Below are 144,179 nucleotides of genomic sequence, written 5' to 3'. Positions count from 1 at the left end.
TTGTATAAATTCTTTGTGCTCCGTGGACCTCATACTGCTTTCCAAAGATTCATTTGTCATACTCATCCATGTCTCTTCTTACTTACCTGAATCTTTTACAATGCTTCATCTGATGATTCTGCCACTGACTGCTTAATTTCAGCCCTACAGTTATATCTTGTGTTGCTCTGTCATCTCTTCTGACCATTTTAGTTGGGATTCTTCTACTAATGTCCGCTATATCTAATTTTCCCTTTTTTGAGTTGGTCCCTGTATCCGGCCCATGTTCTGCATGGTCAGCCTGAACTACTGACTTCACCCCGGTCTAGCACGACCACATGACGAACACACGAGTGGTGCATTGTGTTTCTAGGCACTATTCTTGCCTAAATCTTTTAAATTGCATATCCCTGGTTCTACTGATTGGATTTTTGTTGTTTTAGTCTCAATTATTTATTAAAGAACAAGTTACTTAATTTTGGTAACACTTTTTCTGGTGGATACAGTATCTGCCTGTGGATTTCTTACCTTCTGAATTATCCCAATTCCACAAAAACTTTTCTCCATAGCTCTCCCATGTCGATGAAGATGTCACTTTGTATTGGCTTCGCGCACGACTTTGCGTGATGTCATAGGAGCCAAAGGAGGACCTCATCAGCATGCTGATGTCATTTTTATCCATTTGTTCCGTGGCTTCGCGGCGAACGGGTGAACCAAAACATTTCCACAAGAATACATAGTATATAAGACACAACAGAATAAGGAAATAACAACACACTATACATATTTCCATATAAAAATAACCATGATTTAATCAGAAAAATCTCATAGAAAACATTGTATTAAAAGGTATATACAAATTTATTTTCAGTATAAGCAGACAGGCAACGGGGGTGAGAGGGTAAGTGAGGCCTCCACAGGCAGATACTACTTCTGATGGATACATCTGCCTGTGGATTCCACACCTTTTGAATAGAATCCCCAAGTAGTCTCGCACTCAGAGGAGAGGGTGCCTGCCTATACCAAAAAATCCAGTAACAAAGAACTAGCAAAATGGCCGTCCCTACTCACTTCCAAATCTAAGCAATAATGCTTTGCAAAAGTATGGAGGGAAGTCCAAGTTGCTGCCTTGCAGATGTCAATTACAGGGACACTTCTAGCTAAAGTTGAAAAAGAAGATTTAGCTCTGGTTGAATGAGCAAGGATACCTTCAGGTGGCTACTTCTTGGCCATGGCGTAGCAAATCTTGATGCACAGGATTTTCAATCTAGACAAACTTCTTTTGTGGACAAATGAAAAGCTGGTCATCCAGTCTGAATTCTCTGGTACTATCCAAGTAGAAGCTCACCGCCCTTTTGGGACCTAAACAGGGAAGTCTCTCCTCCTGCTTAGATAGAAGTGGGGGAGGGTAGAAAGTAGGCAAGATAATGGACTGCCCCAAGTTTAACAGAGTGACCACCTTAGGCAGGAAAGCAGCTTTGGTCCTAAGAACAATCTTATCCGCATGGAATGATGTAAAAGGAGGCTTGGAGCTAAGCGCATGAAATTCACTCACCCTTCTAGCAGATGTAATTGCAACTATACATATAGTTTTGAATGCGAGAAATTTTAACAAGCAACTATGTAAGGCTTCAAAAGGGGAACCCTTCAGAAATGTAAGAACAAGATTAAGCTCTCATTGAGGCATAATAAATAGAGTGGGAGGAAACCTATTAATGAGACTGTTAATAAATGTCATAATTATAGAGGATTTAAACAGTGAAGGCTGATCTGGCAAACAAAGAAAAGCCGACAAGGCAGATAGGTAACATTTAACAGTAGCCACAGCATACCCTTGTTGCGGCAGTGAGAGTGCAAAATTTAAGTCATCAGATAAATGGGCTTTCCAGAGGTCAATTGACTTCTCTCTAAACCATTTCACAAATTTCACCCATCTGCCTGCATAGACGGTCTTGGTGGAGTGTCTCTGGCTGATAATTTAACATCCACCACATCAGGTGGGAGACAAAAAGACCTCAGTTTGCCCCGTTCAATCTCCAGGCATGAAGATGAAGGCTCTGGAGGTGGGGGTGTAGAACCTGCCCCAGCGATTGTGAGAGGAGGTCTGCCCTGAGGGAGAGACGGAGCAGAGGTTACAATGGGAGGTAAAGAAGGTAAAGAAGGTCCGTGTACCACACCCTTTGTGACCAATAAGGGGCTATTAAAATGACTTGGGCCCAGTCTTGACGAATCTTCCTCAGAACTCGAGGAATCAAGGGTATGGGGGAAACAAGTAAAGAAGCTTCAAGCTCCAATCTAACTGAAACGCGTCTAGACACAACACCAGCTGTGAGCCATGTAAGATTCTGGCGTCCTTATTATCACACACTAGCCATGATTTCAGACACTTGGAAGATTTCCTTTTCCAGGGATGCAGAGAGTCTATGCTGATCCAGATGTAATTTACTCTTACTGAGCGGAAAGGTAATGGGGTCCCCCAAAACAAGCCTAAGAGACCTTCTATAGTTTATAATACATAGTTCCTATATACGGAGAGTGTTAAAACTAGTCACTATAGGACCTGTTTTCACCATCATTGTAATATGATTTCTCCTTTTGTATTTTATGGAATTGTAACTATGCTGACCATATTATTTTTAATCATATGTCTGCTTATGTTGGCTAAGATACTGCACATGAGATCACGTCGTTAAAATAAATATTTTAACCTTACTGTGTCTCTTATTTACTCCTGTTATGGACTGGTATGAGAGTATAACAAAAGAGTGTTCTCACTTCCCACCATTCCTGAGATGGTCCTAAGTTGCATGTTCTAGGTTGTCTAATCATTGGTTACTTTGCTATAGGACGAAGAGCTAATGTGACACTGATGCTAGCTGGTTGGGGTTTTTCTAGGTCCTGAGGTGAGTTTCTGGTACACCACAATTTACTGATGTCCTAGGTCTCTGTGCACAGTTCTGTGTATGAGCAGGATCCTTGCAACATGGTGCAGCCAACGAGTGTGGTCTTATTGTGACACACTTGAGTAGTGCTTATATCAGTCTACGACCCCCTCACTATTGTTTCCCGTTGACAGTAGTGACGAATAAAACCTACCTATAGTTACAAAGGTCTTTTCAGGCTTGATATTTTAAAACGTTTTTTTATTGAATTACTACCCAGTTGTGCCTTTTTCTATTGCATTGTACTTATCTATCACTGTCTCGATATGGCTGTTGATATACCAGCACACAGTCGCTTGGCAGTGCGGAATCACTTGCAGGATTACCTCACTTCTTTGGAGGGACAGGCAGTAGTTTTTGTTGTATCAGCTGACGCAGTTTACCCGTTTGAGTTGTTTTACTCATGGGTCACGTTTCCTGCGGTAGATGCTGTGTCTGGTGTATTTCACACTTACACCCCTGCTGATGTGCCTGCAGTGTACGCTCCATATATATGTTATATGTTATATGTTGATTTATAACGCGCTCTGTTAGTCGGGACTGTCCTGGCGCGGAGAGGAAACTGAATCAGAGTAATTGGGGAACAGCTATTCATGATGTGTAAAAAGGTGAGTTTTTAACAATTTTTTAAAATTGATCAGGTTGGGAGAATGTCGTAGAGCATCAGGAAGGGCGTTCCACATCTGAGCTCCCCTAACCGTCAGAGATTGCCCCCCCAGGCGAACTCTCTTAAATCTGGGAACGACTACCTGCTTTCGGGAGGCAGATCGCAGCTGACGGGTCGGTAGATAAAAAGCAAATCTTTTTGCAAGGTAGGGTGGACATGGTCCATGCAGGGCTTTATAAACGAGTACTAGAGCTTTAAAACGCATTCTTTGGGCCACTGGAAGCCAGTGAAGCTCCCTCAATTGCTTACGAACGCTGAGTCTCCTCGGGATGTTATAGAGGAGTCTCACCGTCGCATTCTGGACTACTTGTAGCTTTCTAATCAGAAAGTCAGGTGCCCCGATGTAAAGGGCATTCGAGTAGTCCAGGCGGGAGAGCACCAATGCTCTGGCTACTGTTTCTTTGGCCGCTTGGGGGAGATGGGGAAAGAATCTTCGAAGGGTGGTCAGAGTTCCAAAGCAAGTCCCAGCCAGTCTAGTAATCTGGTCACGGAAACACAGATCGGCACCAAACCAGACTCCAAGGTTCTTAGCTATCCCACCCTCTCCCTTAGGGCAAGGTAATCCATATAGGACAGTAGAATTTCCGATTTCGGCTTGGCAGCATGCCGTTTGGTTTAATGGCGCCCTTCCACACGTTATAACGGCAGTCAGACAAGGGCAGTTGTCAATCTCAGGCGCTACTTGGCCTGTTTTAGCTGTTTACACCCCGCATCCTCAGGCGGGGCAGTTAATAGCTTCGCAACTAAGACCCCTTTATGCCCGTGCAGTGCCAGTGATAAGGGGTCTGGTTCATTACATTACCCGCAACCTCCCAGGTGGGGCCCCGGGTGGTGCAGCGCATCCAGTCGGTGGGGGCGGTCTGAAGCTTAGTCTCGTCATGGTTAATGCGGTCATGGGCAAGTGTCCCCAGGATAAGGATGAGATGCCTTTTTGGCTTGCCGAAAAATTCGACCAACTGGAAGCAGTATTCCCGAATACTACTCCTGTGGAAAACACAGGATCCTTACCATAAGTTTGCAGACAGACTTGGTGCCAGACGTAAATGACTGTACAACTTGGGGTGTGATTTTTGCTGCTGTCCATACTAGGTGCTTCGGCACCCCGTCGATGGCTGTCCTGCCATGCGTCGTTAAGCGTGTTCAGGATGTACACGGGCCGTAGGCGGCTGTGGAGTTGGGAATGGGACTCGTGGGAGCGTTTGACGTGGTACGCGATCTCGTCCTTGCAAATGTCAAGGGGAATGTGATAGGATTCCAGGTGTCTAATGCTTTGCGCAATGTCCCCGACAAACCCCATCATGACAGCCCAAAAGTTCAGAAATAAAATTAGAGTAAGAACAAAAAACAGGGGAAACAGCAACAGAAAGAGGGGTCCCGTCCTGCTTCTCCTACACCTGCCTCTACTGAGCGTACATATGAGTTGCGCGATCGCAGTACTATTAATTCACCTGATAGATTTCAGGTTCCTGAACAACGTTCTCCACGCTCTTTGCAGGAAACATCGGCCTCAACCACCGGTGGAGGCAGAGGTCGAGCCTCGCAAGGCTGATGGAAAAGGCAAGCAAGACGAGTTACAGCGACAAAGACCCCAGTTTCAAAAGAAGAAAGTTTCTGCTGTAACAGCGAGATGTGCCACAGATAGAGAAAACGCAGCTTCGGAATCTGACATGGGCACTAACGCTGTTGGACAGCGCGGCGGAGATTACCATAGTATGAGAGGCCCTGCGTCCACTACTGAAGGTGACAGCAGCTGACACCTTCGTTGTAGTTGAGACAGCAGACACTAGAGTGGCTCCCCCTGACAGGCTTCATGAAATTGTCCTTGTAATTGAAGATGACATAGAACTTACCATAAAAGGGTTATTTTGGGAAAATCTAACTACTACCTATGATATTTTGTTGGCGGAGGTCAACTGGCCCCCTCTTTTTGTCTTAGCTGCTCCCAAAGGGGAGGAGGTAATCCTCCCTAGTTTCACGCACACAGTGCCGAAAGAGCAGGTGCTGCATTTTGCAGAAGATTGGGCTTAAGGCGCCTGCGCCGGCTTTGTACCGTACTCACTGTGGGTGGGACAAATTTTCCCCTCGACATGAGATTCCTTTGCGGTCAATGCCACAGCCTCAACCCCAATACCCCATGTGGCGTGAAGCAAAGGCTTCCATTGCAGAAATCCTTGAACAATTGGAATATCAAGGTGCGATTGAAACGTCTGTGTCTCCGATGCATAACCCCCTTTTTACTGTGACCAAACCAGATGGTTCATACCATTTGGTATTGGATTACCGCCACTTAAACTCACATTGTTGTACGTGCGCGGTGCAGAATACTCACAGTTCTGCTCTTGTGGATAGTCTTGTGCGTAAACGGTTCAAAACCACACTTGACATATCCAATGTTTTTTTTGCCCACAATCTGTCTCCACTTAGTAGTCAATGGACAGCTTTTACCAGTGGTGGCAAACAGCGCCGATTTCGCCGTTTGGCTATGGGCTATAAGAACAGTCCAGGCGTATTTGCCGCTCAAGTTGTCTTACTCTTGGAGGGGATTGATACAGATGCATGTTCGTATGTGGATGTCATTTATCTCACAGAAGAATTATGGCCGCATTTGTGCCGAGTGGACCGCATAATTTGTAATTTTGCGGATTTTGGCTACAAATTTAACTTTGCAAAATCTCACATTGCAGAGTACACAGTGTTGGTCCTGGGAAACAAGCTCAACAATGAAGGTAGAGGTTTAGCTCCTCACTTCCTGGAGAAATGAGCACTTTTGCGAGCTCCCACAACACTGAAGAAACTACAATCCTTACTGGCCTTTTTGAATTTCGGGTGTACCTACATTCCCGAATATGCCCAGCGTATCAAGCCTCTTTACGCATTGATACAACCTTCTTTTTCCAAATCGTGCTGGCTGCCAGAGCATTTAGCCATCTTGCAATCTTTGCAGGCTGATCTGCTTGAATCTAAATTTTTGCTGACCCGTGATAATCACACCAACCTGGTAATATGAATCGTTCCAGGGGCAGTGGGTTTCATGTACCTCACTTTTAATGAGGGTGACACAGTCTCTATCGCTTACAAGTCACACTTGTACACTTCGGCTGAGTTGCGGTTTTCCACTGTGGAAAATGTTTTAACAGCAGTGCAAATGGGGATTCTTAAGGAATGTGCACTGTCGCAGGGAAAACGCATTTTGGTTGTTACTCCGTATCCTGCCTTAGAGGCAGTGACGAAAGCCAGTGTACCAAATTCCAAAGCTTTGCACCCTCGGTGGATACAATGGGCCACGTCCTTGACATCTCCGGATGTCATGCTCATTTTTGATTCCTCACTGCAGACTCAAGAGTACTTGCAGTATGAATTTGTTCATCCTGCTCCTCTGAATATTCGCCCACTTGAGGATTTCCGTTGTATCATTTACACTGACGGAAGCGCTCAGGCGGCTACGGGTTCAAAGCGTGCATATTCTTCGGCCTGCGCAATTGTGGTTGGTACTATGGTGGACGGTGAATTCAAGTCCGATGCCGTCCATACTCAGACATTAGGGGACTCTACCGCCCAATTGGCAGAGCTCCGTGCTATGATGCTTGCATTGGAGTACACGGACCCCAGTGTGGCCTCTCTAATTGTAAATGACTCTTACTACTGTGTTCAATCCTGCAATGACAATCTACCCTTTTGGACTCAAAATGATTATCGTGACTCCAAGGGGTGCACAATAAAACATAAAATGATCTGGGTTCGAGTGGTTGAGCTTAAAGAGAGGCTGCCACTTGTCTTTGTAATTTATACTCTGGGTCACCAGCGTGTTGGAGTTCACACTGTTGGCAACTGTCTCGCGGCCGAGGCTGCGAAGACAGCAGTTGCAACATATGAAGTAGCAGCAGTTACACGTTCCAAACATAAGATTGATGATGACATCTTGGCAGCTATTGCTGCAACAGAGAAGGGAGGTAATTACCCTAGGGGTTTCCCTTCTAAATACTCTTATCATTTAAGCCCTGATAAAGTTCCTTATGTGAGAATTAACGACGTTGGTGACAGGTTAATACCCAATGCCAGAAACCGGTCCTCGGAAGCTTGTTTCCGGTCCAGGGAAGACATGGCTTGGCAGTTCGGGCTGGACTGTTCCCATGAGGCACAGGGTCAGACTGATTTGCATATAGCCATGTCTGAACTGGGGTGGCAGAGTGGGCTAAAGAACGGTGATGGATTAAACCCAGATCTTTTGACTGGGTGTGAGTGTATGATTGATTCAGATGCTCCGTCCATCACCACCCCCTTTTGTACCGCTTTTGGCCGCCATAAGTGTGGCAGGGTATACTCAGACGTGAGTCCCTTGCTCACTTTGCCACTGGATTCAAGCAAGCCGGGCTGAAGACGGCTGGAATGCCAGAAACCGGTCCTCGGAAGCTTGTTTCCGTTCCAGGGAAGACATGGCTTGGCAGTTCGGGCTGGACTGTTCCCATGAGGCACAGGGTCAGACTGATTTGCATATAGCCATGTCTGAACTGGGGTGGCAGAGTGGGCTAAAGAACTGTGATGGATTAAACCCAGATCTTTTGACTGGGTGTGAGTGTTTGATTGATTCAGATGCTCCGTCCATCACCACCCCCTTTTGTACCGCTTTTGGCCGCCATAAGTGTGGCAGGGTATGCTCAGACGTGAGTCCCTTGCTCACTTTGCCACTGGATTCAAGCAAGCCGGGCTGAAGACGGCTGGAATGCCAGAAACCGGTCCTCGGAAGCTTGTTTCCGGTCCAGGGAAGACATGGCTTGGCAGTTCGGGCTGGACTGTTCCCATGAGGCACAGGGTCAGACTGATTTGCATATAGCCATGTCTGAACTGGGGTGGCAGAGTGGGCTAAAGAACGGTGATGGATTAAACCCAGATCTTTTGACTGGGTGTGAGTGTATGATTGATTCAGATGCTCCGTCCATCACGACCCCCTTTTGTACCGCTTTTGGCCGCCATAAGTGTGGCAGGGTATGCTCAGACGTGAGTCCCTTGCCCACTTTGCCACTGGATTCAAGCAAGCTGGGCTGAAGACGGCTGGAATGCCAGAAACCGGTCCTCGGAAGCTTGTTTCCGGTCCAGGGAAGACATGGCTTGGCAGTTCGGGCTGGACTGTTCCCATGAGGCACAGGGTCAGACTGATTTGCATATAGCCATGTCTGAACAGGGGTGGCAGAGTGGGCTAAAGAACGGTGATGGATTAAACCCAGATCTTTTGACTGGGTGTGAGTGTTTGATTGATTCAGATGCTCCGTCCATCACCACCCCCTTTTGTACCGCTTTTGGCCACCATAAGTGTGGCAGGGTATGCTCAGACGTGAGTCCCTTGCTCACTTTGCCACTGGATTCAAGCAAGCCGGGCTGAAGACGGCTGGAATGCCAGAAACCGGTCCTCGGCAGCTTGTTTCCGGTCCAGGGAAGACATGGCTTGGCAAGTCGGGCTGGACTGTTCCCATGAGGCACAGGGTCAGACTGATTTGCATATAGCCATGTCTGAACTGGGGTGGCAGAGTGGGCTAAAGAACGTTGATGGATTAAACCCAGATCTTTTGACTGGGTGTGAGTGTTTGATTGATTCAGATGCTCCATCCATCACCACCCCCTTTTGTACCGCTAATACCCAACGTGGACCGCAGGCAGGCTTTGATTACAGTAGCTCACGCCGGGATGGCTTTCGGCGCATGCCGGCGTGTCAGCTACTGTTTTTCTTCTCCAGCAACGATATTGGTGGCGGGGTTTGTACAAACAAACGCGTGATTATGTCCTTCAATGTGGCATTCGTCAGCAAATTAAACCTTCTACTGCTGCACAACCGCCTCAAACTCAGTTGTACATATCTAATAAACCACTTGTGTGTGTTTATTTAGATCACTGCAGTTCTTTCTCATCTGATACTGCGTATAAGTACATCTTAGTTGTAGTTGACTCTTGCACGCGCTTTGCGTGGCTATGGCCTCAAAGAAGTGCTGATTCCAGATCTGTCATAAGGGATTTGCGTGTCTTTGTGGGAATTTTTGCGTGTGGTACCTTCCATTCGGACAAGGGTCCAGCGTTCGCCCCTAAGGCGTACAAGGATGCGATGGCTTCATTGAGGGTCCTGGTCAAATTTTCGTTTCCATACCGGCCTGACGGTAATAGTGTTGTGGAGCGGATGAACCGTGACTTAAAGCAATCCTTGACAGCTAAGATATTAGGTACTGGAAGAGACTGGCTTAAACACCTCAATAGCGTACAACGTGCACTAAATAATCTCCCTAGAAGGTCTCTGGGTGGGCTGACCCCATACGAAATGCTCTTTGGCATCAAAATGTTTGTCCCGGAGCTTGATGGTCTAGACATGGCGGCGGCAGCCGCATCCTTTGACGTAGATTAACATTCTAATGTTTTGCAGCCTCTCGGTGTTCAGAGCAATCCTTGTCAAGGTCAGACTCCAGTCTGTGTTTTGCATCAGCTGAGGTGCCGAGTCACAGGAGTAGCAAGCGGTGAGCAGTGAGTGGAGCTGCAGAGGAAGAGCTCTGTTACACTGTTACCTGCCCTCGATCGACTCCAAGTTTCTGCTGAGTTTCTGCTGCTGCTGACAGCTGAGCGGCTCTTGTCTTTCCGCCCTCGAGCCTCTTCTGATTTCTCCACGCACGAACCTAAACCAGAGATATCGCGTAGAACTGCCACCCGCAGCCTAACGCGGCCATAGCCTATCTCACCTGCGGCCAACACACCAGGACCCCGGCATCGGATCCCGGAACTACGGGCTACACGGCGCGTTGCAGGCTAGCGGCGGCAAGTGGCGGCTAGCGGTGGCGGTAAGCGGGGGTTGTGGGTCCGCTCCTTCCCAGTCCCGCCACTCAGCCACTGCAGCCCACTGTAGCCTTCTCCAGCCCACTAGCAGCCTCGGGCTGCACTGCCTTTCCTGCCTGCCTGCCACCTGTGCTGTGTCGCGCTGCTCCCAGCTCTCCTCAGCCCCGCTGCCACCTGTAACGGCCCCCAGCTTTTGCCTGACAAAAAAACTGCGATATTGCGGACTGCCTCGAATTTTCTACTGCCCACAGTAAGGGGGTGAGCGGGTCTGTGGCTGAGTCAGGGGATGACACCAGCGTGACAGCGCAGAAAGGTTGAGGTTGAGGAGGCGAGACGGTCTGGCCACGGCTGGCTTGTGCCCCACCAAAGGAGGGGGGTAGCAAACAACTGTCCTCACCTCACCTTCTGGCTTCCCTGACTACTTTGGGCTACCTTAGGCTTTACCAGCCTCGCCATCAGCCCCTTTGTCAGCCCCCCATTGTAGTGTAGCACAGCTCACTGAGCACATCAGGGGGTGTTGTGCTGGGGTAAAGGCTGGACTACTGGACTACTGGATTGCTGGACTGCTGCTAGGTGTTTTGGGGTTGCCTAGAGAGCAGCAGGAAGGAGAGGAACGTGATTAGCAGCTAGCACCCCTCCGGCACCTCACCCGTTACCCCGGTATCCCACCCCTGCGGTTGGTACCTCCCTGGGTCCAAGGAGGAGTGTGAGGAGCGTGTGGAGTGTAAAACAACAGTGTATAGCAGCCTCAGCAATCTGGACAGCAGTAGACACTCTCATTTCCATACGGAAACGTCCTTCTACACAGCACACTTGAACTTATAATACATCACGTGTTAAACCAGACACGGTCCACAGAGCCAATTATGAGATCGGGCCGAGTAAGGAAGACTCCCTTAAAGTCAAAGTTAAGGCCCAAGTTCAAAACAAAACAAGGAAGCGCAAATGCGAATAAAGAACAGTCGACTGGGCCAAGGATGGAAAAAGCATAGAAATCATAGAAAGTATCCCAGTCATGGGGATCACCAGCACTTGCTCTGGCACAAACTCTCCCACCAATGGAGATGACGTCAGCACAAAGCTAAGAACGGGAGAATCAACTTCTCACCAACCAGCTAACCAGATGCAGTCACCTTATATGCAAAGAAGTCAAGAGGACTGTGCCCTTATAAAAATTGACGAGATCCCGCGAAGGAAAAAACTTTGCACCTTCCAACCCAAAATCTACACGAAATTTGCATTTTTGAAAGATCCGGGTCCAGCAATCTATTCCAAAAGTGCAAATGTAAAGGGGTTGCGATCGCCATTATAGCCAGAGAAGTTTGGACCAACCGATCAGTTAATCAACCAGCCAGCCGACCAGGCTCCTCCTATGCCACTCACCACGCTATTTGAACTCCAACCCCAAACTTCACCTTACCAACTCAGTAACCAAGTGGGAAATCCTGACAAAATTGTCCAAAGGAACACACCTACGACAGATGGCCATATTACACCAAAAAGCACTGTTGATATCAGGATATCCGGAAATACCTTAGAAGAGGTTACAGGGGCAAGAGCTGGAACCAATACACTAGGGGGTATGCCCCAGAACCAGCCTACTGATCAACTGGGAATGGCTCTCCTGCTGTCTCCTAAAAACAGCTCTTCACCTCAGCAGCAAAAACTAAAGCCAGGGGTCAGGGGGCGGCACCCCAAGGGAGGCCCCCGTTTGGCTACTACAGCATAGTGGTCATGGGGTGGATGGTAATGAGAACAACAGTTCCGACCTCTTGGGAAGACTACGATCAGCCTTAAAATCATCCGAGTAAGACACCTGAGGCGTCCCGCCTGATCCTAAAATGGCGCTGTCTTTCCCCCTAGCTACTATAACTCATAAATACTTACCTCGGGAGACAATGCGAACACTGGCTTTACCCTCAAGCTGCTCCTCTGCACAACAACTCCCTCTCCCCCTCCTGTTGAGCAAAAGATAAAAATTGGGGACCGGCTGAATGTTAATACCAAGATCAGAACCCCGTGCCTGACCCCAAGATGGCTGCCACAGTGGTCCCTTTCCACGTTGTGCTCCTACTATGGGATATTTAACTTGACATTGACCTTTCCCTCATCCCGCCATTAATTCTGTGGACTTACCCCCGACCGTGGAGACCTAGTTTTCTGGCCGACGCCCGGTGGAGCTACCTGGTAGCTAAAGAGGAGATGGGCTGTGGACCTTCCCCCTCGGCCGTCACCTACCCAGCTGGACGTTGGACAGATTTTTTTCCTGCGTCTCTTTGTCATATGCTCTCTCCTTTACCCTATCCCATTACCCCTCTATGCTCCAATTATTTTGCCCTCTATGTTCTTTAAATGTTTTCCCATTGAGACCTAGCTATTTGATCAATGCCCGGTGGAGCTACCTGATAGCTATAGAGGAGATGGCTTTTTGGGACTTCCCCCTCAACCGTCACCTACCCAGCCAGACTTTGGGCAGACCTTTCTTCGTCTCTCTGCCGTTTCTCCCTCCTACCCCTTTACCCTTACCCCCTTACCCTCTACACTTCACTTATCTAGTCTTCTATGCTCTTGTAATGTTTGTCTAGCAACTGATGTAAAATGGAACTGATGTAATCTTGTAATTTTTGTGGAACCTCATGTAAAGCACTCTGATACCTCCGGGTCTAGCCAGTGCTATATATAACGTTTAAAATAAAAAATAAAAAATACTGGGTGCACTAGTTTACCCACAGCTCTCCCACAGTTCTTTGCCCAGTAAGCCATCAGAACGCCACACAATGTCTCCTTATGAAGACTCTCATATATCAAGTCCGGACCTGTCCTTCCTGGCCTCACAGGAATGGGAGGAGCTTGTTGCCTCATATAATTTAAAACCTGCTCAAAATAACACATCTCCTGTATCATTTAATACACCACTGCATGAAAGAAGCAAACTCAGCAACGCTATGTCCACCGAATCAATTTGGGTGGCAATCCTAAACTCAATGCAATACTCAACAACAGCTTTACAATATCAATCTCACAAAATGGATTTACAACTTACGGTCCTTCAGACATTGGCCGACTTCACGTCCGGTATCGACAAAAAACTATTTGAGCTCAATAACTTAACTAAGCGAGGACAAGAAGTGCTCCACGGCAACCAAACCATCCAACTCGAATGCACTTGTGCACCAATAATTGACATGCTAACGACATTGCCAACTATGTTAGGGAATCTTCTATTGGAAATAAAAGGCCGTGCTCCACCGCCCCTTATATCTACAGATGGTCAGTACGAGACAGGGACCGCCTCGTCTGAACCCCAAAATACTGAACCAACAGCAACTAGCTCTTCCAACACTGCTGCAGATAGTGACACAATGTCAACAATGGCCCAAATAGCCTCATGGCTGCTTCTGATGGCCAACGGCCTTCGCGTGCACTACCTTTGTAGTGCTGCTCACGTCCGTTGGCCGTCGCGGCCCCGCCCGCTCAATAGAACGTTCTGCACTAGCGCGGAACCTGACCTGGAATTCCCTCCCCACCCACCTCCGTCTTACACAGAACCACCTCTCCTTCAGAAAACAACTCAAGACCTGGCTGTTCGATCAGTAGCGAACCCCTCTTCCCTTAAGCGCCTTGAGACCCTCTGGGTGAATAGCGCGCTATACAAATTTATGACTTGACTTGACTTGGAATATTGGCAATCGCAGGGTGCACTACGTTGAGAGTGAGTGAATAGTTCAGTGTGATACTTAAAAGTTCTGGGTGCCCTCGTAGGGTGGTGTTATCCGTCTGAAACACCTTCGAATATCAAGACTGTTGTGTATGCGGAACTCCGCAGGAACATCCCCTGATGAGGCACACCAATTAGGGTCACACGCAGGTGCTTCAAAGTTTTTTAATTCATTTGTATAGTTATATACAGGTAATCCCTTTAGGGGTGATTAGCTTCGATATTTAACATCATATCGTAGGGTGACCGGAGTCATAATCCATATGTATTTAAACATTGAACTCCAATGCATTTCGGGCTTAGCAGCCCTTGGTCACGGAGAGCTGAGGAGGAAGCGAAAGAGGGGAACGAGTAAGAAGACGTGCTAAACAATATAGCGTTCAGGGTCGGGGGAAATTTTACGATAAATTAAAGTGCATTAGTGCGTGGGCAATTGGTAAAGGTGCTCGAAGTTAAGGTGCTGGGTCGGGTAGGTGGTGGGAGTAATACCGCTAATAACGTGGGGGAGCTATCAGTATATAGTTTAACAATAGTTCAGTTTCTTACTTCAAAAAAACGCTTAGCGTCCTGAGACATTCACCATCGGTCATCCGTTTGCCGTCTCAACCGCGTGTGACGTGGCCGGCTACATATTTACATCAACATAGATGACGGACTCGTCCCATGGGAAGCGGGGCCATCTTGGAGTGGTGAGATCTTACTAGGCCAAAGGTGATAACGTGATGAACGTGAACAAGCGTATGTAAACAAATACAGGTGAATAAACAAGGGGAAGATAAAAAGGGTGAAGAGTGAGGTGCAGCAACAGTGGTGAAATCTTCCTAGGTCAAAGGTAGTAGCGAAATAAACGTAAATAAACGTATGTAAACAACTACAGGTAAAAGAATAGAGAGGGTAAAGAGTAAGGTGCAGCAGCAGAGGGTGATTAACATTACATCCATTACAAATAGCAACTAAATTCTGTGCGATCGTTGAGCCCATGGGGCTTCAGGGTCTGCAGCAGGTAGATCCATTCGAGTTCACGCTTCAGTAAAAGTTTAGTGTTGTCAATGCCTTCTTTTTTGGATACGATCTCCAGGACCAGAAATTTCAATTGGGCGATTGAGTGGCGTGTTTCCATGAAGTGAAGGGCAATGCTCGATTTCTCAGATTTAAGCCTGATATTAGACTTATGCTCATTCAATCTGGTTTTGATTTTGCGTTCCGTCTTCCCGATGTATAGTTTGCCGCATGGGCATTTTAGGGCATAGATTAAGTTGGTGGAGTTACATGTGGCGTCTACGTGAAGTTTGATATTGTGTCCTTTCATGGGATGCTGTATTTCATTGCCCCGGATTACATTATTACAATGGCCACAGTTCAAGCAAGGCTGAGTGCCACGGTGTTGTTTGATTGGTTCTGTGGGCTTCGCCAGTATTTCTTTAATGTTACAGTTCCTGGTGTAGGCAAATATTGGGGGCTCATTAAAGATGCCTTGAAAATCCGGCTCATTTTGCAGTATTGGCCAATGTTTCCAGATGATTTTTTTGTATGCTGTACTCGCAGTGGAGAATTTAGATACAAGAACCATACGCTGCTCTTTGTTTCTGTGAATCTTGGTCAGACTCTCCTGTCTGGATATAGTAGCCACACGGCTTTGTGCCTCACGTAGAATAGTTTCTGGGTAGCCACGTGTCTGGAATCTATCGGACATTTCCATCATCCGTTGGTTAACCATAGTCTCATTGGATACTATGCGCCTGATGCGCAGCATTTGGGAATACGGGAGATGTTTTTTTAGGGAACCTTGGTGGAAGCTGGTAAAATGAAGAGCATTATTCCTGTCCGTATTCTTTCTGTGTAGGTCCGTGACGATCCCGTCAGGTGTGTTCTTGATGTGGACATCTAAGAAGGTAATGTCGGTGTCACTGATTTGCCACGTGAGTTTGATCCGTGGATCCTTAGTGTTAGTTTCCATTAATAGGTTGTGAAGAGACTCTTTGGTATCTGCCCATAGGAAGAATAGATCGTCGATATATCGCAAGAATAGTTTGGAATGTTTCTGAAAGCTAGGGTTAGTGTACAGATGTTTGGTTTCAAAGTTCTCCATGTATGTGTTCGCGTAGGACGGGGCAGCACAGTTTCCCATGGCCATCCCAGAGAGTTGCAAAAACCACTGATTATCGACTGTGAAGTAACTGTGGTAAAGAATGAATATCATTAATTCCATCAGGAACGTTTGCATGTTAGGGTCGATGTTGCTTTTCAGAAGGATCTGTTCAATTGCCTCGATGCCCCCGGCATGGGGTATAGATGTGTATAATGAGCTCACATCGGCTGTGCCAAACACTAGTGGTTCATTGCTGGCAGTTTGGAAAGCAGACAATTTCGTGAGAAATTCTGTTGTGTCCTTGATGTGACTCAAAGATTGAGTGACCAAGGGTTGTAAATATTTGTCGAGGAATTTCCCAGTTGTCTCGTGGATTGATCGTTTCGTAGACACTATAGGTCTAAAAGGAGGGTCCATGAGGTTCTTATGGATTTTTGGGCACATGTGGATTGTTGGACTCTTAGGGTATTCGATTAGAAGATATTTTTTAGTGCGTTCTTCTATAATCCCAAGTTGAAATGCTTTGTTAACGATCTCTTTCAACTGATTATGATATTCATTGGTGGGGTTATGGTTCAAAGCCATATACGTCTCAGTGTCTTGAATATGTTCCCGGAGTTTGTTGTTATACATTTCACTGTCAAGTATAACGAGGGCCCCTCCTTTGTCAGCTTTGGTAAGTTTTATACTCGGGTTGTTAGCCAAAGATTTCAGCGTGTCCCGGTCTTTGACAGTTAGATTCTGAGATCTTTTGGGTACCTTGAAGTTGATCTTCGCTGAATCTTTACGGACCAATGTTTCGAATAGATCAATGCATTTATGGCTGGTCGGTGCCTGGTAAGTGCTCGGGGGTCTTAGGCCTTTGAGTTCATCAGTCTTTTCCTTTGTGGAGGGAGGCAATACATTATCAAAGAAGTGTCTTAGCTTAAGTTTTCTGGTGAATTTGAAAGTGCTAACCTCTAGTTCCAGGAGGTTAGTGGATGTGGTAGGGATGAAGGACGTTCCTTTTTCCAGCAAGTCGATTTGGTGTCTTGAAATCTGAGTTTTTGAGATGTTGATCACGAGACTGTTTTCCTTGGTTTCGGATCTTTTTTGGCAACTGTACTCCTTGTGGCCGGTGGACTTATGTCTCGTTCTTTTGGTCTTGCTCCGCCTGGGTCTTCTAGGTCTGGACTGATCTCTAAAAAAGGAGGGCTAGATGTGGTTTGATCTCTACTCACATTAGCAGTGGCGCCGTTGGTGCTAGTGCTCGCCTGCTGTTTGTCAGGTGCGTTTCTACTGTTTGTAGGTCTTCTTGTAGGGCGGGTGGTTGAGTCGGTGTCAGATGAGGAGGTGTCCGTTTGAGGATTGAAAGGTCGGTTACGGCGTCTTTGGGCATAAACATCGGCCCATGAGTAGACCTCATCCAGCTTATAGTCGAGCGTGTCACGACGAAATTTCCTGACTTTGCGTTCGTGTATTTCTTTCTGGTACTTATCAAGTATAATTTTGGTGTCATCTAGCATTGTTGTCAGTTCCTCCTTTGTAAGCAAATTTCTGATTTCATTATCGATTTCTTTCATTTCCAGCTCCAGTTCCTTGAGGATACCGGCTAGTTCCTCTACAATTAGCAAAATAAGATCGAGACTACATTTATTCAAGATGCCATTCCATTTCTCGAGAAAGGTCTTGGAATTTTTACAAAGAGATGGTTTCAATGAAATGCGTAATCCGCGTGGGATTCTGAGAGCCCTGTGGTAACGCAATAATGTGCTCGCATGGAGCTTCTGGTTTATATGTCGTTTCGATAAGTAAATTAGCTGCTTTACACATTGCTCCTTATTCCTGGTGGTAGTGGAGGGACTGATGTCTTCCTCGATCAGCGAGTATATTCTTTCTTTCTCCGATTCATCGTAAGCCAATGTATGTGCTCTGGCTTCTGTACTTTTACTAATATCATCAAATTGCATGATCGGTGTGTGCTACCCCGTCGTAGACGGACTCATGTATGAACGAATATTGGCAATCGCAGGGTGCACTACGTTGAGAGTGAGTGAATAGTTCAGTGTGATACTTAAAAGTTCTGGGTGCCCTCGTAGGGTGGTGTTATCCGTCTGAAACACCTTCGAATATCAAGACTGTTGTGTATGCGGAACTCCGCAGGAACATCCCCTGATGAGGCACACCAATTAGGGTCACACGCAGGTGCTTCAAAGTTTTTTAATTCATTTGTATAGTTATATACAGGTAATCCCTTTAGGGGTGATTAGCTTCGATATTTAACATCATATCGTAGGGTGACCGGAGTCATAATCCATATGTATTTAAACATTGAACTCCAATGCATTTCGGGCTTAGCAGCCCTTGGTCACGGAGAGCTGAGGAGGAAGCGAAAGAGGGGAACGAGTAAGAAGACGTGCTAAACAATATAGCGTTCAGGGTCGGGGGAAATTTTACGATAAATTAAAGTGCATTAGTGCGTGGGCAATTGGTAAAGGTGCTCGAAGTTAAGGTGCTGGGTCGGGTAGGTGGTGGGAGTAATACCGCTAATAACGTGGGGGAGCTATCAGTATATAGTTTAACAATAGTTCAGTTTCTTACTTCAAAAAAACGCTTAGCGTCCTGAGACATTCACCATCGGTCATCCGTTTGCCGTCTCAACCGCGTGTGACGTGGCCGGCTACATATTTACATCAACATAGATGACGGACTCGTCCCATGGGAAGCGGGGCCATCTTGGAGTGGTGAGATCTTACTAGGCCAAAGGTGATAACGTGATGAACGTGAACAAGCGTATGTAAACAAATACAGGTGAATAAACAAGGGGAAGATAAAAAGGGTGAAGAGTGAGGTGCAGCAACAGTGGTGAAATCTTCCTAGGTCAAAGGTAGTAGCGAAATAAACGTAAATAAACGTATGTAAACAACTACAGGTAAAAGAATAGAGAGGGTAAAGAGTAAGGTGCAGCAGCAGAGGGTGATTAACATTACATCCATTACAAATAGCAACTAAATTCTGTGCGATCGTTGAGCCCATGGGGCTTCAGGGTCTGCAGCAGGTAGATCCATTCGAGTTCACGCTTCAGTAAAAGTTTAGTGTTGTCAATGCCTTCTTTTTTGGATACGATCTCCAGGACCAGAAATTTCAATTGGGCGATTGAGTGGCGTGCTTCCATGAAGTGAAGGGCAATGCTCGATTTCTCAGATTTAAGCCTGATATTAGACTTATGCTCATTCAATCTGGTTTTGATTTTGCGTTCCGTCTTCCCGATGTATAGTTTGCCGCATGGGCATTTTAGGGCATAGATTAAGTTGGTGGAGTTACATGTGAACCATAACCCCACCAATGAATATCATAATCAGTTGAAAGAGATCGTTAACAAAGCATTTCAACTTGGGATTATAGAAGAACGCACTAAAAAATATCTTCTAATCGAATACCCTAAGAGTCCAACAATCCACATGTGCCCAAAAATCCATAAGAACCTCATGGACCCTCCTTTTAGACCTATAGTGTCTACGAAACGATCAATCCACGAGACAACTGGGAAATTCCTCGACAAATATTTACAACCCTTGGTCACTCAATCTTTGAGTCACATCAAGGACACAACAGAATTTCTCACGAAATTGTCTGCTTTCCAAACTGCCAGCAATGAACCACTAGTGTTTGGCACAGCCGATGTGAGCTCATTATACACATCTATACCCCATGCCGGGGGCATCGAGGCAATTGAACAGATCCTTCTGAAAAGCAACATCGACCCTAACATGCAAACGTTCCTGATGGAATTAATGATATTCATTCTTTACCACAGTTACTTCACAGTCGATAATCAGTGGTTTTTGCAACTCTCTGGGATGGCCATGGGAAACTGTGCTGCCCCGTCCTACGCGAACACATACATGGAGAACTTTGAAACCAAACATCTGTACACTAACCCTAGCTTTCAGAAACATTCCAAACTATTCTTGCAATATATCGACGATCTATTCTTCCTATGGGCAGATACCAAAGAGTCTCTTCACAACCTATTAATGGAAACTAACACTAAGGATCCACGGATCAAACTCACGTGGCAAATCAGTGACACCGACATTACCTTCTTAGATGTCCACATCAAGAACACACCTGACGGGATCGTCACGGACCTACACAGAAAGAATACGGACAGGAATAATGCTCTTCATTTTACCAGCTTCCACCAAGGTTCCCTAAAAAAACATCTCCCGTATTCCCAAATGCTGCGCATCAGGCGCATAGTATCCGATGAGACTATGGTTAACCAACGGATGATGGAAATGTCCGATAGATTCCAGACACGTGGCTACCCAGAAACTATTCTACGTGAGGCACAAAGCCGTGTGGCTACTATATCCAGACAGGAGAGTCTGACCAAGATTCACAGAAACAAAGAGCAGCGTATGGTTCTTGTATCTAAATTCTCCACTGCGAGTACAGCATACAAAAAAATCATCTGGAAACATTGGCCAATACTGCAAAATGAGCCGGATTTTCAAGGCATCTTTAATGAGCCCCCAATATTTGCCTACACCAGGAACTGTAACATTAAAGAAATACTGGCGAAGCCCACAGAACCAATCAAACAACACCGTGGCACTCAGCCTTGCTTGAACTGTGGCCATTGTAATAATGTAATCCGGGGCAATGAAATACAGCATCCCATGAAAGGACACAATATCAAACTTCACGTATACGCCACATGTAACTCCACCAACTTAATCTATGCCCTAAAATGCCCATGCGGCAAACTATACATCGGGAAGACGGAACGCAAAATCAAAACCAGATTGAATGAGCATAAGTCTAATATCAGGCTTAAATCTGAGAAATCGAGCATTGCCCTTCACTTCATGGAAGCACGCCACTCAATCGCCCAATTGAAATTTCTGGTCCTGGAGATCGTATCCAAAAAAGAAGGCATTGACAACACTAAACTTTTACTGAAGCGTGAACTCGAATGGATCTACCTGCTGCAGACCCTGAAGCCCCATGGGCTCAACGATCGCACAGAATTTAGTTGCTATTTGTAATGGATGTAATGTTAATCACCCTCTGCTGCTGCACCTTACTCTTTACCCTCTCTATTCTTTTACCTGTAGTTGTTTACATACGTTTATTTACGTTTATTTCGCTACTACCTTTGACCTAGGAAGATTTCACCACTGTTGCTGCACCTCACTCTTCACCCTTTTTATCTTCCCCTTGTTTATTCACCTGTATTTGTTTACATACGCTTGTTCACGTTCATCACGTTATCACCTTTGGCCTAGTAAGATCTCACCACTCCAAGATGGCCCCGCTTCCCATGGGACGAGTCCGTCATCTATGTTGATGTAAATATGTAGCCGGCCACGTCACACGCGGTTGAGACGGCAAACGGATGACCGATGGTGAATGTCTCAGGACGCTAAGCGTTTTTTTGAAGTAAGAAACTGAACTATTGTTAAACTATATACTGATAGCTCCCCCACGTTATTAGCGGTATTACTCCCACCACCTACCCGACCCAGCACCTTAACTTCGAGCACCTTTACCAATTGCCCACGCACTAATGCACTTTAATTTATCGTAAAATTTCCCCCGACCCTGAACGCTATATTGTTTAGCACGTCTTCTTACTCGTTCCCCTCTTTCGCTTCCTCCTCAGCTCTCCGTGACCAAGGGCTGCTAAGCCCGAAATGCATTGGAGTTCAATGTTTAAATACATATGGATTATGACTCCGGTCACCCTACGATATGATGTTAAATATCGAAGCTAATCACCCCTAAAGGGATTACCTGTATATAACTATACAAATGAATTAAAAAACTTTGAAGCACCTGCATGTGACCCTAATTGGTGTGCCTCATCAGGGGATGTTCCTGCGGAGTTCCGCATACACAACAGTCTTGATATTCGAAGGTGTTTCAGACGGATAACACCACCCTACGAGGGCACCCAGAACTTTTAAGTATCACACTGAACTATTCACTCACTCTCAACGTAGTGCACCCTGCGATTGCCAATATTCGTTCATACATGAGTCCGTCTACGACGGGGTAGCACACACCGATCATGCAATTTGATGATATTAGTAAAAGTACAGAAGCCAGAGCACATACATTGGCTTACGATGAATCGGAGAAAGAAAGAATATACTCGCTGATCGAGGAAGACATCAGTCCCTCCACTACCACCAGGAATAAGGAGCAATGTGTAAAGCAGCTAATTTACTTATCGAAACGACATATAAACCAGAAGCTCCATGCGAGCACATTATTGCGTTACCACAGGGCTCTCAGAATCCCACGCGGATTACGCATTTCATTGAAACCATCTCTTTGTAAAAATTCCAAGACCTTTCTCGAGAAATGGAATGGCATCTTGAATAAATGTAGTCTCGATCTTATTTTGCTAATTGTAGAGGAACTAGCCGGTATCCTCAAGGAACTGGAGCTGGAAATGAAAGAAATCGATAATGAAATCAGAAATTTGCTTACAAAGGAGGAACTGACAACAATGCTAGATGACACCAAAATTATACTTGATAAGTACCAGAAAGAAATACACGAACGCAAAGTCAGGAAATTTCGTCGTGACACGCTCGACTATAAGCTGGATGAGGTCTACTCATGGGCCGATGTTTATGCCCAAAGACGCCGTAACCGACCTTTCAATCCTCAAACGGACACCTCCTCATCTGACACCGACTCAACCACCCGCCCTACAAGAAGACCTACAAACAGTAGAAACGCACCTGACAAACAGCAGGCGAGCACTAGCACCAACGGCGCCACTGCTAATGTGAGTAGAGATCAAACCACATCTAGCCCTCCTTTTTTAGAGATCAGTCCAGACCTAGAAGACCCAGGCGGAGCAAGACCAAAAGAACGAGACATAAGTCCACCGGCCACAAGGAGTACAGTTGCCAAAAAAGATCCGAAACCAAGGAAAACAGTCTCGTGATCAACATCTCAAAAACTCAGATTTCAAGACACCAAATCGACTTGCTGGAAAAAGGAACGTCCTTCATCCCTACCACATCCACTAACCTCCTGGAACTAGAGGTTAGCACTTTCAAATTCACCAGAAAACTTAAGCTAAGACACTTCTTTGATAATGTATTGCCTCCCTCCACAAAGGAAAAGACTGATGAACTCAAAGGCCTAAGACCCCCGAGCACTTACCAGGCACCGACCAGCCATAAATGCATTGATCTATTCGAAACATTGGTCCGTAAAGATTCAGCGAAGATCAACTTCAAGGTACCCAAAAGATCTCAGAATCTAACTGTCAAAGACCGGGACACGCTGAAATCTTTGGCTAACAACCCGAGTATAAAACTTACCAAAGCTGACAAAGGAGGGGCCCTCGTTATACTTGACAGTGAAATGTATAACAACAAACTCCGGGAACATATTCAAGACACTGAGACGTATATGGCTTTGAACCATAACCCCACCAATGAATATCATAATCAGTTGAAAGAGATCGTTAACAAAGCATTTCAACTTGGGATTATAGAAGAACGCACTAAAAAATATCTTCTAATCGAATACCCTAAGAGTCCAACAATCCACATGTGCCCAAAAATCCATAAGAACCTCATGGACCCTCCTTTTAGACCTATAGTGTCTACGAAACGATCAATCCACGAGACAACTGGGAAATTCCTCGACAAATATTTACAACCCTTGGTCACTCAATCTTTGAGTCACATCAAGGACACAACAGAATTTCTCACGAAATTGTCTGCTTTCCAAACTGCCAGCAATGAACCACTAGTGTTTGGCACAGCCGATGTGAGCTCATTATACACATCTATACCCCATGCCGGGGGCATCGAGGCAATTGAACAGATCCTTCTGAAAAGCAATATCGACCCTAACATGCAAACGTTCCTGATGGAATTAATGATATTCATTCTTTACCACAGTTACTTCACAGTCGATAATCAGTGGTTTTTGCAACTCTCTGGGATGGCCATGGGAAACTGTGCTGCCCCGTCCTACGCGAACACATACATGGAGAACTTTGAAACCAAACATCTGTACACTAACCCTAGCTTTCAGAAACATTCCAAACTATTCTTGCGATATATCGACGATCTATTCTTCCTATGGGCAGATACCAAAGAGTCTCTTCACAACCTATTAATGGAAACTAACACTAAGGATCCACGGATCAAACTCACGTGGCAAATCAGTGACACCGACATTACCTTCTTAGATGTCCACATCAAGAACACACCTGACGGGATCGTCACGGACCTACACAGAAAGAATACGGACAGGAATAATGCTCTTCATTTTACCAGCTTCCACCAAGGTTCCCTAAAAAAACATCTCCCGTATTCCCAAATGCTGCGCATCAGGCGCATAGTATCCGATGAGACTATGGTTAACCAACGGATGATGGAAATGTCCGATAGATTCCAGACACGTGGCTACCCAGAAACTATTCTACGTGAGGCACAAAGCCGTGTGGCTACTATATCCAGACAGGAGAGTCTGACCAAGATTCACAGAAACAAAGAGCAGCGTATGGTTCTTGTATCTAAATTCTCCACTGCGAGTACAGCATACAAAAAAATCATCTGGAAACATTGGCCAATACTGCAAAATGAGCCGGATTTTCAAGGCATCTTTAATGAGCCCCCAATATTTGCCTACACCAGGAACTGTAACATTAAAGAAATACTGGCGAAGCCCACAGAACCAATCAAACAACACCGTGGCACTCAGCCTTGCTTGAACTGTGGCCATTGTAATAATGTAATCCGGGGCAATGAAATACAGCATCCCATGAAAGGACACAATATCAAACTTCACGTAGACGCCACATGTAACTCCACCAACTTAATCTATGCCCTAAAATGCCCATGCGGCAAACTATACATCGGGAAGACGGAACGCAAAATCAAAACCAGATTGAATGAGCATAAGTCTAATATCAGGCTTAAATCTGAGAAATCGAGCATTGCCCTTCACTTCATGGAAGCACGCCACTCAATCGCCCAATTGAAATTTCTGGTCCTGGAGATCGTATCCAAAAAAGAAGGCATTGACAACACTAAACTTTTACTGAAGCGTGAACTCGAATGGATCTACCTGCTGCAGACCCTGAAGCCCCATGGGCTCAACGATCGCACAGAATTTAGTTGCTATTTGTAATGGATGTAATGTTAATCACCCTCTGCTGCTGCACCTTACTCTTTACCCTCTCTATTCTTTTACCTGTAGTTGTTTACATACGTTTATTTACGTTTATTTCGCTACTACCTTTGACCTAGGAAGATTTCACCACTGTTGCTGCACCTCACTCTTCACCCTTTTTATCTTCCCCTTGTTTATTCACCTGTATTTGTTTACATACGCTTGTTCACGTTCATCACGTTATCACCTTTGGCCTAGTAAGATCTCACCACTCCAAGATGGCCCCGCTTCCCATGGGACGAGTCCGTCATCTATGTTGATGTAAATATGTAGCCGGCCACGTCACACGCGGTTGAGACGGCAAACGGATGACCGATGGTGAATGTCTCAGGACGCTAAGCGTTTTTTTGAAGTAAGAAACTGAACTATTGTTAAACTATATACTGATAGCTCCCCCACGTTATTAGCGGTATTACTCCCACCACCTACCCGACCCAGCACCTTAACTTCGAGCACCTTTACCAATTGCCCACGCACTAATGCACTTTAATTTATCGTAAAATTTCCCCCGACCCTGAACGCTATATTGTTTAGCACGTCTTCTTACTCGTTCCCCTCTTTCGCTTCCTCCTCAGCTCTCCGTGACCAAGGGCTGCTAAGCCCGAAATGCATTGGAGTTCAATGTTTAAATACATATGGATTATGACTCCGGTCACCCTACGATATGATGTTAAATATCGAAGCTAATCACCCCTAAAGGGATTACCTGTATATAACTATACAAATGAATTAAAAAACTTTGAAGCACCTGCGTGTGACCCTAATTGGTGTGCCTCATCAGGGGATGTTCCTGCGGAGTTCCGCATACACAACAGTCTTGACTTGACTTGGAACGTTCAGCGCAGCTAAGGGGTTAAAAACGGCCCCTCCAAATAAAAATCCTACACCCCGGAAAGCCTGTAATGAACAAAAAAGGAAGGGACGCAACAAGAAGCCACTAGCTCTTACTTTAAACACATTGAGCAAACCATCCGTCATTATGGTTGAACAAGACCCCGATTTCTACAAAACCGGGTCCAGTTTCTGTTCCGCCTTGCCGGGCATGTTGGATCAATCCACCACGGAGTCCCCTACAATTACGGCTGTCACCTTGGGGCAACCACCGAGACCAATAAGAAGGAAGGACCCAACAGTGAATGAGAGGGAGGAGCTAACAGTAACAGAAAACAATTCAGCAAGAAGGAACATCTCAACAATGACCGAGAGGCAGGAGTCAATATTAATAGTAAAAAACTCAGTAATCCCGAAATGCATCAACGAAGACCAACCTGAGGGGGCACCATTCAATGAAGCCCACTTGTTAAAAAATGAGGACCATCAGAAACAATTGACGGAGGGCCCTGTAAAGCAAAGCGGCTCGCTCAGCAAAATCAAGTCTCTATCTGCCCTCCTGCCAATTTCTCGTAAATCTTATACTCAAGGAGTAGAACAGAACAACCTTCTGCAACCAAGGCCTCACCTACAGGACAAATCCCCCACTTACAACATCAAGGAAAATATAACCGAAAAAGTGGTCAGTATCATTCTCATTCCCGAATATGACATATTAAACAGAGGAAACGTTCTACGACTCTTAAATTCCATCCCGAGCCTAGGAAACATAAATTCATTGGACCTACTTTCCATAGAAATTCTTCCAAATAACAACTGCCTGGGCCCAGAGGCAACGAAGACAAAATGGAGCTCAAGTGCAATCGCGAATAAAATCAAGGAAGAGGAAAGTACGCTCAAACAATGGGGCATAAAAATGGCAGTTGAATTGAAATGTCCTTACCCAACTCCGGGCCATATTATCAAGAAAGGGCGATACATTATCGCCGCTTTTATCGGCAGGAAACTGCCGCTAAAGCGGCGATAATGGGCTTGATAATATGTCCTTGTGAATTCTCGTAGAAGCCCAGGTTAACACCAGAACCTGGGCTTCTATGGGAATTCACAAGGGCATATTATCAAGCCCATTTTCGCCGCTTTAGCGGCAGTTTCCTGCCGATAAAAGCGGCGATAATGTATCGCCATTTCTTGATAATATGGCCCTCCGTTCTTAAAAGCCCGAGTTATAGTCCCAGACAAAACAATCACTTCAGTATTAAGAGGGGCAAGAAGGAGAACCCCCAGCGAACTCACTGCTTGTACAGAGGGCTCCAACTTAAGCAGATGCTCAGGGTAATTAATTCCAACCTTGAAAGTGGGACCAGAAGCTCGGTCACAAATAACACGCACAATATTAATAGACCATCCAAACTGACAAGAGTGCGATACCCCTCAGATAGCTCCACCTGCGCACGGTCAAATTAAAATCTGCATTTGGAACATCATCGATTACAAAGCAGTTAGCTACCTGAAAACATTTGATTTAATACTTCTCCAGGAGACCAGGGAGGATAAAACCAAGGAGCTCCAAGGATATTCCTCCTACTTTGTCCCAGCAACAAAAGACTCTAACTTTGGTCGCTGTTCAGGGGGACTAATGATGCTTGCTTCAATAACTACAATGGGGTCAATGAAGCCTGTAGATGCAAAAATTACGCCACCTAACGCAGTCCTCGCAACACAGATAAAGCTCAAACACGATACAAAAAGTTATAATAATTAACATTTACGTGCACCCCAAACGTAAACAAAAATCTGTAAAAGAGCTGTCAAATGAAATAAAAAAGGATTATGGACGAGCAAGACACCGATCACATAATCGTTGCTGGTGACTTCAATCGACACCTTTTTGGGACAAGCCAGGATGACGGTCCCGTGCACAAACTTACATCACTCTGGGGGATACCGACTCAGGGTCAAGCAAACCCTTGCAAACCTTCAAGATGGGCCAAATACCTGCTACAAGAATTAGAGCATTTACATTTAAGAGCACTGAATGGCCGCTTCTTGGAGGATACTCCACCAGTTGCTACTTTTCACTCCTCAAAAACATCTTCCTATTTAGAATATACGTTTGTAACACTAGCCATGTTTGATAAAATAGGTGATAATGTCCAGAGCAATCATCTCCCACAAGAAGTATTGCTAAAGGCAAGACTAGCTGCCACACTAGACACCTGGAACTCGAGTGAATTCGAAGAAGTTTCTAATCTAAAGCGTTTAAGGTGCAATGTCAACAATATTGAAGCCCTATCAGCTTCTGCTAAAACTTTATTTGAGAGAGAAAAAGATACCGGAACTACAATAGTAACAGCATGGGAAATTTTCATTAAGACCTTCAGTTGTAACTTTGCAACCGGGACTAAATCAAGATAATCAGACGTACCAACAAAAGTGAAATTCAGCCTGGAAACAAAGAGCCTTAAACGCACCGTAAATCAAACACTTCGACAATTGCGAAAACACCAGGGAACCTGGAGCTGCAGTTTACCCTTTGACAAATGAAGGCGCTATTGAGAAGGAGGAAGTGGAGAAAAATAAGGCAAAAAAACGACGAAATATGGGCTAAATTATTGCATGATGCCAAGCAATGCAACAGTGCCAAGTTCTGGCAAACAATCCACAAGTTAGAACGACCATACCATCCAGGAATTAGCTCCAATATAACAGAGTCTTTCTGGGTAGAGTACCTCTCTGCCCATTTCAACAAGGAAGGGAAACTAAATAAGGGTGCGGGCACCGCGGTACCGGACATTGAACCCCCTAACAAGGGAAATGCGATACATAACCGTACCACCAAAGCTCACTTGGTCAGCAGTAATAGCATCCGTAAACAACAGGTATCCCTGTTGGCTGGTGACTTACAGCCTGATTCATCAATCTCCCGTTTTGCGAGCCCCTAATAGCGATTCATAAGGAATCGCTATTAAGGACTTGCAAAACGGGATTCATGTAGGAATTGCTAAATAAATAGCGATTCCTACACAATCCTTATTTGCGAGTAGCAAATTGCTAATCGCAAATAAGGAATAACTCCCCATCCAAAGGCCCATAGGAATGCATGGGGAGTTATTCCTTATTTGCGATTAGCAATTAGCTAATCGCAAATAAGATAGCGATTTAAAGGGTGCCAGGGGTGTCCAAAGGACACCCTGTAGCAACCCTTAAATGCAAATTGAAACAGATGTTGCGCACACACATGTCCAAAGGACATGTGTGTGTGCAACATGCAACTTAGTAAAATGCTTTTAAAAGCATTTTTCTAAGTTTTCGCTATTTACCACGAGGTTTGACCTGGCGGTAAATAGCGGGCCGAAATTGCGAATTCGCAATTTTTAAATGGATGATGAATTGCATTTAAGGAATCTCAAATAGAGATTCCTTAAATGTAATTCCTCGCAAAATAGCGAAATCGCTATTACCGATTTTTGCATTTGGGATGATGAATCCCAAATGCAAAAATATCGCTCGAAAAGGGCCAGATTCTCAGAATCTGGCCCTTTGCGAGCCGATTTCGGCTTGATGAATCAGGCTGTTAGACTCTACAGACTCTTCTGGCGAGGAAGGATATGCTCCTACGGAAAAACAGATAAAATGCTTACTAGCCAAGGGTAGAGACATGGGAGCGCCCGGCCCAAACAGGATCCCACCGATATTGTATAAACACGACGCCGTATTTTGGAGCAAGGCTCTTTTACCAGTCTTCAAGGGCTTACACACCATAGTCACCATTCCGGAATCATGGAATAATCAATTATTAGCCCAATTTTTAAACAAGGCAAAAGAAATGACTCAAATAACTACCGACTAATTGCCCTTCTTGATATAGATGCCAAATACTATGCCGGAACACTCCTGGAGGAGCTATCAGCCTGGGCTTCAGATAACTTCATTATCCCCACTAATCAAACTGGGTTATGTAGTGGCCAAGGAACTACAACTAATATACTGGCTCTCACACTGTTACTGGATGCAGCCAAAGTATAAAAAAAGCCTCTCTTCCTGTGTTTCATTGAATACACAGCAGCGTTTGACCATGTTGATCATTCCAAATGTTGGGAAAAACTGGAAAAGTGGGATATACTAAACACACTTTTGGAACGGCTAAAACAGTTCCACACAGACACATGGATCAGGGCCAAACTACGTGCAGGGTCACACATCTCAAAACGAATCATGACCTCGAAAGGCCTTAAAGGGGTGTGTCCTTGCCCTGATCCTTTTCAATCTCTTTTTAGCTGATCTATCTGGGGAGCTGGACTGTTGTGCATCCCATGCACCAAAACTGGGAAACAAGCTAATGTCAAACTTGTTATACGCTGATGACTTGGTTCTAATTAGCCGGACACCAATTGGCCTTTAGCACCTACTAAATACAACAAGCAGTTTTTCTAACCGGAACTCTCTTAAAATAAGCCTCAAGAAGACCAAAATTATGGCAGTCAATTACCATAAAAAGAAGACCAATTGCTGGTTCCTTGACGGCCAACGTCTGGATCAAGTACAAAGCTATAAATACCTGGGAATATTAATGGATGACAAATGCTCTTTCAAACCTCAGTTAGAGGGCATGCGAAAAAAAGGGACTACAACGTATTTATCATTGAAGTCACTGAAGAGACGGCTACCCGACCTTACGCTTGATCCCTTCTTACAGGTCTTGAGGGCTAAATTGCTGCCGACATTGACATACGGGAGTGAGGCCCTAAAAGGTAAAGATGCAGCAGTTTAGATGTAATATTAGCCAATTCCTATAGAGCTATTTTCCATCTGCCTAAATATGTCTCCCCGGCTCAAATTCGGGATTCAAAGACAAGCTGTGGAAAGAAGGAGCACCTACGTTAAATGTTGGCACAAAATCCGAAATGCTGAGGCAGGATCTTTAAATTCCCACCTTTAGAAAGCCCTGCACAATCAAGAAAAATGTCCAGCAAGGGATTATTTGTTTGAATCGATTGAGTTACTGGGCCTGTCCGAACTCTGGGCCGTTCCAATGGATCATCTATCCTTTAAAAAAGCAGTGAGAAAAACAACATCTATGCTATCAGTTTTAGAAGATAAAGCAATTCTTACTAAAAAGGCACACAGCTGGATAGTACTCAGTGACTATGTAAGGCTAAAACCCCAAGCCTACTTGAGTGCTGCAATTAAGATAAGCAGGAAGGAAAAGTTTCTAAGGTTGTGCTTGGGGGTAATTGCGATCAAACCCCATCTTCCACCATGGGAAAGGAAAGGAGGGACTAAGACTTGTCGTCTATGTGAAAGTGGGAAGAAAGACATTATTCATGTCATTGGCAACTGCCCCAACTTAAAGGACATAAGATGCACCTTGTTACATCCTTTTTTTAGGTATTATGGTATCCGGACATGTAGGCAGGCAGTGAAGCTTTGCTTTAACCCCACTGACGTCCAGCTTAACTGTCGGGTAACACATTTTTTTGAGATAGCAACGAAGAGACTTAAAACCCTGTTGTTACCCTAAACACGCTAATATGCTTTTTAAATGTAATATTAACTCTCTATCTTGTTTTAGTCGTACTTGCACTCTAATTATCAAACCTCTAACTTGGACAATGGACCTGGTTAAGCTGTGCCATTTGCCCTGAGAAGTTGTGGCAGTTATTGCCAGTATTATTTAAGACTTAAGAGTCTACGAGAATCTCCTTTAAAAACAGCTAAATTGTATAAATTAGGAATATGCAGTTGATGACCTTGTTTTATACTATGTGGATTTTAATTGTTTTTAACTGTATTTTTCTGTGGACAATGGGAATTATTGTTTTTTTTGTTATGTATTTGCAAAGATTTTAATTAATCAAGCAAAAATAAATATCTATCTACAAAAGGGATCACTGACATAATATCGAGGGACATAATATCGACTAGCAAAAATATCGGTGACAAAATATCGACAGACAGAATATCAAGTTTGTATCTACAAACAGGTAAGTACAAAAATATCGAGTAAAACATTTCGTTTACAAAAATATAGTTTATAAAAATATCGACTTTATTAAAAACAGTGTTAAATTAAATTAATATTAAAAATTAATTACTAAAATATACTTAAAATACTTAAATTAACTTATAATAATTAAATAATTAATGAAAGTTATAAAAACATTTTTTACAATCATATTTGTTAAAACATATATATATAGTAACATAATATAATTAAATAATATCCAATATTATTACCGTACGATAGCGGAAGTGTAAAAATTACTATTCCCACTCCAGAGAGTGCAACAGTAGGGAAAGAGTTGGATAGCGTAGGGATCAAAATTACTATTCCCACTCCAGTGAGTACAACAGTAGGGAAAGCGTTGGATAGCGTAGGGGTAAAAATTACTATTCCCACTCCAGTGGGTGCAACAGTAGGAAAAGCATTGGATAGCGTAGGGGTAAAAATTACTATTCCAACTCCAAAGAGTGCAACAGTAGGGAAAGCGTTGGATAGCGTAGGGGTTAAAATTACTATTCCCACTCCAAAGAGTGCAACAGTAGGGAAAGCGTTGGATAGCGTAGGGGTAAAAATTACTATTCCCACTCCAGTGGGTGCAAAAGTAGGGAAAGCGTTGGATAGCGTAGGGGTAAAAATTACTATTCCCATTCCAGTGAGTGCAACAGTAGGGAAAGCGTTGGATAGCGTAGAGGTAAAAATTACTATTCCCACTCCAGTGGGTGCAACAGTGGGGAAAGTGTTGGATAGCGTAGGGGTAAAAATGACTATTCTCACTCCAGTGAGTGCAACAGTAGGGAAAGCGTTGGATAGCGTAGAGGTAAAAATTACTATTCCAACTCCAAAGAGTGCAACAGTAGGGAAAGCGCTGGATAGCGTAGGGGTAAGAATTACTATTCCCACTCCAAATAGTGCAACAGTAGAGAAAGCGTTGGATAGCGTAGGGGTTAAAATTACTATTCCCACTTCAGTGGGTGCAACAGTAGGGAAAGCGTTGGATAGCGTAGGGGTAAAAATTACTATTCCCACTCCAGTGGGTGCAACAGTAGGGAAAGCGTTGGATAGCGTAGGGGTAAAAATTACTATTTCAACTCCAAAGAGTGCAACAGTAGGGAAAGCGTTGGATAGCGTAGGGGTAAAAATTACTATTCCCACTCCAAAGAGTGCAACAGTAGGGAAAGCGTTGGATAGCATAGTGGTAAAAATTACTATTCCAACTCCAAAGAGTGCAACAGTAGGGAAAGCGTTGGATAGCGTAGGGGTAAAAAGTACTATTCCCACTCCAAATAGTGCAACAGTAGGGAAAGTGTTGGATAGCGTAGGGGTAAAAATTACTATTCCCACTCCAGTGGGTGCAAAAGTGGGAAAAGCGTTGGATAGCGTAGGGGTAAAAATTACTATTCCCACTCCAGTGAGTGCAACAGTAGGGAAAGCGTTGGATAGCGTAGAGGTAAAAATTTCTATTCCCACTCCAGTGGGTGCAACAGTGGGGAAAGCGTTGGATAGCGTAGGGGTAACAATGACTATTCTCACTCCAGTGAGTGCAACAGTAGGGAAAGCGTTGGATAGCGTAGAGGTAAAAATTACTATTCCAACTCCAAAGAGTGCAACAGTAGGGAAAGCGCTGGATAGCGTAGGGGTAAAAATTACTATTCCCACTCCAAATAGTGCAACAGTAGGGAAAGCGTTGGATAGCGTAGGGGTTAAAATTACTATTCCCACTCCAGTGGGTGCAACAGTAGGGAAAGCGTTGGATAGCGTAGGGGTAAAAATTACTATTCCCACTCCAGTGGGTGCAACAGTAGGGAAAGCGTTGGATAGCGTAGGGGTAAAAATTACTATTCCAACTCCAAAGAGTGCAACAGTAGGGAAAGCGTTGGATAGCGTAGGGGTAAAAATTACTATTCCCACTCCAAAGAGTGCAACAGTAGGGAAAGCGTTGGATAGCATAGTGGTAAAAATTACTATTCCCACTCCAGAGAGTGCAACAGTAGGGAAAGTAAATACTTCATATATTATTTAAAAAAATATAAATTAATATTCATAAAAAAATTAATTAAAAGTAATTACCAATTTAATATATCATATTTTATCAATTAAAATTACAAATTAAAATTAATTATTACAATTAATTACCTATTAATACAAATTAATTACAAATTAACAATTAATAATGTAACATTTAAAAATTAATTAACAATTAATTCAAATTAAATACAATTAAATCAATTTATTTATTTAATTAATTATAAATAAATTACTTCCCACCCTATTCCCCTATAAACCCACAACCCGCTACAGAAAATAAATTAGTAAAATTAACATAATTAGCAATTAATCAATTAAATAAAATTAATTGGCAATTCAAATTTAATTAATTACCCATAAAAAATTAATTAACAATTAATTCTAAATAAATACCAATAAATAATTTTACATATTTAAGTAATTACAAATAAATTACTTCCCACCCAATTCCCCTATAAACCCACAACCCGCTACAGAAAATAAATTAGTAAAATTAACATAAGTAGCAATTAATCAATTAAATAAAATTAATTGCCTATTAGAATTTAATTAATGACCAAATATAAATTAATTAACAATTAATTAAAAATGAATACCAATAAATAAATTTACATATTTAATTAATTATAATTAAATTACTTCCCACCCTATTCCCCTATACACCCACAACCCGCTACAGAAAATAAATTAGTAAAATTAACATAATTAGCAATTAATCAATTAATTAAAATTAATTGCCAATTAAAATTAAATTAATTACCAAATATAAATTAATTAACAATTAATTAAAAATGAATACCAATAAATAAATTTACATATTTAATTAAATATAATTACATTACTTCCCACCCTATTCCCCTATAAACCCACAACCCGATACAGAAATAAATTCAGCAAAAATTAAAATAACAAAATTCAATAATTAAAATAAATTATAACATAAATACACACTTTTCACACATATAATAACATAAAAAACACTACAAAAAATGTTATATTATTAAAAATTCGATAATTTTATTAACCTATATTATATACTTCGATATTTTAACTTTCTATATTTTTAACATTCGATATTACATTACTTACCTTAAAAATGATATTTTTGATGTCTATATTCTGTCCATTCGATATTTTGTCCATTCTATATTTTAAACTCGATATTATGTCCATTCGATATTTTGTAGTCGATATTTTGACTGTTTACCCTACAAAAGACCAGAGACAGTCTTGCAAAGGGACACTTGCCCTCCACATCTGATGATGTGTTGCAGATTCAGGTAGTCGGCTGGCTACCCCAACTTGGAGAACTGGTCTGAGAGAAGATCGACAACGAGAAAGAATTCGGTCCTTCCTATCGAGCTCCAGTTGCCGTGCTTGGTGTGCAGGGTACAAGAACAGTCATTTTACCTCCTCTTCCTGGGCGAAAAGGGAACTGGTGCATCTCCATTGACAATGTCAAAGTACACAGGGTGGCTGATTCTTCATAGTATGACTCCTGCCGTTTCGTGTCCAGCAATGGTGCAACACTGTTATGTTATGTTAGTAGGCACTTATAAAGCGCACGTTGTTTTAGTTCTGGATCCTGTCATCAGCCCTGATGTTGTCATTGAAATGAATACAGTTACAAATCCTTTATTGAATTCAACTGCTGGTGATCCTCTTAATGATACTGAACATACTTACCCCACTGACTTGTCTATGCCTGCTTTGGAGACCCGTGTGGCTAACCAATCCCATTTTTCATTTGACACTGGCTCTCAGGGCCGTTTCTACACTAGGCAAGACTAGGCGGCTGCCTAGGGCGGCAAAATAAAGAGGGCGGCAAAAAATATGAGGTTGGGAATCAAAATGGCCTTAGACCTCAAAAGCGCATTGGGTAGCGACTCGCGCCTTTCACAATTCGACGTGACGTGCCATCACGTTCAGCGCCACAGGCGGGGGCCGTGTGTGCATGGCCTGCGGAGGCAGAGAGTTCCTGCCTGAGGCCTAGCAGGTACCGGGGGAGGCCGGGGTGGGATCCGGGTCGCACAAGAGCTAGGTGATTTATAAGTTTATTTTTTAACTAACTACCCTTGTTAAGGGAAGTCACGGAACAATCATGGCGCACAGACAAGAAGTGTTTTGGGAATCTTTTGGGCTCCGGTAAAGCCATCGCAGTGCAGGCCAGCACCAGCAGAGGGGATGCACAAGGTAAGCGGCTCGCTTGGAGGTGGTGGGAGTGTGAGGCGAGGGACGTGATCTACCTTGTTTTAGTTTTGACTAGAGTCCCTGCCCTTAACCGTGCCGTGCCCCCTCCCCCGTTTGAAGGGACCTGCGTTATGCCCCTGGTGCCCATTTGGTTTGTATCGCAAGTTTGCAACTCACTATATAACCCATGTTAGAGTGGCTCCCTGAGTCTATTCTTCAGGATATTGACACGGTTTAGTTCTCTCACAGGTGTGTGTGTTAATGTGTGTATATGTGGTTGTACCTGTAGTTGTGAATGCACACGCGTGTGACTGGCGCAGAGGTGTGCATGCATTCATGTGCATCTATCTCTGGATGCGCGCGAGAGCAGAAATGTCCTCTCTCTATGTGTGCGTCAGGGGCCAGCCACTACTGCCTCTACAGAGGACTCGCGGATTGTCTTGTGTTGCATCAAACTCACTTCCGGATTTCAGGAACACTAGGTGTTACCTGCGTGTTATTATCAGGCAAGGCATTTCAAGGGATGGGCTCCGGAGCTCATCTGTCTTAACAACACAACCCGGCTGGAGCAGCGGGGACGGCTGAGGTGCTGAGAGGACTCGGTGCTTCAGAACACTGACCCCATATGCTGCAATGCACTTACAGTCACGGTCACAACCGGCTTTCATTTTCACTGTTAGCACATATTTCTTATACAAGTGGGATTAAAGGGGGTAGGCAGAGGGACCGTGTTCAACAAAAAGAAGGGACACGTATTGCATGCAATCCTCCAAAATTGGCACTGCTTTTACAATATACAATATACAATATGCTGCTGTGATTTGAGGCCCTGTTGAACAGCTCCAACATTCACAGGACATCATTTCTTTCATGTAGAGACATATAGAATTGCAGAGAGGGAGATTTGTGAATGAGGGAATATGTTAATGTAACAAGGGCGTAAAGTACACCCTGCTGTCCCCCTGGTGCAGGGTGCCCTCAAATCCTCCAGTGAGCCCACACTGAAGGCCAAGATGTATCTGTTAGATATGGGAGACTCAGGGGCCCTCTTCAAATTCTGCCTGTTGGCTTCACCATTTTGCATTGCGTCATTTAGTGTAATGTGCTGTAGGGCACAAGGCGGCTGTCTGCTGCACATGTTACCTTTGTATATTTCCTTGTCTAGAACTAGATATTCCCCAATACTTCCCGGAAAATCTGTTCTTGTCGGAGGAGCAAGTGTGTCACCGAACAGGATGTGACGCAGGGGTATAGGAGCAAGGGGATTCAGAAACGCTATCAGGGAAGGGCCTTTAATGGTGCAGGTGTGATGATAGAATACCTTTCTGAACTTACATTGCTTAGGGAAACGTGCTCCCCGTGCTTTCCAATGAGGAGTGTTGAGTGCGCGGTGTAATACAGAAAAATGGACATGCATCCCCGGATCAGATTGTGGCAGCTAGAGATGCAGCAGAAGTTCGTGGTCACTCGCTTCCATTTCTGCACATTCATGCACCTTGGACCGGAAAACGTACGCTTGTCCCTAATGTAGTCAGCGCGAGCCCAGGTGCTGCAGCAACAGTACTCCATTGCTGTGGGCCCAGAGCCATGAACTAGGTTTAAACCTTCTCTAATCTCAGTTCCTTCGTTAATCGGATGAACTGACCAGAGCCGTAGCCTACATTAGTGCATCAGGAGCATTGGTGACGGGGTTCAGAGACCCTATGTAGACACCCAAACACACACACACGATCTCCATATCTAGACACATGCATTCAAACACACACACACACAAACTCCCTATACATCCAAAAACACACAACTCCCACAGAGACACCTAAGCAAACCACACGCACACAACCTTTCTGTAGACACCTAATCACACATTCACGCAGAGACACCCACAAATGCATGCACACCCCCACACATACACAAACTCTTTTCTAGACACTGAAGCCCACAAGCGTACACACACAATGACACACTGACAGACACACTGATCCAAATTGCAAATAAAATAAAAGGGAGGGGGCAGCATTTTTCAATTCTCGCCTAGGGCGGCAAAACACCTAGAAACGGCCCTGCTGGCTCTACCACATCTAAGGTCCCTTCAAAAGTTTCGATTTTTGCTACCTGGTTTAAAAAACATTTTTTGATTCCCCCTTGCACTTACATTTGGCTGGTACTTTTTGCAATTTTTTTATTCATGTCCATCGGATTTGTGGTGTATTTTTTTCATTTTATTAATGGACACTACGTTCAAGAAAGAACTTCAATTAGACTGATTGATGGAACTTTGTCTCCCCACTCCTCTTCGCACAAAATGAAGAGGGACCAGACATTTGTGAATATAACTGCTTGGCCCGTTTTAGATGGGATTGTATGGGATGCTGTAAAGTTCCAGATTCAAGGTCCCACAGAGGTTATTAATGTTCCCAATGTACTCCGTGTCTCTATGGGGGATGTGGTTAAACAGAATTTTCGCTCTGATGATTGGGAAGTCCAGGCCAAAGAGGCTTTGTTTTCTGATTTGAAATATTATGCTGCTTTTGATGCTGAAGATTTATATTTACAGTCTGCAAACTATGGTGATTTGTACTGTTACCAGCATTTTTGCAATCACTTTCTGCATAAAACAAATTCATTTAGAAATGCAGTTAACTACACACAGTAGGAACATTGTCCTGCACCACTGGAAGGCAGCTCAAAAACGCTTTTGAAAAAGTTTTTTTATTTTACTGATTTTAATCAATCAAACCCTGATGCATTTTATTTTAAGTTGACTGAGAAGTCCTCTTCCAAGGTTAGACTTACCCACACTAAACCACGGTATTCGAAGTCCTTTATAGACCAGTTGGCTGTTGGGGGCTATGAACTGTGGAAAGATACAATTGATCTGGCTTGGAAGCCACAGGTGAACCAGGTAGTGTCTTCATGCTTCTTTGTGCTTAAGGGGCTGAGAAAGGTCTTGCCGTTTATTCCTTACCGCCTCAGTAAAACGGTCATAATTGCCACTATCTTTTCTAGAATAGATTATGGCAATGCCCTTTATTTGGGAGCGGGGTGTGCACAACTGGCCAAACTGCAATCCATCCAGAACGCTTCTGCCAGACTGCTACTCGGTCTGCCCAAATACCATTCCACATCACAGGCCATCAGGAAGCTGCACTGGCTCCCAGTCCAGAGGCGGATCGATTTCAAGGCGCTGTGTCTAGTTAATAAAGCATTGGCGGGAATGGGGGCCTTCGATCTTCAACACCTATTCTCCAGGTACATGCCAACCCGCCCGCTGAGGTCTGCCTCTCGCGGGCTGGCTTTGGTTTCTAAGATCAATAGACAACTTTGGGGAGGGAAGAGCTTCTCCCATTTGGCATCAAAGCTCTGGAACGCATTACCTCAACAGCTCAGGCAAATCCCCAACCACTTGCAGTTCAGGAAGGAAATCAAAACGTGGCTTTTCACTAGATAGGATAGTGGTCAGCACTCTCAGCTTGTTACCCTGCATAGCGCCAAGACGCCTCGGCATTAGTGCGCTTTATAAATACAATCACTCACTCACTCATCTTAAATCTGTTTGGGGTTCTAAAAGTTGGCAAGTGCAAGGCACTGAGGCTTTGCATCGAGCATTGTCTCATCCCAAACCATATGTTGTTTTTGAATGCTACTATTTCACAAACCACCTGCTTTGGATTGGCTATTTCTAAAAAATTAAATGCTCCTTCTTTTCCTGATTTGGGTGAATTTCCACATTGGAATAATTACACCAGTACTTCCCTCAGTGATTTACAAGCCCTTTTGAAAAATTCCTCTTTTAATGTCTCCAGCCTTAATCCCGAAGGCTGGTTGCTATGGCAAAAAAATGCAGATTCCCGCCAGCACTGTTTTCTGGGTCTGACCCCTGGCTATACAGCGGTTAGAGTAGATCCCCGTTTTCAGATTCAACATTCAGTCACCACCTATTCTGTAGGCAAATTATGTCAGAGTTGGCTCAGACACTCGACCTTAGCATCTGTTAAGTTGCATTTGTCTAAGCTGACTGGCACCGTCGACTTAAATGATTTTGTTAAAGGTCCTGCAGCAGGCAGATCGAAAAGATGGATATATGCTGCTTACAACGAGGTTTGGAAAATGTCCCAGATTGAAGCTGCTTCTAGGCTCAGAGCTATTGATCAGGCCAATTTAGAAAAAGTGCTTGCCGTTGTAGATAATAGCATTAACACCCTTTCCTCCCGCATTTACACATTGGACAATATTGTTTTATCTGTTGTTGATATTGGCAAGAATACGTTGCTGTACTGTACCATGGGCATAATCAATTGCGTTCTGTTATGCAGTTTGCATAGACTCTTCAAACGTTGAAAAATGGCAAAGTGCCTTTGGATTACATGAACACGAGTTTGTTATTTTTCCCTTTTAATTTGACCGTTAAACAACAATTTATGTCAATGAAGGATGCCTCGTTTTCGCTGTTGCATATTAAAAAACTGGAGCCGTTAACATTTTCAGTGGCCAAGTCGAATTCAGCAGTTTGGCTCATCCATGGGTTGATAACCCTACCTTTTCCCCTGTTTAAATTTGAGTCTTGCATGAAACACTATGCCATGGGTAGATTTGAACCTTTAGGTAGTGCTTATCTTCATGAAGTTTGGAATCTCCCGTTCACATATGATGCTTGAGGGAAAAAAAGTTTATTTGAAAGGTGAAGATTGCACATCCACACCAGATCATTCATTAGTCTGTAGAAATCTGCAATTGCACGGTTCTTGCAATGTCCAGGTGCCAAATCTTGCGTGTGTTTTAAAAGGCACCCCCAACCCAGCTATTACACCGACTTTCACACTGCTTGCAAACGGTAGTTATTTATTATTAAACTAGCTTACCCGTCGCGCGTTGCTGCGATCTCCGAAGAAAGGAAATTCAAGGAAACTCGTTATGATAACATTCAATTTACATTGTGTCATTTTTATTGAAACTTATTCATTTTAATATGGAACACATTTCAAAGTGTTGTTTTAATTCTATTTATTTATTCGTGTGCTTGTGGATACACGATTTATTGTTTTTCCGTCTGGTGCGCACATCAGTATTCGAAAGATTATGAGGGCCCTGGGGGGGGGGTCGATATTTAAAAAATGTTTATGCCAGTAACCTTCGCGGGAGTGTACTCAACAACTTCCCAAAGTTTCCTGGCGATCGGATGAATGCTGTTTCAATTCTATTTATTTATTCGAGTGCTTGTGGATACACGATTTTTAGTTTTTCCGTCTTGTGTGTACATCAGTATTCGAAAGATTATGAGGGCCCTGGGGGGCAGATATTTAAAAAATAATTTATGCCAGAAACCTTCGCGGGATTGTACTCAACAAATTCCCAAAGTTTCCTGGCGATCGGATGAATGTTGTTTTAATTCTATTTATTTATTCTAGTGCTTGTGAATACACGATTTGTTGTTTTTCCGTCTGGTGCGTACATCAGTATTCGAAAGATTATGAGGGCCCTGGGGGGCCGATATTTAAAAACATTTTATGCCAGAAACCTACGCGGGAGTGTACTCAACAACTTCCCAAAGTTTCATGGCGATCGGATGAATGGTGTAGTAATGCATAAAGGACAAACAGACAGACATACATTCATTTTTATATATATAGATAATTAAGATTGTTGTGGTATGCTTGCTGGTATTCCTTATATCGTTACAGTTTCCCAGCGTGTGGTTTGCTGTAAGAATGTCTTGTTTCCTCCTCCACATGGGAGGCTCGATGTTTCCATCTGGCCTTCTATCCCGACCCTCAAAGCAGAGTTCAACAAGATGAGTCGAATTAGAGCTCTTTTGTCCCAGAATGAAGTCCTCCTTACATCTGCGCGTGAGACATTCGTCCTTCACGTTGCAAATACTCGTACTGAGGTGAATGCCTTATTAAACACAGACCTGCCCCTGCATTTCGGGGGCTTTGATTCACACAATCTTTAATGCCTTGTCGACCACTGGCCTGGCGCACTTTTTTAAAGTAGTATGTTCTGGCCTTGTGACCTCATTTCAAACTATGAGGCCTATTAGGATGGCGGACGGAAACGTGTTCCGTCTGCCATGGTCGCGGCAAAAATACTCCCGACCGCACTGCAGATAATCCGCGGTTGCGATTAGGATATTTCTGTCAACAAACACCGACCGCGGCGGACGTATCACATTAAACACAGTCCGCGGCAGACGGATCACACCAAAGACTGCCATAAGCGGACGGTACCACAGAATTGAAACAGCGGAAACAGGCCCAACCGCCGCAATACCTGCGGAGGGTCCGGCCGCACGATTAGGATAACCCCTCCCAACAGGCCCCCATGTCTACAGGGAGGGTGATGGTGGGTGGGGGGGGGTGAGAGACCAGCACTACAACTCCCAACAGGCCCCCATGTCTACAGGGAGGTTGGTGGTGGGTGGGGGGTGAGAGACCAGCACTACAACTCCCAACAGGCCCCCATGTCTACAGGGAGGTTGGTGGGGGGGTGAGAGACCAGCACTACAACTCCCAACAGGCCCCCATGTCTACAGGGAGGGTGGTGGTGGGTGGGGGGGGTGAGAGACCAGCACTACAACTCCCAACAGGCCCCCATGTCTTATCCCAGAGCAAGATGGAGTGCGCCCACAATTTGCTGACCAGTGCATCTCCTCCTTCAAACCTACAGGCAGGTAGCCATCTTCACAGGGGCACAATCCAATAGCAGGACCGGACCACATATATCCAAGTATTGTCTCCCCACCTCCACACCACCATAATGCCCAGTACTGTCTACCACACCAACATGATGACACCAACAACCATGTCCTGATTCCATAGTAATTTGTAATGTAACAACAAAAAACCTGTCATGTCCACAGCATTGATTCTGAAATTCTTGACCCTCAGGTGATCGCAACTTGACAGGCGAAACCAGCAACCGCCAGCACCAGTCGCCCGCCTCACAGCCAGGACTCTCTGGTGAAGATCCCATGGACACCTCGGGTGCAGAGGACGATGCTGGTCCAAGCACACTCCCAGGGTCATCAGGCTCCCAGGACATCCCTGCCTCCACCACCTTGGCCAGTGTCGCAACACCAACACCTTCCATTGTGAGCTGTGCAGCTACCACCACCACCACCACCACCACCACCACTCCTGCCTGTGCCACCCTGCCTGACCCATCGTCCGATGATGGGCCATAGACATCTCAGGCCTCTCTCATGTGCTGCCTCAGATGTACCTGCCCTGTTATGGACACTGCCCTGTTGCTGTTATGATACTGCATTGTGCCCTCATGTGCTGCCTCAGATGTACCTGTGCCTTGCCATGGACTGTTGATGCACTTAGCCCCTCTCATGTGCTGCCTCAGATGTACCTGCTCTGTTCTTTGCCATGGACTGTTGATGCACTTAGCCCCTCTCATGTGCTGCCTCAGATGTACCTGCTCTGTTCTTTGCCATGGACTGTTGATGCACTTAGCCCCTCTCATGTGCTGCCTCAGATGTACCTGCTCTGTTATGGATACTGCCCTGTTGCTGTTATGATACTGCATTGTGCCCTCATGTGCTGCCTCAGATGTACCTGTGCCTTGCCATGGACTGTTGATGCACTTAGCCCCTCTCATGTGCTGCCTCTGATGTACCTGCTCTGTTATGGACACTGCCCTGTTGCTGTTATGATACTGCATTGTGCCGTCTCATGTGCTGCCTCTGATGTACCTGCTCTGTGCCATGGACTGTTGATGCACTTAGCCCCTCTCATGTGCTGCCTCAGATGTACCTGCTCTGTTCTTTGCCATGGACTGTTGATGCACTTAGCCCCTCTCATGTGCTGCCTCTGATGTACCTTCTCTGTTATGGACACTGCCCTGTTGCTGTTATGATACTGCATTGTGCCCTCTCATGTGCTGCCTCTGATGTACCTGCTCTGTTCTACCCAGTGCCCATGCTCCTGGCTACTCTAGGATTGAAACCTTATTATGTGCAATAAAGCAAGTTAATCGTGTGTGGTGGTTTGTCTTTGTCATTCCTGGTTGTCTCCTTGCATTGTTGATATATTGGTGCTATCGTAAATGCTGTTTCCCCAACATGCCCCTCCCCCTCCCCACGTCACGGCCCCGGAAGGTACTCCCCTTCCGACAGCAATTGGTGTGTTTGCGTACCTGCGTCGTCGTCGGTGACGGTCCATGACTTGCTGGTGGTGAAGCACGAAGAGTATAGGAAATGCGTGTAGCGCTGGGTCCATGATGGCGATCTGCCTGTGGTGGGTATCTCTGCAATGTTTTGTCTCTCCGCTGTGGTGAATCCGCCGTGTTCAGGCAGGTTGTTTTTCCGCTGCGATTTGCTGTGTCTTTTCCGCCATCGTGATTTAGAGGATGGTCGGAGACGTCATTCCGTACGGCGGTGTCTCTGGATTGGTTACGTCCACCGCGGGGTCGGCTGTATTTCGGCGACGGTGCGTGCTCTTCCGCTGCGTTCGGACATTTCACAGTGCTTCCCATCCTAATATGGCTGACGGACTGGCCGCGGCTGGCGGACTGTAAAAAGGCATTATCCGCCTACTCCAGGACGGCGGTCGGCCTTCCGTCCGCCATCGTAATCGACCCCTATATTTGGTGTGATCCCTGCATTTTTTCATTCGATTTTTTCGAGTGTCTTTTCCTGTTAATTCTTGCTGTGGAAGTGGGCATACTGCTGGTAATTTGTTTACTCCCAAATGGATGCACAGTCTGTGCCCTACGACGATCTGCCCCGGCTGCTCCAGCTTCGTAACCGGATGCTAGAGTGGCGTATGGTTTGTCTTTCCAGTTCTCATTTTTCACTTGCGTGCAGCCTGTTTTCCATTGCCTGGATTGTGGATTTGAATGGGCCCTGGATTTGTGTCTCTGCAACACGGTGTCTCCTGACCTGGATTTTACTCTACTAATGAGTCCCTTAGTTGCTCATGAAATAGATTGTTCTAGTTTCGGGATTATGGCCTGCGCAGCGGCTCATGGGGTTCTAGGCAATTGGAACATTTGGACTGCTGCCAATGACTTTCTGGCGCGCAGTTATATTGAAGTAAGCCCGAGTTGTCCTCTGATGGTGCTAGAGGCTCGGCAATCGAAGAGCATGTATGTTCATTTCCATTACTTAATTGGGTGGCTGAAATGTTCATGGATGATGACAACGACTTCTTATTGGAGGCAGTTGCAACGTATGGTGCCTATACGCAGTTGGATTGAAGTGTGACCTTTTCTGCCTCTAGGACACGTACTGAACTCATGAAGAATTTTTTCTCCCCCTGTGCTGCCTTAATGTTTTTCTTAATTTTTGAAGTCTTTTTTTCACACCATGGCCAGCCGTGATTGTTTTCTCTATCTTGGTTTCGATTTTAATTCGGATTTTACTCCCAATTATCGAGTTTGGCAAAATTCCTGAACTTGCTTCTGTCTCATTCCAACTTGAACTCTGCGTTCTATGAATCTTGCCCCCTTTATTGTGCGTTCCCTGTTTAAGGGAAGGTGTAGTATGGCCTAGGGCCTGCTTTGCGTGCATGTTATGTTAGCATGGCTTATTAGAAGTTTAAACGCCATTTTACCTTTTGCTGCTTTTGCACACAACACTGCTTAGCTGTTTTTGTAAGTTAGCCTTCACGAAGGTCTATACATAAGAAAAGGTTTGTTTTCGACATCTCTAGACCTACATCGTGCCACTAGTCTGCACAGTGAGTGCTAAAGCCGTCAAGGTTATCAAAACATGTTCGTTGTTTTTCGACATGTTCGTGTAACGTTTTCTAGACACAACAGCAGCTGTGAGCCAAGTAAGATTCTGGCGTCCTTATTCTCACACACTAGTCATGATTTCAGACACTTGGAAGATTTCCTTTTCCAGGGATACAGAGAGTCTATGCTGATCCAGATGTAATTTACTCTTACTGAGCGGAAAGGTAATGGGGTCCCCCAAAACAAGCCCAAGAGACCTTCTATAGTTTATAATACATAGTTCCTATATAGGGAGGGTGTTAAAACTAGGCACTATAGGACCTGTTTTCACCATCATTGTAATATGATTTCTCCTTTTGGATTTTATGGAATTGTAACCATGCTGGCCATATTATTTTTAATCATATGTCTGCTTATGTTGGCTAAGATACTGCACATGAGATCACGTTGTTAAAATAACTATTTTAACCTTACTGTGTCTCTTATTTACTCCTGTTGTGGACTGATATGAGAGTATAACAAAAGAGTGTTCTGACTTCCCACCATTCCTGAGATGGTCCTAAGTCGCATGTTCTAGGTTGTCTAATCATTGGTTACTTTGCTATAGGACGAAGAGGCAATGTGACACTGATGGTAGATGGTTGGGGTTTTTCTAGTTAGGGAGGTGAGTTTCTGGTACACCGCAATTCACTGATGTCCTAGGTCTCTGTGCACAGTTCTGTGTATGTGCAGGATCCTTGCAACAAAACCTAGCTGATTAACAGCTGCGTTATCAACTACAGATGGAGCAACACCTTCTCTGGGGACTTTGCTTTGAGTAGCCAGTCCTCCAAATATGGGAACACTGGAACCCTTACTTCCTGAGATGTGCTGCTACCACTGCCATCACCTTTGTGACGACCCAGGTGCAGAAGTAAGACCGAAAGGAAGGACTGCAAACTGGTATCGCTGAGTCCCCACCGTAAAACAAAAACACTTCCGATGCGATTTCAGAATGATACAAAAGAGGATGATGGACGGAGCGCTTGAACAAGTCAAACACTCACCCCCAGTCAACTGATCTGGGTTTAATCCATCACCATTCTTTAGTTCACTCAGCCACCCCAGTTCAGACATGGCTATATGCAAATCAGTCTGACCCTGTGCCTTATGGGAACAGTCCAGCCCGAACTGCCAAGCCATGTCTTCCCTGGATCGGAAACAAGCATCCTGGGACCAGTTTCGGATTCATAATCCTCATCAGCCAGGCTATCTTGAATCCAGTGGCCAAGTAAACAAGGGACTCACGTCTGAGCATACCCTGCCACACTTAGGGCGAACAAAGCGATACAAAAGAGGATGATGGACGGAGCGCTTGAACAAATCAAACACTCACCCCCAGTCAACTGATCTGGGTTTAATCCATCACCATTCTTTAGTTCACTCAGCCACCCCAGTTCAGACATGGCTATATGCAAATCAGTCTGACCCTGTGCCTTATGGGAACAGTCCAGCGAAGACATGGCTTGGCAGTTCGGGCTGGACTGTTCCCATGAGGCACAGGGTCAGACTGATTTGCATATAGCCATGTCTGAACTGGGGTGTCTGAGTGAACTAAAGAATGGTGATGGATTAAACCCAGATCAGTTGACTGGGGGTGAGTGTCCATCATCCCCTTTTGTATCGCGATTTCAGAATGGGCATGTGAAACTAGGTATCCTGTAAATTGATTGACACCTTCCAGTCTTCCTTCTCCAGAGCAAGAAGAACCTATGCTAGTGTCAACAATTTGAATTTCTCCTGTTTTTGAGGTAGGAATCCTGAGGTTGAGGATCGGCTGTAAATGACCATCCTTTTTGGGAAGCAGGAAGTATCTGGGAATAAGAACCTTGACCCCATTCCTGCTCTGGCACCAACTCTATTGCACCCTTTGGAAGCAATGTTTGTACCTCCTGCCAGAGAAGCAGAAGATGCTCTTCAGAGCAAAGGCCTTGTTGGGGAGAAAATGAGGGGGGAAACCCATGGAAGGGTAGGGCATACCCATTCTCCACTATATTTAAAACCCAGAGGGCTGTAATGACAGACCTCCAGCTAGGCAGAAAATTGGTCACCCGTCTTCCCACAAGGCATGCATGCTCTAAAATGACGGAGCTAGAGCTGCTTCCCTGACACAACGGTGGAGAGGAAGAGGAGGAGGAGGAAACTTGTTGGTGGGTAGAACCCCGTAGATTAACTCTGCCCCTTTCCCTGTAGGATTTGCAAAGGGGATTTACATGCTGCTGCTGCCAATTTCTTCCACGAAAGGGCAGGCTCCCAAAAAATCCCAGAAACTTGCTAAACTGTCAATAATCCCTACGCTCGGTCTGAAGATTCAAGGATCTTGCAGTTGCCCTACTGTCCTTAAAACATTGAAGCGCAGAGTCAGCCTTGGCCCCAAACAAGAGAGACCTATGAAACGGTAAATCCAACAGAGTAGCCTGGACATCTGGTGAAAAGCCTGATCCCCTTAACCAGGCACGATGTCTAGTAGCCACAGTAGACCCCATGGCTCTCACTATTGGGGGTCTTGCTACTGAGTCCACAGTGTCTAGCCTGATTGAATCACCTGTTGAGCAGCCACTTGAGCATTCGACAAAAGCTCAGAGAAATGACTTTGAAGCTCCGTTGGTAATTGGGACAACCTCTTAGCAGAATCCATTATGGCATGAATATAACATCCCAAAAAACAAGTCGCATTAGTGGACTTCAGAGCCATACTTACTGAAGAAAAGATCTTCTTGGCAGACTGCTCCATCCTTTTGGACTCCTAGGTGTGATCGGAAAAGAACCTGCTGACTCTTTGGAGGAACAAGAAGCCTGAACAACTAGACTTTCGATGCGATGACAAAAAGTCCAGATCTCCAGGGGCCACTTTATATCTCTGGCCACTGACCTGGAAATTGCAGCAGAAGTCATGGGTTTTTGACAGATTTCCTGCATAGGCTCTGTTAAAGTCTCATTGAATGGTAACGATGGCTCTGATGAAGAGGCCAACAAATGGAGAACTTCAGTGAGGATATTGGACTTCAACTCTGCTTTTGGAAGGGGCAAATCCAATAACACTGCAGCTTTTCAAATCACTGCCTGATAAGACATCACCTCAGGAAGATACTTCAGGCAATACTAACTCCCACTCATGAGAGGTATCCAATCCACTTGTCTCTTGCTGTCCTTCAAAATCAGGTTCTAAGTCCAAATTTCACCCTCTTCAGCACACCCATGCTCTTCCTGATACCTCTCCCCTTCTAATAGCCTTTGCACCTCCCTATGGGATCTTATCCTCGGCATCGGCGGCGCCATAGGCAGCGCCCATGACTTTGGTACTAGCGTCGAAGAAAAATCCAGAGGCAGAGTTGTTGGAGCCAGTTGAGGATAAACCGGTGCTGGTTCGGATCCATCCAGCGGATGGCTCATTCAATGAAAGATCTCGCCCTTCCTGAAATGGCACTGGCATCGGTAGTCTCGGCGCCGGCGGAGGCCAGGCCAAAGTAGATATAAGCATGAATGGCATGAAAGGAGCCTGCTGGAAATGAGGCAGAAAACCAAAAGAATAGGCAAGCAAACTCATGGGGCCCATGGGTGCACCAGATGGAGTCCCAGCCCTCACAAAAATGCTAAGCATAGCATTGAGGAAGTTTGGTGGATCCAAGCCCAGAGTCGGGAAAGCTGGATAGACCAGATCCTGGTTCTAGGGCTCCAGCATCTTATGAGGAGGCACCAAATCTGGTTACTGTTGAGGAGTTAAAGTTGTTGGCCTCGGCGCTGCAGGCGGAGTTGTAGACTTCAAAGCCGGAGGTGGAGTCACAGACTTCGGAGCGGAAGTGTGTTAGCTCTCGGAGCTGGAGACGAAGCAGGAGACATCCTCTGAGATGGAGTCGGAGATCATTAATTCCTATGATGTAGTCTTAGACTCAGGGATGCCGACTTCGGAGACTCGTCACTACTGAGTCTCTGGTGAATTGAAGGAAAGGCGGTTTAATAGTGAAGGCTTGAATGTCACTGACACGCCTGGCTGATGTGAGAGCCAACAACAAAGACATCTTCCACGACACGAACATCAAATCAGCTCTATGAATAGGTTCGGAGGGGTGTCGCATGAGTTGTGACAGAACAATGTTGAGATGCAAGGGTGGAGGCGGACGGCGGATGGAAGGATACATACGAAACAATCCTTTGAAGAACTGTTGAATGATCCGACAGGAATAAAGATAATGTGTACCATCTTGTCGGAATCTTGAGATATCTGCTAAGAATACTTTAAGAGTGGAATGGGAAAGGCCAGACTTTGCCAAATGTAAAAAGAAAGGCAATAGTTGTTCCGGTTTTGCACGTATTGGATAAATGTTGGCAGCTTGACACCAGAGGCAAAAACGCTTCCATTTGAGCATGTAGGTCTTTATTGTGGAGGGCGCTCTAGCATCAGCCAAGACCTCCCTAAACGCTGAAGGAATGTCTAAGTGGGCAAACTCAAGGTGTACAGGCGCCAGGCTGCTAAACGCAGAGATGCCGGATCCGGATGGCAGATCTGCCCATTGTGGATGGATAGGTGATTCGATATTGGTTGCAACTGAATGGGATCGCATTCGGATAGAAGGAGGAGTTCGGTAAAGCAGAACTGGTGAGGCCACCTGGGAGCTATTAAGAGGAGGCGACGAGGCTCCTTCCTCATTTTCCGGAGAACCTTGGGAACCAGCGGTATCGGTGGAAAAGCATAGGCATAGATCTGCGACCAATTCATCAAAAACGCATTCCTGCACGAGTCCTGTTGGGGAAGCCAGCTTGCATAGAATGGGCATTTGCGGTTCAGACTGGTTGCAAACAACCAGATTGGGTCGACCCCACTTCCGGAATATATGATATAACGTTAATTGATGGAGCTCCCACTCGTGATTGGACGCTGTCGACCTGCTGAGGGAGTCCTCAACATTGAGGAAGATTGAGGTACTGGTGTTGGTGGTACAGAAGAAGCCGATTCGGATGGAGAAAATCGGCTATAATAGTCATCAAGCATGTACTGCAGATTGTTTAGAAGTGATAAAGGCAATTGTGCCATCAGGTTTGACTCTGGAGCTGGCGGATCAGTGTCAGGATAGTACTCCTCTTCTTGATCTACGTCTTGGTATTTAATGAAGAGTTCTGAAGGGCTCCTGGCGGTACGAAATATGTCATCCTCTTCAGATTCATCCTCATCTGCCCCATTATCCAGTAACTGCTCGGGCAAAGCAAGAGGAACTCTACTGGGGGATGTGAGAACTGGAGAGAGAACCTCCAAAGAAGATCCACGTCTATGAAGCAAGAAAGGCGCTGTCGTCGACGGTGGCAATGTCGTAGACAGCACCGCAGATGTCCATGAGGATGCTGTGGCTGTAGACGATCACCAAACTTGAGGATCCATGCAGGAAGATAGCAGCGTCGACGAAGCAGCCGTCGAGATAGTCGCCGACGAGGCAATCTTCGTCGACTCAATCGTCGACGATGCAGTCGCCGTCGACGAGACAATCGTCGACGAGGTCTTCTTACTCTTCGTCGACGGTAGACTTCAATCTCTTCGTCGACGAGAAGGCAGTGAGTGACGTGGTTGGTCTCACTGAGACAGACACCAGCGTCGACGGCGAAGAAGCCACCAACAGTATCATCTGAGGCTTTGGAGACGAGTAGGTAGCAGTAGACGTCATCGTCATGGCGACGAAGGACTCCATTTTGAGGTAAATCTCTGTCAGAAACAGGTTTAGAAGCCTGAGATTTTCCAGTCTTTCTCGGGGGTGTAGAGGGCAAAGCTTTACCCTTACTAGGTGGAGGAGCCTTTTTGGAAGTGGAAGGCAACTCAGCACTCTTAGAGGTGCGCTGTGTTTTCAACACCTTAGCCCCAGAAGAAGTCAATTCTGTGTCGCTAGTCCTCTTCCTAGAGGTAGCAGTTCTGACAGAGGAAATACTTCCAACCTCAGATAAAGGGTTATCCTGATCCTTAATCTTCTGTAGCCACAGAAGCAGACGTCTCGCTCTGTCCCTCAGAGTTTTTGAGGAAAAGTTCTACAGATCGGGCAGTCTCTCTCTCACCTGGTGGTCTGGATACAAGCAATAAATGCATTTCTTGTGGGGGTCTTCAGAAAACAGCCTAGGGCTAAAGAGAGATTTCTTAGCAGAAGACATCATGAATGAAGAAAATTCTGAAGAAACCTGAGAAGTACTGAGCAGAGCTCAGGGAGACTCCCTTCACACAACATGCGGTAGAAAATCTGAGAGCCTGAGCCTCTGGGGAGAACATTCTGGAGGGTGCTGTCACCTGATTGGCTGTAGTTTGGACTATATATAATGACCTGGACGAGTCATGAAAGTGGAAGATTTTTTCCTATTAACTTCTAGCTATTTTACTTCCTGGTTCTAATTTACCTATGATATGGCTATGTTATGCATATGTATTGCTATTTTTATGTACCGTGGGACTCCCAATCTGACAACGGGGAATGATTCAAGCATGTGAATCTGTGAAAGATACCCCAATACTGGAGAACATATGTTCCACAATGGTGATGTGTTCCACAATGAGTATCAGTCATATTTGTGACAAACACATTTTTTCTCTCGCATATTTTTCAGATCTAAAAGAAACTTACCAATTGGGAATTGCACGTTTTTTTTCATTGGTAAAACCATTGTAAACTCTATTTAGAGTGTATTCACGATAGGAGTGGTATCAGGGATCATCCCTTGGTCCTGAAGAAAAGCCTTTGGGTAGGGCTTGAAACATGTAGACAGATGAAATCCATGGACATAACTGCATGCTTTTCCATTTCTTTCCCCAGTTATTAATCATACCAGATAGAGGTAAGAAGAAATTGTTTTTTTCTACTAAGCAAGGTATATTTAACGTTTGCACTTGATAAGACCCTCCACTCTTATATCTCTCATTACTTCATAGCAAATGATCAAAGTGCTACCATGTATCCGTCGGTCGTAGCACACCTCGTTCCGCAAAGGTACGGGAACAACCCAATGATGAAGCATGCCACAAAGGGGAAAACTTGGTGGGTGAGGGTTATTTAAAGGAAACTGACTGTTTTCTACTGAACATAAAGAGTGGAAAGATAGTCCAATCGTACGGGCGGGGTCTCTTTGGTTTCCACGATGTTAGGGACTGTCAGTGGGGCATGTGATGGCGAATCTTGCCGCAAACTGGATGCTCATGCTGGTAATGGGGCAGATTAGGAGGGTTTGGAGGCTGCAGCTGCCGAGGGGTGGTGAATATATGATGTTACAACGCAAACAATTACAACGCATGCTTTTACAACGCAGTTTTTACATTGCAACTACCATTACGTTGCATGATTTTACAACGCATGTCATTACCACGCATTAAAAAACGACCATTACAACGCATACCATTGCAACGCATAATACTTTTAGGGCAACAGTAGGGTAAGTGTTGGATAGTGTAGGGGTAAAAATGACTATTGCCACCCACTCCAGTGAGTGCAACAGTAGGGTAAGAGTTGGATAGTGTGGGAGTAAAAATGACTATTCCCACTCCAGTGAGTGCAACAGTAGGGAAAGTGTTGGATAGCGAAGGGGTAAAAAATAGTATTCCATCCACCCCAAAACCCATACCCACCCTAAAACTAAAGAATCTCCATTGCTTACCTTATAATACGTTGTAATGGCATGTGTTGTAATGGAATGCCTTGTAGTGACATGCGCTGTAATGGCATGAATTGTAATGGTATGCGATGTAAAGACAGTTGCGTTGTAAAAGCAGTGCGATGTAAAGACTGCAATGTAATGGATGTTTCCCGGGGTGGTGAACTGACCAGACCGCTGACTACCATACCCATGAGGTCTGTGGGTACAGCACCCTCAGTCACACAAAGGTTATGAGGCATGCACACCTTGGTGGCTGGGAGGAAATTGGCATCACTAGAAGCCCCTTCCGTAGCCACGAAAGGCAGACTGAGGGGGTAGTGAGGCCCTAGAATGTCCCAAGGACTTGACCGTAGCCCAACTCTCCTCGAAGCGCTACAGTGCTGAATCCGACTGGTCTCCGAAGAAACAGGTGCTATCAAAGAGCAAGTCCAAAAAAGAGGATTGGACACCGCCCCAAAAAACTGCTGCCCTCAACCAGGCATAGCACCTCAAGGCCACCGCCGACCAAACTTATTTGCCCAGAGTGTCGGTCGTGTAAAGTCCACAATGTATAGTGAACTTTTTTTTTTTTTTTATTCTTTTTATTGTAAAGAACATGACACAGCAATACTGTGAACAACATCAATACACCAGAGTTGCAAAGACGTCAGCAGGTATTACAGCACATACATGAGAAGAAACAGGCTGTACCTCACACATTTTATAACAATTTGACAGAGGTGTCGCGCCCAGCGCGACCATACATTAGCAGATATAAGTTACTCACTCACGGCAGACTGGTCAAGTTCACTTTCAGGAGGCGGCCGGGCGAGGAATCGAACAAGCGGACCCCAAATGTCCTTGGGTCTAGATGTGACAGGCAACTCTTCAGCATACGTAGCCAGCGTCTCCTTACAGTAAACTAAATCTTTCACCCAGCAATCTATTTTTGGAGGGGCCCCACTGTCCCAAGTGAAAAGCACACGGCGTTTAGCCAACAATCGGGCGATTCTGACAAACCTGCCCACAACCCCCTTGACTTGTGGAATGTAATGCAACAGACAAAGCAGAGGTGTGCAAGGAAGCCGCAGATCCGTCATGGTGTGCAATCGATTCAGCACTTCCTCCCAGTATTGATGAACCAGACGGCAACTCCAGGCCAGATGTATGAAATCTGCGCCAGGAAGTTTACAGCGCTTGCAGCCATCAGTATCCCTGAGACCCATCTTATATAACTTTGCGGTAGTGTGGTATGTCTGGTGTAAAAACTTAAAATGGATAATCCGCAAGTTACCGTTGGGGGTGAGGAGGCCCGTTAGTTGACATATTTTCACCCACTCCTCCTCATTAATAGGAGGATCCAGTATAGTATTCCATTTATGCAAGCTGCACGTCTCCCCCTGCACCGCCCTATAGCGTTTAGTAATTACATTTCTTTCTTGTGGGCAGTACTAGGATCAGCTGTAGGGCCTGGAGTGTCGGTGGCTCCACGGGAAAGTCAGTGTAGAGGTCTCGTATGGCCCGCTTAAGGTGGAAGCAAGTAAATTGAAAGAGAGGAGAGGGGTTCTGTATGTAATCTAAGTCGCTATCTGTCATGTAGTGACCTGCAGGATATAAATCCCCCACCTGAGCAATTCCTTCCTGCCTCCCTAAGGGAACATAATGGACCCGCCTCTTGCGTAACTGACAATGCCGCATGATGGGCCAAAGGGAGGGCCAGCGCATACAGGTGCAGCTTGTTAGCCCGTCTGCCTATCGCCTGCCGCGCTGCAATTGTGGTGTCAATTATGTTCATTTCTGCTTTGGGAGTGTGTCTGTTGGCATATGTTAGTACACTCCCCAGTGGGGTGGAATGAGCATCTCCGTCTTCTACCGCCACGGGAGGTGTAAAGGCTTGTGGCCTGACCCAGTAATACGCATATTGCGCTTGAGCACAAAGGTAGTGCACATAGAAATCCGGTGCCGCGAAACCACCCTTATCATATAGAAGAGTCAATGTCAGCCAGCTAACTCTCGGTGGACCCGACCCCCAGACCAGACGCAACAGCAACGACCTCAGTGTTTTGAAATATTGTTGAGTCAATTTGATGGGTATATTAGCAAACAAATAGAGGAAGCGGGGGAGCACCACCATCTTGATCACTGCGACTCGATCGGCCAGCCAGGGAGAGAGGCAGGCGTGTCCACCTATCCACTTGTTGCTCCAAAGTATCGTGGGCGCGGCCGTAATTTTCCCTGACCACAATCTCAGGATCCTGGTGTACCCACACTCCCAAATACTTGACCGGTTCAGTCGACCACTCTCGCGGGTATTCCAGGGACGGACGGGACGTGATCGTTATAAGCGGTATGACAACCGACTTATCCCAGTTAATCGTGAGGCCGGAAAATAGGCCAAACTTTATATACTCACGAAGGACGGGGGACAAATATTGTTGGGGTTCTCTAACAAACAGCACCATATCATCGGCGTACAGCAATATGCCAACTGGTCGATGCTTAAAATTGAGGGTTAGAGCTCTATGGGTTTGGCGGATTTTACAGGCGAGCGGCTCGAGAACCAAAGCAAAAAGAAGGGGGGAGAGGGGACAGCCCTGCTGGGTGCCCCTTTGGATCTGTAGTGGCTCAGAGGTGTGCCCACCGACTCGCACCCTAGCAGTTGTGTCCGTGTATAAAATCTTAATCCACTGCAATATGACACTAGGAAACCCCATCTTCCGGAGTACGTGAAACATATATCCCCACTCAATGGAATCAAAAGCCTTGGCCGCGTCCAAAAGGACAGCGACGGTCGGTAAGTCAGGATTGAGGACATGAAACATGGAGAAGATGGTGCGCAAGTTGTGGGAGGTGGATCGGTCGGGTATAAAACCGGAATGATTCGGGAGCACCAGGAGAGGCATCAGAGGTTGTAATTTAGTAGCTAATATTTTCGCCAGTATTTTCGCATCTATGTTAATCAGCGAAAGGGGGCTATACGAGTCGACCGATGCAGGAGGTTTGTCCTTTTTGAGGAGTGTGACAATCAAAGCCTGCCTCAGGGAGGGGGGGAGGCACCCGGTGTCATGCGCTTCAGCATACATTTCTAAAAGATGGGGCACTAGAATGTCCGCGTATGCCTTATAGAATTCCGCTGTTAGACCATCATGTCCAGGGGCCTTGCTGTCGGGAAGAGAAAGAATGGCATCTTTGATATCGGTTTCATCTATGGGGAGGGAGAGGTACTTTCTGTGTAAATCTGACAGCCACGCACAAGAAATGTCGGACAGATATTCCGTCATGACGTCTTCCTCTGCGCCACCCCGCGTGGTGTATAGTGCTGCATAAAATTTCCTAAACGGCTCAATTACCTCTTGTGGGGAAAAGTGCTCCGTGCCGTCTCTATCTACAATTTATTCTACATGCTGGTATTGCTCGCGAAACAGCAGCTTGGCAGCCAGGACCTTCCCTGGTCTGCCACCATCCCCATATGCTCTAGCCACGTGCCTCCTACCCCTATACCACGCCTCCGTCTCCGCTAATTCCTCACATTCCTTGAGCCCTTCCCTGATGCTGGCCAGGAGCGTGTCAGATGGCGCTGCACAATACTCTTTCTCAAGCTTCCCTAATTTTGCTTCCTTTTTGTCAATTTGCCCTCTTATGTACTTCAGTATGCCCGCTGAAGTGCCCATGCAGACCCCCCTGATTGTCACCTTAAATGCCTCCCATAGTAATGCCTGACTATCAACTGACCCGGTGTTCTCAGCAAAATAATGCACAATGGCAGTCCTAATTGTGTCTACAAAGATGGGATCCAGTAGAGCCCCTGCCCGGAAGCGCCACGTGAAAGGATGGCGGGGGCTGGTGTGGATGCGTAGTCGCACCACCACAGGGTTGTGATCCGACAATGTGCGGGGGAGTACATGTATGTGCGTGACCCAGTTATGTGCGCCTTCGTCTAGTAACCAGTAGTCCAATCTGGACCAACTATTATGGGCGGGTGTGATATGTGTACCCTCCACAGCGTGCTCATTCCGCAGCCTCCAGACATCAACGAGCCTCATTTCTGACATGGCGTCACGCACATATTGGGCGACCTTAAGTGTTCGGGCCCCGCCGGGTTCGACTTGTCTACCAGTGGGTTAAGGTGCGTGTTCAAGTCCCCTCCCCAAACAACCGCCGCCTCCGGCCATGAGCGCAGAACTGTAAGCATCTGTACAAAGGGAGTAGGATCATCCACCACTGGCCCATACATATTGATGATGGTGTGGTCCGTCAACCCCAGTTTGCTCTGCACCATCGCACATCTCCCCTCAGCATCTGTATGCGTGCGCGTGGGACGGAAATTGACACCCTTCTTAACTAGGATGAGCACTCCACGTGCATAGGACGAGTAGGATGATGCCAATCTAAACCCCAACCACCTGCTTCCAACCTTCGAGTCAGTGTATTTGGTGAAGTGAGTCTCCTGAAATAATCCAATCTGTATCCTCTGTCTATCTAGATACGACAACACTTGTCTAATCTTTATTGGCGTGTTGAGGCCACGAACATTCCATGTCATGCACTGATACTCTTCACCCATTATCTAACTCGAAGCAGACACTCATAGAATGGTCATGCAATCTGGAACACTCCTCGTCGCGCAACATCCTATACAACTGTGCATGTCTCAAGCTGCTGCATCTCCTGACATACTCTGCACCCCAGTCCCAACCCCCACCCCCCATACACTCCAGCAACCCAATCTTGCCGAAGCCAATATCCCTAAACATCCCAAAAGTAAAGCACAACACAGCAATGGTGGAGAACACCCAAGTAGGGGACGCAGAGGCGCTCTACACTCCCCGTGGCATGCCAGAGGGAGGGTCCGCCTCAGGTGATCTATCAGCCCCGCATACACACCCAACATAGCATTGCATTCAGAGTACAATAGACGAATATCTTGAAAACTCAGGCCACAAATATCAACTGGGCTCTAACCTAGTCATTGTCCGCATAGTCTGCTACATATCTCGTAGGGCCCCAGAGGGCAGAACCGCACAATCCCCCTGTGTGCATGACTTAACTCGACATGGGCCAGGAAGAGAGGGTCTGCGGCCTCTCCAGGGCCCAACAGTCCGTGATCATCACACAAGCAGTAATGACAGTGTCCCCGCCCCAGGCAGCCACAAGCAAATAGAACATTAAATTGAAACACAACCGCCCACCAGGCCAACAGGACACATAGAGTAGGTATGGCAGACATAGGAAATACGATCATATGGCAGAACCAGGCACCGCCCTGTTATTCGTCCACGTCTGAAGTACGTTCCGATGCCCGCTTCTTTCTGCGGAGTTGCTTTGCGTGGTCCATGGAAAGCTTAGGATTCATGAAAATCTTGGCACCCCGGTCCACCCCTATGCGCAGCTGTGTGGGATACAGCAAGGCATACAGGACTTGCTCCTTCATGAGGAGTTGTTTGACTCCCTGGAACTCTTTCCTGGCTGCCTGCACTGTGGCCGTGAAATCTGGAAAGAAGGACAGTGTGTTGCCCTGATGAGTAATGGCGCCCTTCTGGCGGGTGACTCGCAAGAAAGTGTCCCGGTCCCTGAAATTCAACAGCCTCGCAATGATGGGCCGGGGCGGGGCCCCCGGTTTTGGACGTGGTGCCAGGGACCTGTGCGCACGTTCAATGGCAAACATAGGAGAGAAGCATTCAGGCCAGCAGATTTCCTTAAGTAGTGTCTCCAGGAAGTCCTCAAGACGGTCCACATTTGTAGATTCCGGAAGGCCTAAAATGCGCACATTGTTGCGTCTCGAGCACGCTTCGATGTCCTCATTCTTAGCCTGTATGACCGCCAATAACTGCGTGATATCGTTGGTTTTAGACGCTACTTGCTGTAGACCATCTTCAGTGTCCGAAATTCTTTGTTCAGCTTCGCCAAGCCTCGCCGCATGCTTGTCTAGCTTTGCAGACATGTGATCCATTCGGCCGCTCAAGGCTTCTATCTTTCCATCGATAGATTGTAGGCTGGCTTGCATGGCAGAGAGTGTCTTCACTAGGGCAGCTGGGGCCTGGGAGGCAGATTCTAGCTCAGAGTCAGAGGCGTTCTGCTGTGTCTTACCTCCCTTCCGCAGCTCGAACGTGAGCTTCGGCTGGTTCTTCTCCGGCCTTCCCATAGTCGCTCGCGGTGCACCCCCAAGGGTATCAGCTAAGGTCCACCGTGTGCACTACGCCGTCCCACCCCACGGGGCGAGTACTCCAAATGGGTCCACGCTTGATATTTATATGTTCCCCCCTCCCTGCAGGAGCGGAGCAGTATACCGGGGTATGTTGTCCCCCCGAGTGGCAATCCGCCGGTGCAGTAATGCCAATGCATCGCTGATCCGATGAGGTGTGTCTCCCGCAAGCGGCGAAGTGCGACTGAGCAGTTTCCAAGCGCTAAAATGGCCGCTGTGCGGGGTAGAAATGCCAGTTGGGGGAGGCGGTAGTGCAGCAAGTTTGGAACCTCAGCGCCTAATGTCCACCCTGAGCTGCATGCGCTCCGATATGTCTAAAGCGCCAGTGAAAGCGCAAAACGAGCTTCCTTCCTCCCCCGTCCTTTATGCCCACCAGAAATGTTTATGTGAAGGCCGGGAGGCTCAGTACAGCTCACCCAGTCCGGAGTTATGCAGCCGACGGCAGGATCAGATATAAAGGGCCGCTTGATGCCCACAGCCCATGGCAGAGGAAAGGTGCGCTAATTCAGCCAAGCTGCGCCGCCGACTGTGGTGCAAAGGCCTCAGGTCCACTCGTCAGGGCAGGCCGCCGACAGCGCTCGTATTAGGCCCCGCTCCTCCCGCAGCAGCCTCCAGCCTCACTCCGGCTGCCGCGGTGACGCGATCTAGGGACAACAGCACCTCGCAGCCGCGACCCGGCTTCAGTATCGCAGCCCTCTCTGTCCGCACATCGCTCCGCAGGGCACCATGAAGATGGCGAGCGGGAGCACAGCTAGGGGTCGCAGCGGGTCTCTCTCACCGACCCACCGCTCCAGGCCGCTCTTTCCGGGGTAGTGACGAAGGCGTCCGCCCCCGGTTCACGTGGGCTCTCCCGCTCAGCGCCAACAGCGGATTTCAGCAGCGCCCAGGTCGGGAAACGATTGCTGGAGAGTTTTCAGGTTGTTGGGCCCACGGGGCTCAGGATCGCTGAAGGATATTCGAGGCGGCCGGCGGAGCAGCACAGTTATGCGGCCATCTTGCCTCGCGCCAGGCCACACCCCCCAATGTATAGTGGACTTTGCTGCATCTTTCCCACTGGCAACAGCCCAAGATAGTTGGACCGGGGCCTCACCGGGACCGTAGCCAGCACCTGCGCAACTATGCATCACAGAGCATGGAAATAATGGCCTGTAGGAGGTTGGCTTAGTATATGATGTACACTTATTTAAGTGAAGCACCCTGCACTAATCCAGACAACCCTTATGGTGATTTTAGTGGTCTTAGACAACCATAGAAAGCTCTCTAAGTGGTAGCTGTGGAGAGCAGCCTTTAGGCTTAGCCCAGAAAGTGTTAAGCAGCTTATTTTATCAAAGCTAATCATATAGTGTAGGTTAAAAAAAAACACACAGTGTAGTTATAAAAATAAGTATATTTATTGTACACACTCACTAACACATAGGCATATCTCCTACGCATAAATACATAGTGGTCTCCAGGGGCAGACCAAACCATATACTAAAGAAGTGGAATTCGAACTGCAACCAAAGGTGGGACTTGGACCAGAAGACTCAGAAGTGCTGGGGACCCAAGGAACCCCCCGAGGTAAGTACCCAGGTACAGCTCAGCTCAGCAGGGCAGTATCGTGTCTGGGGTTGGCAGCAGCACTAGCTTGCTAGCAGACCCTCGAAAGCTGTTACCAGGAGTAATGAGGGCCTTTCGGAGGAGCCCCTGGTACATGGAATCATACCTCCAACACCAGTAATGGTGTTGGGGTATGATTCTAACATGTTTGATACCAAACATGACCAGTTTTGACACAGACAATATATAGTTATCCATCACTTAATGACGCATGGAAACTAAATTGATCAAAATGGCTGACCGTACGTACAAAGCCTTGAGAATCGACTCCGGGGTTTTAGGGCATGTCCTGCTCATGCAGGGCACCCTCATACTTATAACCTAGCACCCAGCCTTCAGGATTGAAAGGCCTGCTTTAGCGGGGACTTACAGGTTTTAAGTGCAGTGACCTCAGATATAAAGATACTTATATCTGTCGTAAGTAGTGCAGCAATGGCAGGCCTGTAGTCACAGTTTGAGTGGTCTCTCATGGGTGGTATAATACATGCTGCAGCCCATGGGAAACCACTGGTGTACCTATACTCTCAGTACCTTAGTACCATATACTAGGGACTTACATTAGTACACCAGTAGCCAATTGTGAAGGCACTAAATGACTTACCACAGTCAAATTTAGGGAGGAAGCACAGTGACTGGGGTTGTGATTAACAGGATCCCAGTCAGACTAGTCAGAAAACAGAATAACACCAGAAAAAGTGGGGGTAACCATGAAAGGAGATTCTACTTTCCTACACGGCCCAAAATGCATGTGGTGCTCATATGGTGGAAGAAAACAGTCCAGCCTCTTGGATTTTCTATTCAGGGGAGCGTTAGAGAATGCACCGTGGGATGTTGTGGCTGAGACCACTAAGCTCTCCAGGATACAGTGTTGGTTGAGTATGTTTGGGTCTCCTGGGGTGGGGTGGTAGTAACGGGCAATCATCCTATTCAAGCCAAGTTCCCAAAAGGACATCAGAGAGGGTGTCATTGAACATGAGTAGCAGTTCTGAGGGGAGGACATCCAGGTTGCAGCATCTTTGTCAAGACGTTAGTTTAAACTGCCACTGAGGGCAACTGAAGGTCGAAGACCTAAGCTGCCCTCCGCACCACCACTGCATAAGACGCTCCCGTCTCCATTGCCACTGTAGAGGGAGAAAGTACAACAGGATCTGGAGAAGTATCCTGTACCCTGGCTTTACCCAGTTCTTCACACCAGTCCATGTTAGTGCTTACTTCATATGGCTGGTATTCCTCAGGGTCCAGCGACCCCTCCCATTCCACTCAGAGTCTAACCCAAAGGAATAGGGCTCAGTCTCAGAATGGGGATGTTGCCACCGGTGGGTGCCAGTGGGGCCAGGAGCGTCGGCATCAGGACAGGCGTCGGGAAGGTCGAGGTGGTACGAACTGTGCCGGTCCGGATCCGATAACAGATTCTTGGGGTCCAACTAGAGCCGGGGCGGAGCCACCAATGTGCAACCAGATGAGGCCCCTTCTGACTCCATGGGGCCTGAAGGTGCGCCAGAGGGGTCAGGCCACCCAAATATGAGGTATATGGCCTCATAAAACTCCTTTAGTTGAGCAGGGGACAATCCAGCTCCTGGAAAGTCGGGGTGGGCAGAGTAGGCGCAGGTTCTACTGTGGAGCTAGGCCTTGAATGTCAATGCTCCCTTGTCTCATCATCCGACAAACGCTGAGAAGAAAACAAGTTACTTACCTGTAACTGTAGTTCTCCAGTATTGAAGCTTTCATAGATTCACATGCCTGTATCATTCCCCGTCGTCGAGATGGGAGTCTCTGGTATATAAAAAAGCAATGCTTAGTTGGATAGCAAACTGAAAAGAGACCTAGGCCCATTTCCCTTTTGTAACCCTTAACCTTTGTTATGTAAAAGAGACCAAACTTACCCCTGAACCAATCAGCCCTTCACCCTCTAGAACACTCCTGAGAGAACCTTTTCCCCCTCAGATTTTCGTGCACTTGTGCTTTAGACACCTTTCGTGCTAAATCCAAGGTGAGCCTCTCAGCGGAGGAGGGTGGGTCGCATGTGAATCTATGAAAGCTTCCAATACTGGAGAACTACAGTTACAGGTAAGTAACTTGTTTTCTTACTCCAGTATTGGAGCTTTCATAGATTCACATAGTTGAATCAGAATAGCGAGCAGTAAATCATAGCACGTTTTTTGTTACCTAAGACCTGAAACTAGGCAACGTCTGTAGTTTGATAATAGCAGTCTTCATATATAAATACATATAGAAAAAATTCACAAATTGCATAGAATACAATATACAACAATAAAATGTGCATATGTAACCAATAAAGGAAGGAGGGATGGTAAAGAGGGCTCACAGTCACTGGAAAAGGTTCCTTAGTACTGCTTGTCCTACGGCCACATCCTTCTCTGCAGCTGCTTCGAGGCAGTAATGTCTGGTGAAGGTATGCGTACTCTTCCAGGTAGCAGCTCAGCAGATATCCTGGATAGGTACCCCCGCAAATAAAGCAGTGGAGGTGGACACTGCTCTTGTAGAATGAGCACGAACACGTGCATTCAACGGCTTCCCCGCCGCCTGATGACAATATTGTATTGCACTTGAAATCCATCGGGCAATTCCCCTCTTTGACAAAGGAAAACCCTTCCTGGGGGCACTATAAGCCACAAACAGTTGGGAAGTCATGCGGATAGGCCTTGTCTTTTGCATGTAGAACTTCAGACAGCGTTGAACATCTAATGAGTGAAGAGCTTTTTCTGTTGCTGTTGACGGTTGAGGGAAAAACCTCTTAAGGATCAGCGGTTCATTCAGATAAAAATCTGTTGGCACTTTCGGAATGAATTTTGCATTATTCCTGAAAACAATCCTGTCCTCTTCAAACTAAAAATGGTTCTTGTATTGTCTGAGCCTGTATTTCACCCACTCTTCTGGCTGAAGTGAGAGCTATGAGAAGTGCTACCTCCCAGGATAAGAAGTTTAGGTCCGCCCTGTGAATTGGTTCGAAGGACTGCTTTATCAATTGAGATAGAACAATGTTCAACTGCCAGAAAGGTGGAGGAAGTCTTATGGGGGGAAAAGTCTGAAATAATGCTTTCATGAACTGTTTGATAATTCTTTCGGACCACAATGTTGGTCCAGAGAAAGTTCTCCTATATCGAGAAATCGCAGCGAGATGCACTTTAATAGAAGCATGGGCTAGACCAGATTTTGCTAACATTAGAATATATGGAATAATTTCATGTGCCGCTGAGTTAAGAGGATGAATCTTATGCTCTTGGCACCACAAACAGAATCTCTTCCATTTAATCTTATATGTCCTGTTTGTACTTTCCGCTCTGGCATTTGATAATATATTTCTGCATTCCGATGAAATATCTAGGTGTTGAAATTTGCAGTGTTCAGGAACCAGGCTGCTAAGCGTAGCGATTTCAGATCTGGATGAATTACTTGTCCCAGGGACATTGTCAAGAGTGATGGTATTGGTTGCAGATGAATCGGATGATCCTCCGACAGTAGGAGCAACTCTGTGAACCAGTGTTAAATGGGCCACCAAGGAGCTAGCAGTATTACTTTGCATGGTTCCTTCTTTATCTTTGTAAGAACGCGTGGCAGGAGGGGAATCGGAGGAAAGGCATAGACATAGACGCCTGACCATGCCATCAAAAACGTATTCCCCCAAGATCCCCGTTGGTGATGCCAACTTGAGAAGAACCACCATTTTTTGTTCTGAGCTGTCACAAAAAGATCCCGTCGGCACTCCCCATTTGAAGAAGATGCTTTGCAAGATGTCCTGGTTGATCTCCCACTCGTGGCAGGTCGACTTTAGTCTGCTCAGAGTGTCCGCTTTGATATTCTGATCCCTTGGAAGATGTTCCGCTTTTAGAGACACTCCGTGTTGAACAGCCATATCTTTTGTGCTTCCAGCGACAGGGAGAGTGATCTTGTACCTCCCTGCTTGTTAAGATAATGCATCCCAGCTGTGTTGTCTGTTCTTATTAGTACAGATGCTCCCTGTGTTCTTGGTAGAAAAGCCAGCAATGCCAAGCCCACCGCTCTGAGCTCCAGCAAGTTGATGTGAAGTTGTTGTTCCTGCAATTTCCACCGACTGCTGACCTGCAGGCCCTGAAGGAATGCCCCCCATCCTTCCAGGAATGCATCAGTGGTAATTACCAATGGAGCCGGCTCGGTCAGGAAGGAAAGATCCACTGAAATGTTCCTCTTTTGGGTCCACCATGCTACTGCTTACACCATAGCCGGTGTGATCTTCACCTTGCCTTCGAAGGATCCCGCTGCCTGATGGAATTGCTGATCTAGTTCTCCCTGTAACAGACACATTTTTAGTCAGCACAAAGGAACGAGAGAAATGCAAGAGGACATTGTCCCTAGTAGCGACTTATAACTGCATACTGAAAGATACTTTTATCTTGCGAAATTCTGGGAAAGAGACATGAGATCCAGTTGCCTCTCTATGGAGGGAAATGCCTTGTTTACTGTGGTGTCCAGAATCACCCCAGGAACGTGATCTTCCTGGAAGGTTCAAGGGATGATTTTTCTACATTCAAAGTCAGCCCCAGTTCGGCAAACAATTGTATACCTGCCGTTGTTGACATCTGGGCTAAACTTTCTAATGGCGCTTTTACCAACCAGTCGTTCAGGTATGTGGCAGGGTATGCTCAGACGTGAGTCCCTTGTTCACTTGGCCACTGGATTCAAGATTGCCTGGCTGATGAGGATTATGAATCCGAAACCGGTCCCAGGATGCTTGTTTCCGGTCCAGGGAAGACATGGCTTGGCGGTTCGGGCTGGATGGTTCCCAGGAGGCACAGGGTCAGACTGATTTGCATATAGCCATGTCTGAACAGGGGTGGCTGAGTGAACTAAAGAATGGTGATGGATTAAACCCAGATCAGTTGACTGGGGGTGAGTGTTTGATTTGTACAAACGCTCCGTCCATCATCCCCTTTTGTATCGCTTTGTTCGCCCTAAGTGTGGCAGGGTATGCTCAGACGTGAGTCCCTTGTTCACTTGGCCACTGGATTCAAGATAGCCTGGCTGATGAGGATTATGAATCCGAAACCGGTCCCAGGATGCTTGTTTCCGGTCCAGGGAAGACATGGCTTGGCGGTTCGGGCTGGACTGTTCCCAGGAGGCACAGGGTCAGACTGATTTGCATATAGCCATGTCTGAACTGGGGTGGCTGAGTGAACTAAAGAATGGTGATGGATTAAACCCAGATCAGTTGACTGGGGGTGAGTGTTTGATTTGTACAAACGCTCCGTCCATCATCCCCTTTTGTATCGCTTTGTTCGCCCTAAGTGTGGCAGGGTATGCTCAGACGTGAGTCCCTTGTTCACTTGGCCACTGGATTCAAGATAGCCTGGCTGATGAGGATTATGAATCCGAAACCGGTCCCAGGATGCTTGTTTCCGGTCCAGGGAAGACATGGCTTGGCGGTTCGGGCTGGACTGTTCCCAGGAGGCACAGGGTCAGACTGATTTGCATATAGCCATGTCTGAACTGGGGTGGCTGAGTGAACTAAAGAATGGTGATGGATTAAACCCAGATCAGTTGACTGGGGGTGAGTGTTTGATTTGTACAAACGCTCCGTCCATCATCCCCTTTTGTATCGCTTTGTTCGCCCTAAGTATGGCAGGGTATGCTCAGACGTGAGTCCCTTACTCACTTGGCCACTGGATTCAAGATAGCCTGGCTGATGAGGATTATGAATCCGAAACCGGTCCCAGGATGCTTGTTTCCGGTCCAGGGAAGACATGGCTTGGCGGTTCGGGCTGGACTGTTCCCAGGAGGCACAGGGTCAGACTGATTTGCATATAGCCATGTCTGAAATGGGGTGGCTGAGTGGGCTAAAGAATGGTGATGGATTAAACCCAGATCAGTTGACTGGGGGTGAGTGTTTGATTTGCTCAAACGCTCCGTCCATCATCCCCTTTTGTATCGCTTTGTTCGCCCTAAGTGTGGCAGGGTATGCTCAGACGTGAGTCCCTTGCTCACTTGGCCACTGGATTCAAGATAGCCTGGCTGATGAGGATTATGAATCCAAAACCGGTCCCAGGATGCTTGTTTCCGGTCCATGGAAGACATGGCTTGGCAGTTCGGGCTGGACTGTTCCCATGAGGCACAGGGTCAGACTGATTTGCATATAGCCATGTCTGAAATGGGGTGGCTGAGTGGGCTAAAGAATGGTGATGGATTAAACCCAGATCAGTTGACTGGGGGTGAGTGTTTGATTTGCTCAAACGCTCCGTCCATCATCCCCTTTTGTATCGCTTTGTTCGCCCTAAGTGTGGCAGGGTATGCTCAGACGTGAGTCCCTTGCTCACTTGGCCACTGGATTCAAGATAGCCTGGCTGATGAGGATTATGAATCCAAAACCGGTCCCAGGATGCTTGTTTCCGGTCCATGGAAGACATGGCTTGGCAGTTCGGGCTGGACTGTTCCCATGAGGCACAGGGTCAGACTGATTTGCATATAGCCATGTCTGAAATGGGGTGGCTGAGTGGGCTAAAGAATGGTGATGGATTAAACCCAGATCAGTTGACTGGGGGTGAGTGTTTGATTTGCTCAAACGCTCCGTCCATCATCCCCTTTTGTATCGCTTTGTTCGCCCTAAGTGTGGCAGGGTATGCTCAGACGTGAGTCCCTTGCTCACTTGGCCACTGGATTCAAGATAGCCTGGCTGATGAGGATTATGAATCCGAAACCGGTCCCAGGATGCTTGTTTCCGGTCCAGGGAAGACATGGCTTGGCGGTTCGGGCTGGACTGTTCCCAGGAGGCACAGGGTCAGACTGATTTGCATATAGCCATGTCTGAAATGGGGTGGCTGAGTGGGCTAAAGAATGGTGATGGATTAAACCCAGATCAGTTGACTGGGGGTGAGTGTTTGATTTGCTCAAACGCTCCGTCCATCATCCCCTTTTGTATCGCTTTGTTCGCCCTAAGTGTGGCAGGGTATGCTCAGACGTGAGTCCCTTGCTCACTTGGCCACTGGATTCAAGATAGCCTGGCTGATGAGGATTATGAATCCAAAACCGGTCCCAGGATGCTTGTTTCCGGTCCATGGAAGACATGGCTTGGCAGTTCGGGCTGGACTGTTCCCATGAGGCACAGGGTCAGACTGATTTGCATATAGCCATGTCTGAAATGGGGTGGCTGAGTGGGCTAAAGAATGGTGATGGATTAAACCCAGATCAGTTGACTGGGGGTGAGTGTTTGATTTGCTCAAACGCTCCGTCCATCATCCCCTTTTGTATCGCTTTGTTCGCCCTAAGTGTGGCAGGGTATGCTCAGACGTGAGTCCCTTGCTCACTTGGCCACTGGATTCAAGATAGCCTGGCTGATGAGGATTATGAATCCGAAACCGGTCCCAGGATGCTTGTTTCCGGTCCATGGAAGACATGGCTTGGCAGTTCGGGCTGGACTGTTCCCATGAGGCACAGGGTCAGACTGATTTGCATATAGCCATGTCTGAAATGGGGTGGCTGAGTGGGCTAAAGAATGGTGATGCATTAAACCCAGATCAGTTGACTGGGGGTGAGTGTTTGATTTGCTCAAACGCTCCGTCCATCATCCCCTTTTGTATCGCTCTGACCTCTTGACCTGTCGGTGGAGTACAAGGGGGAACTGAAGGAATTCTAGAGTATTTCCGAATTGTATTGTATTGAGGACCCATCTGTCGGTCGTTATTTTTTGCCAATGATGCAGATGGGAAGCAACTGTTCCACCCAGGGGAACTTGTGGAGGGGAAGGAATACACGTAGCCGGATTCTGAAGGTTGTCATTGTCTTCCACCATTGTCCTTTCCTTGATGACCTCCTTTTGCATAGCTCCCTGCCTGTCTTTGACCATATTGTTGACGGTATGGTTGCGGCGATGTGGAAAAAGAGGGGTATCTGCGCTGTTGGTAACCTCCTCTATAGGATGATTGGCCTCTACCTCGGGCCCTCGAAAGAGCACTTTACGGTACTGTAGTGTTTCTAGGGCCTTTGCAGTGTCTGTATCTTTCTTGATACCTTGAAGTGCCTCATCCACCTGCTTCCCAAACAAATCCTCCGCGTCGAAGGGGAGAGCCAGAATTTTATTTTGGACCTCTGGTCTAAAAGCAGTCGCTCTCAACCATCCCTGACTGCGTAGAACCGCTGCTCCTCCAAGCCACCTGAAGGCCGTGGTCGCGATATCCATCGCACAGTCAATGACTTCAGCCGAAGCCCTTTCTCCCTCTTGAAGAATCTGTTTTGCCTCCTGCCTATTATCTTCTGGGATGAGGTCTATGTAAGGTGCCATGTCACACCACACCTGCCTATCGTATAAGCCCAGAATGGCAAGGGCATTTGCTGCTTTAACTAGGAGAGCAGACATGGATGAAAATCTCTTTCCTGCATTGTCTAAGCGTCTCCCCTCTCTGTCAGGAGGTGCTGGTATAGGGGCTGAGGGATTCTTAGATTTTTGTTGCGCCGCTTGAGAAATCACGGAATCTGGTTTGGTATGGCCCAGTAAACAAGCTGGTGCGTCCAAAGGAGTTTTATATTTCTTCTCCAATCTGGCGAGCACAGGTGTAACTGTCGCCGGTGTCTTCATGACTTTTAAGCCTTCTTCCCACACATGGCTAACAATCGGGATAGCTCGAACTGACTTGCGGTACGGCTCCTTAAAATCATATAGGAAACACTCCATTTGTGTCGTAGACATCGGAAGCTGGAACCTTTTCGCAGCTCTCTCCATTAAATTATGGAATCCGCTAATGTCCTCTGGCGGAGAATCAACGGGTACTGGTGAGGGAGATGCAGTGATGGAATAAGGTAATCATCCCATCCTTTGTAAGGATCTTTTATTTCCCCCTCCTCCTGGTCATCCTCGTCAGTGGTGACAGGATCCTGGTGGTGTACTGTTTGAGGAGTTGTAGGTGTAGGGTCTTTCAGTGACTCCCTACTTCTAAGTGGAGTAGTAGGGATGGAGCGTGGATGCGAGGCAGGGATTTCCTGAGAAGCTGGTGTTGGCAGAAATCTCTTTTTATAGTCTGCCAGCATAAACGGCAGCTCCATCATCATGGATGATGGCATGCCAACCATGTCTTCCTGGTAGCCCTGGCGATAGTGTTGTTATGGAGGATATTGATACTCTCCGAATCCCTCCTTATAGTCATCTTCTTGACATTTAACATGTAGCTGCGAGGGGCTACTGGCGTATCCAAAGGGTCCGTCATCCTCCTCTTCTTCTGAATCCTGCTCCTCTAGTAAGTGTGATGGCACCAGAGGAGTAATTTTGCTTGGGGAGGTGATCTCTGGTGTAATCCTCCTCTCCCTGACAATTTCCAGCTTTCCTGGTGTTTTTTCCCCTCGTCAACGAGCCCGATGACGAGATCGCCGTCGACACCAACGTCGTCGATGCCGTCGTCGATACCAAGCGTAGTGATGTATCCATCGTCGACGACGTAGTCACTGTCGTCGATGTCCCCATCGTCGTCGTCACTGTCGTCGTCGCTGTTGAAGTCGTCGGCGGCGCCGTCGTCAATGTAACCGGCGTCGGCACCATCGTCGACGATGGCGCCGTCGACGGAGAGGCAACTGTCGTAGGCAATGATGGCTTCTTTGATACTAGCTTCACCTCAATCTTCGTCATCGACGATGATGACTTCTTCGTCGACGATCCCGACGACGATGCAGGTTTTTTGGATTTTACCTCATGAGGCATAGAAGACGGCTTCCTGAAGGTTTCCTTGGCCTGAGGAGGAGATTTTGACGGCTCCGAACTCGTCTTTATTGATGGTTTTTCTTCTGAAGCATGTCCTTTGCTCTCCTTTTCCTCAGACTGAGGAGATTTTGAAGGACTGCCCCTAAAAGACCCATGAGTGGTCTTTTTGAGGGCCTTCTCAGGACGTTCCTCTGAGGAATGAGTATGAGGAGATTTTCTTCTCTTTTGAGATCTCCTAGATGTTGAGGAGGATGCCTCATCACTATCACTGGAGATAACCTCTTATCTGGCCTTTAGCTTCTGAAGCCATATCAAAAGGCGCCCTTCACGGTCCCTCAGGATCTTACTTGAAAAAGTGCGACATACCTTACAGTCTTTGGCCTGGTGATCCGGGTATAGACAGTAAATACAGCCAGCATGAGGGTCATCAGTATAGAGCCTCTTCTTGGAACAAGTGGCACAGGCTCTAAATAAACCTTTCTTCTCCTTTCCAGACATTCTCTGAAGGATGAAGTTGAAGACAGCCAAGAGTAGTAAAAAAATCCTGATGAAATTCTAAGAACAAAGTTCTCAAATGAGGTTGAAAAAGTATAATTTGAGCAGAGCTCAAAGGAGACTCTAGCACAACGTGCGGTAGAAAATCTGAGGGGCAAAAGGTTCTCTCAGGAGTGTTCTAGATGGTGAGGGGCTCTGATTGGTTCAGGGGCAAGTTTGGTCTCATTTACATAACGAAGGTTATGGGTTGCAAAAGGGAAATGGGCCTAGGCTCCTTTTCAGTTTGCTATCCAACGAAGCATTGCTTTTTTATATACCGGAGACTCCTGTCTCAACGACGGGGAATGATTCAGGCATGTGAATCTATGAAAGCTTCAATACTGGAGTAATTCGAAGATCTCTTATACTTCTTTTTGTGTGAAGACTTACTTGAATGTCCCGAGGCTTTGGAGAGGGACGAGGATTGAGGATTCCACGACCGCTCCCAGGACCTTACCCTCGACCTCAATTGTTGTGGTGTCGCCCGCTGTGCCGCCATGAGCTGGAGGGACCCCACCCGCAAGGCCTCAGGATTCGTGTTGCTGCAGTCGGAGCACGACTTTGGGTCGTTGTTGCGCTCGAGCCACCACAGGTATACAAAATGCGGATCCGTCTCCATCATCAGTCAATGAAAGGCTCTGCAGGGCTTGAAGTTGACTTTCCTGAAGGACATATATAGGTGCTGCGGAGGTCACTTCCACCGCAGACGACGCCATACACGGAGCCAAATAACACAATCTAATGGCGCACAGGGGTACTGCTCATGAAAAAAATCCGGATCCAATCTGACCAGGGTCGGCTTATGGGCGGTGGGACCGGGTGCAGCTGACCTGCTGACAGAAGCGCGAGCGGAACACACGCGCCTTCTGGAGAGATTGCGCGTTCTTAACTATGCAGCTCACTCGGCACGCACACACCATCTGAGCGATAGACCTGGCAAATTGCTGGCGTGGTTGATATCGCGGGAGGACCGGGCACTCCCGGTGGCAGCAATACATGTGGAGGGGAGGTGCCTGCAGTACGCGCAACGCCACATCCACGAAGCGTTTACGGCGCACTACGAAGCTTTGTATCGCTCCAGGCTCCGTGACCCCCACCCAGATATAGTCGGATACTTAGCCCCCCTCCAGATGCCGCAATTAACTATTGCACAACAGGATGAGCTTGGAGCTTCACTCACATCTGAGGAACTCCGTGACACCATCTTCAATTTGTCTAATGGTAAAACCCCTGGCCCGGATGGGTTACCGGCCGAGTTTTACAAAGCTGGCTCAGACATTCTAGTACCGAAACTCCTAAAAATGTATACAGTAGCCGTGGAGGACTCCGCTCTGCCTCCCTCTCTGAGCGAAGCTACCTTGATATCCATACCCAAACCTGGTAGGGATGCCACGCGACTGGGCTCTTATCGCCCCCTGGCCCTCCTAAACACGGACTATAAAATATTAGCATCCACACTGGCCCGAAGACTGGCACCTCTGGTTCCCCTCCTGGTACACCGAGATCAGAATGGCTTTGTGCCCACACGCCACACCTCCCATAATATACGCCGTCTGTTCCGTATTCAGAAATACGCTGTTCAAAATTGGCCTCGAGCGGGGTGCTTGGTGTTAGACCTGGAGAAGGCGTTCGACTCTGTCGAGTGGCCATACCTGGGGGCGGTGCTACAGAAGTACGTCCTAGGAGGCGGCTATGAAGCCATGGTGGACTTGCTCTACCACGGACCAACGGTCCGAGTCCGCACTGGTAAACTGATCTCTGACACCGTCCGTGTCTGCAGAGGCACCAGACAGGGCTGCCCCCTGTCGCCCCTATTGTTCTCCCTAGCTATGGAGCCTCTAGCCACGATTCTCCGGTCACGGGGGACGAATGGGGGATCCCACTGGCGGACGGTCTACATGTGGTTTCGCTGTACGCGGACGACCTGCTCTTATACGTCCGGGATCTGACGGCAATCCCAGATTTTCTCGCAGACATTTTCCAAGTCTTTGAGGAAATGTCGGGCCTACGGGTCAATTGGTCTAAATCGGGAGCTTACTCCTTCAACCCGGACACACCTGAAGCTGACATACACCTCGGCGGAGCAAGGCTGCAGTGGTACCCTACCACATTCCGCTATCTGGGCATACACATATATCGGAATCCAACAGATATTCTAGACGGAAACCTGATGAGAGCGATTGCCTCTATCCGTGCCCAGATTAACTTTTGGAAGACCCTACCCCTAAACGTGCCTAGCCGTATAGCACTGGCCAAGATGATAGTCCTGCCGCGACTATTGTACTACTTCTCCAATATTCCGACCTATGTACCTGCTAAAATATTTCGGGACATTGAGGTACTGCTTTGTGGCCTCATCTGGAATACGGGCCGGCCCCGCGTGGCCCTGGCCAAATTATATATGCCTACCGTCTCAGGAGGCCTGGCGATTCCCAACATGGAATTGTACTACTTGGCGGCGCAACTGCAGTGGGTGTCGGGATGGCTTAGTGGTAAGAATCTAGAAGACACAGCTTCGGATATCACTGTCTGGACCCAGGCACAGATCTGCGAATTATTCCACCCCCTGGCATGACCCCCTTGTCCCTCCCAGCTGCACCTAGCGGTAGCACGCAAGTACTTCCTCCGCTGCTTGCGTCTCACCCGGACCACGACACCATATGCTCCGATACTCCCTCTCCAAGGCACCCCTGGGGCGACGGGTGCATTGACGGAGACCCAGTTGGCCAGCTGGACACGAACGGGAGTGGAGACACTGGGTGACCTCTACGCTGAGGACGAGCCACTCTCTTTTGAGGTCCTCGCCGCCAACACGGACCTTCCAGCCGGGCAGTTCCTATTGCATGCAGCTATAATACGCACACTGACCACCCCCTGGGGAGCTATCACAGAGGTACCACCGATGCATCAATTCATGCAATATCTACATGTCATGGGCAACGGCTCTCATGTTATACACTGGCTGGCGCAGGCCCTCTTGGCACACACGCAGCCTTCACCGCGCCATTGAGGGAGACTTGGGCGACCGACAGAGGCAGAGAGTGGACGGACAAATAGTGGGAGAGAATACTGCTGGGGCCGACCAATATTCCACGCAACCCCCGTTTTAAGCTTATCCAGCTGTACATTCTACATTGGGCCTATCTCACACCTGACAAAATCAACAGATACTTCTCCCTTACAGATACAACCTGCCAGCGCTGCTCCCTAGTGGGAGCGGATCTCTTGCACATGCTCTGGCACTGCCCCAATATCCAATCGCACTGGGAAGAGGTCACAGCTGCACTTACACAATGCACCGGGGAACATGTACCACACACATGGGAAGCCTGTATACTGGGGCTTTACAAACACACGAAGTTGAACAAGGTGCCGACACGGTTCTGGGACATGGGTCTCATTACAGCCAAACGCCTACTCACCAAACATTGGAAGGCTGCTACTCCCCCGCACATCCGACACTGGCACACATCCTTCATTAATTGGGCACGGGCAGAGAGTGCAGTGCTCTGCCGGGAGGAAACAGCAGGCCTCCGGAAGTTTCCTATTGCGCAGACTTGGGACGCTTTCCTTAATTCCTTTCAGCGGGCTTGCCAGGAACGTGAGGCGCACTGAGATGGCGTGACTTGCCACTGCCGCACTGACACGAGACGTTCCGGAATTCTGTGACCCTCGCCCCCACCCCCCCTCTTTCCCCCCCCTCCTATCTGACTGCCACTGCACCCATGCCATTACTAGTACTTTTGCTTCTCGCTCACCCGCTATGACCGCATGTGCACTACATTGCGCCCACGCCCACGTGCTCGCTCTCCCCCTGATCACTCTCGCCACCCGCCCCACCACCTGTAACAGTTCGCTGCCCTCCCCCCGAGATCGCTAACTACAGACCTCTCATCGCATGCCACGCTGACAACACTGCAGTTCTCTCACTCCCGCCCCACTATTACTCCATAGTTGCGCTTATACTTATTGTTGTTTACGCATCGGTCATGTTCCCCGACCGAACCCTATATTGCTATAGACAGCGACATTCCACATGCAGCGACACTGCTACGGGACAACACATGCCTGACGGCATGATGCACTCCCGACGGGACAACATCAGGTCCTCCCCTGTACACGCACACTGCACACCACGGTGAGGACGGATCCCCCTCCCTGACACTGAAAGATTGAACATGGAAGCAACCTTGCACCACTGCTGGGTGCACCCACATGACTACCACTGAGAGACGCCATGAGTATTAGGTTGTCGAATATCCCAGCCCTGATTATAATGGCCATGCTCTGCCGTCACCAGCGATGCAAGCTCATTTCCCTGCATTAGTGAGCTATACTACTATTCACGTGCTCACTTGATAGCGACCTCCCGCATATAGAACTCTCAATCCCTCAACAACCTGTCCACACCATACCTAGTACTTGCCTCTATCACTACACACTCTTTGTGTATATAGGTTGCAAAATGTCACGGACGCGCTGACGTGCCTACATGACTTATTGCAGAAAATGGGAAAATCAATGGACCTGCTTTTTCATCGTGCTAAGTGCTATATTATGTCCGCATGTTCTCCTTAAACTACGCCGCCGGACCCCAGAGTTGTCGGCTGAATGGCTGTGTCATCTTGCACAGCACTCCCTGTTTACCAACCATCGCGGCCGGCCCAGTGGGTTGTAGGCTACATGCTGTGTGATTACGAGATGGACTGTCTGGAACAATAAAGGTCTTTAATAAAAAAATAATAATAATAAAAAAAAAAATGCTATGTAAGGCTCTAAAAATGTAAAATAAAAGTAAAGAAAAAAAGTCAGCTGCGGACTTCACGCACAGCGGAAAAAAAAAAAAAATGGGCGGTGGGACCGGCGCGACCGCAATGGGTGCTGACCTCCTGCTACAAAGAACAGCTCTGTATTTTATGTGGATAGCTGAGTGGACTAGCAAAGCCAGCCTCTACCAGTGCTTTAAAACAAATTAAATGCATGTGAGAGAGGGGCTCTGGAGAGGTGAGGGGCATTTTTGCCAGGAGGTAGTGAGGGAGGCCTAGGAGGAGGTTGGGGGTGCCAAAAAAGATTTTTGCACAGGGCGCCACCAGCGCTAAAGCCAGCCCGAGTCTGACACCTGGGGAATTCAAAGGTAAGAAATCAGTGGCTAGAAGTCTCAAACAGATAAGGTAATTTAGTAATATTCAGTTGATAGACTGCGGATTATAAGGTTATGTTCAGCCGATAAGGCAAAGAAAGACGCTATCAAGATAGTGACGATGCGTTTTATATAAGCAGAGATAGAATGACTGGTGCATGATGTATGATAAGATCTATGAGGAAATGCAGGTTATACAAAGATGTATTTTTAATTTGCTGCTGTCAAAGCTGTTTTAATAAACAGCAAGAAGGAGAAGCATAATCCTTGCCTCCGAGTTCTTAATAAAATTTAAAATTCTTGATTTGTTAGATAGAATTTCTTTTTGTCGGGCCTGTGATCCAACAAAAGAACCTGTCGGTGGATGCATAATCCTCAAGTGAAAATATAGTTGGAATTTGGATCTCATTGGTCGTTCTGTTCTGGGAAGACATGCAAGTGAAGTGGCCAGTCGCAGAATTATATGAAGTGTCTAGAGTGGTGGTCTATGACTACACTACCTGAATAAATTTAGTTTAGGCAGAATTTCCCGAAACAATTGTCTGCTTCTGCTACGGGATGATGTATAATTTCCTCTAAATGGTTGCTGTAACATATCGCTGCCATTTTGTTATTGTGCAAAGGGATGCAAAATGGGTGCTGTTTTTTTGTAAAGATGATTATTGCAATCGAATCTGAAAGAAGTTCCAAACAATTGATATACATGCAGACTTACTGATACTGTTGCCACCAGTTGAAGAGTCTCATTCTGATCTGCTTGTATCAGATTCTAAGCGCATTAACTGAAATGTCCAGCTGTTCAATGCCTCGAGGTGATTCAGCCAGAAACTGAGTCCCGCACGAGCTTTTGAATATAACTGAATCAAGTCTGCATTGAAATACCTTTAGAGGTCCCAGAAAGGCACAACACACACAAGATTTCAGATGTACTATTCTCAATAAACTTTAAAAAAAAAATAATAAGGTGCAATTTCAGGAAAAGCTCTAATATGTATAGATCACAATGATTTGAAATTCAGACGGGTAGAGAATTGCCTCCAATTCAGATTAAGAAGCCTGCATTCTGAATTTAAATTCTGAGGGACCTTGGGTGTATGTGTTCTGACACCCATAATTGCAGCATAAATACCCGACTATCACCCTGTTCCCCACTTGCCCCTCAAGTCAACTTTTGAGACAATGTGGTTCTCGACTGTTGACAGTACCTGGGCTCAGTGGTCTGACCTACTGCAAGCATAGTGCAATGTCTGCTTTTTTAATAATTTCGGATCAGACTTGCTGGCTGTGTGTGTGTGGGCAGTTTCATAGAGGGATTGTGATTTGTTGCCCCTGTATGGGCCTTCCCCAGTCGGATTGGGGCCAGAAATTGGCCCGAGCACCCAAAACAAAGTGGTCCACATTTGTGGATCACAACTTTTCGTGAAGCATTGCTTGGTTAGTATCAGGGGGTTGATTTTGGGAGGAATTTATGTTACATAAAGACTTTTAGAGCTTGTAGAGTCAGTAAAATGGGTCAGGACTGAAAACTCGATTATTACACTACAGCTCACGTTGTAAATTGCCGCATTGTTTACACCGCTGCTGCGTCACAAAATTGTCGCAACGGCGGCGAAAAATTGTCGCAAGGGGCTTGTAAATATGTCCCTCCATTTTTAGTGGGTAAAGAAATAGAAAAGGCCAGTTGCACTACCCCCTGCACAGGAGGGAGTGGGACAACAACTACAGTGAGAGGAGGCAAGGGAGGCCGAAGTCAGATGAAAGCTAGGATATGGTGGGAATATTTTGAGTCTAGTCGTAGACCCAACATCCTATGATTCTGAGCAAATCACTTAATCTCCCCGTGCGTACCAAAAATGAATGTGTCCTGAACTTGTGCTCATGAAAAGCCCCGTTAGGTTGAGTTTGCGCTATAAGCACCAGTGTTGAAGATTAAGTGCCAGTACCCAGCACATGAAACCACTAGCTCAAATTAAACACCGCGTTCGAAGAGAACCACAATATGAGTCAGAGCCAGGCATCTGGATCGAGACAGGCATCTGAATCAACCCTGACTCGGGCCTTGGGTGGCTTACCCACCTGTACCCCTACCCGAATCAATCGGGGGCTGACAAGTGTCAGTCTAAGCTTCAAGTTTTCAGCTGCTTGTATTTAACAATAGTGTTAACGTGTAATATGGCCTCAGGACGTTTTCAAATCCGCTTCCAGCTGATAGAATTGCCTTAATGTGTGAGAGGCGAAGAAGAGGAAGGGGTATGTTTGAATATTTTATTTAAGAATTATCAGAGCAATGAACAACCGCCTACTGAACGCCGTGCACATCTTTTTCTGCTCAAACAAAATTTAAAGGTGTAATACCAAGTTCCACAGTTCTTTTTAAAATCAGTGCACCTTTCAGCTATTTCTGAACTCTATTACCAATTGATATGTGGAAAATCTACATGTGATTCACAAAAAAAGTAAAACAAAATGCTCTTTTCACATTTCTTTGTGATTATGCCAAATGGTTGCTTTTGTAGAGTAGCCTGGTTCATTTATAAGAGGAGAATATTTTAAGGGTTTAGCTTTATTTACTGTGATGTGATTGTGAATTAAATACTCTAAGCAGTCCTCAGTATTTTTTCCGAGGATTGTGTCCTGGCTGCAAATGTTTACTGGACCATTGTTTTAAAAAGTCCTGCCAAATTTCCCTGGTCCATGTATGATGCGCTGTCCCATTCCATGTTTTTATTTGAAATCTGAGACTTGTAGTCTTATTTATTGCATTCTAAATGTTTGATTTATGAGACTTGTAGTCTTGCTTATTCAATTATAAAATAAGATTTCAAGTGTCAGAATTCCACCCAAAAAAACCTGGCCTGGAGCAACCTGTCACGCATGAACCTGGCAATCTTGCCAGATATGTTTAAAAGCAGGGGAGCACCGGCCAGTTGCAGTGTGTTAGGTAACCTTTATTAATCAGGGTGACGTTCACAGTCTCCTAAAATTGTGCTTTTGTCCAGAATTTCTATTGTGAATTTCGACCCCTTGTCCTACATTTTTTCTGACACTGCCTAGAATTTCCCTCCGTGACAGCCTGACAGGTGGTCACCCTAGGCCGAAGAGACCACGGAGAGCCACTTTTGAAGGGCATCGGCCAAGATCTTGTACAATTGTCTGTTTTTGTAGTGCGAGGTGTCTTGTGCCCTGTTAGCCATATCTCTTATTGACCTGTGTGAAGAAGGGTTGATCATGACTCGTGCCAAGAAACTGCGAGTTTGTCTCGAAACATACAGCTCGTGTTTCCTTTGTCTTGCAGACCTTTTAAAGGAATAAGACGCTTGTGAGAGCAGCCGGGCCCACAACATCCGGCTGGATGGGCTGCTCTTGTTATCAGGCAGGAAACACTGCTCTCGGGAAGCTTCCGGTACTCGTCAAGTCATGCAGCAAACAGCTCACTGGGCAGGAAATCACGGATTTAATTCTAATAAATCACATCACGCCAGTAGATTCAGGCACTAAAGACGAGTTTCGGTTCTGGATTGGAATCTAAGATACCAGCTTTTATATTTCAACTTTCGCTAGTTGACGACAAGCCCGCTGTAGGTCATTTGTTATGATTATGTGACCCTCATCTTGCCTTCTTAGCAAGTCCAGTTAACCAGTTAGAAATGATTTCTATTTGATTCCGTTTCATAGAATGGACATCTGAACATTGAACTATGCGTATCAGAAAGAATGCCAATTGCATGAGTTAAAATAAAATATCCACATAAACCAAGGCTGCTGCTAGGCACCCATCACTATTGCTAGATGCTACTGGAATGAACTGGTATTTTCTTCACTGCTGTTACATCTGCAAAAACCCTTATGCCAGCACCTGGATCCAGTGAGCAGCTGTACAGTCTGTACCGGGTCAACTGGACTTACCACAATTGTTCCCAGCTGCCTTGAAATTATTCTGCTTCTACTAATACTGTGATGATATACATTTATCTCTGACATGGTGGGGCACAACACACCACTACATACCGATTAGGGCACTCTGTATGTTTCTCTTTCGCTCCCCCTCTCCCTTTCCTTCTCTCTTTCTCTCCCCTACCCCCAGCCCCTGACAGGAAGGACTGAGCAGCCATCCCCCCTTCAGTAGAGGGAAGACAAAGTTTAGCCAAAGACATTTTCCACCGTTTCAAGTTCCATAATAATTTCAGAAGTAGACCGTGTATTTCGTGGAAGACAGTTCGACGAATGAAAGCAGTCGTGGGACTACAGCCATCTTGGAAATCGCTATTCGGCCCAACCTAGATAACGGTAACATGAGCCAGAAGGCAACAGATTTGTGCAGAGAATATGGCTGCCCTGACGTTACCCTCGAGCAACTGATTTTCGATACAATACATTTGGACCCCAAATATCTAAAAATGCATAGCTCCCAGTGGATCTAATCCCCTATTCCCAAAGGTTTGGAATAAATGATCGGAGCATGCAAGAAATAGGCATTAGATTTACCCCAGTTTACCTGGAGTCCAGATAGTTTGCCAAAATGCTAAACATCTGATCTCTCCCAGGTTAAATACAACAGCATATTGTCCGCATATAATGAGATGGAGAGCAGTGTGCCATCAATATGCAGTCATTGCAAGGAGTTGCCTTGTTTGAGTATTAAAGCCAACGGTTCAAACGCTATGGCATACAACATTGGTGAGAGCAAGCAACCCTGTCTGGTAAAGTGCTCTGTATGATCTACCCAGTCATAAAACATGCTGTCGGATCAGTGTAGAACAGATGTGTCCAAGTAAGGAACCAGCTGCACACACCCATGCTAGCCATATATGTATTAAAAAAAAGTCTAATTGAAGGGCGTCAAACCCCTTATCAATGACAACAGCCAGCACCTAGGCCTTGGAATGGCCCAAAGGGGAAGATCCAGAAGGTGGACCAAACGTCTAATATTACGTATTGTGCAGCGAGGAGGTAGAAACCCGGACTTGTCAGGATGTATTAAAACATGGACCCTAGGAAGGAGCCGACTTACTAATTTTTTACTGAGGATTTTATAATCCACATACAAAATTGAGAGTGGCCTGATGAGCGAAATATGCTCCTCACTCTTACCCTTTTTTTGGAGCGGGACAATCAAAGCCTCCAAGATGGTTGGAGGAAGATTACCCAACTCTCTGGCTGCGTTATACAGCTTAGTTGGAACAGGTGCCAGATCATCAACACAGATTGAATAAAATTAGATGGGCAAACCATCGGATCCCAGTACCTTGCCCCTAATTAGGACTTTTATGGCCCGAACCTCTGGGTCTACAATCTTCTCCCTTCGCCTTTCAGGGCAGCCACTCTCCCCTTAGCCGGCGGGTCCCAACATCTAAGACATAGCTATGCAGTACTTGAGCAGCTGGACCAGGTTGCTCAGCATAGAGTTGAGAACAGAATCCTGAAATTATGTGTTGATTTCAAGCTACATACACCAGGCAGGTCGCTCTCCACGCTGCTGCATTGTTTCCCCTGCGTCCACCAGCCGCCTGATCGCATGGTCCAATGTCAATGACGATGACACCATCAAAATTTTGAACTCCGTCCACTCTGGATCTACGTCTGACCCATGCCCACACCACATCTTCAACAAAGCCAGAACAATCATCGCACCTCATCTCCGGAAAGCCATCGACATTTCCTTCAAGACAGCTACCTTCCTGGAGTACTGGAAGCACGCAGAGATCAACACCTTACTCAAGAAACCCAAGGCGGACCCCAAGGACCTCAAGAACTTCCGGCTCATCTCCCTGCTCCTGTTCTCGGTAAAGGTCATCGAGAAGACCTTCAACAAACAACTGACTAGCTACCTTGAGGAGAACAGCATCTCGGACCTGTCCCAGTCCGGGTTCCGCAGCAACCACAGCACCAAAACTGCCCTCATCGCCGCTACCGATGACATCAGGACCCTGCTAGACAATGGAGAAACCGCGGCCCTCATCCTCCTGGAGCTATCAGCTGCCTTCGACGCGCTCTGCCACCACACACTACGCACATGCCTCCCCAACGCCGGTATTCAAGAGAAGGCCCTGGACTGGACCACCTCCTTCCTCTCTGGCAGAACACAGAGCGTCCATCTACCCCCTTTCCGCTCCGAAGCCACCAAGATCATCTGCGGCGTACCCCAAGGCTCATCCCCCAGTCCAACGCTGTTCAGCATCTACATAGCACCGCTCCCCCATGTCGCCCGACTGCACGACCTCAACATCATTTTGTATGCTGATGACACCCAGCTGATCCTCTCCCTCACCAAGGACCCCCTCACAGCCAAAACCAATCTCCACGAAGGAATGAAGGCTGTCCCAGAATGGATGAGGAACAGCAGACTGAAACCGAACTTGGACAAGACAGAGGTCCTCATCCTCGGACCCACCCCATCGGCCTAGGTCGACTCCTGGTGGCCGACCGCACTAGGAATAGCTCCAACACCCACCGACCACGCATGCAACCTAGGGATCATTCTTGACTCCACCCTCTCCATGACTAAGCAGGTCAACGCCGTCTCTTCCTCCTGCTTCAACACCCTCTGTATGCTCCGTCCGCAAGATCTGCAAGTGGATCCCCACCGAAACAAGAAGAACAGTCACCCCGACCCTCATCAGCAGCAGGTTGGACTACGGAAACGCCGTTTACGCAGGAGCCTCGGCCAAACTCCTGAACCAGCTTCAATGCATCTAGAACGCCTCTGCACGCCTGATCCTTGACATCCCTTGCCGCAGCCACATCACACCCCACCTGAGAGACCTGCACTGGCTCCCAGTCAACAAGAGGATCACCTTCAAGCTCCTCACCCACGCACACAAGGCACTCCAAAACACGGACCAGTGTACCTCAACAGAAGACTCACCTTCTACACCCCCACCTGCCAGCTCCGCTCCGACGACCTCGCCCTCACCACAGTCCCCCGCATCCGATGATCGACCTCCGGCAGCAGATTGTTCTCCCACCTCGCCGCCAAGACCTGGAACACCCTCCCCATCCACCTACGGCAGACCCAAAACCTGCTGTCTTTCAGAAGACACCTCAAGACCTGGCTTTTCGAGCAGTAGCAGCACCCCCTACCCCCAGCGTTGTGAGACCCTCACGGGTAAGTAGTGCGCTTTACAAATGACGCATTGATTGATTGATTTGTTGATCTGCAGAATTCAGCAATAATAAAATTTTGGTGTTTTGTCTTTTGGGATTAACAATCCAAGCAAGCAGTCACCCAGTTTTTTCAAGTTCATCATGTGCCTTGATGATGTACTTGTGGTAGTCATATTAAATGAGTCATTCTATCAAACCAAACAATTTCTCAGTTTCTTCATCTAATCTGGGATGAGAAGAAGGTTCTTGGACCCCAGCCTTTTCTAATGTATTGAGAAGCTGTTCTTGTTGTGTGTTTGTTACTCTTCAGTTGTGCGCGGTCCCCCAATGAAGTAGCTCTGGACCTTAACTGCCTCCCACTTCAATAAGAGTGACGATGCTGTGCCCTCGTTCTCAGCTAAATATTTACAGGGGTCGTGGCTAAAGAGTCTTTTAAGACCATATTGTCTAAGGCTTAAATACTGAGTTTCCAGGACAGAATAGGGTACCTGGGGGAATCCCTGCAGAGTGTCAATAGTGAAGGATTATTATCTGAGTATGTCTTTGTGAGATACTCGAGCCCTGGAGTATTCTGCTGTATATAGTATTTTGTAGAGCAACTTATCCAAACATTCAATTAGACCATGCATTCCTGAGTAGTAAGAATATTCTCTGTTCACCAAAACGCACCCTCCCTAGGTCCCAAAGGAAGTACATACCACTTGTATGCATTAACAGCTGCCGGGGCTATGCACAAAGGGAGAAACCTGAAAAGGAAGCCTTTAACAACATATCATAATTCAGATAATATCTTCTGCAGTGCCAGGGGTTATCTTAAGAAGGACTATTCCAGAAGCGCTCTCAGGAGCAGAACCAGTGTTCTCCTCTGAGCTAGTCGTGCCCTCTGGCTTCTCGCCAGAGTGTGCCATAATTGCAGCCGCAACAAGCGCCCCATCCCAGTCATCCCGGGCCTGTTGGTGTGTGGGGGCGTTGCTCGAATATGAATTTACCTTGAAAATATTTAAGACAAGAGATGTTTAGCACATCAGGAACAATTGGTTGATTTAAACGGGGTGGGCCGGAAGAACAGGCAACAGAGTCGGGGTCTGAAGACTGTCTCAAAGCACATTGGTTTCAGCCGTGATTTTATACATCACATGAGGTGTCATAAAACAGTCTTACATTCCTTTGGAGACAGAAATCCGGGCCTAGTCATGGGGCCATAAATCTGGTATTTTGAAAAGAAGTGCAGGTGGGCCTCGACCTTGTGCAGACACAATGCAGGCCCAGTGGGTATGTGTCCAGATGTCTGGCATGGGGAGCGCGTGATCATTACGTGTAATGTGCAAGCTGTGTTCTGATTGGTTGTTTGTTCCTAGCGTAGGGGGTCATTATGATAGCGGTGAATCCGCCACCGGCAGCCTCGCGGTGGCAGATTCATTGCCATTGTGCGGCCATTCTCCGCCCGTCAGATGAGGATGGTGGGCAGTTTGCTGGCGAACTGGAAGTTCATTCACCACAGATCCAACACAGGCAATTGTTCTGATTGCCTATCTGACCCACCCCGCATCCAGAAAATGGTGGCGGTGCCTCGCAGGCACCGGCCGCCAGATTAGGATTCTGCATCCCCGTAAACCTGTGTATAGCAGTTCAACCTCCATTCACAGGCTGGCGGGGATGTACTTTGGGGACCCGTTGTGGGCCCCCCTTTTGCAGGAGCTTTTTAGTTTTGCACTTGGGGGGAGGGCAGCCCATGGTGCCTCCCAACATTTCCTGCACCATGTGGCAGGCATTGCATGGTGCCTGCCACGTAGTGCAGCGAAATGCACAACATGAATTTTTACCATTGTGGCGGGTGCTGCAGCCAGCAGCACCCACTGCAATGGTAAACATTCACAATGCTACCACCACAGTCGCGATCACATTGTACTTGCACTTGCAGGACCGCCGCCGTATAGGCAGCCGGTCCCAATCCCTGTAACGATGTCAGACGGACTTAACCGCCACCCTAATGACCCCCTTAGTGTGTCATCTGACTTTACAATGTTTTTGGGAATGTGCGCCCCTCTGATCAAACTTGTTTTATTGGGGCCTTTATCCTGAGACCATTGTGGTGCTGTTGCCTAGCTGTGGGATCGATCTGGTTTTCCCTGTTTGGGCGTTTGTCTAAGAGTCGGTGTCGATATTTCTGAACCACGATATTTCTGACTCGATATTTGTGCAACTCGATAGTTTAAACTCGATATTCTGTCTGCACACCGATTTAACTGTTAAAAAGCCACGTTTTCAGGAGCTTTCTGAAAGCAAGCAAAGAGGAGGCAGCCCTAATATAAGAGGGAAGGAGATCCCAGTACTTGATAGCTCCTGTAACAAAGCTACTTACTCCCTATTTCACTTTATTGAATTCAGAGGGCAAAACCTGTTTTGCTCCTCTGGATTTCAGATTTCTGCAGGGTTCACACCATGTAAAAGCTGCTTTCAGGTAATCGGGCCTGTATCATGCAAGGCCTTGTATATTAGGCATAGTGCCTTAAATTTAATGCTGTTTCTGATAGTCAATCAGTGGAGCCCTTTGATTTCTTTAGAGACTGATTGAAATTTTGAAACCTCTAGGAGTAACTTGGCTGCTGCTTTTTGCGAGGTATTGACCTTGTAGATTAAGATTCAGACCACTGAAGTAATCAACTTTTGCTTACACTAGTGATGTGATAACTGTTTTTTGGTGCAAAGAGGAACAAATGGGAGGATTTTATAGATTACCCTCAAAGTGTTGAAGAACGAAGAGACTACAGAATTGATTTGTTTGCTAAAGTTCAACTTGTCATCAAGCTGTGCCTCCCTTATCGAAATAAGCCCTTAACTCATTGTTAGCTTTGATCAGGGCAGTCTCGGGACAGAACCCAAACTGCGAGGGTCTAGCTGCTCTAGCAGATGGTTAGCATGGATAAAATGAGTGAAATGGAGATTCACAACTTTCTTTACAATTTTTGCGGGAAAGGGTAGTCTGGAGATGGGGTGATAGTTGGCTGGGTTCTCAGAGTCAACATTATGCTTTTACAAAAGAGGGAGAATGAAGGCTTTTTCCAGGTTTTTAGATATTAAAATATTTACAAGGGGCTAGCCCGCTTGTGCCTGTGAGGTCTGGTGGCCTAAGGCCTCCAGCATATCTGGTTTCCAGACACATAGTAATCAATCCATTACTAGACCTCTGCTGAGTCAGTGAATAAGCTGGATTGCCTGTCTAATTGCACTTATAGTTTGGCTCAGAATATCAGCGCATAGGACAGTCCAAGTTCTCAGAGCCTTTTCTTTGCAGTGGTAAATGAAGACCTTTGTCTTTGCACCACTGCAGTGCAGTCTGATAATATCAAGACTCGTGTGTTCTCAACAGTGAAAGGCCAGCATTGCGCGCCTGTCGTAAAATTAAGTTCATGTTCCATTGCCCTAATGCAGAATAGTGGGGTTCCTAGCAACACTGGGAGTACTGGCTTTGGGACTGACAGCCCGTTTAAAAACATTATTTGACAACCGTAGGTTCAGAGATTCTCATAACCAGGAAAGGAGGGGAAACATTCCGTGGTTTACCACTTCCCTGTTGTGCCCAGTACATATTCGTGCAGTGGTGGAGATTTATTTTTCCGCACTGCCTGCCTAAACATATCTAGTCGTGATAACCAATTATTATGTTTTATGTGAAGGCACCTGGGTTTCTTTGAGCTGGTGCTTAAATCTTTTTAGGAAATTAAGAACTGCATTTCCTGTCAGAGAAGTGGGAGGTAGGTAGTTCCTTTGTAAACAAAACAGCACTTCGCACAGAGAATGAAAATATGACTAGCCTTAGTGCTGGTAAGTTTAAATTCTATTAAGGACACGGAGACAAGGATTATGCCTTCATCCCTCGCTCTATTTTTTACAGCAGCAACTCAAAACATCACAAAACTACATTTCCCATGAACACTTGGGAAATCAAAAAGTCTTAGCAGGAGTCCTTCCTCTCTGTCTGCACGCCAAGCAGCCACCATTGTCCCTCTACGCTGTTTCCTCTTCCTCTGTCTTCACACAAAGCACATCCTGTCGGATTTCACGCATCCTGTTTAGCACCATCATTTCCTGCAAAAGAGGCAGTGTCAGAGGCGGAACCGGAAGCTAATGTAACATAGCACAAGGAAAGGGCGCTAGGTGGCGCACTAGCGGAATGGCCGACACTCCGTGAGGCTCCCGCAGTCCGGTCGCCTAAACTTCATTTATCCTGCAGATACACTCCTACACTCATCATCTAAGCGGTAAATAGTGATAGGGGAAAGGCTGCTGCTGCTTGCGGCGAAGTTTGGCTGACGGCGGATGCTGCCACCGAGCGCGGTGAAGATATAACTGGTGTGGCGGTGTTAGCCCCGAATTGCTCTGGTGCCTGCGACAGGGGAAAGCTGCTACGCGAGCGCCGTGGTCCCCACGTGGAGTGTAGGCCGCAGAGTGCACTGCGCACTGCGGCGGTCCCTGGAGACTTCTTGGCGGTGACGGACGGCGGCGACTTTCAAATACAGGTACCGGCAGCCCGCAAAAGTGAGGATTCCTGCAATAGATCTTAGTGCCATAACAGCCCGGGGAACTGGCGGCCTTGTGAAGGCTGGGGGCTGCTGAGAAGATGGCTCATAGACAGAGGACACTACACAAGGCATATTAGCTGCATTGGGAGCACTCTGCATTAGAAAGGGATGCGTGTACATTGCGCAGCACTGGCTATTACACAGTGACTACTACATTGAGGGCTCTAAGTTGTACCGACGCACCGACGGTATCATCGACTCCCGAGGGGGGACTGCAGGCCCTTGGAAGGCACAGGCTGACGGACATTTATCGCTACCCACACTGCAGGGCGCCACATGGGCTCCAGGGCGGGACGCTGTGTGATGGGCACTTGTTAAACTCTGGTACTGGCTGCATACGGCGCCTGGGCCTATACTCTTACAGCCACTGCTGACGCTACGGGGCACTTGATCTAACACACACTTGCCAGCAGATGCTCATGGGCGTCACGACAAGTGCATAGGGCCGCCCGATTGTGGAGTGCGTCGCTGGCTGCGAAAGAAGGGCCTGGCTACGACCACTGCTGCTCCCTATCTAAAGCCCAGAAGATGATGACATAGAATAGGGTCAGGTGGCGAGGCCCATTGGGTGCGCACAGCCATTGAGTTGCAAAACTGGTTGTACATCGCGGAGAGAACCCATCTCTGTGTTCCCCTCCCTGGGGGCATTGCACCAATTGCGCGAGGTTGAGAGACAGGGCTGGGGAGAATAGGCCCTGTTGATTGGCGAGGACATTCGAGACGACACTACTGATCGCAGTACAATCCACGCACCCGGAGGAGCTGCGGCTACGGGGGCATCATCCTGGTTTGAACTAAAAGGCGCTTGGATTGTGACACGGGACTACACTGCGGTGAACGGACATCGCAGGGACGACATGGGCCGCTTAGACTCCCGCCAGCCACGCCTCACGTTTGAGGCTAAAAAGACTCCGAAAAAGGCGCCAGCGACAGAGGTGCCTACCGAGGAGGAGACATTGCCTGACAAACGCTCTGGTGCTGCTAGCGATCTACAGGCCATACTCACAGAAATGAGGCAGGGCTTTACAACCATTGCGTCAAAAATGGACACGCTTACTACTCGAATAGAGGGCATCACTCATAAGCTAAACAGCCATGAGACCAGGATTAAGGAGGCGGAGCAGAGAATTTCGGAATCTGAAGACGTTACGGAGCAACTCAAGGTGGCGGTGACTCAAATGGACAAACTCATGCGTATAATAGACGCCAAGAATGAGGATATTGAATAGGCATACCCGAAAGTACAAACACGGGGAGGCTCGAGCAGTACGTGGAAAAAATGCTAATAGCCATCACAGAGGAGGGTGCACTATCTGCTCAGTTCATCGTTGAGAGGGCACATCGCTCATTGGGACCCCGTCCACCTCCTGGGGCAAATCCTTGTCCCATTATAGCCCATCTGCTAAATTATCGGGATCGGGACGTTGTCTTAAAGGTAGCGAGAGATAAGAGGCAACTTAACTTCTCTGGAGTATCCTTCACCATCTTCCCGGATTTCACAGCTCGGGTGCAGGAGGAATGCAAAAATTCAATGGGATAAAGCAGAAACTACGCCAAGAAGGAATGGATTATGCTCTTCTGTATCCAGCGCGGCTACGGATCACTCATCAGGGCAAGCAGAGCTTCCACATGACACCGCAGTTGGCGGAAACATTCCTCAAGGAGATGAAAAAGCGGAAGGAGAACCCAACAGGCCAGGATGAAGAAGATCAACTACTGCTGTCTGATGTGGAATGACTCGATTTTGTGCTTTGCAGAGACAGTTGAACAGTGGCCACACTAATGGAGGGCGGACACACCTTGGCCACGTGTGGCATTGAACTGCGGACCGATGTAATGTATACTATTGACTATGTTGGGTTTGTTCAATCCCTTACTGCTAGAACTGTTTGCATAACTTAGAGTAAGTAGAATGTATCACAATAGATAGATGTACCGGACACCCTTGCTATTTCAGGGGATTGTTGAGAATCAGCGATCTTCTGATCTATGGGTGTTCCCCTACTGTTTCATGGGATTGGTATGTTGTTGGGTGGGTGGGAGGGGGGACAGAGAATGACTGGCATGATTGGGATGCTTCAGTGGGAGGGGGGTGGGGAGAGAAGGGAGAGTTGGGGCAGGGACAGGGGGTCAGCAAGGGGGGGGACCAGGGGCTCGATTGGGGGGCCTCAGTGGGCGGGGGGTGGAGGAGGGGAAGCTCCTAGTTATTGTGTTGATGAGGGCAACTCGAACAGAAATACTGGACAGTGTGAACTTGTGGGACAATGCGGACTTGATGTGGACACTATGGTGGTATATCAGATATGTCGGGATTATTCTTGATGGGTGATTCCAATACAAATAGATGTACAGTATTATCCTGGAATATACGTGGCCTTAAAGACGCTCGGAAGTGCAGACAAATGTTAGTCTATTTCGATAGACATAAGGTAAATGTTGTGATGTTGCAGGAGACACATATCCCCCCACACACTAATCCTTCCTTTGCTAGCAGATGGGTGGGTGTCAGGGTGTTCTCTAACTACTCATCATATTCTAGAGGCACGGCTATTCTGATACATCGGATGCTTCCCTTCACACTCTTGGGTCAGCTGATCGACAAAGATGGAAGATATGTGATATTGTGGGGGAGGTTGGGAAGGCACACTGTTACCATTGCTAATTGTAATGCCCCGAATGTAGACACCCCGGCATTTTTTACATTACTATGGGGACAAATTTGGAACATAGGCTCCCGACACGTCATTTGGGGGGGGACTTTAATGTGGCAGTGACACCTAGATTGGATAGGGCGGATGGACAGGCTCAATACCATCCCAGAACGAGGGAGACACTGCAAGGCATTGTAGAGGAGGGTGGACTAATAGATGGCTGGCGACATTTACACCCCACGCTTCAGAAGGGAACACATTTCACCTCTTATACCAGAACATGGGCGAGAATAGACTACTGTTTTCTATCCAGGGATTTGGCCCCTAATATAACTGATGCCAGACACTTAGCCAGGACTCAGTCTGATCATTGTCCGATACTGCTTACACTGATCATGCCGGGATATGATTGTCCTCGGCGCCCCTGGCGGCTGCAACCGACTGCCTTGTTAGATACTGTCTTTCGCGAAGAACTGAGGGACGACATAGAGGAATTTTTTCCACGCAATAAAGACACTGTGGACAGCGTTGAGACGGTATGGGAGGCCTTCAAGGTCACAGTCCGGGTGTGGTGTATTGCCAAAAGCTTTGGGGTTTTACGAGACATCCAGCGTACAATACGGAAACTAGAAGGGGAACTGAAGGGCCTGGAGAGACAGATGCTTAGGGACGATACAGGACAGTTGCCCCAACAATTTCCCACCAAACCTTCGGAGCATGAAGCTGAGGCGTTGCGGGAAATGAATTTTAGGGGCAAATATTGGAAGGCTCGCAGATACGGTGAGGGAGAAAGACCGGGAAGGGCACTGTCAATGGCGGTACGGAGTGCATGGGGTACTAACACCATCTTGGAACTCGAGGACACGGAAGGGGAACTCTGTGGAGATAACGATAGTATCCTGACCGTTCTGTGCACACATATTACGCATGCTTATATACTACCCAATCCACAGGGGAAATTGACGTAGAAGGTTTTTTGGGGGACCTGGCTTTATGCTGGCTGAGTGATACACATAGACAATTCCTCAGTGCCCCATTTGAAGTGGATGAAATCCGCGACGCTATAATGTCTCTTAGTAACGGGAAGGCTCTCGGCTTAGACGGGATTCCAGCAGAGTTCTACAAATGTTATATAGATATTATGGCACCAGTGTTAAAAGAAGTGTTTGAGGACTCCTTGGAGATGGGAATACTCCCCCGGTCTATGAGAGAGGTGGTGATCACGTCCCTCCTGAAGCCGGGTAAAATTCCTACGCAATGTGACTCCTACCAGCCATTGTCACTACTTAATTGTGATGCTAAGATCTTGGCAAAAGTCCTGGCTACGAGACTGTCCCTCCTAATGACCAGAATTATACTTCCCGACCAGTCGGGCTTTGTTCCGATGAGGGCCACTTCCCATAATCTATGGACCATTTTTTCACTCATACAAACGGTGGCCCCGGAACTTCCCCTAGCCGCGATATTTTTAGACGCAACCAAGGCGTTTGATTCTGTGGAAAGGCGCTACCTGTTTACCATCCTACGGAAAATGGGCTTCCCCCCACTCTTCGTGGAGTGGATACAATTGTTGTACACTGAACCTACTTACAAAGTATTGGCGAATGGTCGTCTCTCGGAGTCTTTCAAGATAACTAGGGGCACCCGGCAGGGTTGCCCACTGTCTCCCCTCCTGTTCGCCATTGCGATAGAACCATTGGCATGTCGAATACGACAGCTACATAGGGACAGTTCCTTCTGCTGCTTTCAGAGACAGCTTTCCATCTCATTATATGCTGACAATGTCACGCTATATGTCAAGGACCCACAAAATACCTTGAATGCCCTACTGAGGGAGTTTGTAGTTTTTGATAGACTGTCTGGAGTGGCAATCAACTGGGGGAAATCGCAGTTTTTTCCGTTAACTGCTGCTGTGTCTGAATTCCCATTGGATTTCCCCCTGGAATGGTGTCACTCTGACTTACGTAACTTAGGTATCCAAATATCCAGGGATAAGGGGGAGACACTACGGCTCAATTGTGGTACAGCCATAACCAAACTGACAGACTCAGTCACGAGATGGATTGGGCTTCCTTTATCGATGGCGGGCAGAGTCTCTCTGATTAAAATGGTTGTATTGCCCCGTTTTTTATATTACTTTCTTAATATCCTGTATCACCCAGGCTCCTTTTTTTTAAGACTCTGAAGTCTGAACTGATTAGACTAGTATGGGGGGGCGACAAGCGCGACTCAAATGGACTGTTATGGCACAACCTTATAGTATGGGGGGCTTTGATATACCAGACTTCGAGGCGTACTATTTAAGTGCGCAGGCCAACTATTTGTATCATTGGGTTAAACCTACTAGATATATGCCACAGGTGGCGGTTGAGGACTGGCTAGCTCATCCCATACCTCTGAGTGGCGTTGTCTATGGTCCTTCTAGCGCATTGGACACCCCGCAGACCACTGTGCAATGTACGATTGATGCATGGCAGAGAATAGTGAAACGGCTGCAGTAGCCGTTACTCTACGCGTCCCGATTGCCTCTTACATATCATCCCCGAGTGGCGTTACTGCAAGAAGTTGGCTTTCAAAAATTGACGCATCGGCTCAATATAGGCACGTGGGGGGACCTGTTCTTTGGAGGTAAATTCCGATCACGGGAACAGTTTTTTGGCGAACAAAACCCCAGCCCACTGGAGGTCTTTTATTATATCCGATTGAGAGAAAGTATGAGGGCCTTGCTCCCGGAATACCCGAAGGAACCGCCTTGCACTGCTCCTCTGAATGTGGTTCTGCTCAGCACTAATGGAGCACACATGGTCTCCGGCATTTACAGCAGTCTCCGTAACCATACTCCGGAAGTGGTAGGTACAGCTAGGGCACATTGGGATAATGACCTTGACAGGGAGGTGACTGATGAGCAATGGGAATATTGTTGTACACTCACCGGGAATATAACGTCCAGCTGTCGTTTCAAAATCATTCACAATAAGTTCCTACACAGACTTTATTATACCCCTGCCCGTAAATACAGGTTCCATCTCGCCGACTCGGATAGCTGCGAGCGTTGTGGACAGGCCGGAGCCGGTTTCTTACACCTGGCATGGGACTGTCCGCTAGTGAGGCAGTACTGGGAACAGATCCACGAGACACTGGAACTAATGATTGATACTACTATTGATATGGACCCTTTTATATTTGTATTAGGGTACACAGCAAAAATTCAGAGGGGCAGCAGGAAATTCTTAGATGTGGCATTACTCCTGGCCAAAAGGCGACTCGCGTGCAGGTGGGGGAGGGGACGTGCCCCTAAATTTAAGGAATGGGTACAAGATATGGTATACTGTCAAGAGCAACATGGAGTGTATGCGGAAACTCAACCATTGGCTTCTAGGCCGACCAATATATGGGGACCACTGCAGATATACCTTCTCCAAGGGGCGGCACCGAGAGAGGCAGCCAATACTCCTGAGCCAGAGGGGAGAGAGGGGTCAACTTAGATTATATTATCCTACTGACAATGGTTGCTCCTGCTTTACAGTGTGTCTGGGGGGATGGATCAGCCCCTCCTTCTTACTCTGTGTAGTGCTATTTCTGGCTGCTAAAGGAGGCTGAGCTTCCAGTGCCTTAGCTGTGATGGGGGTGGAAATGGGCGATGCTAACGTCTGTTCTTCCATGTATGATGCATGTCCATGATCCTGTAGTACGCGTGTAAATTTCTTGTTCATGCTGCTTAACCCACAATGATTTATGATTTATGTATTTCATGTCTGTTTCGAGATGCCAGCATGGTATGCCTGTATGGAATTTTGCAAAAACATTTAAAATAAAGTTTTTAAAAAAAACAAAAAAAACATAGCACAAGGAAAACATCAATTGTGCAACAACATCGTCAATTCATGACTAAACTTAGAGAGACCCATGAATGGATTACTTACAGCCATATTGGGAGTGCCCACTTCTCTGAAGTCATTGGGTGGGATAATTCTCGCCTCCGTGTCCTTAATAGAATTGAAACTTACCAGTACCAAGGCTAGGCAAATTTTCATTCTATGGCAGGACCGGAGGCTTCAGATTATGCCAGGTCAAAGCTTGTCCACAACTAGCCTTGCTACCTCCAGCACCGACATGAAATAAAACCTCTTAAAGGTGAAATCTGAGGACCAATCGGCCAGAAGCATCAGATCCTCCAATCGCGCCCTTAGGGCAAAAGCTATAGAGGCTATTGCACCTCTCGCTGAATGAGAACCAAACTGTTTAGTAACGATCCCCACCTCCTGCATTACCCAACGTACCCATCTGGCAATGGTCGGGGATGAGACCGCCCTGTACGGCTCGCGTAGCGCAATGAGCAGGTGTCTCATCTGGAGGGCGAGATTCATCAGTCATCTCTTCATAGGCACGGAGGCACTGCACTACACACAGTTTAGGGGAGTCTGGAAAAGCCCGGTATGAAATAACCCTTGTCTTGGACTTGGTTCTTCTACTCACTGTGAACGATACCCCTTCCGGTGAAAACACTCTTGGCAAAAAGGCCTGGGAGCTTCCAGCGACGCTGGAGATCCTCCAGGCCATCAACCTCTACGTTCCTTCTAGGACTAGTTGATGGGGAACAAGGTCGGGATAGAGAAAAATGTGAGGAGAGTGGGGGAGTCGGATTGTAAAATCACAAGAAAGTTCAGGTAGAACCGGAAACCAAACTTGAGACCGCCACCATGGCGTGATCAAGACCACCTCCGCCTGATGGCGACGCAGCAGCGCTGATACTCACGTGATCATGGAAAATGGAGGGAAGGCATAACCCTGTTCTCCCAGCCAGCCTTGGAGGAAAACATCTGTCGCCTCCGCCAGAGGATCCGGTTGCCAGCTGAAAAATCTCGGTAACTGATGATCCAGTCGCGACGCCAACAGGTCTACTGAGAAGGGGCCCCACGTCTCCGACAGGAGGGAAAAAACCTGAGGGTCCAGCTTCTAAACACTAGAATCCATTAGTTCATGGGAGTGCCAATCAGCTACCTCGTTCTCCGGCCCTGGCAATTACTCCGCTGTCACTGAAACCCGGTTGTCCAGGCAAAAGTGCCAAAAATCCTTGGCTAGATCCGCCAACATCCTGGACCAGGTATCCCCCAGGTGGTTGATGTACCGGACCGCCAAGACATTGTCAATCCTGAGGAGGACACACGACTGCACTCTGTCTTTCGTCCAGCATTGAACTGCAAACGAACCCGCTAGTAACTCCAAGCAGTTGATGTGCAGCGACTGCTCTTGAGTGGACCAGGCTCCACCTGTGGAAAACTCTCAGCACCTGGCCCCCCACCCGGAACGACTGGCGTCGGACTCAATAACAATATCTGTGGCAGAACCGAATATTGCACGGCCGTTCCAGGCCTCCATGTGAGTGAGCCACCATTTCATCTCGTCTCTCACCTTGTCCGCCAGCGGAATCAACTGTGAGTACGTCAACCCTTGTCTGAGGTGATACGCCTTCAGGCGCTGCATGGCCCGATAATGCAAGGCGCCCCGGGAAATATGGCCTGAATCGAAGAAGCGAGTAGTCCGACCAAACGCGCCAACTGGCGTAAAGAGATCTGCGGTTTCGCCAAGGTCTGACGTAGCTTGTGTCTGATCTTTGCCATCTTTCTGGCGGGAAGACTCAGTGGGGAAGACACGGAGTCGACATTGAAACCCAAAAAAGTTGCGCATTGGACAGGGACCAGCAGGGAATTTTTATCGTTGATAACGAACCTCAAACCTTGAAGGAGGTTGACCACAGTCTACAATTGGGTAGACAGCCGCTTGGGGCACTGGTCCAGAATCAACATGTCGTCCAAGTAGACGATCATCCGCACTCCCCGTGCCCGCACGAACTTCCCTACTGGTCGAAGGACCTTTGTGAAACACCACGGAGCGGAGGATAGGCCGAAAGGGAGTGTGGTGGACTCATAAACCTGACCTTCCCACTTGAATTGCAGAAAACGCAGATGAGGGGGAAAAAGGGCACCGTCAGGTACGCATCCTTCAGGTCAAGCCTGACCATCCAATCGAGTGGACGCAAGAAGTCCCGGAGGAGGAGGATGCCCTCCATTTTGAAGTGGCGGTACACCAGCCACTTGTTGAAGTCCTTTAAATTGATGACCGGACGTCGGCCGCCGTCGACCTTGTCGACTAAAAAGAGATTGCTGACAAAACCAACAGGATGCTCTAGCAAGTGACAAATCGCCCCTTTTTGGAGGAGGGCGAACACCTCCTTGCGCACTAACTTTGCATCACGCTGCGAGAAAGAAATGGGACGGGCGATATAGCTGGCGTGGACGGCCATGAAACTTCAACTGGAAGCCCTGGACCGTCTGCAGCACCCAAACATCGCTTGTGAGGGAAAGCCATGCCGGGAAGAATTGCGCCAAGCGCCCCCCCACCTGTAAGCTCGCTGATGGCAGCACACTCACCTCTTCCAGCACCTTGCTGCTGGGCTCCATGGCTTCCACGACCACGGAACTTCTGCTATCTTGTTGGATAGAAGTTATTGAAGTGGGCGTTGTCCTGGAATTGCCCGCGACCGGAGCCTTGCCCCAAATCGGAGCTGGTGAAGTGGCGAACGAGCGGCCCCTGCCACGTCCGACCCTGTCAAAAACCGGAGGGGTAAACACTTACCGAATGTTGGATTGCGCCCTGTCAAGAGAGGTGAACGTTGCGACGAACTTCCCAACTACTTGACAAATTGGTCTCCAAATAGGCCCCCCTGGGCCACGGCACCTGCCTCTGAGGAGGCGAGGTCACCCAACTTGGGGTCCACCTTAATAAGGAGGGAACTCCATCTCTCTGTGGAGAGTGCGCAGTTTGCGTTCCCTATGAACACGGTCGCACGCTGCGCCCAATTGGAGAGAACCTCCGGGAAGATTAGTGCCCCTGACACCTTGGCCTCCTCTGCCATGTATAATATCTTGGTGATAGGCCCTACTGCATCCAGCAGTTTGTCTTGATAGGTACGCCAAGAACGGTCAATACCCTTCTTAGGGTCCCTAACAAACTTCGCTAGAAATGTCGCCATCTTTGGGCCGATATCCGGTGTCAACGCTATCTTCCCCTCCAAACTGGTGCGGGGACACTCCGCCCGGAGGCGGCTGCGAACGTCTTTATCCATGGGCTTACGCAGATGACTCACCACATATTGGGCAATCTTGGCCCCAGGGACCCAGTCTGAAGACCTCGGGTGGACAATATCATCCGTATCCAACATGTCTGAAGACCCTGCTAGGGCAGGGGCCGGGAGCCAGGACCTGGAGGAATTCACCTCCTCATTAGTATCGGGGGAGTCCCCATCATCGAGGGGATCAGGAAAAGCGTTCAGCAGGGTTGGTGGGGTATCCTCAGTAGGGGGCAACTGGGCAGGTTGAGGGGGCACCTGTGCCAAAAAGGTGCATCTACTGCCTGATAAAAATCATCTGCCAGGGGATGTCGTTTAGGGGATCCACCTCCTGGTACTGGTCCTTCTCCCCCTGCATGCTGAGGTAAATTAGGCTCTGCAGGGACTAAAGGAGCTTCAGGCAGTGAGCGTGCAGTAGCGCTAATGAAGAGCCCTGAATAGGCACAAGATTTGGAGTTGGGAGGGAGCCCAGGCAAATGTGGGTGGCCAAAGGCGCACGATAGAGGGGAAGAGCCCTGGGGACACTCCAGCCCTTTCCTGTCACAGGGCAAGCCACCCGGGACTGTGTCCCACAACACCACAGCACTTGGTGCAAATTACGACCCCGCAGGGTGTTAGAAGCAGCTGTAGGAGAGTGGGGTCTGCAATCCTATGGTCACCCCAGATTTTTGCTTTTTGCTTCACTGGTTTACGACTTTCCCCTGGCTGTGGACCTGCTAATCAGACCCACAGCCTAGCTGTTCTCTCTCTAAATTGACAACCATGTACTTTAGGTGCATTTACCAATTGGTACTGGGCCACCTTATCAGTCCCTGTACCCAGGGCATAGGTGTACCCAGGGCCTACCAGGGGCTGAAGCATGTATTATGCCACCCCTGGCTGGCCATCTAAACAGACACAACTGGCTGCACGACAGCTGGGGCAAGGTGGTGTAATCACCCTTTGCTTTAGATATAGTTACCTATATCTAAACCTAAAATGGACACATACATTCCTATCAGTCACTCCTATGGCAGGCCTTATCAATCCTGAAGGCAGAGTGCTTGGAATTATGTGAGATGGTGCTCTGGCATGAGCTGAGCCCGTTTGCAGCTTGCGGAACCAAGTCCTAATAGCTGTTCCATGATAACGCTATACCATATACTCTTAAGTGCATTATCAACCTCGCGGTTAAATGCTAACTCTGGTATAACATTATCAAAACATGTCGAGTAAGGTGTCATATGATTTGGAATACTACCCCCTCGCCAATTCTGGCGACGGGGGTAGCATTCCACCCTTCTAGAGGGACACGACATGTATGTAACTGTGAACCCCGGTTAAAGTTAACTCGAGCCTCAGCATCACAAAATGGATGCTGCCACCACAGACACAAGTCTGCCCTCCTGCTGCTGGGAGTCCTTCCAGCGAGGATGGCTTGGACAAAGGGTTTCCTGCCTTGGGAGGTGCTAGCACCACCCCAGACAGGATTTTGTGTATTGAGGTAGGGAGGCCCGAAAGGAATGAGACATGCCTGGGGCACACAAGGTGCCCTGTGCATACACCGGTTCAAACCAGTTGCTGGGGCATCCCTGCCCCAGCTCTGGCGGGAAACCGGACAAAGGATAGGGGGTGTAGCCACCCCCTTTCCTGGTCCCACCCAGGGGAGGGACCTAGTCAGTAGTGCAGCCCCCTTTAGGAGAATAAAGGTAGGAGCTGGTCCCATTCCAAATTAGATTATCCTGAACTATTCAACAAGAAGAAACTCTGGCCTTCGACGTTCTGCTCCACAGAAGACTGAAGAATCTCCCTTGTGGACAAGGAGTGTCCACCCTGCAACTACAGGCACCATCAAGCGTCCAGCGGCTTCACTTTGTCATCTTCCCTCGAGGATCCAGACTTCAGAGCCCGACGAGACTCGGATTCCCAGACCTCTCCGACCTCAACCTGCATCTACAGCAAAGCTGAGACCCGTGGGTGCGACGAGACACGTGGGACCGGCCATCTTGAACGAACCTGCACTTCGCTTCCGGCACGACTCCCGAGGTAAACTCGACCAAGTGCTTTGGGGACTGAGAAGCCCCAACCCCGAGCAGCCCCTGCACCGAAGATCAGCCCTCTAGCATCCACGAGACCTGCGTGAGGCCCTTCTGCTTTGTTGCTGCTCGACGCGTTGTCTGGTCACTTGCCGGCTGGCTAGTGGCCTCCCAGATGACGAACCTTTGAATCTTTTGCTGCTGGTCTGGTTGCTCCAGACTGGCCCTTGCTCCCTTCCAAAAGACGGGCACCCCGGACTCTCCTAGTCCGCACCAGACTTCTTTTCCCTTCACCGCGTGGGTTGCCTTTGCCAAGGCCTGTTGAGTCCAATCCCGGATCCGACACCGCCGACAGCGAGAGCCTGCGTGGGACAGCTCGTGCCTCCATCCTGGTCATCGAAGACGCCTCCTGGTCCACGTGGCTGCAGAGTCAAGCGTCCACTCTTCACCTGATCGCGACAACGACATCTGGTTCCTTCCTGGTTCCACTCCAGTCACTGGCTAGTGACTGTGAACATTGTCCCCTCTGCTTTCAGGTCTCCTTCTTCAACAATCCACCCTTGGATTGCACCGGACATCTTCCTCCTGGTCGCCTGCAGCATCTTTTCTTTCAGGCTCCATTGACTTCAACGCGAGAACCCGACGCACTTTGACACCTATGCACCCGCGGCCCGTGGGTGAGGTAACAAGAGCATTTCGGTGCTCAAGGGTAGTTTAACTGTCCTAGTGTCCAGTCCCACAGTCGTTTTAGTCCTACCTAGTCAGGATTGTCTGTACTCACCTTTTTCTTGAACTGTACTGTCCATAGACGTTGTTACGCATCTCGCGTGTGAGTTCACACTCTGCACACGCGTTCCGTGGGCCTCCTATTACTTACCTGAAGTTAGTATAGCGTGGTCCCATCGATCCTACAGCCTCTGGACAGCTCCATTCCTTTTATCGACTCTCACATTCCACCTACTTAGTATATGGTTTGTCGTGCCCCTAGGGCACCATTGTAATTTTGTGCAACTTGTAGTGTTTTTCGTAAGAGATTGTCATGTGCTTAGCCCTCTGACCTCATAAAGAGTTCAGAGGTGTTGTTATTAATAAATATACTGTTTATTTTCATAACAACCTGTGTGGTGTCCTTTCATCTGGTATTCAAGGGGTTATATTGTGGTAAAACAGCTGGCTTCACATGCCAAAAGAGTTTAGCCTAAGACTGCTTTGTCCATGCTACCATTAGGATAGCTGGTCTATAAGGTTGACTTACAACCAATCACCATAAGGGTTGTTTGGACTGATACAAGGTGATCACTAGAACTAGTGAGCATCATATATCAGGCCAACTTCTCACATTGGTGTGCAGCGGTTGGGATTTGAGCTTGCTGTTGTTTTTACCACGTATATCTTGAAATATCATTTGAAAGATCACATAAGGTACTCTAGGTACATATAACAAGCTTAGAAATACTCTGAGTTCTACTGAACCAGCTGTTGTAGTAGAAAGGGCCTAGCACACCCTGACTACAACTCTTAGCATGGGATCAGTAGGAAAACCCATAGTGTAGGTAAGTGCACCACTTACACCTCACTAGAAAGCATGTCTACCACAGGAGAGACCTCAGTGACTCCCCTTGTGGTTAGTGACCCTCCACAGGTCCTTTCCAGATATGCAGCTCTCAGTTTCCAGGAGATGAGACAATTGTGTACCTCCAGGAAATTGAAACAGGGTTCTAACCCTACCACTCCTTTTCTGTTAGGTCTCTTAGAGACATATGATGCCAGAAGGGCTGCCAACACAGACCCCTCTAATCCAGATAGGAGCATGCCCCCCTTAGAAGGTACTCTTGGAGATCCAGACCTCCCTGAAACAGAGAATGTAGAAGAGGAGGAGGAAGAAGAAGAAGAACAGTCTGGGGATGAGGCAGACAATGGTTCTGTGATAGTCAGCAGACTCACAAGGGCCAACTTAGACCTACATAGGGAAGGATCTGGGGGACCCCCAGTACTGACCCTGAGCAGGCCTAACCATGGAGTTAGAAGAGATAGGTCTCAATCTAGGGACTCCATTAGATCTGTGCACTCTCGTGACTCTCATACCTCTGCTCAGAGGAGGATGACTTCCCCTCAGAGGAGAGAGCATGAAGCCAGGATGAAGCAGGCTAATCTGAGGATCCAGAGGGAAGAACTTGCCCTTGCCAAAGAGAAGCTTGCCTTTGCTAGAGAGCAACAGTTGAGTGGGGTAGTCCCCACTGGTGGCAGCACTATCCCTAGGGATAGAGACAGGAGTTTTGATAATAGACACCTGAGTAAAATAGTGCCCTCCTATAAGACAGGAGATGATATCCACAAGTGGATAACTGCTTTGGAGAGAGCCTGCAAAGTACAGCAGCTATCCCAGAGTCAGTGGGCAGCTATATTGTGGCTCTCCTTTGAAGGTAAAGGTAGAGACAAGCTCCTCACTGTTAGAGATGAGGATGCAAATGATTACCAAGTCTTGAAAACTGCTCTGATTGATGGGTTTGGCTTAACCACTGAACAGTACAGGTTGATGTTCAGGGATACCCAGAAAACTCAGGCTCAAGATTGGACTGACTTTGTTGATTGTGCCACTAAGGCTCTGGAGGGCTGGTTACTGGGAAGTAAAGTTACTGATTACACAGGATTGTATAATCTAATTATGAGAGAGCAAATCTTAAATAATTGTCAGAACCAGTTGTTGCATCAGCACTTGATTGACTCAGATCTGACCTCTCCCCAAGAATTGGGAAAGAAGGCAGACAGATGGGTCAGGACAAGGGTCAAGCACCAGAACCAGAACCAGGGTGGTGGCCAGAAGAAAGCAGACCAGAGGGGTAATGAGAATAAGCAAAATGACCAGAAGTCTTCAACAGGGCCCCAACAACCTAAGGAGGGTGGATCCCAAACTTCCCAAAAGAAGAAGAATGATGGTCCTAAGAAACCATGGTGCCAATACTGTAAAAGTAAGATTCACTGGTTTAGTGAGTGCACCAAGAAAGGCCAAACTCCTACCACTACTGTCCCTAAGACACCTGCACCCCCTAGTACAGTTAGTAGTGGTAGTGTACCTCCCAAGGCTATAGTTGGGTTAACCCTGGGAACTGAGGTGGGTTCTGACTTAGTTAGAATTCCTACTCAGGCAGTTCTTGTTTGTACTGGGGACATGGATATGACCCCTACTGTAAGTCCTAGTACTCTGGGCAAATACAGGCAAACGCCTTTAATCAATGGAAAAATGGCTCAGGCCTACAGGGACACATGTGCCAGTGTCACCATGGTGACACCAACATTTGTGGACCCTGACCAGATCATGCTAGGTTCACATTACCTAGTGACCAATGCTAGCCATCTCACTACCAATCACAGTATGGCAGTTGTTAATTTCTCCTGGGGAGGGGTAACTGGCCTCAAAAGGGTTGTAGTTAGTTCAGACCTCCCAGTAGATTGTCTTTTGGGCAATGATTTGGAATCCTCACTGTGGTCAGATGTGGAGTACAGGACTCATGTAGAAATGCTAGGTCTCTCCTCACATGTCCTTGCTGTGACTAGGTCACAGGCCAAGAAATGCCCAGCTGAACAAGTGCTGGATCCTGGAAGAATGGACCAGACACTACCCAAGAGAAGGAATGGTAGGGTTAAGGCAGAGCCTTCCCCCCTGTCTCAGGTTGAGGATCAGCCCTCTCAGGAGGCTGACCCAGATACCCCAGAAGGAACTGTCCTAGAAGAGCTTGAACCTGATCAGGTTGAGTTTCTTGGGACAGGGGGACCTTCCAGGGCAGACTTGAGGCAGGCCCAATTAGATTGTTCCTCTCTTGAACCCCTCAGACAGCAGGCTGCTGCTGAGGCTGCAGGGAATGCTACAGGTGCCCATAAGGTATATTGTGAAGATGGACTCCTATACTCTGAGGCAAGAGACCCCAAGCCTGGTGCTACCAGGAGGCTGGTCATCCCCTTGTCTCTTAGAGGTTTCCTTCTCACCTAAGCCCATGAGATTCCCCTTGCAGGTCACTTAGGCCAGAACAAGACTTGGGACAGGCTTGCCCCACACTTTCACTGGCCTCATCTGTCTGAGGACACTAAAGAGTTTTGTCGCTCATGCGTCACCTGTCAAGCCAGTGGCAAATAAGGTGGCACAACAAAGGCCCCCCTTATACCACTACCTGTGGTGGGGGTTCCCTTTGAAAGAGTGGGGATTGACATTGTTGGACCAATGGACCCCCCAACAGCATCTGGGCACAGGTTTATACTGGTGGTAGTGGATCATGGCACCAGGTATCCAGAAGCTATTCCCCTTAGGACCACTACAGCTCCGGTTGTGGCCAGGGCCCTACTTGGAGTTTTCTCCAGAGTGGGGTTTCCTAAGGAGGTTGTCTCTGACAGAGGTGCAAACTTCATGTCAGGATACTTGACTGCTATGTGGAAGGAGTGTGGTGTCAATTATAAATTCACCACACCCTATCACCCACAATGCAATGGGCTTGTTGAGAGATTCAACAAAACCCTCAAAGGGATGATAAAAGGGTTACCTGAAAAGCTCAGGCGAAGATGGGACATCCTTTTACCCTGCCTCCTGTTTGCTTACAGAGAGGTCCCACAGAAGGGGGTTGGTTACAGCCCTTTTGAGCTTCTGTTTGGGCATCCTGTAAGAGGACCCCTATGTCTTGTGAAGGAAGGATGGGAGTTACCTCTCAAAAAGCCTAAGCTTGACATAGTGGACTATGTACTTGGTCTCCGCTCCAGGATGGCAGAGTACATGGAGAAGGCATCTAAAAACCTTGAGGCCAGCCAAGAACTTCAAAAAGCTTGGCATGACCAAAAGGCTGTCCTAACTGTTTACCATGCAGGACAGAAGGTGTGGGTGTTGGAGCCAGTGGCCCCAGCAGCTCTCCAAGACAAATGGTCTGGACCCCATACCATCATTGAGCAAAAGGGAGAAGTCACCTACTTGGTGGACATGGGAACTCCCAGGAGCCCCCACAGGGTGCTTCATGTAAACAGGCTCAAAGCATTTGTCAACAGGGAGGACATGGGCTTGCTCATGGCCACAGATGAGGGGCAGGAGGAAGAGAGTGACCCTCTCCCAGACCTGCTGACTCATAACCCTGATGATGGGTCAGTAGATGGTGTAGTCTTTTCTGACAGCCTCTCTGCCCATCAACAAGAGGATTGTAAACAGGTTCTTCAATCCTTCAGGCAAATGTTTTCACTGACCCCCAGTCAGACAAACTGGTGCACCCATGAGGTGGACACTGGTGACAGTCTGCCTGTCAAGAGTAAAATCTACAGGCAACCTGACCACGTCAGGGACTGCATAAAGAAAGAAGTCCAAAAGATGTTGGAATTGGGAGTCATTGAACCCTCAGAGAGCCCTTGGGCTAGTCCTGTAGTTCTAGTGCCTAAACCTCACACCCAGGATGGTAAGAGAGAGATGAGGTTTTGTGTAGACTACAGGGGTCTCAATGCTGTCACTAAGACAGATGCCCTTCCAATACCTAGGGCAGATGAACTGATAGACAAGTTGGCTTCTGCAACTTTCATTAAGTACATTTGACCTAACAGCTGGTTATTGGCAGATCAGGTTAGCTGAGGATGCCAAGGCCAAAACAGCATTTTCTACCCCAGGAGGTCATTACCAATTTGTGGTGATGCCCTTTGGTCTGAAAAATGCACCTGCCACTTTTCAAAGGTTGGTGAACCAAGTCCTCACTGGGTTGGATGACTTCTGTGCAGCATATCTAGATGATATTGCTGTCTTTAGCTCCACCTGGGAGGATCACCTGTTCCCCGTGAGGAAAGTTTTGGAGGCCCTGCAAAAGGCAGGCCTCACTATCAAGGCTACTAAGTGCCAGATAGGGCAGAGTCAGGTTGTGTACCTGGGCCACCTTGTGGGTGGAGGCCAGGTTCAACCATTGGAGAGCAAGATACAGGCCATAAATGACTGGGCTCCTCCAACCACCCAGACACAGGTCAGAGCTTTCTTGGGCCTGTCTGGTTACTATAGAAAGTTTGTCAAAAATTATGGGTCCATTGTGACACCACTTAATGGCTTGACAAGCAAGAAAATGCCAAAGAAAGTTCAGTGGACAGTTAGCTGTCAGAAGGCATTTGATGACCTGAAGCAGGCCATGTGTACTGCACCTATTCTCAAGAGTCCTGACTACTCCAAAACCTTCATTGTCCAAACAGATGCATCTGAGTTGGGTGTGGGAGCTGTTCTTTCTCAACTGAATATTGATGGTCATGACCAGCCCATTGCTTTTATAAGCAGAAGGCTGACCCCTAGAGAGAAACGTTGGTCAGCTATTGAGAGGGAGGCCTTTGCTGTGGTATGGGCCCTGAAGAAGTTGAGGCCATACTTGTTTGGAACTCACTTCAAGATTCAGACCGACCATAAGCCCCTCTTATGGCTAAATCAGATGAAGGGTGAAAACCCCAAACTTCTTAGGTGGTCCATTTCCCTACAGGGGATGGACTTTACAGTGGAGCACAGACCAGGGACTGACCATGGCAATGCAGATGGTCTCTCCAGGTATTTCCACTTTGAACAGGAAGACTCACCTGGTCAAGGTTAGTTTAATGTCCCTAAGTTTGGGGGGGGGGTTATGTAGGAGAGTGGGGTCTGCAATCCTATGGTCACCCCAGATTTTTGCTTTTTGCTTCACTGGTTTACGACTTTCCCTGGCTGTGGACCTGCTAATCAGACCCACAGCCTAGCTGTTCTCTCTCTAAATTGACAACCATGTACTTTAGGTGCATTTACCAATTGGTACTGGGCCACCTTATCAGTCCCTGTACCCAGGGCATAGGTGTACCCAGGGCCTACCAGGGGCTGAAGCATGTATTATGCCACCCCTGGCTGGCCATCTAAACAGACACAACTGGCTGCACGACAGCTGGGGCAAGGTGGTGTAATCACCCTTTGCTTTAGATATAGTTACCTATATCTAAACCTAAAATGGACACATATATTCCTATCAGTCACTCCTATGGCAGGCCTTATCAATCCTGAAGGCAGAGTGCTTGGAATTATGTGAGATGGTGCTCTGGCATGAGCTGAGCCCGTTTGCAGCTTGCAGAACCAAGTCCTAATAGCTGTTCCATGATAACGCTATACCATATACTCTTAAGTGCATTATCAACCTCGCGGTTAAATGCTAACTCTGGTATAACATTATCAAAACATGTCGAGTAAGGTGTCATACGATTTGGAATACTACCCCCTCGCCAATTCTAGCGACGGGGGTAGCATTCCACCCTTCTAGAGGGATACGACATGTATGTAACTGTGAACCCCGGTTAAAGTTATCTCGAGCCTCAGCATCACAAAATGGATGCTGCCACCACAGACACAAGTCTGCCCTCCTGCTGCTGGGAGTCCTTCCAGCGAGGATGGCTTGGACAAAGGGTTTCCTGCCTTGGGAGGTGCTAGCACCACCCCAGACAGGATTTTGTATATTGAGGTAGGGATGCCTGAAAGGAATGAGACATGCCTGGGGCACACAAGGTGCCCTGTGCATACACCGGTTCAAACCAGTCGCTGGGGCATCCCTGCCCCAGCTCTGGCAGGAAACCGGACAAAGGATAGGGGGTGTAGCCACCCCCCTTCCTGGTCCCACCCAGGGGAGGGACCTAGTCAGTAGTGCAGCCCCCTTTAGGAGAATAAAGGTAGGAGCTGGTCCCATTCCAAATTAGATTATCCTGAACTATTCAACAAGAAGAAACTCTGGCCTTCGACGTTCTGCTCCACAGAAGACTGAAGAATCTCCCTTGTGGACAAGGAGTGTCCACCCTGCAACTGCAGGCACCATCAAGCGTCCAGCGGCTTCACTTTGTCGTCTTCCCTCGAGGATCCAGACTTCAGAGCCCGACGAGACCCGGATTCCCAGACCTCTCCGACCTCAACCTGCATCTACAGCAAAGCTGAGACCCGTGGGTGCGACGAGACACGTGGGACCGGCCATCTTGAACGAACCTGCACTTCGCTTCCAGCACGACTCCCGAGGTAAACTCGACCAAGTGCTTTGGGGACTGAGAAGCCCCAACCCCGAGCAGCCCCTGCATCGAAGATCAGCCCTCCAGCATCCACGAGACCTGCGTGGGGCCCTTCTGCTTTGTTGCTGCTCGACGCGTTGTCTGATCACTTGCCGGCTGGCTAGTGGCCTCCCAGATGACGAACCTTTGAATCTTTTGCTGCTGGTCTGGTTGCTCCAGACTGGCCCTTGCTCCCTTCCAAAAGAGGGGCACCCCGGACTCTCCTAGTCCGCACCAGATGTCTTTTCCCTTCACCGCGTGGGTTGCCTTTGCCAAGGCCTGTTGAGTCCAATCCCGGATCCGACACCGCCGACAGCGAGAGCCTGCGTGGGACAGCTCGTGCCTCCATCCTGGTCGTCGAAGACGCCTCCTGGTCCACGTGGCTGCAGAGTCAAGCGTCCACTCTTCATCTGATCGCGACGACGACATCTGGTTCCTTCCTGGTTCCACTCCAGTCACTGGCTAGTGACTGTGAACATTGTCCCCTCTGCTTTCAGGTCTCCTTCTTCAACAATCCACCCTTGGATTGCACCGGACATCTTCCTCCTGGTCGCCTGCAGCATCTTTTCTTTCAGGCTCCATTGACTTGAACGCGAGAACCCGACGCACTTTGACACCTATGCACCCGCGGTCCATGGGTGAGGTAACAAGAGCATTTCGGTGCTCAAGGGTAGTTTAACTGTCCTAGTGTCCAGTCCCACAGTCGTTTTAGTCCTACCTAGTCAGGATTGTCCGTACTCACCTTTTTCTTGAACTGTACTGTCCATAGACGTTGTTACGCATCTCGCGTGTGAGTTCACACTCTGCACACGCGTTCCGCGGGCCTCCTATTACTTACCTGAAGTTAGTATAGCGTGGTCCCATCGATCCTACAGCCTCTGGACAGCTCCATTCCTTTTATCGACTCTCACATTCCACTTACTTAGTATATGGTTTGTCGTGCCCCTAGGGCACCATTGTAATTTTGTGCCACTTGTAGTGTTTTTCGTAAGAGATTGTCATGTGCTTAGCCCTCTGACCTCATAAAGAGTTCAGAGGTGTTGTTATTAATAAATATACTGTTTATTTTCATAACAACCTGTGTGGTGTCCTTTCATCTGGTATTCAAGGGGTTATATTGTGGTAAAACAGCTGGCTTCACATGCCAAAAGAGTTTAGCCTAAGACTGCTTTGTCCATGCTACCTTTAGGATAGCTGGTCTATAAGGTTGACTTACAACCAATCACCATAAGGGTTGTTTGGACTGATACAAGGTGATCACTAGAACTAGTGAGCATCATATATCAGGCCAACTTCTCACAGCAGCACTCAGTACAGACCCACAGTGGGCATTCACAGAGAAAATAGGGCAATACCGACCCCAGAAGGCGTCACACTGGGTGGCAAGAGGCAGGTAACTCCCTGAGGGCAGTGCTTGTCGGAAAACTCCATAATCCGAGTTTTGAAACTCATGGTGCCCACAGAGAGTATTGTATACCCCTTGGCGGCGGGAGGACCGCACCGCACCAATCTCTGGGCAAAAATCACGTTAGGCACACTCTAAGCGTCCCGCGATCAAAGGGAAACTGTAAAGAACAGATAAGTTTAAGCGTTACAAGCAAACTACAGAAATCACAACATAAACCCACAAAACACAGGAGGTAAGGAAAAAAACGACTTAACTTGCTGCTGCGCAGCGAAGAAAGAGGAACAGGAAACAGCATAGAGGGACTATGGTGGCTGGTCGGAGTGAGGACAGAGAGGAAGGACTCCTGCTAAGACTTTTTGATTTTCCAAGTGTTCATGGGAAATGTCGTTTTGTGATGTTTTGAGATGCTGCTGTAAAAAACAAAAGCGGTACAAAAGGGGGTGGTGATGGACGGAGCATCTGAACCAACCAAACACTCACACCCAGTCAACAGATCTGGGTTTAATCCATCACCGTTCTTTAGCCCACTCTGCCACCCCAGTTCAGACATGGCCATATGCAAATCAGACTGACCCTGTGCCTCATGGGAACAGTTCAGCCCGAACTGCCAAGCCATGCCTTCCCTAGACCGGACTCAAGCTTCCTAGGACCGGTTTCTGGCATTACAGCCGTCTTCAGCCAGGCGTGCTTGAATCCAGTGGCAAAGTGAGCAAGGGACTCACGTCTGAGCATACCCTGCCAACTTATGGCAAACAAAGCGGTACAAAAGGGGGTGGTGATGGACGGAGCATCCAAACCATTCAAACACTCACACCCAGTCAACAGATCTGGGTTCAATCCATCACCGTTCTTTAGCCCACTCTGCCACCCCAGTTCAGACATGGCCATATGCAAATCAGTCTGACCCTGTGCCTCATGGGAACCGTTCAGCCCGAACTGCCAAGCCATGCCTTCCCTAGACCGGACTCAAGCTTCCTAGGACCGGTTTCTGGCATTACAGCTTTCTTCAGCCAGGCGTGCTTGAATCCAGTGGCAAAGTGAGCAAGGGACTCACGTCTGAGCATACCCTGCCAACTTATGGCGAACAAAGCGGTACAAAAGGGGGTGGTGATGGACGGAGCATCTGAACCAATCAAACACTCACACCCAGTCAACAGATCTGGGTTCAATCCATCACCGTTCTTTAGCCCACTCTGCCACCCCAGTTCAGACATGGCCATATGCAAATCAGTCTGACCCTGTGCCTCATGGGAACAGTCCAGCCCGAACTGCCAAGCCATGCCTTCACTGGACCGGACTCAAGCTTCCTAGGACCGGTTTCTGGCATTACAGCCGTCTTCAGCCAGGCTTGCTTGAATCCAGTGGCAAAGTGAGCAAGGGATACACGTCTGAGCATACCCTGCCAACTTATGGCAAACAAAGCGGTACAAAAGGGGGTGGTGATGGACAGAGCATCTGAACCAATCAAACACTCACACCCAGTCAACAGATCTGGGTTTAATCCATCACCGTTCTTTAGCCCACTCTGCCACCCCAGTTCAGACATGGCCATATGCAAATCAGTCTGACCCTGTGCCTCATGGGAACAGTTCAGCCCGAACTGCCAAGCCATGCCTTCCCAAGACCGGACTCAAGCTTCCTAGGACCGGTTTCTGGCATTACAGCCGTCTTCAGCCAGGCTTGCTTGAATCCAGTGGCAAAGTCAGCAAGGGACTCACGTCTGAGCATACCCTGCCAACTTATGGCAAACAAAACGGTACAAAAGGGGGTGGTGATGAACGGAGCATCTGAACCAATCAAACACTCACACCCAGTCAACAGATCTGGGTTTAATCCATCATCGTTCTTTAGCCCACTCGGCCACCCCAGTTCAGACATGGCCATATACAAATCAGTCTGACCCTGTGCCTCATGGGAACAGTCCAGCCCGAACTGCCAAGCCATGCCTTCCCTGGACCGGACTCAAGCTTCCTAGGACCAGTTTTTGGCATTACAGCCGTCTTCAGCCAGGCGTGCTTGAATCCAGTGGCAAAGTGAGCAAGGGACTCATGTCTGAGCATACCCTGCCAACTTATGGCGAACAAAGCGGTACAAAAGGGGGTGGTGATGGACGGAGCATCCGAACCAATCAAACACTCACACCCAGTCACCAGATCTGGGTTCAATCCATCACCGTTCTTTAGCCCACTCTGCCACCCCAGTTCAGACATGGCCATATGCAAATCAGTCTGACCCTGTGCCTCATGGGAACAGTCCAGCCCGAACTGCCAAGCCATGCCTTCCCTGGACCGGACTCAAGTTTCCTAGGACTGGTTTCTGGCATTACAGCCGTCTTCAGCCAGGCTTGCTTGAATCCAGTGGCAAAGTGAGCAAGGGACTCACGTCTGAGCATACCCTGCCAACTTATGGCGAACAAAGCGGTACAAAAGGGGGTGGTGATGGACGGAGCATCTGAACCAATCAAACACTCACATCCAGTCAACAGATCTGGGTTTAATCCATCGCCGTTCTTTAGCCCAGCCCAAAAAATAAAGCAAAGGAAGAAGGCATAATCCTCGCCTCCGGTCCTGCCATAGAATTCTGCAGAGCAATTAACAAGTAGCTCCACTAGAAAGGTAACTTTCTCCCTCTCCTTGTCATCCTATACAAAATGCACTCTAATCTGCAACCCATTGCGAGCATTTAACCCTCTACATTCTATGATTTATTGGAGTCCAGCACAACTCTGACCTACATTTTGCTCATCACACTGCTCCCTTCAGCAACCCAACCCCTGCACCGAAAGATGTGGAATAATGAAATTAGTGCCATGCTTCTAGTCGAAAAAACAAAAGGCATACTAATTCACAGATGATTGATAAAAAAGCCACAAGAAGGTCCTCAATGATAAAACAAATTCTTTGCTTCCAGGAGATTCTCATCAATAGTCATAAGCTTTGAACTGTTCTGCCTACATGCTGGTATCCCGAAGTATACATCTATTTATAACAAGACTTTGTACCACAGTACTTCATACATGTTTGCAGCCTAAAGAAGGCTAACAATTTTGCAGATTTCATTGAATTTTCATTTTAAAAAGAAGACAATTGCATATAAATCTGTCACTATAAAAAGGTGATATAAGAAAATCTTTCACAAACCTTGTTAAAAGGAAAAAAATGGAACATGAGATATTGTTAGCCAACAGGGTGCAATGCAAAGCACATAACAGAAAACTGGCACTCTGGCTTTAAGAACCTCACATTACCACCTGTCTCCCATCATGCCTCACAGGTGACAGTTAGGTCAGGTCACTTTTAGGAGAAAGTCTAGGCTATAGCGTTTGTCAAACTACAGAACAGCACCCTTCTTTTTCCTATTATTTATTAAGCCCATTTACTTTCAATTACTTGATTTTTTGCAGGTTTGGGGTGTCATTTAGCTCACGCCTGGTCACTGCGTAGCATCAACAATATGCCATAATCGAATGGAGGGCAAGTCTTGATTTGTATATGGTGGCGGAACTGGTGACTTACAAGGCCCGGGGCTGCCCCAAGAAGTTCTGTAAAATATGGGCCCCGTGGATCAAATATTACGGTCTGGAGGGGGAGGGAGAAACAGAGGGTGGGAGTCAGTCGCTTGAAGGACCGGGGGAGGAGCCTTGAAAGAGTTACAGTTTGTTCCAAGTAAATGTAACTATGAGAGTTATTACTGTGCTTTTGATTTTCCTTGCGCCCAAGCCACTCAAGCCCATTTACAGATGCAATCGGGATGGACATTCTGTTCTATAACTGTCCTACATGGCCAATGTGGAATGTTATGCAATGTGGATTGTGTATTCATGCTTTGTTTAATGTTTTGTTTTATTTTAAAAAAACGAAATAAAAATAATTTTAAAAAAACAATATGCATGAATTGTGTCCTGTGTGCCTTGTGTCATGATAACGTTCAACAAAGATTAAAAAAATATTGTAACTCCCCCCCAACTCTTTACATCTTCCACTTCCTCCCCTGAAGCATCTGTTGCCCATTACCAATTAACCTAAAACAAAGTAGAGGAAAAATGCTAAAACATTGGTAATTCCTATCTACGTTCATCGTCCCACAATTTTACAACTCCAGTCAGGTCGACGTTGCAATTTGAGGTATTGTAGGCTAATGTGGCACCTCCATCTCCAATAGCGTGATCAATTATTTCAAGGAATGGTTCCTCTTATCTGTCTCTCGGCTATGTCAAAAAATCCTTGCAGAAGGGGTCAAGGGCCATCCGGAGGGGGAAATTGTCTCATGCATTTAGCATTTCTCCCACTCTCTCCACATACAGCTTGGGGGTGATGTACCCCCAATCAGGTTGGAGGAGACCATTCCATAGCAGGCAGGAATTTGTGATCATGGTGCAAGTTAATGACCATCTCCCTGATCCTCCATCACTTCGTTGTTAGATTCAGTTGGAAGATCGTCCACTGTTGAAATCTTGAGCCTGCCCTCAGTCTACCACAATAACGGCCTCTATTACCCCACCGCCACTCACTCTTGGGTGGGAGACCTAGTGTACAAGCCCCAGCTGAAGGCTTGGGTCTAGTAAAATTCTGATGCACCTACAGCCAGTCCCAAATACTTTCTAGCCTACCAAAGAAATATGACTTACCATCATGGATGACCTTCAAATGGGCCTGGAAGAGCAGCATATACTTTTAATTTCATAGGTTTGAGTTTTTGTTTAGCTTCCAAGAATGATTAGTGTTGCTTCTTCACTATCAGAGTATAGTCTTGAAATATCACAGTGGGACTTGCCCAAAAGGATGGAAAGCCTTTAAGTCTAGCAGTTTGCAGGACTGCGTCTCTCTCTACGTAGTGGAGGAGTCGAAGGATGAAGGACCTTGGTGGGTTAACTGAGGGTATGGGTTAGCAGTCAGAGTACAGTAAGCCCTCTCAATTATGAAACACTGAGATTGATCCTCTTTTGGTATTCATGATAATAACCAAGTGGCCATGAATTAGGTTGGATTGGATCCCTCAGTTCCTTCTGGTGTTCCAACTATGCATACGTTATTCTGTCTGGAGCGGCCTTCAGTATCTTCTGCTCGATCTTCCAGTTCCCAGGTAGTTCTGGTGAACTGTGCTACCTGCTTCTGTAGGACTGTCATCTGCTCCAGAGATTCTACATCCTGTCTCTGTTAGTCTGTTGACTATGTTGCAGAAATCCTGTATAAGGAGGGTGAGATCTGAGCTGACCTCACTGATTTTTGTTTCAAGTGAGGGTCATGTTTCCCTAATAGATTGTAAGATAATGGAAGTCACGTCTTGAGGTTTTTCACCCTTTCTAGAAGTAGCGAACGTTACTCTGTAGGGTTGAATGTCTGGTGAACATATAACGGTTTGTTGTTTGCCTTCCGGCGGGTATGCTTTGTCTTTCCCCATAGTGGATGCGGTTAGGGAGGAGAAACAGAAATGATGTTATCAGTTCTCTTTCAAATGATCGTTGAAAATTAAAGGGCAGTGCTGCAGTTAGGATGAATGCTGTGGCACTCTGAGGGCTAATACCTCATGCAGGAGGGCAAACAATGTATTGCCGTACAGTAGCATGGCCCGCTGGCGACATGTGCCCTGGTAAAGCGGAGTGCATTGGTTAGCTCTAAGTGGACCCGGCAGAGCCCACCCAATACTTGTACTAAACAGGAGGGCACAAGAAGCTCTAAGCACCGCATGAGGGGTAAGATTGGCCATACCGCTGTTGCTCGGATATGAATTTACCATGGAAAAAATGTAAAGACAAGAGGCGTTCGGCAAAACAGGAACAAGTTGGTTTGATTAAACACAGCGAACAGTGTCAACGTACAGACGTTTTGGCCAGTATCATATACAGTTCTTGAGGTACAATAAAACAATGACACATTCTTGTACAGCATGTAGATCCGGGCCGAGTCATGAACCATAAATACAACCATCTGGTAAGGGGAACACAGGTGGCTCTCGACCTCGTGGGGAGCTAGTGTGGAGTAGTATGTATGTGTCCAGATGTCGGGCATGGGGAGCTTGTTGTGATCACTGCGTGTGGTGTGCCTGCTGTGTTCTGATTGGTTCAGTGTTCCTAACTACATGTGGCATCTGACTTTATGGTGTTTTGGGAACCCACACCTTTGGCCAAACGTGTTTTATGTTATGTCATGTTATAACAACTTGTATAGCGCTCAGCTGCCCCAGCAAGGGGGCGTCCCGGCGCTTCCAGCAGCTGAAAGAACAAGTTACTATGGCAGAGCCCAACAAAACCGTGACCAGAATAAACCATTTTAGGGGAAAAATGGTGAGTTATAACTGCCCTCCTGAAATCCAGCAGGCATTCCAGTTCTCGTATGTGGACCGGTAGCGAGTTCCACAGTTTGGCCGCCAGGTAACGGAAGGAGCGACCTCCCGCTCGACAGCATTTCACCCGGGGGACCGTGACCAGGTGCTGTCCCAGAGAGCGTAATGCACGAGAAGGGACATACGGGGCCAGTAGGTTGCAGAGCAGATCAGGTGTAGCAAATTTCAGAATTTTAAAAGAAAGACATAACGTCTTAAACTGAATCTGCTCTACCATAGGGAGCCAATGAAGCCCCAGGATGGTATCGGCAGTGGAACAGAACTGAGAAAGACCTACTAAGGCTCTGGCCGTCGCTATTTGGATGTGCTGCATCCGGATGATCTCAGCTTGATTGGCCCCCAAAAGCAGGGAGCTGGCATAGTCCAAGCGAGAAAGAATAGTTGACTGGACTATCAGCTGTCGAGTGGACGAGTCAAAGAATTTCAGAATAGGTTTAAGAACTCGTAAAATGCCATAGTATGTGGCAGCTACTTTTTTAGTGTGGATGCAGAAACTGAGAGAGGAGTCCATCCACACCCCCAAGTTCTTGACTTCTTTCTTAGGTTCCGGGGCCTTACCCAAAGCATTAGGCCACCAATGGTCACCCCACAGATCAGTGTTCTTGCCGACTAGCATAACTTCCGTTTTGTTTGCATCTAATTGTAAAAAATGAGAGGTCATCCAGTCCGCCACGGCCGTCAGGCCGCTTTTGAATCTAGAGACATTCAGGGTCGAAACTTCCGTTAGTGCAACCACCAGCTGCGTGTCGTTCGCATATGAGACCATTGTAAAGTCTCACTGCCTGGCGACTGCCGCTAGTGGCTGAACATAAAGATTAAACGATGTGGGGCTCAATGCCGAGCCCTGGGAGACTCCCTGCTTATCGGGGCCTATCTCCTCAGGCCTCTTGTAGTGTAACTGCCTATCTGTGGGATCGATCTGGGTTTTCCCTGTTTGCGCATTTGTCAGTGTAACTTCACCTATGACCTATCAATTGGTAGGCTTGGGTTTGGGACTCAGGGCCTATATGACCACGTATTTCTGGCTTGGTGTTGACGGGGAGGTAATCTCAGATGAATTCAACAGCAATGATACGAGTTCATTATTACATGAAAATATAACATGACAGTCATTGATATAATATTTACCACCATTCTCATTATTATGATTACATTTATCATAGCGTACATCAACATAGTTTTTACTGGTATTGACACTGTTATGCTTGCATAGATTATGGCATACATTGACATTGCGTTTACTGATATTGAAGTTGTTATGTGTAAATATATCATGGTGTGCATTGACATCGCATTCACCGATATTAAAACTGCCTGAGAAGCCTAAGGGTCCCCCTCCAACAGCATGGTCCACTGATTGTCAAGGGAAGTTCCATCGTATGATGATCTAAAGGCGCTCCGGCAGCAGCAAAAATGAGTCCAGAGTATGGCACCCAGCAGCAACATTTTTGGCATTGCCCTCATGCTCTTCTGGGCCACCAAGAATCGGTTCTCAAATGCAGCACACACAGTACCCTCTCAGCCCCTGGCTGGTTGAATCCAGTGCAAATCTCCAGTGCCCTGTTCCAGATAGTGATCTCAATAGCACTGCCTTTACATTCGACCAGACGTCAGACCCATTCATAGCTCAGTCACACTAGTCCCTGAGCCAGGCCCCTTCACTTTCAGGTGCACGCCAGGATCGGGTTCTCTTTGAAGACAGAGTCTACCACACTGGCCCATCGACCACTCTCACCGATCATTCTGGGCCCCCAGGAGGGTTAAACCATCAGCGGCTCATCTGAAAAGCTGAGCCTCAGCAGCTGGGGCTGCGCATCAACGGCTGCAGCACCCTGCCCAATGCACTTGCTCTTTTTTCGCTCCTGCTCATGAACTCTATGGGCGACCAGAATCATGGTCACATGCTCCACCATCACCATCTCTGGAATCCTTGCAACATAGTTTACGGTTACTTATGGACCGGAATATTGACAGATTCTGAAGGATTTTAGGGCAAACCTTCTGCAGCCTAATAACATGTGGTCACCATCTTTAGTGGCATGGCTATAACACGGGCAACTAATTCTTGATTTCTAGAATTTCAAAAAGGTTTCCCTGGTACTCCTGAAAACCTGCGACAGTCCCTTATTTCGCGAAGTACTCCTGAAATCCAAATGGAAATCCCATTTTTGCATAATTAAAAATACATGTGTATATTTTCTCAAAGTTGAAACATATATATTTTTCCTAGTGGTTTTAGGGGTTCTACCTTCTCATTTCATCATGGGAAAGAATTTAATTCTGCCCTTAGTAGGAATACATCTCTGCAATCTCCAAACGTATCCAAGATGGGAATGATTGTAGGATACATTGTGAATACCTGCAAACAGATAAGCTTGCTGGGGTGTTTACAATTTCCAATGTATTTCCCACCCCTGTCCATAGATTTATACACTTGAATGTCTTTTGTCTGACTAAGTTCTTTCTACTAATGAAAACCCACCTTTTATGAATGGTAAAAGTGGTTTTACACTCCGAAAATGTTGGTATAAACATTATTCAAAGGTTTCTTATAAAGAATTTGCAGGAAGGCTTACCCATTAGAAAATAAAGTTACAGAGATATGGCGTGGCTATAAAAAAAGACACACCGCCTAGGTAAATAATGGAAAAAACAACAGGGGATTTCACCTGCCACTGTAAATTGTCAATGCTTAATTTTTCTGGAGCTGCTGACAGGCAGTTATTTGCAAATAGCAAAAGGGGAGTTTTCACTAAATATCTGTATTTTATACTTTCCACCATTTTTTGTATTGAAGTAGAGTCAATTTTAGGTGGAAGAAATCATTTTTTAGGTTTTGCCTGCACAGCGCTTGCGCTGTGCTTGTGAAATCTATTGTATTTAACACAAATCTTAAAAGGGGCTTAATCCTTCCTTATGATTCGACTTTGTGCTTGCCACTTACTTTCTTCAATTTCTATTTGTTGTAGCATACCATTTCCTGTTGTTCTATGTGTGTTCTTCTTATCAGTGCCCCATGACCGAAGTACTTCTTTTTATTTGCGAACTTCTTTTGTTATTTTAATTACAAGCAAGCTCCCTATCTGCATTCCTCCCACTCACTGCTCTGTGACATTTTCTTCTTTCCCAAAATCTATTATTGCGATGATCATTTTAAGCCGCCCTCGTACATCTGCCCACCCCGCAAGTAATGCATGCTCAGTGCAAGATGAGACATATTTGGTATTCGTCTGCAGTAACATGCAAGAGTAATCAAAGGCCAGTGGAAACTTCAAGTAAGCCTAAACAGGGCAATAAAGCCACTAAATGTACTTGAATCCTGTTATAATACAAGCTAACCTAGTTTTGTGTAGCTGTAGGATCGCAGGATGGTGAGACGATGCCGAGACTCGAACATAGCTCCCTAATTCCAAGGTAAGAAGTTCTGACTATTACGTCACACCCTCTGTCCTGCTCTTTTTCTTGGTATTCTCTGTACATCTTGCAGTACATCTTGCAGTACCACAGAGCTCTTTGGGGTCACATGTCAGTGAATTGTGCACGCCCTTTTGTTCCAAAAACCCTCTAACCATCAAGGATCTGTAACACTGAATTGAATCTCATAGCGGTTTTATCTCCACATTCCTGTGTTGTAATTTTGACAAAGGTGCTGACAGCATGTGACTCCCTGCCTGGCTTGCTCTTCTCCCACAGATTTTTAAGACTCATTTAGGTTTTGTTTATGTGGTTTCTCATCACGGACCCCATTGTTTCTCCCTCCCCCACGCTTTCATTGTTCCTCCCCCTTCGCCCTCCCTCCATGCGCGGTCTCTCTCGTGGCTTTAGTTTTAATTTCTGCATCTTCTACCTTTTAAGTCCACTTTACATGTGAATAACTTTGTTGTTTTTGTAATGCGGCCTTATCGCATAGTACACCAAAGGGTCGATAATGCTTTTGAAGTTGAGTCTCATGACTCAGTCTACTAACGCATCTATGCCAGGGATTGGTGTTGCTATCTTTGACTACAAAACAAGCAGTCACAAGTGGAGTTGCCGTGTAGGTCTTCCTCTGGCAGAAGGGGCTTTTATCGCAAGAGGTCGCAACAGGTGGAAGAAGGTTTGATTGATAGAAGTTGGGCAGGGGATACTTTCGTTATATGTCTCCTGGCAGGCGATAGTCAATCTGTAAAAATGCCTGTTTCACATTCTGATGCGAAATTAGTATAAAGCTTTTCAAATGAATAGTATGTAACTGGGCCTGTATTCACTTCCTCCAATACTTGCAGATCAAGCAACTGAACAACAGAGAAGACATGAGTTACTTACCTGTAACTGCAATTATCCAGTATTGGTATCTTTCATAGAGTCACCTGCTGGAATTCCCACGGTAATATACATAAAGCAGTAAGTCAAGATAACCTTTATTCGGATATTGCATTATCCATAAAAGTGTGCACGTATTTACATACATGGTCAAATGCAAGGATCACCATTAAAACAACAACAAAATATACATAGGGCATATATTTAGGAGCATATGTTAAACACATATTTTCTAATAAACATAGAGCGTACATCCTAGTTATCAAACAATCTAGCTAAAAGGCACGATGTGATAGTACACAGGGATCAGTACACAGGGATCAGTAGGTTAATTATTGACTATATCTCTATCATTTTACTACAATACTGACATATAAAGGATAATTCACATATCTACAAAATAGCAGCATGGGTTTTAAAGTGCCAATGTGCAAAAGTGCAAAAAATCCTAAAGTGCCAGTGTGCAAAAAGTGCAAAGAGACCGCCTTCCAATCTTATTAAAATGGCATGACAATATATACATAGAGCTTATGTTATGTTATGTTATGTTATGTTATGTTATATTAATTTATTATGCGCAACAGCTACTCCAGCCAAGGAGCGTCCCGGCGCAGAGACAAGGAGAAACATAACACAACAGGAAAAGATAAAACCTAAGGAACAACTAAAACAAAAATGTTTTAATGGCTCTCCGGAAAGACAACAGGTCTTCTAGCAAACGGATTTCAACTGGGAGGGTGTTCCAAGTTAGTGCAGCTTTCACGCTGAAAGAACGACCCCCCATCCGGCTGAGTCTAAATCTGGGGACCACAGCGAGGGCTTGGCCCTGGGATCGAAGACTGCGGGTGGGAACATAGAAGGAGATGCAGTTGGACAGAATTTCTGGGCCAATGCCTCTTAAGATTTTAAAGGTCAGACAAAAGACCTTAAAAAGAATACGCTTCCTTACAGGAAGCCAATGCAGGGAGCGGAGGACATTTGCCACCGGGCAAAATCTGGGTAGGCCTACAATGGCTCTAGCCGCAGCATTTTGAACCCGCAGCAGGCGGGTTAGCTCAGCCTGGTTGGCCCCAGCCAAAAGGGAGCTAGCGTAGTCCAGACGAGAGATGACGGTTGCCTGGACTACAAGCTGTCTAGTTGGGGCGTCGAAGAATTTAAGAACAGGTCTTAATCCTCTCAACAGACCGAAGCAACAGGCTGCAGTTTTTTTGGTATGCCCTACAAAAGTGAGGCCAGCGTCCAGCCAGACCCCCAGATTTTTCACCTCCGACACCGGGGTCGGAGTGGGGCCCAGCTCAGAAGGCCACCATTGATCACCCCAAAGCTCTACTCCCTTCCCAACAACCATTACCTCCGTTTTCGTGGCATTAAGCTGGAGACAGTTTCCTGTCAACCAGCTAGCCACTGCCTTCAGTCCAGACTGAAACCTGGGGGCATCTTGTTCTACGTCCCCGCTGAGAGTAACCGCCAGCTGTGTGTCATCGGCATATGAGACCAAAGTTAGGCCCCACTGCCTCGCGACATCAGCCAGCGGTCTCACGTAAAGATTGAACAACGTGGGACTCAGCGAGGACCCTTGCGGAACCCCCATGGCCAGTGGCTGGAAGCTGGACGTGAAGGGGGGGATGGCAACACAGAAGGAGCGGTTGTCTAGGAAGGAGCGGAACCACTGCAACGCCATGCCACTGATACCTATCTCCTCGAGGCGATGCAGGAGGATGCTGTGAGATACCGTGTCGAAGGCGGCGCTGAGATCTAACAATATCAGCGCCGCCGTCTGACCAGCATCCAACCTTGCACGCAGATGTTCCACCATCACAAGAAGAGCGGTCTCCGTGCTGTGACCAGCACGGAAGCCATTCTGTGTGGGGTCGAGGGCATTGGTCCGAGCTAGATGTTCTGACAGGGCCAGATTGACATGTGCCTCTGTCAACTTTGCCGGCCAGGGTAGCAGCGAGATGGGACGGAAGCTTTCAGGCTTAGACGGGTCCAAGGAAGGTTTTTTAATAATCGGGGACACCACCGCCTGTTTCCATTTAGTTGGAACTACCCCCGACTCCAAGGAGAGGTTGACAAGGGAACGCACAACATGGCGTCCCATAAAGGTCTGATCTCGAAAGAGAGCAGGTCTCACTGGATCAGATGGGGACCCAGATTTAACTTGCACAGCAAGTTTGTCAAACCCATCCGAGGTGAGGGGGGGAAATGAAAGCAGGGTGATCTGATGAGGTGTCCCATTGAAACTCCCCAACGAAACCCCAATGCTAGGGAACGTCCGATAGATAGCTTGGACTTTTCCCAAGAAATAGGAGGCAAGGGATTCGCAGTGGGACACAGAACTCCCGGCTGTAGAGGAAGTCCGCTTGGCCATAAGATCCTTAACCGCCTTGAAGATAGCCTTCGACGGGTTTGTGCTGTTTCGGAATTCATCGGCATAGAAGGCCGCTCGAGCACGACATATGGCCCGATGATAAAGCTTGACGGACACGGCATATGCGGCTTTTAAATCAGCCCCATATGTCTTCCGCCAAGCCCTCTCCGCCCGTCTACAGGCTCCCTTCAAGGCGCGTAGAGCACCATTGTACCAGGGACTCGACTCTCGAGGGTTGATCTTAGTCGATACAATAGGTATCAGAGCGTCTAGAGCCCTAGTAAGCCAGGAGCAAAAGAGGTCATACCCCTCTTCTACGTTGTTCAGTGGGCCCAGGGGCTCGACTGACAGGAGACGATGAAAGTCTTCCAGCCTGAGTTTGTTCCAGGATCTCCTAAGTACCCGTCTAGCCGAAGAAGTGGGAGTGATCGCTGACACGGGGCACTGGATAGTCACCAAAAAATGGTCAGACCATTCTACTGGAGTGATCGCAGTGATTTTGGCCTCAGTCAGATTGGTGAAAAAAGGGTCAAGAATATGACCCCCGATGTGTGTGGGCTGGGAGACCAATTGAGAGAGTTGGAAGGCCTCTAAGTCCAAAGAAATGCTGCGAGCTGTCAGACTGGAAAGTGTATCGAAATGCAGATTTAAATCGCCCAGAATGGAAAAATTGGCGCAGTCAGTGATCAGAGTGCCGACAATATCCGAAAAAGTATTTCTGAACAGCACGTCACTGCCCGGCGGACGATACACCACCATCCACCACTATCTAACAGCATTATATTAAACACCAATTTCCTAAAGTGCATACGGCATACATCCAAGTTATAGGATTGTCTTAATAAAGTGCATCGTAAAATAGCAGCCAGAAATCAAGAAATTAATTGATATCTATGTCTCTATAATACTACAGTACTGGCAAGAAAAAAGAGTGTTCATATATTTACAAATAGCAGCATCGGTTTATAATGTGCAAATATGCAAATGTGCAAAGAAACATCCTCCCAGTCTGTTAGAAAGACATAATTCATATAAAAGTTAATTCATAGAAGTGCGTGATCGTACGGCCATTTTTAAGAAGGTACACACACGAAATGTTAATCCATCATCTTTGAGCTGTAAAACAGATTTAAATGCCACATTAAAATCATTTATACCTTTGGCTCTAAAAAATGATATCAGGAGGGGCTTGCTATATTTTTGGTAATAAGAACAAAAGAACAAAAAATGCATTAGTGTTTGCTTTCCAGCATTCTGACATGGGCAAACAAAACTCTCAGTGTTACAGTGATATCCCAAGGGAAAACACAATAGATGTATTATGGATCCTGCTCTCAAGCGAGACAAAAGGCTACGCTCCCAGTATGTAATTTCTTTAAGGAGGTAGCCAGCTGGTGTAGGTGAGGTAAATACAATATCATCTTCTATTTGGATATAGCGCTTTACAGAGGGTTTCATTGATTCTGCGTTGTATCTAGTTTCCCCATAATGCTTGTAAAGGATATTCCGTATTACTTCACGTTAGTTCCCTCTAGCCCATCTGGGTTGTTAAATATATACCCAAGATTGACTGCTGCCAGGCGTGCCTGGACCTCGGCAAGCCATGGGATTTTGATACCCTGATCGCTTTTTAGGCAGTCAGCCAAAATTTCTCTTGTCAGTGATGCTTCAGGATTTTTCCAGACCTTGATCCAGAACAGCGCAGGACGTGCCTTGATGTAATCCTCCAAATAGAATAATTTTAGTTCATTATGGCATATAAAGGTAGAAGATGAAATAGGTAACCCCAAGAGCCTTCTGTAGAATCTATTTTCCTCTGCCTGGGTATTTTTTAGATTTGAATATCCCCAGATTTCGGCCCCATATGTCATAACAGGGGCACATTGTGTCTTATAAATCTTTAATAGGGTCTGGACCACCTCAGATCTCTTTGGCTTAGGGAGAGAAAGTACTGAATTTATGGCCTTAATAAATTTAGTCCTGCCATATGCCAGGTGGGGGGACCATGAGCCATTATCAGAGAATTGTAAGCCCAGATAGGGGAAAGTGCGAGTGCATAACAAAGATCCCTGATCTAAAACAATCTTATTAATGTGCCGTTTTTTGGGGCCACAACACATTAAAAACGATTTTTTAAAATTAGTATTAAGCTCAAGATTGTACATAAAATCCACAAATCCCCCCACTAAAATCCTCAGGGCATTCGGTGTACGACCCATTAAAACTGCATCATCTGCATAGAGTAGGGAGGGGAGTTTGGTGCCGTTTATTATAGGGACATCGAAGGTTAAAATAGACAGGGCGTTATGAAGTTCATTGATGAATAAAATAAATAAAAGAGGGGCAAGAACGCACCCTTGTCTGACGCCTCTGCCAACCGTTATGTCTCCTGAGACTGCCCCATGCATACTTATTCTTACTCTGGCTTTTAGGTCTCTATGCAGGTATGGCAAAAAATGTACCAAGTTATTATCTAGGCCGTAGTCCAGTAAACGTTGCCAGAGTTTCGACCTGTTAACAAAGTCGAAAGCGGATTAAAGGTCCATAAAAGCCAGGTACAGTGGACTGTGTCTAGCGATGGTATATTTTCCTATAATTAGGTTCAAATTCAGGCACTGTTCCACTGTACTCAGGTGACTCCGGAAACCTAACTGGCATTTATTTAAAATATTTTCTTCTTCTGCCCATGCCCTGATTTTGTTAAATAAAACTCTTCCCAATATTTTGAGGGTATTGTCAATTAAAGAGATCGGCCTATAACAGCTAGGATCCGATCTTGATCCTTTTTTAAAAATAGGTACGATTACGGAGGTTGACCGTGTCTTAGGAATATCAGCACTGGTTAAGTTATTAAAAACATTTAATAATAGGGGGGCCCAGAATTCCTGTTCTGCTTTTATAAGGTCTATTGGTAGGCCGTCTGGGCCTGGGGCTTTATTACCCATACGCTGAGATATTGCCTCCTCCACCTCGCCTATAGTTATTGAGATCTTAGACGGATGTATAATAGACGAGGAATTATCACAGTGTAATGGAGGGGCGTATATTTTGGAGAAATGGGTAACCCATGCTTCGTTAGAGATGTTACAATTTAGGGGTGTGGAGGGATTTCCCAAAAGTTCTTAGAGATTTTGTAGCAGACCAGAAGATAGTTGTACTTTTGGTATTAGCGGCGCAGACCAGCTTATCCCACTGTTCTTTTAAGACAATATCGCGCCTGGTTCTCAATGCCCTCTTATAGTTTGTCCTTAAGATGCGGATAAGCATCTGATCTCTGGTATCTGCTGTCAGAGCCGCTCTCAACTCCCTGTTGGCTCTGGAGCAGATATTATCAAACCATTTTGGGTCAGGATTACAGGTGCCCACTGGTGTGGAGATCACGTTTTTTATGCCTTCGCATAATTCTGTAAATGCAGTAACTACAGAAGGATTGGGGTCTGATAAGACCAGACACGTTTTCCATAAAGTGGGGTATGTTTTTACCATCCTAACAAAAAGTTCTTTGTAATCTAAACCTCTCCATTTGACTCTCAATGTGTCAGTGGAGAGGAGTAAATCACTCGCTCCTGGTTCCCTCCTAAAATTTTTACCATGTGCTGCCTTTAATAGAACAATTATGGGATTGTGGTCTCCATAAGAAGGCCGCTTTACCTCTGCCCCAAATAGGTAATTTTGTAACGAGGGTGATAAAAAAACATAGTCAATAACTGACCCTCGTCCTAATCCTCTATAAGTGGGCGTTGGGTTCTCATTGTTGTTAATTGGGGCGATATCCATAACGTTTAAGAGGCTTGTGTTGATTAGATGGTTAATCAGCTCATATCCCCGTTTGCATGGGTTATGGATGTTTTGATCACAGGGGGATCCATTGGGGCCTCTTCCAATCCTTGCGTTAAAGTCACCCCCCAAGAAAATGCCCGCCAAATTATATTTCCCTAATAGGTTATCTTGATCCATAATAAAATTAAAAAGTTGAACAAAATTGGGATTTGGAATTGTTAAAAATTCATTGTTATAAAAATTAATAAAACAAATAGAGGGACCCTGTGTATAGATTAGGGCTTGGAAATTGGCAGGACCTGTTGGGATTAGTTTTGTCCTTCCTCCTAAGGCAATTCTAATCCATATTGATAGTCCCCCTATCGGTCTGCCTTGGCTGGGGGTTTCGGGGATGGTGTCAAAACATTCATATCCCTCGAGGTATAGCTCTTTCGAGGCCCAAGTCTCTTGAAACAAAAGGACATCATATTCCCTAATCTCATCCACCCAATCTAATAGTTGTAACTTTGAGGCCAAGCCTGCCACATTCCAGCTCATAACCTTCAATATAGATTCGGATATCTCAGCTTTGCAAGGGATGGGCACTTCGAGACTGACAGGGACAGACGTGTCCGTGTTCCCACACACCAGCGAGTTATTAGGAATAAATGACTTAGATGGTGAGTCAAGTATGTCCAGATCAGAAAGTGCCAGGTATTGATTTGTAAGCTGCGGGAAACTGGGGGCTGGGTAATGTGGCAGTGGCCGTTTGTAAAAGAACCCCAAGGGCAAGGCACAGATACTAGTTTCACCGGAGTCGCTGATTTCCTTAACTTCCAGTATTGATCCAGCAATCCTCGGGTGTGAAAAATTAATAACAATGCAGTCCCCTTTGATTGTTTTTGGTGCGTGGCCTACCCAGCCCACCCTAAGGACCATTAAGATGTCACTCATGTCAGGCCTTTTGAACCTTTTATGTTTGGCCAGCCAACCCATGCATTTATTTCTAAGCTGGACCCATGACTCAGATTTATTTCTCTGTAGGGGGGGGACCCCTGCAAGGACTAAGACGTATGGGCAAGATGGAGGTGGCTGGTTCAAGATGCCTTTATTGGGTTCATCGGGCGTTTTGTCCGTGAACACAGCTGTGTTGGCTTTATCTATCGTCCTGCTATAAGCAGGGTTTATGTTAGTGTCATGCGATAAGCTAGGGCATGTGGGAGTATTACAATCAGTGGTGACTAACACAGATTTTGTGATTTGAATTGGTGAGGGTACTGATATAGACAGTGGTGTCCCTGAGGGCTTGGATGCTACAGTTTTAGATGTTAAGAGCGGTGGGAGAGTCTGTTGTTTCCCTGGCATATGGTTTTTCCGGGAGTTAACAGAGTTGGTAGGTTCGTTAGCTTCCTTATTAGGCAAGGTGGGTTTCGAAATTAAACTTTCCAGGCGGTCCAATCGTTTCCACAACCTATCAAAACTAGAGTCTATCAGTCCTTTGATGCGATTACAGACTGTGTCGACGATGATATCGATAGCTGTGTCCCCCAGTGTAAAGTCAGAAAAACCAGTTTGTGTGGATTGTGTTTCTTTAAAATTACATTGTGAATCCTCCCCTATTACTGTGATTGGAGCAGTGATGTCACTACATCCGTTGCCAGGTGGGACTTGATCCATAGAGGGTTCGAGATTGGTGGTGAGATCGGTGCTAGTAGAATTGCCCTTAAACCATCTGTTTAAAGTTGCTCGTTGAGGTTTCAAACGGGGTGGCTGTATTCTTTTAGGATTAGGACAGGGTTGTTTGAATGCCTTCCTCTTCTTTTTGGTACCACATATTTCCGGGTCAGGCGTGATGGATACATTCGCCATAAGTGAATCGTCAATTTGGAATGGGTCAGCTTCAGCATTGACAACCGGGCTAGTCAATTCTGGGCCTACCAATTCCAAAGAGTTGTCTCCTGTTACGATTTGGGGTGGGTGTACAATAGCCATATGTGGCAAAGATTGAGCTGTGCTGTTATCTAGGGTGTCAAGGAGGTTTGTGCCTGGTGGTTTAGTGGGACCCACGGACAGTCTTTTTTTTGCCATTTGAATTTCATTACTCACCAAGGTCATGGCATGCTCCAATGCGGTGTCAATTGCATTTAAGTTAGTCGCAGTGGCTATGGCACCGTTCTTTCCCATGATTTATTACAAGTCGCAATCGGGAAGAATTATAAATGTGAAGGCACTCACCAACCGTATGTTTGGGAAAAACGAAATGTCAAGGATATGGCCCAACCCAACCTCGACCGACCTCGGACGGCCACAGACGGCCCTGCCCTTTGCCCGGGCTTAGCCCGGCGCTGCCCGCGCGCGTCCCGGAGGGAGCCGCGATGTTTAAGCGCCTCCAGGCGCGGAAGTCGGCGTGGGTGGGCAGGGATGGTCCTGCGGGAATTATGGGACTTTTAGTCCCCCCTCTCAGCGGCGCTTGGTGGAACTGGCTGCGGCGTGGGGGAACAGTTAACCAAGACCCAGCGCGCTCACAGCGCGAAGCAAGAGGCAGAGGACTCCCGTCCGACAACAAGGAAATGCCCCAGCAGGTCTCAGGCGTCAGCAACCACTCTCATAGAAGTCATGTACAGCAATGTGTCCTCACACTCCCTGTCAGTACCCCGGACTTCTCACGAGCTGTAACTGCAATTATCCAGTATTGGTATCTTTCATAGAGTCACCTGCTGGAATTCCCACGGTAATATACATAAAGCAGTAATTAACAAGTCTCATGGAGAGAACCATGCATTTAATAGGCTATCTACCTCCTTTTCTAAAAAAGGACCAAACTTAAACATAACCAATCAGCAACCAGCACCCTCTAGAACCTTCCCAAGAGAGGCTGGGGCCATCAGATTTCCCAGCACAGGTGAGGACAGTAATACTGTTGTGTCAGAGCAGCCTCTCCGGGGAGGAGTGTGGGTTGCATGTGAATCTATGAAAGATACCAATACTGGATAACTGCAGTTACAGGTAAGTAACTCATTTCTTATCCAGTTTTGGGGTATCTTTCATATATTCACATGCTTGAATCAGAATAGTAAGAAGTTACATACATTTAGTAAGCACTTCTAGTGGATGGCGGGTAGTGTCAATACTACTTCCATATGTATTTCCAAAAGGTATACCTTTTGAAGTGCTGGTACAGAGTAAAAGCATATAGAAGGCATTTGACATATGCAATAAATATCTCTATTGTTTTCTAAACACAATTATATATATAAATTTAAAATTTATAGAACACACATTTTTAACATTTCTATTGATATTGACAATAGAATAGAAGTCTTCTACTTAAATAGGCTCACCTTAGTGAAATAAGTTACGTAGAATCGCCTGTCCCACGGCTGCATCAGCCCGCTGTGTTGACTCCAGGCAGTAATGCTGCATGAAGGTATGCGTTGTTTTCCATGTTGCAGCTCTGCATATTTTTTCCAGTGGCACACCAGCAAACATGGCAATCGAAGTAGAGACTGCCCAGGTGGAGTGTGCTTTCATTGTCCTTGACAATGGTTCGCCAGCCTTATCGTGGCAAAATTGAATTGTGGTTGCTATCCATCTTGCAATAGTAGTTTTAGAAACTGCCGTTCCTTGACGGCCTTGCCCGTAGGCTACGAATAGTTTATCTATTTTGAGTATAGGCTTAGTCTTTTGCAGGTAAAATGTAAGACATCTTTTGATGTCTAAAGTGTGTAGAGCTCGTTTGGCAGGCGTAGAAGGATCCAGGAAGAAAGTCCTTAGAATGACCGGTTCGTTCAGGTGGAACTGAGAGGGAACTTTAGGAATGAATTTTGGATTTTTCCTGAGACTAACCATCTCGTCCGTAAAGCGAAGGAACTGATGTTTTATGGCGAAGGCTTGTATTTCGCTAACCCTCCTAGTTGACATGAGGGCTAACAAGTGAGCTACTATCCACGTTAGGTATTTGATTTCGGCCCTATGGATGGGCTCAAAGGGTTGCTACATCAATTGTGATAGGACTACATTCAAGACCCGCTCAGGTGGCGGAGCTCGGACAGGCAGGAAAGTACGAAATAATCCTTTCATGAATTGCTGTGCAATTGTTGTAGAGCACAGAGAGGGGTGTTTCGGTGAGCGTCTAGAGTTGGTGTTGGCAACAGACGGATGGGCTGGGCTTCAGAGAAGAGGAGAAGCTCCGTGTACCCGTATTGTCTGGGCCATCTGGGGGCTATTAGAAGAAGGTGGCAGTGTTCCATCTTCAGTTCTGTAAGGACCCTGGGTATCAGTGGAATGGGGGGAAAAGCGCAAGTATATATCCCTGACCAATGGATTGAAAGGGCATTCCCTCAAGATCCTGTCCAGCTGTTCTTATTCAAGCTCCCACTCGTGGCAGCTGTCTTTTGTTCTGCTCAGAGTGTCTGCCAGGGTGTTCCGATGTCCTGGAATATGTTCCGCTGTCAAGGATATCCCGTGAAATGTTAGCCAGCTCCATAGCTGCTGGGAGTCTTGCAAGAGAGATAGCGATTTGGTTCCTTCTTGCTTATTGATATAAAACATGCTTGTGGAGTTATCCGTACGGACCAACACCAATGAACCTTTTATTCGAGGGAGGAAAGCCTGCAGGGAGAGAAAAATGACTTTCAACTCCAGCATGTTTAAGTGCATATGACGCTGGGCCAAGGACCATCTTCCCTGGATCTGAAGGTCTTGAAGATGACCTCCTCAACCTTCCATGGAAGCATCTGTGGTGACTATGAATTTCAGGATCACGGGCATAAAATAGAGACCCTGAGACAGATGTGACTTCAGTGTCCACAATCAGAATGCCTCTGTCATGCGTGGAGTGATAGTTATCACGTTGTCAAAAGATCCCGTAGTTTGGGTCCATTGATATTGGAGTTCTTCTTGCAGAGGTCTTAAATGCAGACGAGGTAGCGGCACTAGGTCAATTGTTGAGGAGAGCATACCCAGTAGAGATTTGTATGTTCTCACAGAAGTATACTTTCTTTTGGAAAGTCTGAGAGCCAGAACTTGTAATCGGTCTTGTCTTTCCTGTGAAAGTATGGACATACTTGATGACCTTGGTTCAGCAAGGCGGCTGCCACTGGGGCCAGAAACTTCGTAAAAATCCGTGGAGCCGATTTGAGGCCGAAAGGAAGGACTCGAAACTGATCGTGGGTACCAGCCACTGTGAATCAGAGGCATTTTCTGTGTTTGGGGTGAATAGGAACATGAAAATAAGCATCCTCCAGATCCAATGAGGTCATGAAATCTACGCTGTTGAGGCGCCGAAGGATGTCTGAGAGCATGACCATTCTGAAGGTTTGATTTTTGAGGAATTTGTGTAGTTTTCTGAGGTCTATGATAGGTCTCCACTCTCCTGATTTTATTCAAATAAGAAAAAAACGGGAGTAGTAACCTTTCCGTCTCTGAAGTACAGAAACCCTTTCTATTGCTCCTTTTTCTAGTATAACCTAGGCTTCCTGTTTGAGTAAGTGAAGACGAGGGGGGTGCGAGCCCTTGGGTGGAGTGTTTGGTGGGTACTTGGTAAATTCTAGAGTGTGGCCATAAGATATGAGGTTCAACACCCACTTGTCTGTTGTAATATCGTGCCACTTACAGATATGGTTGGAAAGAACAAGTTACTTACCTTCGGTAACGCTTTTTCTGGTAGATACAATATATGCCTGTGGATTCCTCACTTTGTGAATATCCCCTTGCGTCAGCAACATCAGGAAATTCTTTTTGTAGCTTCGCGCCGACGTGGATCCGGACGTCACAGAGGCACGGCATCGCTCGCGACTCCGCTGACGTCACCGACGCCTATAATAGGCCCACGCCGGCGTGATGACATCAGTTCCGCCCTTTTTCCGTGCCTTCGAGGCACACGGACGGACCAATGACAGTAGATATATACACAGTATACGCAGTACAAATATCAAGGTAACACTCACACAGTGTGAAGCAAATGCAACAAAACATTTGAAATAAACAAATACATAATAGAAACTCTGGCATAGAAGAGTGGACAACGGGGAGGCGGGTGGGTCAGTGAGGAATCCACAGGCAGATATTGTATCTACCAGAAAAAGCGTTACCGAAGGTAAATAACTTGTTCTTCTGATAGATACATCTGCCGTGTGGATTCCTCACCTTGTGAATAGAGTCCCACAGCAGTCCCCACTCCCGGAGGAGGGTGTCCACTCTTCTAGACCAGGAAATCCTGGAGGACAGAGCGTGCAAAGTGACCGTCCCTCCTCACTTCGGAATCCAAGCAGTAATGCTTCGCGAATGTGTGGAGGGAAGACCAAGTTGCCGCTCTGCAAATATCCTCTACAGGCACACCTCTAGCCAATGCAGTGGTCGAAGACTTAACTCTAGTAGAATGAACCCTATACCCTGTAGTGTAGTTCCTATTATCCCAATAGGCTCTGCGCATTGGAATAATACCTCCAATAGTATAGACCTAGACCAGACGTTAACTAGGTCTTCTACTGTCGATATTAGACTTAAAGTTTTGGGTTTGCCAGCTAGCTCAGAGTTCACTAGAAACTTTCTCGAATAGGCAAGGAGGAGTTGAACCTCCCTGGATAGACAAGAAGGGATTTAGTTTCTGACAACCATAGAACATGACAACTTTGCTCTCCCCTAATCAAGAGTGTATCTCTAGAGTCGTGTGAAAACAAAAGACAACTTATTTTACTCAGTCAGTACGTGCATTCTTAGTTTCACCAGTTTGTAGAGAAAAGGAAGAGACGGGCGTGTTCAATAAAAGATGTTATTTATTGATCAGTCTCTTTTCTCGTACAAGAGAAATGAATCGATATTATTGCAATACTTATGGTTAAGTAAAGTGCATACAATAAAAGCAGAAGTATAAAATAATACTGTAAAAGCATTGATATGGTTTCTAAGCCATATGCTATTTAAAATGGATAGAATATATACATACACATATACATTCGACTAATCGTACTCAACTGGTGCTTCTAACTACGCCCACCCCGGTGTACCTAACCTAAGCCTAATACGTGGGCTGGAGTAGAAAGTAGCAGTTTGAGTTAAGTTTGTTTTGCCAAGTGACTGACTCAAGAATTCTCTGCAAGGGGTTATTCAGTTCTGTACCTGAGATCTAGGATGGTTGAGGGATGGTATCTCTCGTCTATGGTCTCGATATTCCAAGCTGCCTGCAAGGGCTGCTCGGAAGCGCCGGAGCTGGATTTCTCGGCAGGAGAAAGGCAGCGTCTCGTTCTCAGCGCGTCAGGAAGGCGGGGCAGCGCCAGTGGGCTTCGCTCTCTGCTGGGCTTCGGCAAGTCTCGCTGCTCCGATCTCGTCACCACCGCGTGTGTTTGCTTAAGGCAATGTCGGTAATATTTATACCTGTAAGGTGCCGAGATTGACGTAAGGATGGACATTGATACGTCAATAAGGATGTCATACGAGCTGGTCGTTAGCACATTCTTTTACTGAAGTTCTTTGAGAAATCAAAACAATGGCCGCAGGGATTTTCCCAGGTTGTCATAGGTTTGATTTGTTTTGAGAACTCCGTATGCCTTATCAGGGGCTGGAGGAATATTGCTTGCCTAATTAGATGGCAAGCGTTATGACCTAATCAGATAACGCGCTCCTGTGCCGTGGTCTGGCTTAATCAGATAACGGTTTCTGCATCATGGGATGGCTGCTAGTTAATTTGTTAACCAGAATAGGGTCAGGAATAGGGGGATCTATACAGAACCTATAGGAATACATCACACCCACTCCACGCTAACTATGGCCATATTTACGAATCTAGGTATAGTAAAACATACTGTAGAGTATCGTGTATACCTTACCACCCCAAAATACACATAATGCATTTTGAAATTATGTAATATACGGGGAAAAAATAGTCACATGTACTATATGCACTCAAGCAGTAGAATAATGCTAAGTTAATCACGCATATGTATACATTATTAGTAATTGAATATGAGAATTACACATGAAATGGCTCTTAATACAGAAGAAAAGTTCGAGACCACTTCATCACAGTTCAAAAATATTTATGAACATACCAGCGGGCAGCTAATGTCTATGAAGTTTTTTTTCAAAATAGAAATTAGTTCTCTAAGAATAGTTCTTACTTTAAGCAGAAGATAAGTGTCCCGAAAAAATTATAAAAATATTTTGGGGCTGCTAAAAAAAAATTGCTGTCCGTGAACTGGAGGAAAAATTGTGCTTGCTACTTTAATATTAAAGTTGAAGGCCAAATTCAAGGTGTCGGGAACGCAGTGTGCTAGCTTGCTCAAGAGTCGTTATTTCTGCTCTGGTGAGAACATCATATCATTGAGACTGCTGAAAAAGCTGTCAACAGCTTCCTGTGAGAGTTCCACTAACTCGGAATAAGATGTAACCATGCATTCATGTGCATGATTGTCTCCATTGACGTTTTGAGTAGTATTGCTGACAGAAGGTCGTACCTGATCGATGCTGCTTTCATCTTGATCTTCACAACCCCTCAATCGTAGTGGTGAAGTTTCCACGAATGCCGTCATCAGGATTGGCAGCCGTTGAGGGCAGCACAATGCATGAGCCGTTACCGGACCCAACAATGTTTCTGCATCCATTGGCGCATCCGATTGTAGCGTCAGACAGGTGTCCAACACGCATTCTTCTTCGCACAGCATGCACCTTAATACAGGTAAAACACATCTTTGCCATATCGGCCGAAATGAAAGAAACCAAGTCATGTTCAGGTCTCTAAGCCGGGTTAGTCCCAGGATTTTTGATATCCGGTCCCGGTATCCAATGGCTCGGATTGTTTCTTCCCTTGTCGCAGGTGTTTTGTCTGTGACATGGTTTGCCATAACGAAATATAAGGACCAAGAATAGGATTCCTGCAATTAGTCCCAAAATGAGGGGAACTCCTCCAAAAATCGAATGGACGAGGTCTGGAAAAATACCCAGTATGGCTTTGAATGGTGTTAATGCCCCTGAAAACAATGTCTTAAATACATTTGAGACTCCACTGGTATCAGAAATATTTAAGATTTCATTCAGGATTTCTGCGAAATGTATGGGGGAATTAGTTGATAACAATGAGTGAATCTCTGCAGTCGTCCTTGCGACTAGGAGATCATACGTTTCTTTTGATGACGTGAGCCTGGTCGGCGTCTGAAGAAGCACTGTTTTCATTCTGCTTAAAGTATCAATTCGAATAGAAGTAATTTTCAAGTTAGGCCATGTCCTTGCCTCCCTGTCTGGAAAGGAGCTGGGGAACAATAAGCGTCCACAGCACATGACTTTCGCAGTCGTACTTATGAGATAAGGACCCCCGGGCAGTAGACTACAACATCTGCGATCCACAATTAGAATGTAACTCCCGTTATAGAGTCTTTTAAAGAATGGTTCTATCTGTGTTGCAGGTGTGCCTAGCTGGTGACATGAAAGGTTATTTGAGTTCCCTTCACAGGCTCCATGCAAACTAATTCCATTACACAGAAGTGTACCGCTTAGTGACATTGCACAATTATTGCCACTAAGGAACACTTTCTGTCCTTTATTACTGACACATGCATGTGAATAGGGCAAGTTCCATGTTGACTTAATGTACCCTTTTCCCAATTTTTCGTACATGCCAGCCTGTATATATTTTTGGCAGTATTGAAACCTGAAAGTAGATATCGGAATATTAATTATCCCATGTATTATCCATTCAATGACAGGTCGTTCTGACATTGTCAATGCTAATCTCTCGAGTTTCTCAATGCTCAGGATTGTATAATCAGCACCCTTTTGTGCCATACTGATTTGTTTATCAGTAAGGTTAAAGATATTGAATAGTGACGTTGTGTTGATTAAACGCCAAGGCACATAGCCTGAACGCAGATTTTGTAACGTCCATCCAAGCTGTATAATAGAACGCAATTGCGACTGACCGTGTTGTAACAACAGTAAGTCTTGCGATATTATGTCGATTGCTGAAGACACAATGCTGTCCAATGAAAAAATTCTAGAGGACAGAGTCATTAACCCATTGTCCACTACAGAAGGCCTCGTTATAAGCTGCATATATAGAGGCTGCTATGAAGCGTTTTTGACGCTGTTTGCGCGGTCCCATAATGAAATCACGCAAGTCAGCACCATCAGTAAGTAAAGTTAGGTGCTGCTTAATTTCTGTCAGTGTGGAAGTTTGTAGCCATTGAAGGCAGAGTTTGCCCACACTGTAGGTGGTGATTATCCCTGGGTGTTGTCTTTGGGAATATCTAGGGTCTGGCCTGGTCAATGTGAACCCCTGTGTTTTGTTCAGGAATCTGTCTTGAAAGTTATTAGTATCTGTGGGCCAGATTAACCATTGTTTCCAATCAGGATTTGTTCTGTTTTGGTTTAATACATAGTTTACGTCTATCTCTTCATCTGCAGAGTTATTGCTGTTCATTGTTGGTTTTGGAATAGACGGTTTATTTAAGTCTTTGATTTTGGCTAATCCAAGACAGGTAGTTTGTTGAATAGTGTCATTCAAGAATATAATTTGTTCTGGGATCATGCAGGCTCTAAACAATGATTCTACACCCTGAACTTGCCATTCTCTTGTACCCCAAACACTTTTCACTTCCACATTTTTGTCCCAATAATCAAAACCAAATGTATTCATTTGTTCAAAAAATGAGTCCGAATATATCAATTTTGTGTTTGTAAGCATGGTTTTTGTTCCTGTCTTATTTGACAATTTAAAATAAAATGTTTCAGCTTTACTTGTATTGAACCCTGAAAAATATGAATATTTGTCATAAAAGGTTCTTGAGCTTCCTTTTGGAGGGGTTGCACAATGTTCCCATTGATTATAATTTAACACATTTCTAGGTTGTGCAGACTTATGTAGAAAATGGTTACCATAGTGGTTGTAGCAGTACATACTATCATAATTAGACGAACCCTGCAAATAATCATGTTTGGTAAATTTAGCAGACATCACTAGGTCAGACATCATGTCATTAATACTTTCAAAGTCCCAATCATCAGCAAATGAGTTTGGTTTTACAAAGTCACTCAACGAGATCTTGATTTGGTGTGGATATTTGAGGATTTCAACCGGACCATAAATTTCATAGTCAGTATTGTCCCATGCTACCCCACCCGGTATATGATTGGCTGTGAAGTTGACTGAAGAAAGTTCTCTTTTCTCGACGTGTGAAGACGTGTGTGGCTTGAGGATCAAGTTGATTTTCTGGCTTGCTGTGTCCATTTGTGCATATTTTCCCTCAATGAAGCGTCCCAAGCATAGTACCATGATGAGCCAAACTATGAGGATAAATACACCAAAGGACACCCAAAATTCAATCCATGGAGAAATCAGATAGGTTTCTTTCAGTTGTTTCAAAAGTTCCTTAGCTTTGTCTTTAAGGGTTTTTGTTGATGGCTGTGTCTTTGATTCACTGAGGTCTTCAGAGGAATCATTGAAGTTTATGAAGTAGCCGGATGCTGTTCTATCAATTGTTCCAATTGCTTCAGGATTACTGTTTCTGGCATATTCATTTGTTACTTCATTGTAGGTTGGTGTGTCTCTACTAAACGTTTTTATTTGGGTTTTCAGAGGTGTGAGTTCCATTGCATTGTTGCATAGTCCTTGTTGTTGTTCTGTAGGCGTTTCGAATGTGATTAGCCTTTTAGTTAGCACCTCTGTATTTGTAGCAAACCTCGGTGTTCTACTACTTATCGGGAGTCCACTTGGCCTACTGTTTGTTATCGGCCACATGATTGTGGTTTTACCAGGTCGATGGATACAACTCAGTTCTCCTTTTTACCAGCAAGCGGCGGTAGTACAACTGATCTTGTCCCGTTGATGGACAAGACAGGAACTGCTTTTCTGTAAGAAGGCCCAAATTCCTTCTTTACCGCGATCTTTTCTCTGACTAGATCCCCGATTTTTGGAATCCAGACAGGTCTTGCTGGGACAGGCGGTGTTTCTTCAGTGGTTGTTGGCTGTTGTTTCAACTTTATGTTGCTCAGGTCTTTTCTTGTTTCGTTTAAGTCCTGCAAAATAGCCAAACGATCTTTGATATCAAAGCTTTTTTCTTCTTTCACCACTGAAGTCTGACTGTCAAGATCTAAGACTAACATCCTAGTCCCAAACAATAATTCGTACGGACTGAATCCCTTCAGAGAATTTCTTGGCAGGTTGTTTAGACTACGTTGGACACTTATTAGATGTTTGACCCACCCAGCTCCCGAACCTAATACCTTTGCTGTTATAGATTGCTTTATGTCACGGTTTTTTCTTTCAACAATTCCGTTTCCCTCGGGATGAAATGGACAAGAATACCGCAATGCAATGCCCATGCTGGTCATGGCCTCCTTATAAGCTCTCGAGCTAAAAGCAGGACCCTGGTCAGAATGCAGCATGCCAATTGCGTATGTGCCGATAAAGACTCGCAAATCTTTTATAACAGTTCTGGCGTCAGCCGATCGCTGGGGCCACATCCATATGAATCTCGTGCATGAATCCACTGCGACCAAGATATATTTATAGTTACCATCCCTTTGTAAGGGACCACAGTGGTCCAGGTAAACACAGGCTAATGGTTTATCCGAGATTAGAAGGGGCGTCTGTGCTGGTCGTCTCACTGTTGATACTTTCATTTTTTGACATATTTCACATTCTAGAACATAGTTCCTGGTTTGTCTTCTCATTTGTGGCCACCAGTATCTCTGTTTTAATAACGATACTGTGGCTGAGACACCAGCATGTACAGAAGCAAGCCCTTCGTGTGCCGCTATGATGAGTCCTAACCTATGTTCCATGTTTGGAATTACTCTATCCCCCACTCCAGGGATTCGAGCAAATGGAACATTATTCGCATCAGTTATGTATGAGTACTTTACTGGAAAGCCTTTCGGGAGTGTTTCTATCGCATCTTTTACTGTAGCGCTGACAGCTTGTAATATATCGCTGTCTATTTTTGTTTTTGACCGGGTGATGGCAGCTACGGAAGCCGTTTGCACAGCTGTCTTTGCGGCCTCATCAGCCAATGAATTCCCTGCAATGTGAACGCCATCACGTTGATGACTCAGTGTATGTATCACGTGAGTCTTTGGTAGTTCTTTTTGTAAAAGAACTACTTGTTCCCAAAGCATTTTATGATTGATTGTGCCTCCTTTTGCATCCTTAAAACCATTCTGAAGCCAGATCTGTAAGTATTCATTGTAAGACTGAACGCAATAATACGAATCACACACTATGAGTGTGGGGAATTCCCGATCGGTATTTTCTAGCGCCATCTTGAATGCCAGGAATTCTGCTCGCTGAGCTGTACAATCTCCTAGAGATTGTGTTTTAGTGACCGCTGGTTTGAATTTCCCATCGTGCCAGCGACCTTTTACAATCGCACACGCAGCACTGTAAGCTTGTTTACCCCCTACTGCGGGTTGTGCTGATCCGTCTGTATATATTATACAGCCGTAATGTTCTAGAGGCAGAATTTCGGTCGGCGGCGGACATTCAAATTCATATTGGAGAAACTCTTGTGTTTTTAAGTTAGGATCAAATTCGTATACAACGTCTGTTGCAGCAAGAGAATTAGCCCATTGTATCCATCTCGGATGGAGCGCTTTAGCATTCGGTATGCTTGCTTTTGTTACAGCCTCTAGGGCTGGTATCGGTGTAACGATTATTATTCGTTTACCTTGTGGCAGGGCTCGTTCTTTTGCTATAGCTGTCTGTGTTGCAGTAAGAATTTTTTCCGTTGGGCTAAATTTCATTTCAGCTTTAGTGTACAAGTGTGATTTGAATGCAATTGGTACCTTTTCTCCCTCGTTAGAGGTCAGGTATGTGAATCCGCATCTTCCTGGGATGACTCGAATCACAAGGTTGCGTGTGTTATCACGTGTTTCTAATTTTGTTTTAATTAACATATCTGTTTGTAAGGATCTCAGAATTTCTGTGTGTATTTGAGTCCAATTGGTTTTTTTAAAATCAGGTTTTATTAGATCATAAAGGGGTTTGACCCTTTCTGCGTAATTTGCAATGTATGTTCTTCCGAAATTTAGGAAGCCTAGAATTGACTGTAGGTTTTTTAGTGTTCTAGGTGCTTGGAGTACGGCACATTTCTCTAGGAAATTGTCAGCCAGGCTTTTGCCTTCACTTGATAATTCATATCCTAAGAACAGGACTGTTAGATGGGCAATTCTAGATTTTTTAAAGTTGAATTTGTAACCCTCTGCTGCGAACCCAAGTATTATGGTGTTCACTCTCTTCAAGTGAGTATCCAAGTCATCATCTGTTAGGTATATGTCATCGACATAAGATAATGCTTCGTCATCATATGTTTGTAGTAACTCTGTTACTCTCGCTGAGAATAAACCTGGGCTGTTCTTGTACCCCTGGGGTAACCGACAGAATTCTTTTTGAGCGCCATTTATTGAGAACGCTGACAAGTATCTGCTCTCTGGTGCTATATTTTGACAAAAGAATCCATTAGAGATGTCTAATGTTGTTTTATATTTTTTGCGCACTATGTTATTCATTAGTGCAGCACTATGCGAGTTTTGCACTGCAAAAGTTTTGCAACATGAGTTAAGGTGTCTGTAATCCAAAACTAGACGATATGAATTGTCTGGTTTGGAGACAGGAAACAAAGGGTTGTTCATTTGTGAGGTGCAAGTTTCAATCACCCCCTGGTATTCTAGTTGATCTAGAATTTCTTTTACCTGTTTTTTAGCTTCTTGCTTGATTGGATACTGCCTTTGTGCAGTAGGTTGTGATTTTAACTGGATTTTGTGTGGAGGAGATTCCTCATCCCATCCCACATGATTTTTATATAAAGCAGGAGCTTGAGCTACTGCCCACTTTCTTGCAAGTGTATATTTTTTATGAAGTGGAATATGATTTGAGAAGGCAGGCATAATTATTTCTTCGCCATGTGGGCACTCCCTGACAAACTCTGGTGGCCAGTCTTTTTCAGCTAGAAGGATGTCATAGCCCTTGGAGAGATTATCCCAAAAAAGGCCCCTTATTTTTCTAGTCTTATCCCCTTCTATACGTAAAGTTATTTCATATATTTTGTGAGGTTTGCTAACTCTGGTGTCTGCAGTTTCCACTTGAATGTATTCATTCGTGTCCACTGTCTCCAGATGATTCATAAGGACTTTGCGTGCTATGCTCACTTCTGCTGCGCTGTCTAGCATTGTCTGAGCCCACTCTCCGTTTTTCAACTGTGTCCTCAGTATTCTCGGCATTGTTGAATACTTTAATACTGGCTACCTTCTTCTTTGGAAACTGTAATTTTTTTTTGGATGAGCAGGTTCCTTGTCTTTGGACTTGACGTGCCCTTCCCTGGGTTCCGATCGTCCTCTTCTTTCCGATTTCTGCGAGGAAGTCTGAAAAGATTGAGAGGGACGTGTATCAAAATCTTGATATCTATCAGGTTTCTTTATGTTATCCCTATTTCTAAGGTTGTATCTTTTCACAGAGGGCTCCCTTTGGGGAGACTTGGGTCCTTGGTCCGGAGATCTTTCTCTCCGCCGAGGAGACCTTCCTCTGGACTGGAATCTTTTTTCTTTTGGATTGGATTGTTTGTTTCCATCCCAGTTCTTCTTTTGACTGTTTAGATTATTTTTAATAAATACTTTTTCAGGACTTTCAATTAGTTGGGGCTTCACTGGTATTCCACCCAAACTATCTCTACCTAGTTCTTCATAGGATTTTTCTATAATTCTGGCAATTTCAGCTGGTTGGTCTGCTATATCTGTCTCTTTTAACCTCTGGCGGATCGCCACATTCGCTGCTTCTCCTTTTATGTTGGCTAGTAATATTGCCGAGACCTGCTTGAAGTCTTTTAGTAATTTCATACCGAGAGTTAAAGCGGGTTCTGGACCGTATTCGTCTTGAATTTGTTTTAGCACATCTGGTATTACTGACATGGATGGAACTCCATGTGTTTTTGTGTAAATGGAAGCAAAGACTGTACCCCAAGTGTCACAGTCCTCCACATGTGGTGCGATTCCCATTGGAAGACAGATAGTCAGAATCCTGTGTTTTTCTACCGGGGTGGTATCTGGAAATACCGCCTCTATTTGGGTGATTTTTTGTGCTAACCAGAATGGTATTTGTTCCCGTTTAGCTGGTACTTTACCTAGGCAGGACTGTATGTTCTGTGGTGTAATTTTATTTGTGTTCCCATGATGAGGGGTCAGCTGTGGAATTTTAATTACTGGTTGAACAGTTGAAGTCCGCATTACATATTGGACTAATTGTCTATATATTTTAATTAATTGTTTTAGTTGTACTAAAAGATCTGCTGCAGACATTCTTTCGATGTCTGGATGTGGTGTGTATCCGGCTAGGACTGGCCACGTTGCTCCTGTCTACCTAGTGGACCGAGCCTGGTGATGTGATTATTATGTTTTAGGGCGCCATTAAACAAGAGCAGGTGCTCTTGGAATTTGAGTGGTACTTCCACTTCCTCGAAAGGAGTGTACTCATTAGGAGGTTCCTCTATTTTATAATAGTGGAAGTCCTTTGTTACAGCATTAGCTGCTGGAAAGTTTATCCATGAATAGAATACCTCTGTCTGCCGATATTCGTGTGCCTCAATTACGAATATGACTGTACCACCTCTTGGTGTCAGTCCATTTTCTATAAGTTTTAACGTTATAGATCTTCTTATGTTGACCGGGATGAGTTTTATATCCGGGTCTGCTTCTTGCATAGTATTATCAGCTTCTATTAGTTCAGCTGCTAATCTAACTCTCTCTCTTTCATCATCACTTTCTGACATTTTACTGTCAGGAAGGTTATTCTGTTTGTTTGCAGATCAGGTTCCTTATGGAAACAAAGATTAGATGCACAATATTTTGGAACAGTGTATCCTTCAACGTTGATTGAACCAAGAACCATACATAGGAGTTCCCTCCTGCGAGGTTTGGCGGATTTTACCTCTCACCCACTCCAGACGTCTTTGGAGTATTATGGGAAAAAAGGGTCTGAGTGAAAGAGCACGACTGAGTTACTCTAAAGTCTTGCGTTAGTTTTATCGCCTTTCCAAACGTTGGGCGCCATGTAGTGTAGTTCCTATTATCCCAATAGGCTCTGCGCATTGGAATAATACCTCCAATAGTATAGACCTAGACCAGACGTTAACTAGGTCTTCTACTGTCGATATTAGACTTAAAGTTTTGGGTTTGCCAGCTAGCTCAGAGTTCACTAGAAACTTTCTCGAATAGGCAAGGAGGAGTTGAACCTCCCTAGATAGACAAGAAGGGATTTAGTTTCTGACAACCATAGAACATGACAACTTTGCTCTCCCCTAATCAAGAGTGTATCTCTAGAGTCGTGTGAAAACAAAAGACAACTTATTTTACTCAGTCAGTACGTGCATTCTTAGTTTCACCAGTTTGTAGAGAAAAGGAAGAGACGGGCGTGTTCAATAAAAGATGTTATTTATTGATCAGTCTCTTTTCTCGTACAAGAGAAATGAATCGATATTATTGCAATACTTATGGTTAAGTAAAGTGCATACAATAAAAGCAGAAGTATAAAATAATACTGTAAAAGCATTGATATGGTTTCTAAGCCATATGCTATTTAAAAT

This window comes from Lissotriton helveticus, chromosome 6 (genome assembly GCF_964261635.1).
Source record: "Lissotriton helveticus chromosome 6, aLisHel1.1, whole genome shotgun sequence".
NCBI classification, from domain to species: Eukaryota; Metazoa; Chordata; class Amphibia; order Caudata; family Salamandridae; genus Lissotriton; species Lissotriton helveticus.
The sequence above is the reverse complement of the archived record's forward strand: the minus strand, read 5'-3'. Positions refer to the sequence as shown.